Source organism: Hibiscus syriacus, unplaced genomic scaffold (assembly GCF_006381635.1).
Source record: "Hibiscus syriacus cultivar Baekdansim isolate YM2019G1 unplaced genomic scaffold, ASM638163v2 tig00111366_pilon, whole genome shotgun sequence".
NCBI classification, from domain to species: domain Eukaryota; kingdom Viridiplantae; phylum Streptophyta; class Magnoliopsida; order Malvales; family Malvaceae; genus Hibiscus; species Hibiscus syriacus.
In genome coordinates this window covers 778778-907079 of record NW_024063071.1, presented here as the reverse complement: position 1 = coordinate 907079, position 128302 = coordinate 778778, and the positions used below count along the sequence as shown (strand labels likewise).

Here is a 128302-nt window from a genome sequence, read left to right as displayed (position 1 = left end):
ATGTAGTGCATGTATAAATAAATATATAAATACATAGATTAACAGTCTTCATATGCGCGTCTGTAATGGGAAGTAATCCCTGCAAATGAATCTCTGCGTAAAAATCTCTGTATATAGACAGAAACGTTAGACCCGAAAAAATTTAAAAAGATGAAACCATGACGAAATGATACACAATAGTCAACGATAACAAGCAACGAGAAGGAATAAAGTCAAAATGAGTTAAAACCTAAACTAAGGCAACACTACTCCGCTACACTAGTTCTAAGCCTTAATAAATTCCAATGATAGAGACGATAAAAAAAATAGAAGTCATGGAAATTACTACAAAGTCATTAAAAGAATACAGAGATGATACACCCTATGGATGTGACATGCACTACTCGACTACCTGATCCTAAGTCGGTCGAAATCCAGCCACCGCTCGATGGTCAACCACCGTCCGGACAGCCGCCTCTGGCGGCCGGAAAAATCAAACTTACTGAAAATGCTTATCTTGTCACCGTGAAGTAAGATTCAAACCTCAAATCTCCATAACAAAGCCCAAACAACGTAGATATAAGGAAAAGCACTCGGTTTTTACCTTTCCCGATGAGACCCTTCGTCTTTCGGTGGCTCATTCTTTTCCGAGCCCAGATCGGTGCTTCTTGTGTTTGTTTTCTTCGGTATTTCGTATATGTCTGGGCATTTTTGTGTTTGTGTGGTTATATATTTGTGGGTTTTTTTTGTTGTGGTTCGCTGTTGATGTGGCTCCGGTTGTTTTTCGTGATGGGTTCGTGTTTGCTTGATGATATTTGGTCGTTCCCTTGCCTTTTTTTGTGTACTGTTGTTGTAATTTGTTTTCCTCCCTTTCTTCGATGATTTTCGAGGTTTATATAACCCCACCGATGATGGTTGTTGCAAGGTTTTTCGGGATGGTTCAGTCCCGTTCAGCACGATTCTTGTTAGTGTCGTAACGTGTTGCAGCTTTTTCGATTTCTGGTGCCGGAAATCTCGGCCGATGGGTGTTTCGATTGATGCGTGACTTTCACGCGCCGTTGTCTTCTCTTCGAGCTACGCCTATGAAGGTGTAACCCTAAATCTCAAGTTTAGCTTTGAACCGGGTCAGCTGAATATTCGGGCTTAACCCGATTTTGGCCTTCTAGGTCAGGTTGGCCCTGATTTGGACCTTAAACAAAACAAATAAAATAAAATCATAGAAAGAAAAAAGAAAAATAATTAATAAAATAAAAACAAATAATATTAATGTAATATATAATAAAAATAAAAATTAATTTTAAAATTATATATTATATATGCTTCTAAAAATCATTTTTAAAAGCATATAATATATATTTTCAAAATATTTTTAAAAACTATATATTATATATAATTTCAAAAACTATATATATATATATATATATATGTGTGTGTGTGTGTGTGTTTTCAAAATGTTTTCAAAACTATATAATATATATATTTTCAAAAATGATTTCAAAACTATATATTATATATTTTTCAAAAAATGTTTTCAAAAACTATATATTATATATATATTCAAAAACTATATATCATGTATATTTTCAAAATGTTTTCAAAAACTATATTATATATATATATATCAAAATGGTTTCAAAAACTATATATTATATATGTTTTCAAAAACTATATAATATATTTTCAAAACCCGATTTTTTTAAAAGAAAGTACATATTATATGTTTTTTCAAACTGTTTTCTAAATAAGCTTCAGAAGAAAACGGGTGTCCACAAATGGCTAAGTCTTTAAACATTTAAAAATTATTTGTTATCGAATGATTGTTATAATAATTCGAGGATCTTATTAGAAATTATACGATGATTTTATCGGTTGCATAGTGATCTTATAATCTCGTTACGCGTACATGGTATTTCCCCATGTTTGCATGCACGTTAACTAACAACGATATAGTTCAGAGGCAGGTAATTGACAGGCGATGCAGAGACACGTGTGACCATGCCAATCATCTTAGATCATAAAATAATTTTTGGAATAAAAACAATTTTGAAGGAAATGCAAAGAAGAAAAAGTGTTGGTTTTGAATAAACATTACAAGTAACCAAAATAGAAAAGTGATTAGTAGATCCTTTAATAAACATGTTACCTGGTTTTAATAGCACAAGACAATAGTCTTAGTCTTCTAGCCCATCTCACCAATGCCCACCTAAACCAAAACCAAATGGCCCACCGTCCTTACCTGGCCCCACTGATCTCACAACCCACATTTCATCACCCTACTTTAAACCCTGTTGGGCTGAGTACCCAGATGTAGGGATAAGCATTCGGTCAAGTGGAGTCAGATTGTTTGAGCCATTCGAGTTGATAAGTCCTATTTTATAATTGAAATTTTATTTGAAATTTTTTCAAGTGAGTTGTTCGAGTTTATTTTTAGATTTAGTTGTAAATATTTGTAATATTGTGATAATATTCGATTCCAATATAAATTGTTTTCTATAATTATATAGAGTTGTGGGACTTACTCAAATTTGAAAATAAATATACTAATTATTAATTTTTTTTGAGTTATCCGAGTTTTATTTTAAAAATGACTTCACTTTATTTTTTTTAGTCGAGTCAAATTTGCCCATACCCAATTGAAAATTAATAAAATTACGTGCACAAATACAAATGATTAGGAGATTTTACGACGAAATTATAAATTAATGGTTTTGGTGAAAAAAATGACGGCGAGGCGATTTTCCCAAAAAATCACTCTTACTTATTAATTTTTCCTGTCAGGCACCGTTCAAACTATATTTTTTGATCTAACACCTTTTGCAGTAAGGCGCCTAAACGTGTAAAAAATTCGGGTGTTAATTTTGTAAATATTTTTAAAATGGTGCCTAATATGTAATTAATTTATTTTAAGGTGATATTTGTGTAAAAACATCAATTTTATTTATTTATTTTTGTGTGTGAAAAAAAAACTTTCTACATTAAAATCTTTAAATATAATTTTGCAAATTATTATATAACTTGACGAATTTTGATTTTTGCATGAAATTACACAATACGTACAATCTAGTATAGCAAAACTTTGAGGGTAAGTATTTTAAAATATGAATAATTTTATAAAAGTTTTATAACTAGTATTTCTTTTTCAAATGATGATGATGATAATAAATATTTTATAATTTAAAAAATTATAAATTTTATATATTTTTGAAAAAAATTGAATTTATATTCTTTTTGTTTTGAATTTTATTCATTTTTAATTTTTATTGTATTTTTATTATTTAAAAAAGTGAATAATAATTCATTTGATCTATCAATTGTAAGATTTTTGCATTAAATTACACAATACGTATAATCTAGTATAGTAAAACTTGAGGGTATGTATTTTAAAATATGAATAATTTTATAAAAGTTTTATAACTAGTATTTCTTTTTTCAAAATGTTGATGATAATAAATATTTTATAATTTAAAAGAATTATAAATTTATATATTTTTGAAAAAAAATTGACTTTTAAAATTAATTGTTTAAAAATATAAAAATAAACTTTTAAAATTAATAATATTTATTCATTTTTAATAAAATTAGAATTTAATATTTATTTTATATTTCTTAAAATTAATATTAAAAGGAATATTTTAAATAAAGAGGTGATATTTTTTAGCTTTATATTTTTTTATTGAATTTTATTCACTTTTAATTCTTTTCATTATATTTTTATTGATTTTTAAAAAAGTGAATAATAATTCATTTGATCTATCAATTGTAATTAAAAGTATAAAAATGCAATAAAAAAAATTAAAAGTGAATAAAATTCAATACAAAAATAATATAAAGTCAATTTTTTTCAAAAATATATAAAATTTATAATTTTTAAATTATAAAATATTTATTATCATCATCATTTTGAAAAAGAAATAATAGTTATAAAATTATTCATATTTTAAAATACTTACCCTCAAAGATTTTCTCTATTAGATTATACGTATTGTTTAATTTCATGCAAAAATCAAAATTCGTCGAGTTATAAAATAATTTACAAAATAATATTTAAAGATTTAATGTAGAATTTTTTTTCACACACAAAAATAAATAAATAAAGTTGGTGTTTTTATACAAATATCACCTTAAAAGAAATTAATTATATATTATACACCATTTTAAAAATATTTACAAAATTAGCATCCGGATTTTTTTTACACGTTTAAGCGCCTTACTGCAAAGGGTATTAGATCGAAAAATATAATCGAAACGGTGTCTGACAGAAAAAATTAGCGGGTAAGGGTGATATTTTGGGAAAATCGCGAATGGACAATAGATGATTGACTGTTTAATGGTAGTGAAACTGTGAAAGCAGCGGTGACTACTTATGATGTTTGATAGTGAAGTTTGAAATTAAGAATTTTAGATTCTCAATTTTTTATTTTAATAATTTTAAGTTATTTATTTATTTATAAATATGTTACATTTCAAATAGCTGACGTATTTGTTTTAATGATCGTAATGACTATATACTTAAAATAATAACGCTAAAAAAATTAGATATTAATCTTAAAAAAATATTTTAAACATTTAAAATTAAAAAAAAAGTTTATGGTTTGAGCCCTCAATTTCTATCAACTCAAACATATATAATAGGATTATAAATTATCAAAATTTATATAAATGTATAATATACTGCAGCGGCACTGCGTCTTTATTTGGTGCTATACACTGCAACTGCAAAGGAGGAAGAAAAACAACGAAACCGAAGCAGATCGAATAGAGAAAAAATGGGTTGGATCGGAGACACCTTAGATTCCGTCAAATCAATCCAGATCCGCCAGCTCCTCACCCAGGCCGTCAGCCTTGGTACGTTTCTAACTAAATATCCATGATTGTTTAATTTCTCCTTCTTGTTTTTTCGTTCTAACTCATCCATTCTCAACCTGTTTTTGAGTCCAAAATGCGACAGTTTTTAAATCTTTTGAGAAATCCAACTCAAATTGCGTTACACTTTTAAGAATCGAGAACACGGTTTTACCTTCTTATTTTCAGATAGATCCAGAGGGTGTATGGATTTGTTTAGTGGGTTTTGGGGGTTTAATAGTTAGCACTTCACTTGTTTGCTCATACAGAAAGATGTAGTGTTTCAGGTATGATTGTTACATCGGCCCTCATAATATGGAAAGGATTGATGTGTGTCACTGGCAGTGAATCGCCTGTTGTCGTCGTTCTTTCAGGAAGTATGGAACCTGGCTTCAAGAGGGTAAGTTATCATAACAACAGAATGTTTGAATGATTTTGATGGGTTTCACTCGTTAAGTTCTTTCCATGTATTTGGAGGACCATACTCCTACACCTACGTACGCCTATGTTTGAATATAATTGGACTCGGATAATCAAGGGAAATAAGGGGTTTGGATAACTTAGTCATTTCAGGAATAAACATAAGAGTGATTGAAATTGAAGGTTTAATGTCTTTGAAATTCTAGATTTACAGATAAAGGATATGGACATGGCTGAACCTGCCATATAACACCTTATAATGAGTACCATTTCCCCCTCAAATATGTTCTGAGTTGTATATGATATGTTACTTAAAGCTTTAACTGATAACATGAATCATTTCTATTTTAATTAGAAATTTCCCCCTTGAAATTAATATCAATTTATTTCTACCTTGTATGTTTCCATTACTCATTATCATGAATCAGGACAATGTTGTTCCGGTCCCTGCTTTATCTGACATTTAATTAGGGAAAACTTAAGTATTTGGTTGGTGGTGACTGCACCCTGCTAGTTATTGTTAGTAATCTGCCAATAATCATGTGATTTGAATTTTTTTAATGACGTATTTTGTGTAGTAAGATCAGAATGAAAGTAATTTTCATATAACCATTTAAATGGACCTACTTGACATGTTTGATCACTGTTGTTTATTTGGATTCCGATGTCTGTAGCTGTTGTTTAACTAATTAGGATTATGTCATATGTAGGGGGATATTTTATTCTTACACATGAGTAAGGATCCTATCCGAGCAGGGGAGATTGTGGTTTTTAACATTGATGTAAGTGCGTTTGTTTTTTTCCCTTATTTTTTGATTTATTCTGTATTTTTCCATTGTTGTTACGGCTGTTTCGTCCTTCATGTTGTTTGGCTAATTCAATTGTCAAACTGTGAATTTCTCAGGGCCGTGAAATCCCAATTGTGCATCGTGTAATTAAGGTAACTTTTTAAATATGTAATACTTGTTTTTATTGATCTTGAACTGAGCTGTATGTATTATGACTGCAAAAAGCAATTTTCAAATGATTATGAAGCATTGCTATTACCATGTCCATCTGGACATTCGTACATATGAGCAACATATATTTTACTTGTAGAATAGAAGCAACGAATCAATCGACTTGACTTGCAAAGTTGTATAAAAAAATGTTTCCCATGTAAGAGTCAGTGTTTGGGGAACATATATTTGCTTGGGCAATTATACATGATTCATCATTTGATTAGTCATAGATGCTTAGTGACTGATTTTTGTTGCTACTTATATGGTCTGAGCCTCTGAGGATTATTTAAGAAGCCGGTCTTCATAGATAAACTTAAAGGGACATTGGCTGCTGGATAGCATTAGCAACCGGATAGCATTAGCAACCAAGCTTCTCTATGATTTCTCAGAAGGGCCGAGTTAGAAAGATAATAATTATTTAAGCTCACATATTCTTTATGCAAGTGAAAAATTGCAGCAAATTTGATGCCAAAAATCTGAAGTCATTGTGTTTGTTGAATTGTAATTTGTGTGTTATGTGTATTAAGTTTCTTTGTCTATTTCTTTGGGATTCTTATCTTTCTGAACAATTTGTAAAATATATCGGTTGTTTTCTTGTTTCCCTTATGGAATTATACTTACGTCCACCCATCTCAACCCCCTCCCCCGGCGCAACCTTTGTTATGTATTATCAGCAAGACATAATCACTCTCATAAGGCTGAAATTACATTTCTATTAGGAGAATTATGTTTTGTTCGAACTGTGATGGTTTGAGATTTTTCTTGCTGCTATAACTTGCCAATATTACTTTTGAAAATAATACTTGGGTTGATTGCTTTCTTTTTGGACCTGTGTTGAGCTAGCTGGCCTATGCATCAGCTATTCTTGACTTTCATGGTGTAACTTGAGACTCAGTTTCTTGAAACTATTTTAGCCTGGAAACACTTCTACTCAAATCTTTAGTATGAAACTGTAAAGTGGAAAGAAGAAATATTTTTTTTAGCAGATTCATCAATGAACATCTTTTGGCATCTGCTGAAATTTGATTTTTGATATTTCTGTAGGTCCATGAAAGGCAAGATACTGGAGAAGTTGATGTACTCACCAAAGGTGACAACTGATCTGGATGAATATTTAATTTGTTAGAAGTTGCCAGAATTGCATTGTCTTGTATTTAAATGTTCTTCCTTTATATGTGAATTTTCAGGAGACAACAATTATGGGGATGACAGGCTTTTATATGCTCAAGGTCAGCTCTATCTTCAACGGCACCATATCATGGGCAGAGCTGTAGGGTAAAGCCTTTAGCCTTTGACCTTTCTTTTTGTGCGTAACAGATTATTGGTCATTCCCTGTATTCCTCTTCAAAATCATAGCATATCTTAAGAATCCGACACTCATGCACACATATATCTATATATATGCGTTTTATGGAGATAGGGCATATTGGGACATAGCTTTGTTAACTGCTTTAGTTTGAAATTTGGATCTTAATGTTCTGGTGTTAGACCACCCTCAAAGTTGGATAAAACGGGGTTCAAAGTTTGACATCTCTCACGTGTTTTGATTGGAAAGCATTCTAGTGACTAGAGAATGATACTGATGTTTTATATGTTTTGAAAGACTTGAATTGAGTTTCAGTACGAGTCAATTGTCCTGTTCGTCCTTAAAAGGTTTTGGTGTTGCTGTGCCTTTAGATTTTTGAGATATATTGAAAAGATATTGAATTCCTTAGTTTTGGGTTTGAACTGTTAAATTACTCTAAACATGTTTCAAGCAAAATGGTGGTCGTGTACTTTTCAGTGTGAAAAACATGTTCTAATCACATACTTCAAAATTGCAGGTTCTTGCCTTATGTTGGTTGGGTGACTATAATCATGACCGAAAAGCCAATTATCAAGGTTTGTTTTTTATATGACATGGATTACTTAAATTAGAAAGCCATTTCCCTATTGTGCTACAAAATATTTTCTGAACCTAGGCTAGTGGGTACTATTATGTCACAGTTATAACTTTTTGGGGTGGGGCCTTCCCCTTTCGCATTTCTGCATCTTTGCACCACTGGTGCAACAAAAACAAAATATTTTCCATCCGTTCAACTTCAAATTTGCCTTGGTTTCACTCTTATTTACATTTTTGGGGTTGAGGGTTGGTTTCTAGTTAAATGACCATTGTTTGTGATTTTCGAATAGTTACAAAGGTACCAAAATTTCAGGAGGCTAATAAAACCCTGTAGGGACATTAATGATCATGTCCTGGAATATCATAGTCATAATGGCTGTCGTTTTCATTGCAGTATATTCTCATCGGAGCATTGGGGTTGCTTGTCATAACTTCCAAAGACTGACAGTTGAAGCAAATAGGTGTGACCAAATCCGAAGGAGATCTGTCACAACAATTGCCAACTTCTACCCTCTCCTTTGTATCGGTCTTTCCTAACTTTTGTATACTGAGAATGGAATAGCTGTTTAATGTTTCGATAATTTAAGACAGTTAGAAAGATAGTGAAACAGGCTTCAGCAACCCTGGTTTTGCTTTATATAATTAAAATATTGGGATTTCATTTCTAACTTTACAAGTCCCATTTGAAAAGATTTTCGATCTTCTCGTCTTTTCTTCTTTTACAAACTTGATATTATCATCTTTATAACATTTCTATTGTCTTCCTTGCATCCATTAATTTTTCTTCTTACACAGGCTGAAAGTGGCCCTTTGATGTGATTGTATTTAGTGGTATCTTCTTTCTCAAACCCTGCAATATGTCATCATTATGGTTAAATTCAGAGACAAAGTTCCATATTCATCTGTGTGCTATATTTGTTCTCAAATAGGAAATGAAGAATATAGGGAATTTACTGTATGTATTCAATATTGATTTTCCTTCCATGTTTAAGTGCAATGGCTGCAAAAGCATCCCTGGACAGCATGATCGTAGAGGGGCAGGGTGTGAAAGGGCAGAAATCCACCACTTTGACATCAATGGTTCTCTGTTTACACGGTCTCTCGGGTCCGCTCAGGCATCTTAATCTGTAACGCCTCCCGCAGGCAGCACCATTGTCCCATAACCCCTCGCTGACCGCTGCAAACAGATTCCCTGGGGGAAACTGTTCCTCTCTGTTGCCATCACATTTGGTGGCTGCATTGCAAGAGAGAGCGCAGATGAATCGCTTACATATAATTTAAGGCTGATAAAAAGAAAAGATACTGACGTATATTTGGAGGATTATAATAGGATGCAGTGCCGATATCAGCATGAGTATGCTTCTTTGCTTATCACTGCAGCAATCATAATTGGAAAGATCAAGAGTCCCATTGCTTCCTCAAATGCAGAAAAACGTAAACTATATATTTCAATGCTTCTTTGCACATCATATATATATATATATATATATATATGAATGATATGGTAATTGAATGTTGTTAAGGAACAATTCAGGCAACCAAAAAGACGTTTAAGGTGACCAAACTTAGAAGTATTTAGTTTATTGTTATTAGTTTATAAATCTTGTTTCTAAGAGTTGCTTTTAATGAAATGACCATCCAGTTCAGTTGGTAGAGCACAAGACTCTTAACCTTGGGGTTGTGGGATTGAGACTCACGGAGGTTATTTTATAATTTGGAGGTCTCCTATGGAAGCTGTTCTCAATCTGACGTTGAGGGCAGCCTACTATCCTATCTCTCCCTTACCCCCATTACATATGGGAATAAGGGTCCGCTAATTTTTTTCTAAGAGTTGCTTTTAGTTTTGGGTAAACAACACTGGTCCTCATGTGCTTGTCTTCGTCGACTTTGGTCTCTGTTTTTAAAAAATAGTTTGGGTTCCTTTTGTTTTCACGCCAATTTTTATTAAAATTTATATGATTTTAATGAGAGTGATAATTAGGATCTTTATAATATTAATATGATAATTCACATTTATTTTACTATTGATGTGACATTAAATTTTATATTAATAAATAATTTATTATAAATGATGACATATATTATCATGTGAATAAAAATATACATATAGACTACTATTCCATTATCACATCTATGTTGTGAAGTATTTAACGATTTAACCCGTAGTCGTTTGACTAGAAAAATAATTTAATTAAATTATTAAAATTTATAATGATATAATTTAAAATTTACAGAATTGTGACGGGGCATGATATGTTATATAAAACCAACCTTAAACTGTGTCTGATTCATGAAAGTTACAAATTCAACACTATAAACGTCGAGTGAAAGCTACCTTTCATAATTTAACATCACAACAAATTTACACTTAAAAACGAATGACTAAGCCCATTTAACCAAGTTTTCCATTTATAATAAAGATTAAAATTAAAAATATTTTTAATGAGATAAAAATTATAATGAACTATCGAACATGTCTTAAATTTTAGGATTTAAAATAAATGTTTACATGATAAATTGATCCCTAAATAATAATCGAATAGATCTCTAAATGAAATGTTGTTTTAACCGATCATTATTTAAAAACTCGGATCAAATAAATTTTTAAAATTAGAAAAACATATCAGTTGATTCTTCATTTTAAAATTCTATAATCAAATTTTAAGATTTTATTTGATCACCAACTTTTAGATAATGGTTCAGTTCAAATAATATTCATTCAGATTTTTTTGAATTAATCACTGGTATCCGATCTATTGACCGACTAATCTAGATCGGGTATTGCAGAGGCGAGGTCGACGTTCCCAACCCAGTTTGCTTCATTCGCAAACACCAGGATTTGAACCCCTGACCTTGCTTAAGGGACCTAGTGCTTCATCCCAACAAAGACCAATGCATTTTACCAACTTATGTAAAGAAAATAATTTGGTATATAATCAAAAACTCCTAATGTTTGACAAAATAATCACTTTGATATCTATTTTTTAGGACATTTTAACTCTTAACATTTTACTTTTGAACAAAAATGCCCCTCTGTCGATAGAAATTGTTAGTCAACAAACTGTTAACGTTTCAAAATAAAAGCTTTCTTACTCTAAAATAAAACATTGAGGGTCAAATACTCAAAAAAAAAGAATAAAGGTCAAACGTTAGAGGCATTTTGTTTAAAAAAAAACATTGAGTGTCAAAATATTCTTTAAGAAAAAAAATACGAGTCAAAGTAACCATTTCAATAATCATTGAAGCTAATTTTAACATTGTACTGAATACTTTTATTTAAATTAAAAATTAATTATAAGTGACATCTAAAAATTATATTAATTTAATCCCAAAATTTCTCTACTACATTACTTGAGTAGGACATCGTCGAACTTTATTTTATAGAAATATAAAAATAATAAATAATAAAATAGTATATCAGTTTAAATCAAAACTTTTCCTTGATTTAAGTAACATCTAATTTTTCTCGTGCATCTTTGTCACCATGCACTAACGAAAAAGACATTAGCTTTACACAGTAGGAAGTATAGAAAACAATGTGATTACCAATAATAAGTTGATTTAGTAAGATAAGACATCAGATTCTTTAGCAATGTTAGAAGTTTGAACTCAGGTTTTTACGAATAAAGCAAACTGAGTTAGAAGGGTTGCCCCCATAATAGACCTCTGCAAAATTTGATCTGAATTAGTCAGTTAATTGATCGAATAATAGTAATTAATTAGAAAAGTAATGTGATTAGACTAATTGTTGATAATGAACTATACTTTATTATGCTAATTTAATCCAAACCAACCAGAAATTATGAGACCCACTTTTTATAAAGTCTTTTCCAAAAATAACGAAGGCTTGTGTAATAAACCTCTTATCAATTTAGGTAATAATTAAGTTAATTTTTAATAAATATAATTTTAATTGTAACTTTATTTTAAAATATACAATCAAATAAGTTCTTAAAATCTAATTATAATTTTTTTTAATTTAGATTAAAAATTAAAAAAATATTCAAATTACAATTAAAGTTTACAACCACAATCGTATATTGAAACACATAATAAGATCATTTTTTTATAATCATTAACACAATAAACTAATCTCTAAAGATCACACAAGAATCATATAAGGAAAATGTTAAAAACTTAATCAAATAAACTTGAATAAAGGGAGATACGAACAGATCCGATCACATCGGCTATTAAAGCTATTAAAGACCATCGAAAACTGTAAAGTAGAATCAAACAACGTGAGAAAACTGTCAATAAATGCAAATTGCATATCCAAATCCAATCTGGGAGTCCAAAGTAGGGAAGATCGACATGATAACAAATGAACACCATCTTGATCAGTCGTAGCAATGTCAGATCTAGCACCGAGAAAAATGAACGAAGATAACAACCAAACGACCGAAACATGCCAAAAGACAGAAGAATTATGTCATAAAAACAGAGGAAAATATGTCATAAAGACAAAACTATTATAAATTAAAAGAAAAAAGAAAAAAAGACACGACATAATCAAATAAAGAAAAGTAATGAATACCAGTTATCGACGATCAGCACTAAGGTTGATGTCGTCGTCGATTATAAAGATGAAGTAGAAAAAGATTAACAATATCATAAAAAACGAGGAGAAAATTAGAGTTAATTTTTTTTATTTTAAAATTATTTGATCATTTATTTTTAAATAAAGACTCAATGAATACAATATTTTACTAAAAAATATTAATTATAATCCAAGTCATTAAAAACTAATTTATTATATAATTCAATAATTAATGCACGCATTATTAATTATTGTGTGGATATCAAGTAAAAATCGGCGCAATACTTTTATTTTTTTAAAGTATTTCTTTTATCAAGCAGAAACAATTGGAATTTACCTAATTAGCCAATTATAATTGCGTCGTATTTATGTTAATTAGTGACGTTTAATGCTTTTTTTGCTTGTCTCTATTGCTATTGCTTACTTTCAGAACGTAATACATGTATTTAGGCTCTAATATGATCCGTGAAACCAAATAAATGATTAATTTGATCCAAGATCATTTAAAAGCTATATTTGATAGACAAAAGTCTTACGCAGATTTGAAACGAAGAAACATTGAATGAACAAAATTTGTCTATTCAGTTAGAAAGCGAAACTTAGAATGAGATTCATCGGACAATATGAAGTGATCGAAAGAATTGACCTGATAGCTTACCTATTAGCTTTGTTTACTAAAATAAGTTGAAATCATAATGTTTTTCGTGTTTCGATGTTCTAAAAATTCAATTTGATTTAATATACGAGAAAAGACCGATTAAAATTCTAGATTAAGAAGTAAAATAATAAAGAATAAGAGAATTTCGTTAGTGAAAGTCCTCTATAAAGATCATAAAATCGAGAAAAATTATTTCGGAGCCACATTTTTCACTCTAGGTAAAATTCAAGAACGAATATTCTCAAAATATTGAATAAGAATTTGCTGAGTCTGATGACAATAAAATATATTTTAGGATTAAAATATTCTATATATATTTTAGATTTAGGATCAAACTGAAAACCAAAAAGAGGAGATTGAAAGTATAAGGACCAAACTAAAAAGAATGCAAGAATAAGAGTTTTGCAGGGAAAGATACGAGAAATTCTAGTCATATATTTATTATAGCAAGTATAATTGATAAGGATAATGTTGTCACGTCTACGAGCGCAGATAAGTATAATTAATAATAAATATTATTAAATTAATTTATAAAACGATAAATTATAAAGTACTAAAAGAATAATTATAAATTAGTAAAAAAATTAAATGCAATTTAGTTAAAACACAATATTTATAAAACATTAGTTTTTATAATCTTATTTTAATTATAATTAGATCACATATTAATTTAAAAATTTTATAAACTCTAATTTATTTTTATAGCTTTGAAGTTCTTATCGTCGTCACCTCAGTCATTACTACAACCAATATCATTTTCACCTTCAACTGACGATAAAGACTAAATCAATGACGAAAGATGATACCGGTGACGAAAACAATGGTGATGACAACAGTGGTGACGATGAAAGCGGTAACTTTAAAGTTAGAAAAATGAATTAAGGTTTATAAATTTCTCAAATTAATATTTGATCTAATTATAATTAAAATAAAATTATTAAATTAATATTTTATAAATATTGTATTTTAATATAATCACATTTAATCTTTTATTAATTTATAATTATATATTTAATATTTTATAAATTAAAATTTTATTAATTAATTTAATAATACTCATCTTTAACGGTATTTATTTGAGTTTGACGAGCGTCGTAAATTTTTTCAATTGTTAAATAATAAAATGAAAAAATTGGGACAAAGGTTTGAGCAGAAAACGACAGGTCACAAAGTCACACACAAAATCTGACAAGAAATCGTTAAAAAAGATCAACAGCTTGCGTGTCTTACTTAGAATCTTCTCCTGACATTGTTCGGTTCATGATCGTGATCCTAGTCATCAAGTTACGTCTACGTGTCAAAATAATCTCTATCGCGGACACGTGTCTTCTTTATAAAATCCTCCCGTAGCGTATTTCCCTGTATATATAAACCCCTGTTCTGCTCCTTCTAATTTCAGGCTCTCCGTTTCGTTCATTGATTCATTCATTCTCTGCAACTCTTCAAATCTGTTTGGTATTTTTAGCAAACCATTTGTACGATTGGATTTCTAAACAATACTATCTTCTCTCGAAATCTTCATCTTTATTCTCTCGAGGCGGTTTGAATTATTTTTTCTCGGAAAAAGAGAAAATGAAGGAAAGTGTGGGAAATCCTCTTCACCTCAAATCTTTGAACCATATCTCGCTTGTGTGTCGATCGGTTGAGGAATCCATGAATTTCTATCAGAATGTTCTTGGGTTTGTTCCAATCAGGAGGCCTGGATCATTCGACTTTAATGGGGCTTGGTAATCATTAAAAACAATTTGTCCTTTTTTTTCAAGTTTAATTTGTTCGATGAAATTCCTAATAAATCTTGGATTAATTTTTTTTTGGGTATGATGTAGGTTGTTTGGACATGGAATTGGAGTCCATCTTCTGCAATCAGAGAATCCCGAGAATATGCCCATGAAAAAGAAAATCAATCCCAAGGATAACCACATTTCTTTTCAGGTTTTTTTTTCTGTTCAATTATTCTTAATGATTATACGAAACTAGGTTTCAGTGTTCAATTTTATCATGAAAATTCTGTTGCAATTTTCCTTTTACATTCTAGTGATTATAAGATAATATCTTCAGAATTTATCTGTCGCAAATTTGTTCAGATAATATCTTCAGTGTTCAATTACTCATAGCAGATATAGCTTTGCAGCTTGTATAACTCATGGATGTATTAATTTGTTCAGTGTGAGAGCATGGGGGCAGTGGAGAAGAAGCTGAAGGATATGGAAATAGAATACGTGAGGGCAATGGTGGAAGAAGCTGGGATCTACGTGGAACAACTCTTCTTCCACGACCCGGATGGGTTCATGATCGAGATATGCAACTGCGATAACCTGCCGGTGATCCCACTGGGCGGCGAGATGGTTCGATCCTGCTCTCGGATCAACCTGCAAGTGCTTCAACGTCAGCAGATACAGCAAGTGGTTCAGCAGTGAGACCCAGCAATGAGAATCATATGAGAAGAAAGCACACCCGTTCTGCTTTCTTTGTGTAATGATCCTATCTACGTATGTTTTTTCTTTAGTTTTGTAATAAAAAACACTGCAATGTGATCACGAGGGAAAGTGACCATTTTGGTTGATTGAAACTGGGTTTTTTTCTCTCATATACGTACGTACCTGTATACGTTCTTGATGGAATGGTTAGTATAATTTAATGCACAGGTGGAAGCTAGTTTTAATTGATGATGATGAATCAGTTTGTTATTTGGAACGAGACTAGAACTATACTTCCAAATGTATAGTTTTCTTACCATTAATTTATAAAATAAAATTTATTGTTCACCTTCGTTTGTCTCTATTCATGCTTTCGTTATTCATTGTACCAGATACGGATGTAGACGTTTTTCATCGTACCAGATGCGGATGAGTCTAATACATCATCATATCAAACAATGATATTAACTTGTCATCATATAATGGCATCTCATCATTAAAATATTATCAAGGAGATCAGATTTAAAAGTCTGTTTCAGTAAGGGCTCGTGATATAGCAAAGAAAATTACATTTGGCAGCATTCTCCACCATTATATCTTTACCCCACTCGACCAAACACGTCCAGTTGCAGACCAAACCGACAACAACATCCTAATTGAAACAAAACAACATCAATCATTCATTCACACCCAGAACGCTACGTCCACACTTCCTTCACAAACTGAAACAACCCCATTGCACCCCAGATTCAACATACATTTGCTTCATCAAGAACAGTTGAAAAAGGAGCACACAAAACCAACATGCATTTCATAAAATAATACGAAGAATTATATATATATGTGTGTGTTTATTTTACATTATTTCAACCCTCCATATCATCTATATATAACAGGTAAAAAACAAGCAAATGAAACAATGAGGGGGAGAGTAGTACAGTATAGCTTAGCCAGCACCTCTAGCCAACATTTGCTCGTAGTTTTCAATGGATTCAAGCCTCTGTAGCAGAAGCTGGTGCCTGAACTTCTGGATGAAAGCCTCGGCACTTTCGTTTATGTCGACCGATGGCTTTTTCTCCAGCTTATTCGTGGGAGCAGCAGCTGCCTTTCTCTCTGTCATTATCTTATTGTAGACACCCGTTTTTGTCCGGGTCTTTCCTATCTAATTTAATTTTAATTTTTTATTATTATTATTATTATTATTATTTATTTATTATTATTATTATATTAATTACATATTACAATATTTTGGCAGGCCAAAGCCCATTACAACCGGCCCAAACAGGACCCAACATTGGTAGGGTTTCACCCTATCTCACTAACCCATCAGATTAGGGTTTCAAACCCTAAAATAGATTAGGGTTTCAAACCCTAAAACAAATTAGGGTTTTAACCCTAATCCCCTAATGACAACCGCCGACCTAACTCATCAGCAAGCCAGCCAGCCGCCTCTGGCTATTTAGCTTCCCCAGCCTTGCGTGGTCTTCACCGGTCACTCCCGAGCCGAGTGAGCCGCCGCTGGTGAGTTCTCGAGCCACCGCCAATCTCTCCAGTTCATCCGTCATCCACAGTGACCCTCAACAGTGAGATAGCAGAGAAATCAATTAAAAATTGGAAAAATCCAAGCAAATCTATTCAAATCCAAGAGATGACAGCATGAGTATAGGGATATCATTCCCTACGAACTCAACCATCCATCAGTTAGAAGATATCAACACATGCATCAATAAAAAAGAAAAACCGAAGAAAAAAGGGGGGGGATTCGAACCACAACAAAAAAAGAAAAAAAGAAAAAAGAGGAGTAGGAGAGGATAATACCTTCATCGGAGGAGTGCCGGAAAGCCAAGTGGTCGCCGGAGTTCAAAGCTTTCGAGAGGTATAATCTTGGATCTAGGGTTGCTAGGTGGTTTTTAGAGGAAAATGGTTTAGGTTTCTGGTAAAGGAGGGTGAGGGGATGCTTTTGGGATCACCTGGTCCCTCCGGCCGCCGCGCCAGCAGCCGTGCGTCGCTGCTTGCTACCGTAAGCTCAGCCGGGTCCCTCTCTCCGATGAGAGGAGTTTAAGAGATTTTTGAATCTCTCTCTCCTCTCTATTTGGATAAGAGATGAGAAATGGGGATGAATGGGTAAGCAAGCCCGATCTTGGGCTCATATTATTCAATCAAAACGGCGCCGTTTCAGCAAGGGACCTTCAGCGTGTTTTTATCTTGTGGGGTAACTACACGTTTAGTCCCCCGCGCTTTGTAATATAATTATTAAGCCATATAATGAAGTTATATATTATTTGATTTCGAGCCTTTATTTTTCCTTCCTTACATTTTAGTCCTGCTATTACTTGTTATGCTATTCTGGTTATATGTGACTTTGGTCCCAATATTTATAATCATTTCAATTTAGTCACGGGTTTTTGTGTGTTGCTTATTTTTTGTGAACGTTCGAATTTGGATATGATATTTATGTATCTTACATTTTAGTCACTGATCATGTGTTGTTTTTTTATGTTCGAATTTGACAGCAATATTTGTAAATCTATCATTTTAGTCACTGGTAGCTTGTGTTGTGTATTTTTGTTGACATTTGAATCTGGTCATTTCATTTGTAAATATTTTATTTTTAGTCACTGATTTAATGTGTTATCATGTTCTGTTAATATTAGAATCTAGTCATGGTATTTGTAAAGTTATTATTATGGTCACTGTTTTACATTTGGTTTATTTATGATTCGGCCTTCATGTTTGTGTTTATTTCATTTAAGTCCTTTTTTTTGTTATTTTATCTTTGGGAAAGTTCCTGCTAGTATCATAGTATTTTATTTTCTTATATTTCAGTCCTTAATTGAAATGTTGGGTATTTTACTTCGAACTTTAACTTTCATCATTCTTATATTTTAGTCATTTTACACTGTTAATTGTTTTTAGTTAAATGTTTGATTTCACTTATTAATTTGTGATGTGTTTATTTTATTCCTTGCCGTTAGTTTTACTTTTTCATATTTTGATTTGCCAGGTTTGATGTTTGTTCATTTAGGCCTTAATATTAAATTATAATGTGTATGCTTGCTTGGTGTAAATATATTTATATTAGCGCATAGATCATGTTTACATCGATTAAATTATTTATTTATTTATTTATGTTTTCCATATGTATATAAATTGTATGTGCAAGGTGATTTATTTACTTTATTTTTCCTATTAAATTTCTAATTTGCAAATTGAATGATATTCGAGATTTATTTATTTTTTATGTATATAAGTGTTGTTAAGTGTATTTATGTGTATTTCGTGTGGAGCCCACCTTTGTGCCTTATATATACATATATTTGCTTTTCTTCCATGATTTATATTCATATTAATTTATTTTGTGTCAGCACTTTATGTATCTCTCGTATTTGGTTAAACATTTCATAACTAATTCGAATAATTTTGAGAACACAAATTTGTAGAACGTGCATGGAAAGTATCGCTTGATCGAAGTGGTACAATCTGATATGACATTCGAACAAATGTGAACTTGAAATTAATTTGATTTTATTTTGTTAATCCATTTCATTTTAAATCGAACATTGCAATGAATGTCTCTAAATAATAATTTATTTCATTTCATGTAAGTTATTAATTTTCATTCTACGATGTATATTCGATCCTTTTTTATCAATTTATTTCATTGAATGCGAGTGCAAATAGTCGATTTTCATTTTTAGTCGATTCATATATTTATTAACGAGGGAATATTCTTTTATTGATAAGAAATAGTCGAGTTAGCTTTCTCGATGGAGGATTGCTAATTTCGAGATTTCTTTTCGAATTAAAGAATTTTCTCTAATTAATTGATTCGAAGCAAATTAATCAACGTTCGATAAATAGATCATATTTTAACTTTATATTCGATTTGTAATTTCCACTATTTTACGACAACATGTAAGCGACACAGTACCATTTTTGGGCGCTGTGGGGGTGCTTACCCTTCCCCACACGTAACCGACTCCCGAACCTGTTAAATTTGATTTCTGGTAAATGTAGACCATTTTTGTCTTAAAAAATGATTTTTCTTAAATTTCTTTTAAAAAGACGTTTTTAGGTATTCGACCTACCTAACCCAAAGGTCGATGGCGACTCTATTCAATTTAATCCAAATTAATCCAAAATACTCAATTTTTCAAAATAAAAGTCATAATCGTTTTTTAAAATAATATTTAATTGTTTTACAAAAAAAATGGTTATGACAGCTTGGCGACTCCGCTGGGGAAGGAACTAGAGAGTCAGGCTGTCGGTCGCTTATATATGGTCGTTATGGTGGAAATTATAAGTTCGAATCTTTAGTAAAACTATGATCTATTTATTGAATTTTTATTTATTATTTTTATATACTAACATTTTAATTGTTTTCATTTTTTTCAGATATTTCTTAGTTCTCGTTGGGTGTTATTTTTTTATTTTCCCTGTTTTTTGAGTCAAAGGTTTGTTTGTTTCTCCTCACACACATCACTTTCATTAGCATAACACGAGCTCTAGACATGAGCTTCGATCCAAATTAGTTAGGGTGATTGCTTTACTCTCGTAAGAATTTATTCTTCGTATGAGTTTTAGCAAACAACCCATGGGATACATACCTTATACCTTCGTAGGAATTTATTCCTCGTATGGGTATAAGGCAGTGAATCCCCTCGAATTGAACTCGATCCGTTTGAAACCTGTAATGGGTGAGGATTGAGGGTTTGGTAGCCCAAGGGGGCACCGACATCAAGGACAATTCGAGTCCCTTTCCTGTTAGAACCGAAACCATGCATATAGTGAACCGTAAAATGGTCACCCTAGGTATAGCTATATCGAATCTCTGTCCGTCAGCATGTACCTAAAATAGGTGTACACAAAGGAGGAATATTTCTAAACCCTTACCTTTTGTTTTAAGTTTGTAGAATATATTTATTCTTTTAGAATAAAAGCATGCGAACTAGATACCATGCGGTTAGGATTATTTTCTTGAAATTAAATCATTTTTGGGTAGATAGCATGTCCGGGTAGGATTGTTATTTAATTGAAAGCATGTTTGGGTAGATATCATGACGGGGTAGGTGGTATATTCATCTCTGACTAATATTTTTATCCGTATAAATTATTTTACATGTACTAACTCGTTTTTCTCTTTTGTTTTTGCACACTAACTTATTTATTTTGTTTGTGTCGTTTTTCATCCTTCTTTGCATTACATTGCATCGACATAATATAATGCGAAAATATTGATCCGCAAGGGGATATCCATGAGAAAATCTTCGCAAGAAGAGATAAAAGTTTTCAATCAAGCGATCGCATACACAGACATGCATCGAGGGCTAAAAAGAAGTCCAGAGTACAAGAATGAGATTTTCTCGAAGATCGTGCATCATTCAATACTGAGATGATGATCCACTGATTCAAGGAGTAATCTAGCAGTGGAGTCTTATCTACAATCATTTCATCGCTAGTTATCAAAGAGCGACACACCGACCTCACTACCACAGAGGCATTAACGGAGTCAGATTACAGAGCGCTAGAGGGGCATCATTATTGAGGACGAAGATCCGAAAGGAAGCAGTGATCCATTCCAGGCTCACCATCTAAGCGAAGACATGTTTGTAAATTGGATTGTCTTGTAATGCGAAAACTTTTATTTCTGGTGAAGACTATTCTATGATATTCATCGTTGGGGTCAACATTTTTCCATCTGCATTTGCATCTTTTTATTTTGCATATATATTTTATTTTTAAGCATTTTCATATGCATCATTCATAAAAACATGAGATCAATTTGTGGAGAAGTCTGTGGAAGTGATCCTGATCACGTGACCATATTGAGAATATAAACAAGAAGCTGAAATCAACACGATAGAAGCTTGTTCGATTGAGTCTTCCAGGATGGTTCGAGAAAATAGTCCCCGTTCCTGGAGGTCCATGATGTTGATCTCGGGTACGACTACAATATAGGAAGCTTCAGTCATTCCGCTGAGAATTGTAAGACACTGAAGATCAAGGTCCAGAACTTGAGGGCATCTACAATTGAAGAAAATTGGGGCATTACTTCTAACACTTGAACTGAGAGATTATTTTGTTTGAACTCGTTTTGTTATCTCTTTTATATTTGCATAAATATTTTTAATCTTAATACTTGAATTTATACTACCTTTTAAGGTTGAATAATGGAACAAATTTTAATCTTGAGTTCTTTGAATATCAAATGAATTACATATTCTCTTAATTCTTCAAGAATTATAGATCTTTGACATATGCCAAGATTGGACCTATCTTATCCCGTCTAAAACCCAAAATAAAATCTCGATTTTTACCCGAGATAATTCCTGGTCACTACCAAATAACCAATTTTTGACATTCTATCTCTTTGAGACCTTGAGATATTCTTTTCGACCTTGAAACATTCCCTCTCTTTAAGGCCTTGAAACATTCTTTCCACCTTGAAACACTGCATTTATTTTTTGAGACACAAAAATCATACCCGTACCTTTCTTTGAGCCAATAAAGTCACCATCGTCTTCTTAGACGTAAAACCAACATTTTCTACCAATAAAACCTACAGACATTGAGTACGAGATGTTCACTTGAACATAAACCTTCCTACAAAGAAGACACAGTATGGGGCATCTCGCATCAATTTTATGAAGACGAGCATGAGCAATGAAGACATGTTGAGAGCAAGAAGCGAAGAGAAAAAATGGAATTCATTCAAAATAATTCTATCATGCATTAATTACTGTTTTCATTTAAATAAAAATTAATCCTGAAAATTTATCCCCCTGGGGATACCTCTTCTGCAAGGACTTCTGTCTATGAGATGATGAACGGCTTTCTTTCTTTATCCCTTCACAAAAGGAGAAAATATATCCCTTGTGTCCCCTTGAGCCTGAATGATATTTTCTTTTGATTCAACCCTAACCAAGGACCACCCTCCACACTGGGGGGCAATGTGAAGGAAATCTGAGTGAAGAAAATTGATCCAAATGAGATACCGAAAGGTGAACCAGACGCAGAGTGCAAAGATCAAACCAAAGAAAAAAATCAAAGCAAAAATCAAAGAAAAAGCAAAGAACAAAAGAGGACAAAGAACACAGACAAAGAGTCTCCTGACTTAAATGGCGCATTGAGCTTCAAACCGTGAGATTAATCAAAAACAATCACTCTAGAATCACTTGACTCGAAGATCATAAAACATCAAGAGAAGAGCATGCGAGTAGATTCAAATTGAGCAAAACAGGATCGAAGGCATCAGAGTTAATTGATCCTTGGTTCAAATACCCTTAAAACACATGTTTGGGCCTTTTATCCCTTTCTTTCATAACCCTGAACCATGACCTACATTACGTGCCTTACAAGTCCCTTCTAATCATACATGGATTTCTAAGCGGAAGAGACTATCTTCATATTTCATCCCGTCCGTCAGGATTAATCTTTTATTTTCAAAAAAAAAGTTTTCTAAAATCTTTAATGCATGATAGAGAAAAATAACAAAGGGGGGTTAAAGACGTAAAATTCTGAGTAACGTCTTGAAACCAAAGGAGGATTCGAGTTGAAAACCTGAAAGGACGGCTCGAATATGAAGGTTATTACATAGGAGACGATTGCTCAAATCCCTTGATGAGGCATCACACAACATGAATGAGAACATGAGAGTTGGGAGTCAGAGCACACTTCCAATAGCTGAGTACAGAAGCTACTCCATCAGATCAGAGAACATCAAATAAATGAGAACACTATACTGTTGACCAAAAATAACCACTTGAGATTTTTTTATCCTTCCTTACTTAACCATCTCTCAAAGATAGCATTGATCTTGACACTTGTCAAATAGCTATAATTTATTGAAGGATTAAAAGAGTAATTAATTCTTTGATATCCAATGAACTCTTGTTTTATGATTTGTCAATTGTGAAACCTTAAAAGGGGCAATATGTTCATATCTTTTGATTAAACATTTTTCAAAATTATTTTAATTGATATTTTCATACTTTTGAAAATAAAAGAAGAAGAAAAAATTTTCAAACAAGATAATCTCTGGAGGCATATCTTAGAATTCAACAAATATCTCACCGAAGCTCAGAATCGAAGCTGGGGCAAGAGAAAGTTAATTTTTGGACAAAATTTGATGGGACAAACAAATGGTCTCAGGTCAAGGTTTGCAAGAGTACACCATGGTGGAAATACGGACAAGTTGAATCAATGATAGACTGCTCTCGCGATCATTCTCCTTCTAGATCGAGAAAAGTATATACATACATACACACACATACATACATACATACATACATCCATGATACATAAAATTTGCATCAAACATTTATCATCATGTGTATTAAAGACATTTTTCTCCTCACTTGAGGACAAATTCAATAAAAGAAGATCAAATAAATTTCATCTTGACATCTATCATAACTTCCAAGATAGTTAGTCAAAATTGCATCATTCTGATCTTTTCAGGAAATTAGAGCTCGGAAATAACCAGGTGTTTTCAACCTGAAAGAACAATGCAATCCACATATTTGGCTTCCTGAAGTCAACAATCAGATCTTCTGAAGATGTTTCCTCAACATGCAGGAATCAATAGATAAACTTTGAGCTATTGAGATTATTTTCTTTAAAAAAAATAAAGTGTCGTCTCACTTGAGATAGTTTTCTTAAAAACAAATTTTATTTTGTCTCGCTTGAGACAACATTCTCTTTAAAACAAATTACGTCTCGCTTGAGACATTTTCCACAAATTTTGAGAATTTTAAAACAAATTGCGTCTCGCTTGAGACATTTTTCCTTTGAGATACAAATTTTGAATTTGATTCACTTAAAACAAAATTAATCTCACCTTAGATTGTTGTTTCTTTCAAAACAAATTTTGTCTCGCTTGAGACCTTTTCCCTTTGAGATCCAAATTTCGAATTTGTTTCACATTAAACAAAGTTGATCTCACTTGAGATCGTTTTCTCAAAAACAAACTTTGTCTCGCTTGAGACAATTTCTCTAAAAACAAATTTTGTCTCATTTGAGACTATATCTTAAAGCAAATTTCATCTCGCTTGAGACATCATTTTCTCTCATAATACAAATTTCAAGGTTGTTGTACTTAAAGCAAAATTAATATCACTTGAGATTTTCAAAGCTGATTGGTCTCGCACGAGACAGTTTTCCCTTTTAACAAATCCTGAAATTGTTTCATTTGAAACAAATAAACACTTTTGAAAACACCCTTGAGATTATTTCCATATAAACAAAATCGACAATATTTGAATCTTTTAAAACGATTTTTGTCTCTTGAGATAGTTTCTCTTGAAAAAATCTTTGAGTTTGTTCCTTTTGAATAAAAATCTTGGAGTTTGTTCCTTTTGAATAAATATCTTTGAGTTGTTTCTTTTGAAAAAATCTTTGAGTCTATTTATTTTAAAAAAAAGTTTTGTCTCTCTTGAGACAGTTTCTCTTGAAAAAATCTTTGAGTTTGTTCCTTTTGAATAAAAATCTTGGAGTTTGTTCCTTTTGAATAAATATCTTTGAGTTGTTTCTTTTGAAAAATCTTTGAGTCTATTTATTTTGAAACAAAGTTTTGTCTCTCTTGAGACAATTTCGTGAAAAATCTTTGAGTCTGAAACAAAGTTTGGTCTCTCTTGAGACAATTTTGTGAAAAAAATCTTTGAGATTGTTTCTTTTGAAAAAAATCTTTGAGTTTGTTTCTTTGGAAACAAAATTTTTTCTCTCTTAAGATAGTTTCTTTTGAAACAAAAATCTTTGAGTTTGTTTCTTTTGAAACAAAATTTTGTCTCTCTTAAGATAATTTCTTTTGAAACAAAAATCTTTGAATCTGTTTCTCTTAAAATGAATTTTGTATCTCTTGAGACCGTTTCTTTTGAAGTAAATCTTTGAATATGTTCATTTTGAAAATCTTTGAGTTTGTTTCTCTTAACAAAATCATCTTTGAGTCAATTTCTTTAAAAACAAATGTTGTCTCTCTTGAGACGGTTTCTAATGAAAAAACTAACTTTTGAGAGTGTTTCATTTGAAACAAATTTGGTCTCACTTAAGATGAGATCCATCTTTGAGTCTGTTTCATTTGAAACAAAATTTTATCTCTTAAAGACAATTTCTTTTGAAAAAAATCTTTGAGTTTGTTTCCTTTGAAACAAAATTTTGTCTCTCGAGACAACTTCTTTTGAAAATACCCACCTTTGAGATTGTTTCTATTAAAACCAATTTTGTCTCGCATGAGACAGTTTCCTTTCAATGACATCTTTGAGTCGTTTCCCTTCAAACGAATTTTGTCTCTTGAAACATTTTCTCTTAAAATAAGATCATCTTTGAGTTTGTTTCTCTGGAAACAAGGTTTTATCCCTTAAAACAGTTTCTTTTGAAGAAAAATCTGAGTCTGTTTCTTTGGAAACAAAATTTTGTCTCACTAAGATACAATTTTCTGAAAAACAAAGTTTTGTCTCTTATGACAATGTTAAAAAAAAAAAAAATCATTGAATCTCTTTCTTTGGAAACAAAATTTTGTTTCTCTCGAGACAGTTTATTTGAGAAAAATCTTGGAGTTTGTTTCTTTGGAAACAAAATTTACCATCTTTGAATCTGTTTCCCTTGAAACAAAATAAACATCTTTGAGATCGTTTACCTTGAAATGAATTTCGTCTCATTTGAGACAATTTCCCATGAAATACCGATCTTTGAGAACGTTTCCCTTAAAAACAAATTTTGTCTCGCTTGAGACAATTCCCTTTAAATGCCATCTTTGGGTTGTTTCCTTTGAAACGAATCTTGTCTCTTTCGAGACAGTTGCTTTGGAAAAACTTATCTTTGAGTTTATTTCACTTGAAACAAAGCAAATATCTTTGAGATCGTTTCTCTTGAAACGAATTTTGTCTCCCTTGAGACAATTTTTATCAAAATTCAATCTTTGAGTTTGTTTCTATTGAAGCACATCTTTGAGTTGGTTTCTCTTGAAACCATAACTTCTAAAGATGGCCAGCCGTCCTCATCATGTAGGAACCGTGTCATCCCCAGACCAGATCTCCTTATCACGTAGGAGCCGTGTCAACCATAGATAACCAGCCGTACTCATCACGTAGGAACCGTGTTATCACCTTTAGATGGCCAGAACTCTTCATCACGTATGAGCCGTGTCATTCCCCGACCAGATGTCCTCATCATGTAGGAACCTTGTCACTTTTAGACGACCAGAACTCTTCATCATGTATGAGCAGTGTCGTCCCCAACAACCAACATTATCCAATTTCTAAGTTTAAAAGGGAGAGAACCAGACAAAAACGTGATGTCTTGTCGTCTTTGCCCTATTCTGGTTAACACAAGAATGTGCAAAGAGGGGCAGCTGTAGACACCCGTTTTTGTCCGGGTCTTTCCTATCTAATTTAATTTTAATTTTTTTTATTATTATTATTATTATTTATTATTATTATTATATTAATTACATATTACAATATTTTGGCAGGCCAAAGCCCATTACAACCGGCCCAAACAGGACCCAACATTGGTAGGGTTTCACCCTATCTCACTAACCCATCAGATTAGGGTTTCAAACCCTAAAACAGATTAGGGTTTCAAACCCTAAAACAAATTAGGGTTTTAACCCTAATCCCCTAATGACAGCCGCCGACCTAACTCATCAGCAAGCCAGCCAGCCGCCTCTGGCTATTTAGCTTCCCCAGCCTTGCGTGGTCTTCACCGGTCACTCCCGAGCCGAGTGAGCCGCCGCTGGTGAGTTCTCGAGCCACCGCCAATCTCTCCAGTTCATCCGTCATCCACAGTGACCCTCAACAGTGAGATAGCAGAGAAATCAATTAAAAATTGGAAAAATCCAAGCAAATCTATTCAAATCCAAGAGATGACAGCATGAGTATAGGGATATCATTCCCTACGAACTCAACCATCCATCAGTTAGAAGATATCAACACATGCATCAATAAAAAAGAAAAACCGAAGAAAAAAGGGGGGGGATTCGAACCACAACAAAAAAAGAAAAAAGAAAAAGAGGAGTAGGAGAGGATAATACCTTCATCGGAGGAGTGCCGGAAAGCCAAGTGGTCGCCGGAGTTCAAAGCTTTCGAGAGGTATAATCTTGGATCTAGGGTTGCTAGGTGGTTTTTAGAGGAAAATGGTTTAGGTTTCTGGTAAAGGAGGGTGAGGGGATGCTTTTGGGATCACCTGGTCCCTCCGGCCGCCGCGCCAGCAGCCGTGCGTCGCTGCTTGCTACCGCAAGCTCAGCCGGGTCCCTCTCTCCGATGAGAGGATTTAAGAGATTTTTGAATCTCTCTCTCCTCTCTATTGGATAAGAGATGAGAAATGGGGATGAATGGGTAAGCAAGCCCGATCTTGGGCTCATATTATTCAATCAAAACGGCGCCGTTTCAGCAAGGGACCTTCAGCGTGTTTTTATCTTGTGGGGTAACTACACGTTTAGTCCCCCGCGCTTTGTAATATAATTATTAAGCCATATAATGAAGTTATATTATTTGATTTCGAGCCTTTATTTTTCCTTCCTTACATTTTAGTCCTGCTATTACTTGTTATGCTATTCTGGTATATGTGACTTTGGTCCCAATATTTATAATCATTTCAATTTAGTCACGGGTTTTTGTGTGTTGCTTATTTTTTGTGAACGTTCGAATTTGGATATGATATTTATGTATCTTACATTTTAGTCACTGATCATGTGTTGTTTTTTATGTTCGAATTTGACAGCAATATTTGTAAATCTATCATTTTAGTCACTGGTAGCTTGTGTTGTGTATTTTTGTTGACATTTGAATCTGGTCATTTCATTTGTAAATATTTTATTTTAGTCACTGATTTAATGTGTTATCATGTTCTGTTAATATTAGAATCTAGTCATGGTATTTGTAAAGTTATTATTATGGTCACTGTTTTACATTTGGTTTATTTATGATTCGGCCTTCATGTTTGTGTTTATTTCATTTAAGTCCTTTTTTTTGTTATTTTATCTTTGGGAAAGTTCCTGCTAGTATCATAGTATTTTATTTTCTTATATTTCAGTCCTTAATTGAAATGTTGGGTATTTTACTTCGAACTTTAACTTTCATCATTCTTATATTTAGTCATTTTACACTGTTAATTGTTTTTAGTTAAATGTTTGATTTCACTTATTAATTTGTGATGTGTTTATTTTATTCCTTGCCGTTAGTTTTACTTTTTCATACTTTGATTTGCCAGGTTTGATGTTTGTTCATTTAGGCCTTAATATTAAATTATAATGTGTATGCTTGCTTGGTGTAAATATATTTATATTAGCGCATAGATCATGTTTACATCGATTAAATTATTTATTTATTTATTTATGTTTTCCATATGTATATAAATTGTATGTGCAAGGTGATTTATTTACTTTATTTTTCCTATTAAATTTCTAATTTGCAAATTGAATGATATTCGAGATTTATTTATTTTTTATGTATATAAGTGTTGTTAAGTGTATTTATGTGTATTTCGTGTGGAGCCCACCTTTGTGCCTTATATATACATATATTTGCTTTTCTTCCATGATTTATATTCATATTAATTTATTTTGTGTCAGCACTTTATGTATCTCTCGTATTTGGTTAAACATTTCATAACTAATTCGAATAATTTTGAGAACACAAATTTGTAGAACGTGCATGGAAAGTATCGCTTGATCGAAGTGGTACAATCCGATATGACATTCGAACAAATGTGAACTTGAAATTAATTTGATTTTTTTGTTAATCCATTTCATTTAAATCGAACATTGCAATGAATGTCTCTAAATAATAATTTATTTCATTTCATGTAAGTTATTAATTTTCATTCTACGATGTATATCGATCCTTTTTTATCAATTTATTTCATTGAATGCGAGTGCAAATAGTCGATTTCATTTTTAGTCGATTCATATATTTATTAACGAGGGAATATTCTTTTATTGATAAGAAATAGTCGAGTTAGCTTTCTCGATGGAGGATTGCTAATTTCGAGATTTCTTTTCGAATTAAAGAATTTTCTCTAATTAATTGATTCGAAGCAAATTAATCAACGTTCGATAAATAGATCATATTTTAACTTTATATTCGATTTGTAATTTCCACTATTTTACGACAACATGTAAGCGACACAGTACCATTTTTGGGCGCTGTGGGGGTGCTTACCCTTCCCCCACACGTAACCGACTCCCGAACCTGTTAAATTTGATTTCTGGTAAATGTAGACCATTTTTGTCTTAAAAAATGATTTTTCTTAAATTTCTTTTAAAAAGACGTTTTTAGGTATTCGACCTACCTAACCCAAAGGTCGATGGCGACTCTATTCAATTTAATCCAAATTAATCCAAAATACTCAATTTTTCAAAATAAAAGTCATAATCGTTTTTTAAAATAATATTTAATTGTTTTACAAAAAAAAAATGGTTATGACACTTATTATCTTTCAACTTACCACCGTTTGCTTCTGCAAATTTGGAGCTCTGGTATGGATGGGGCACCGAGCTTTTCTTCATTGTATTAATATCCCTCGATGGAGTAGCCTTGTTTCTTGACAAGGAGATGGTCTGCCATGCTTAGATATTTAAAGGCAGCAAAGTCAAATATTTTAATAGGCTAGCTGCGATTCCATTTTACAATGTTTGTTGCATCAGCACGCCATGTTGGAACTTTCAAATACAAGATGAAAGAGCATCTTTTTGAGTGGATACGCTAGGCTTCTATGGATTGCCTAACTTCATCAAAAATGTAATTTTATTTATCCAAAACTGGTTTATTTAAATAGTTTTATACATCTTCAAAATTAATTTTAAATAATTTTATATCCATACAATTATAATATTTAATATACTTTATATAATTCTCTTATATTCGTTAATGATATAATGAATTTTTTATTCGTATTTTTTTCATTTAATATTTTGTACTTAAATTGATATGTTTTGTTTAATAATTTTATTTGTTTATTTGATGTTATCTTTCCATTTTATCGTAACAATATATGTAAAAAAGTGAATAAAATGAGCTTTTGTAATCATCTAGCTGCTTAAGCCTTTGCCTTGTGTATGAAAATACTTAGGGGGTGTTTGGTTCAAGGATTGTGGGATTCCTATAGGATGGGAATCTCACATTCCCATGTTTGGTTGGCCGGGAATCTCATTCCCGGTAATGTTTTATTACCAATAGTAGATTTTTTGTGGTATATTACCGGGAATGCCATTACCTCCATTCCCTTAGGTATTGTAATATTACCGGCGTTTTGAACTAAAATGACCTTAAATTATTATTTTTTTTCAAAAATATCCTTCTTATGTCATTAAATAATAAAAATTCTACGAAGGTTAAATTACAAATTTATCCTTAAATTATTTTAGATTTACAAAAAAATCTATAATTAAAATTTTATATGAAGTTCAGGGGTTAAATTTTTTTTATCTTTTCATTAAACCTTTTTTATATTTTTAATTTTGTAAAAAAATTATATAAATATTATGAATTTAAATTTTTAAAGAAAATATATAAATATTTTACAATTTGTAATATTATACAAATATATAATAAGGAAAATTTGATCAAATATACATTCCAATAATCTTTTATTCCTTTAACTAAACACAGTAATCTTACATTCCTGCTAAACCAACCAAACACAAAATACAACATTCCTAGTAATCCTATTCCCTGATAATCTTATCCAAAAATTGTTGTTTAATTTCCAAGAATCGTGATTATTAAAAGTGTTGAGGCCATCTTGATAATATTGTACGTATGAGTTTAAATTATGAGGTAAGGGACAAGTTGTAACCCATATGGGTGCCCTAAACGCCAGGGTATGGCTGAATAATAGGGTTTGCCCATGTTATGAAATTGATATAAGAGCGTTTTGATATTATTTTATTCCATATAATATGGTCTTCTTGCTCAACCATCACCTGTCATTCCATTTTCCAACACAAACCCTAGTCTAATAAATTCATCGACAAAACCCAGTTTCTGTATTATTGCTTCCGCAAACGACTATTTCAGGCGAAGTTGTACAGAGTGAGTCACCTTAATATAAAGTTAAAATAAAGTATTATTAGTTTTGTTATTATTTAAATAATAAAATTGATAAAAAAATTATCTAAAATATTATTATTTTTATCTAAAACATTAATTTTTTAATATTTCTGATAAAAGTGTCCAATAATAACAAAACTGATAAAAGTAATAATGTTTTCGGTAATTTTTTATCGGTTTTATTATTTAAATAATAACAAAACCAATAACACATTTTTTAGCCGTATATTAAGACTTTCGCACGTGAACATTTTCACTATTACACATGATTAAAAACTGTGTTCATATCTAGTTTAAGAGTAAAAAAGCTTAGTCTACCTGTATTTTTAATTCTTTCATTAATAATATATTTTTATTCCTTTAAAAATTTTATTTGCTTAATAAATTTTAGTCTAATAGTATTTTGGTTCATGTAGACATAAATATTTAAGTTAAAAAAATAATTTATTAAATATTTAATTAAGTAAGATGCGAACTAAAGAAGTATAATCTCATATGCTCTCAAACTTTTTGGTCTAATAACAATTTAGGTTATTGTAAGTTTAAATATCAAACAAATTAGGCATTGTCTTCTGAATTTTGAGTTTAAATACATAATAAACCATTATATTTTTCTTAAAATTATCAATATTTTGACATTTGTCAGTATTTATTTTTGGCTCTTTCTCTGTATATATATATAATAAAGTAAAAAATTTGGTGAACTTAACAAGTAAAGAGTTGAACAATAAATTTTTTCAACTAACACGAACAAATAAAATTTTATCGAATTTATCAAATATCGAATATCGAATCTAGCATGGATTGACCAATTTTCAAATCAAATCTATCACTGTTTAACTCGTGGTCGACGTTCAATAAACACTCCCGTAGTATATCAGATACCACGATTATGTAATCAATTATTAACCTTTCTGGTATAAATACACTTTAGGTCTCATCGATATAATGATGAATTGACTGAAACTTATTAACCAATGTCTTAAAAATAAGCTTGAATAGGATATCGCATATACTACCCGACGAGTAAAATTGAGCCATATTTATGGGATCAGAAACCTCTGGAATAAGAACAATATGAATGTGGTTGATGTCTGGTAAAGGGAATTTTATATTAAGCATCGTGATATAATTAACCACATCTATATGATGTGTTAGAGTCATTAATAAAACACATCTTCATATTTATTTTTCTTATAAATCATCATTCAATAACACGTTAGTATATTGATTCGGAAAGAAACGTAGTGAGATAAAAACATTATCTTGAATGGGTAAATTTTAGTGTAATAATTGTAATTTTATAGATTAGTTACTAAACCAAAAACACGGTTAAAATTTAGTGATTGATAGTGTGGTTTAGCCTTCATTTTTATAGAACTCCTGAATATATATTTCAGACAATGAGATTTTTAACCCAGTTATTTTATATTTTAGCCTTTAAACTTTAATTATATTCATTTTGACCCATAAAATTTCATTTGTATTAAGTTTAACCAAATATGATATACAACAATAATACTATTTTTTTCTTATTCAAATGTTGAGGTAAATTATTTGATTATTTTATTCCATATAATAAAAAATCCAAAATATTTAAAAATGTTTTAAAAAGAGATGACATTAGCATTTCAATAATGATATAGTAGTTATTTTTTTGAATTTTTGATGACTTAACAAAAAATGATAAAATATGGCAGTGTTTCAGTAATGACACAATATCATTATTGTTTAACCACATTTGAGTTAAATTGATAAAAAAATATAAATTTGAAGGTAAAATGGATCACAATAAAAGTTTAAGGACTAAAATGTCTAACCTAATAAAGTTGAGGGGTCTAGTTATTCTACCTATATTTTGTCTTTTCTTTTGCAACCAACGCTTAAGTGAAGCCCAAGCTCAAAGTTAGGCCTAATCGTAGAACCCAACAATAAAGCGCAAAATCTCAAAAAAAAAAAAATTAGTCAACTTGAAGAATCGTATACTATACTATAATTTAAATTTTATTTTAGAAATTTTCAAGTAAAATTAAATTTATGAAATTTGATTTAAATCAAGTTTTTAAATTTTATGTTTAAATTTAATTATAAATATTTTATAATATTGTCGTAACCGTCTTTCGGTTGGGCCCCGGAATTGGGTTTCGACTTGAATTGATTGTGTTAGAGTCGCCACCGACCACTTTGAAACGAATTTAGGTGGGTCGGACACCATCTTACCTGATCTGCGTCTTTCCAGAAACGTGTCGGGTTCGGGAGTCGGTTACGGTCAAGGAAGGATTAGCACCCTTGAACTGCCCTTTCGATACCAATTAATTTGTCGGTTGTCTTTGATTGCGAAAATTAAAAATTAAAATTAAAATTTAAAACATCGATTCAGATAATTACCTTTGATTGGTTGAAATTACTACTGGAAAATAAAAAAATGTTAGATGGTAAATAAAGAAAATATCAACTAAAAAATAAATAAATAATAATAATAAAAAATAAAAAAGGATGTTAAAAAATAAAAAATATGTTGAAAGTTTTTCATTTACAGTGTCAGCTTGGGCTCCAACCAAGAGGGTTTTCTTTCCCCATGAAACCAGAACGTGGCCTTTGCATGAAGGAATTTTAAGTGGAAGATTACTAGGTGACAAGTAAAGCTTTGATGATGCCATGGTCCAAGAAAAAGTATTGAAATTAAGAACCTGAACATCATCTAAAATTTCGTTCATAAATCCACCACCAACCACGATCATCTTGTTCCCAACAACGGTAGATGCATGATTAAAGCGTGGCACAGGTGCTTCCACGGCAACCGACAACACCATCCAATTCTCGGAGTTCCCTGATGAATTAATCTCCGGGGCAGCAACACAGTGGGATTCAAGTTCATCAGAATGACTACAAGCAGGCGTAGCAGATTCAATATTTGTATTGTTGCTTTGTTATTGCTCCCGTCGCTTCCATCGACCTCGACCATAACGGTGACCCCCATTTATAACACTTGGTGGGCAACTTCGAGTGATGAGCCGGAGCAAGGAATATGGGATTTTCGCCATCCTCAAAAATGATATATGCAAACAATTAACGAAACTGAACAAACGATCCGTAATGAAGAATATGAGAACAACACAAACAAACAATTTCGACGCTATTCCACTCTGCAGTTGAAGACCCAAGCTGCCCAGAAAATGATACAGTCATTCCCTTCAAGCACCAACATCTTTTGCTTCAGCATGTGCTCGTGGTCTTGACCTTGGGGACTCTCGGTGAGAAGCTGATCTGCATTGAACTGTGCAACCACGTCCTTCAAGACCTCCCTTCCAACAGCTCTTTGACCACCGTCAACGGTGTACGTGGAAGCGCCAAGGATACTGGCGGTCGCACCGAGACCGGAAGCGACGCGTGCGAGGTTGGTCAAAAGAGAGACAGCGGCTTGGTTGCTTCCCCTTTGTCTCTATCTCTTGCTTGCTTTTCAGCTGGATTTTTACGCCTATCGAGCCATTTTTTTTCTCCCCCTCCAATCTAAAGTTGCCTTAAATAAATAGGCAGGCCCCCTGATAAAGATTCTCACTCTCATGTTTAAGAGAAAATTAAGAAAACTGTTGAAGAGACGTGCGAGAGTGGTGATAATGGGGTTAATGGGATAATGGGGGTTGTTACACACGGGCCTGAAAAAAAATTAAAATATTAATAATAATAATAATAATAATAAATACATATCTTTTTAAAACCCGGACAAAAGCGGGTGTCTACAGCTGCCCCTCTTTGCACATTCTTGTGTTAACAAGGATAAGGCAAAGACTAAAAAGACAACAAGTTTTTGTTCGATCCTCTCAAATGTGATTGGGCTTCCTGGAATTGGGTCTTTGTCTTCTTCTCGGTTTAAAGATTTCGGCTTGAAAATTCTTCCAGAAAGTAGTTCCTCACTGTTATCGAGCTGAATGAAATCAAACTCGTCAGTTTTTGTTGACAGATAGCCCTTCTCGCCTTGAGTTATGCTGTAAATTCGATTTGCCTCTGAGTTGAATGTAATCGAACTCGAAGGTATTTGGTTGGCAGATAGCCCTTCTCGACTTAAGCTATGCTGCAAATGATGGTGCCTTTGAGCTGAGTGTAATCGAACTCGAAGGTCTTTTGGTGAGTGGCCTCTGAATCGTCTTCTGGCTCAAGATACTTCACCGTGAAGGTGAAACTTGACCTGAAGAATTTGGTGTTGTAGTGCTATAGATGACTCATTCTTCGTGAAGTTGGGTCAATCTGTTAGGGTATGATACCATTCGTTGTGAAGTTGTGTATGACATATGGCCCCTTCATCGTGAAGTTTGAAATCCAATGCAAGTTGCGTTGTTTTGAGGCCAATATTCTTTGCCGTGAAGTTGAAATTGACTCTAAAACTGGAAAGTTTATTGGCATACACTCCTTCTTTGAATTGAATATCCTTCGTCGTGAAGTTGAAATCCAATCTAAAAATGGATGTTGCTTTTGTGCACGATTCCCTTCGTCGTGCAGTTGAAATCGCGGGTGGCCCCTTCGTCGTGAAGTTGAGCCTATAATTGGATATCCTTCGTCGTGAAGTTGAAATCCAAGTAAGTTGTATTGTTCCAAGTCCAATATCCTCCACCGTGAAGTTGAAATTGTCTCTGGAACTGGGAAATTGTTTGTTGACAACCAGCCGCCCCTTCGTTGTGAAGTTGAACTTGTGTTGCCTCGAGTCCAATATCCTTCGCTGTGAAGTTGAAATTGGCTCTGAGATTGGGAAATTGTTGTTGACAACCAGCGGTCCCTTCGTCGTGAAGTTGAACTTGCGTTGTATGGAGTCCAATATCCTTCGCTGTGAAGTTGAAATTGACTCTGAAATTGGGAAATTGTTTATTGACAACCAGCGGTCCCTTCGTCGTGAAGTTGAACTTGCGTTGTCTGGAGTCCAATATCTTTCGCTGTGAAGTTGAAATTAGCTCTGAAATTGGGAAGTTGTTGTTGACAACCAGCGGTCCCTTCGTCGTGAAGTTGAACTTGCGTTGTCTGGAGTCCAATATTCTTCGTTGTGAAGTTGAAATTGGCTCTGAAATTGGGAAGTTGTTGTTGACAACCAGCGGTCCCTTCGTCGTGAAGTTGAACTTGCGTTGTCTGGAGTCCAATATCCTTCGCTGTGAAGTTGAAATTGGCTCTGAAATTGGGAAGTTGTTGTTGACAACTAGTGGTCCCTTCGTCGTGAAGTTGAACTTGCGTTGTCTGGAGTCCAATATCCTTCGCTGTGAAGTTGAAATTGGCTCTGAAATTGGGAAGTTGTTGTTGACAACCAGCGGTCCCTTCGTCGTGAAGTTGAACTTGCGTTGTCTGGAGTTCAATATCCTCCGTCGTGAAGTTGAAAGTTATTTATTGACAACCAGCGGTCCCTTCGTCGTGAAGTTGAACTTGCATTGTCTGGAGTCCAATATCTTTCGCTGTGAAGTTGAAATTGGCTCTGAAATTGGGAAGTTGTTTAATGACAACCAGCGGTCCCTTCGTCGTGAAGTTGAACTTGCGTTGTCTGGAGTCCAATATCCTTCGTTGTGAAGTTGAAATCTACTCTCGAGCTAATTGTGTCGTTTCGAGAGAAACTTTCAATCTGTCGAGTTGGTCGAAGTGTAGCTTCTTGCTGCTGAGTTAAGCAACAAACATGAATCTTTAAAGGTGCTTTTGAATCGAGTATCCTTCGTCTTGAAGTCGAAACTTAACTCTAAAAGCTGCAAAAAATTATGTATGTGGAAAATGATAAATATGATGCTCTAAAATGTATGCATAAGATGCATGTAACATGAATTGGTTATATTTTATCTCCTGAAAAAGGTCTGATAATTTTCATTAGGATGTTGAATCCCCAAATGATGCCCCAATATCCAAAAATGCCCCAATATTTGATGTTGAATCTTCACAGATGCCCCAAATGTTCCTCATTTCTTGCTTCAGCATTGATTCTGAGCATTAGTTTTGTGTCTAAAAGTCACATGTCATTTACCAAGATCCATTCTAGAGAGACTGTCTTGTTTGAAAAAAATATTTTTCTTCTTTTTCTTGTTTTAGGAGAGAGACATGATAAAAATGTTGTAAAATATTGTTCGCAATTGAATCAAATTGTAAATGTGAGTTCAAAAAATATCAAAGGAATCAAGAGCTCTTTTAATGCTTTCAGAGTTACAAATCTTTGAAAAATGTTCAAATGGATGAGTTGGCTTTAGGTTAGCCTCCTTTCTAAGGTTTTGGTAACCCAAAATGTCATTTTTTTTAAATATCGAAATATGCTTTGGCATTTCATTTGGGTGCGGACATAATGACGCAACTAGAATGACCAATTACTAGACATTTTATTTCGGTCCTCTGAAATCTTCCATTTGTTCAAGCTTTGTAGGCTCCTCCAACAAAGGCAGTGTGAAAAAATATCGGTCTAAAAATGAAATTCTTGAGTGCTCGTGTGTAGTCGACTATAACAGGTGTTCCTTAACTCCCTTAGTCCAACATTACCGAAAATTTCTTGCTCAGATAAATTTGATTTAATTTTCCATTGTCTGGCTAGCTGAATCCATAAAGTCGGGGCGTTTAACCAATTACTTTAGAGGGACAGCTTAACATTATAATCACTTTTATCAGGTTTAACTGAAGGGTAATCTCATCACAAAGTCTTCGGCCTGACAAAAGCAGTGGAGCAAACACCGAATTGCCAAGTGTCCGAGCAATGTCATGGTTTGAATACAATCTATTCATAAAGCCAGGGCTTTCGAGTTTCCTCTGTAACCAATTGCCTTAGTGGAATAGCTCAGTTTTACGGATTTAATTTCTTAAGATTGTCAAGAAGAACCTGTTATAGTCTAGGTGTTTGTTGAAAGTAAAACATTTCATCTTTAGAGTTCAATTTTCAAGCAACTGACCTAAACTAGATTCACTTACTCGACTATTCCATCTGTGAAGATCATTATCATCACTGAACATCTTAAATAAAAAGTATAATAATGTCATATGCAAAAGGATGCCCCATGTTGTCCGCACCTTATGAAAGGAAAATGTTATATTGGTTAATTACAAGAGCAGGGTACGATGTTTGAGTGTATATTCTGGGTAAAGTCAAATTCCTTGTTTTAAATCATGTTACTTCGTCAAAGATATGTAACTTTGAACCATTTCAGAGTTTCTTAATTCATTTGATATTCAAAGAATTGCAAGTTTGCAAATGTGATTCATTGTTTAACATCTTTAAAGTAACATAAATTTATTTAAAAGTCCTTACAAAAACTTGAGAAAAAAATGAAAAAACAAATTCAAACAAAATGTCTCAAATGATGAAATGGTCTTCCTCACTTGGATGCCCCCAAGTTGTTGAAGTCAACTTGATTCTTGTTACGTATTTTATGTATGATTCTCTTGATTGTGGAGTAATTCTCGATAGTGCGCCCTGGGACTCCACTATGATTTTCGCAATGAGCGTTCTCATCATACTACCTGGGGTACGGGGCTTCATGGAATTCTCTGGATATGGTGACACCACGTGTGCGCGAAACAACTGTTGGTAAAGCTCCTTATATGTCATAGGATCAAAATGTTCTCATTTTTGATGAGACATGTGAATGTAAAAAAAGGAAAAATAATGCGAATGTAAAGAAAAATAACAAAATGCACAATATGTCTGAATGCATGATGCATGAAATGTTCGAGGCATTGATCCAAAAAATGTACATGTTATTATAAATAATCCTTATTGGGGCAAAAGTGTTACGTCTTAAGAGACAAAAATATTTTGAAGGCATAGACCCCGAACAACTTCTGATAGGTTGACTAGTCTTCTGCCTTCGTCTGTCACCGGTTGAATACCCTGTCAAACCGTTCCGGCTCCTTTGGCTAAAATGTGCAAATAACGAGCTGCTTGCCCCCAAAAGGTCTCGAAGGACTGCATCGCCGTCTTTCACTCTATGTCGAGCTTGTTCCAAACGAAAGTGCCATCGGAGCCCTCCACCCAAAGTTTATCGACTTGTTTCTAGAATTTATCAATAATGATCTCCAGCTTAGCTAGGGTTTCGCCATCTTGATCTCGCAGTTTTCGAAAGGACTCTTCGGGTCAGTAACATTTTCCTCGTCTTGCCCCTGCACCCCTTGCCTCCGAGTATTCTTTGACCACGGCTGGGCTTCTGAGCTTTTTATCTCTTTGTATTATAATCACTTTGTCCATTAATGCAGATTATTCATGTTTAACAAACACATTTTTTTTGGATCAACACCTCGTTTTAAATGATGTGAATGATGAAAACAAAATGAAATAGAACAAAAATTAAAAGGGGTTAGTGATGTAAATCAAAATAAAAAAAATAAAAAATCCTACCCCACATGATAATCTACCCGAACATGCTTAATATTCCTACACAGACATGATTTCTATCCCGCATGCTAATTTCAAACAAATCCTAGCCGCATATTTGTCTAGTTCGCATGCTTTGAACATAAAATAAAGCAGGAAACAAAGCATCCTAGGGTTTGGAATGATGTCTTGGGGTGAGCTCTAATTCCCTACACTCTCCCGGTTTAGGTTCTAAAAAGGTACTCGAGTTCTCCTTGCCGGTGCCCCCTTGGGCTTGCCTGACCCTTAGTCCTAAGCATATTACAAGCTTGTGTGGAATAAGTTAAACTCGAGAGGACATATTCTCTTATGCCCGCACGGTGAATAAATTCACACGAAGACATAAGGTATATGAATCCCGAAGGCTACTTGCTAGGCATATGCGGTGAATAAATTCACACGAATGCGTTGCTTTCACCCACACTTAAAACGGGTTCGGAGCTCGGGTTTAGAGCTTAGAGATGACAATTTTGAAAAAAATCTGAAATCATTAAAAAACATCAGTACAACTATTTATTTGAAACAAAATAATCAAAGATAAATAATTGGAATCGAATAAATAAATTAAAATTTAACATTTTCGCATAAAAGACAACCAAAAATTAATTTCAGCCTGACTCACTTACCTGTTCCCAGTGGAGTCGCCAAGCTGTCATAACAGTCTTTCGGTTGGTCCCCAAAATTGGGCTTCGACTTGAATTGATTGGGTTAGAGTAGCCACCGACCACTTTGAAACGAATTTAGGTGGGTCGGACACCATCTTACCTGATCTGCGTCTTGCCAGAAATGTGTCGGGTTCAGGAGTCGGTTACGGTCAAGGAAGGATTAGCACCCTTGAACTGCCCTTTCGGTACCAATTAATTTGTCGGTTGTCTTTGATTGCGAAAATTAAAAATTAAAATTAAAATTTAAAACATCGATTCAGATAATTACCTTTGATTGGTTGAAATTACTACTGGAAAATAAAAAAATGTTAGATGGTAAATAAAGAAAATATCAACTAAAAAATAAATAAATAATAATAATAAAAAATAAAAAAGGATGTTAAAAAATAAAAAATATGTTGAAAGTTTTTCATTTACAGTGTTAGCTTGGGCTCCAACCAAGAGGGTTTTCTTTCCCCATGAAACCAGAACGTGGCCTTTGCATGAAGGAATTTTAAGTGGAAGATTACTAGGTGACAAGTAAAGCTTTGATGATGTCATGGTCCAAGAAAAAGTATTGAAATTAAGAACCTGCACATCATCTAAAATTTCGTTCACAAATCCACCACCAACCACGATCATCTTGTTCCCAACAACGGTAGATGCATGATTAAAGCGTGGCACAGGTGCTTCCACGGCAACCGACAACACCATCCAATTCTCGGAGTTCCCTGATGAATTAATCTCCGGGGCAGCAACACAGTGGGATTCAAGTTAATCAGAATGACTACCAGCAGGCGTAGCAGATTCAATATTTGTATTGTTGCTTTGTTATTGCTCCCGTCGCTTCCATCGACCTCGACCATAACGGTGACCCTCGTTTATAACACTTGGTGGGCAACTTCGAGTGATGAGCCGGAGCAAGGAATATGGGATTTTCACCATCCTCAAAAATGATATATGCAAACAATTAACGAAACTGAACAAACGATCCGTAATGAAGAATATGAGAACAACACAAACAAACAATTTCGACGCTATTCCACTCTGCAGTTGAAGACCCAAGCTGCCCAGAAAATGATACAGTCCTTCCCTTCAAGCACCAATATCTTTTGCTTCAGCATGTGCTCGTGGTCTTGACCTTGGGGACTCTCGGTGAGAAGCTGATCTGCATTGAACTGTGCAACCACGTCCTTCAAGACCTCCCTTCCAACATCTCTTTGACCACCGTCAACGGTGTACGTGGAAGCGCTAAGGATACTGGCGGCCGCACCGAGACCGGAAGCGACGCGTACGAGGTTGGTCAAAAGAGAGACAGCGGCTTGGTTGCTTCCCCTTTGTCTCTATCTCTTGCTTACTTTTCAGCTGGGTTTTTACGCCTATCGAGCCATTTTTTTTTTCTCCCCCTCCAATCTAAAGTTGCCTTAAATAAATAGGCAGGCCCCCTGATAAAGATTCTCACTCTCATGTTTGAGAGAAAATTAAGAAAACTGTTGAAGAGACGTGCGAGAGTGGTGATAATGGGGTTAATGGGATAGTGGGGGTTGTTACACACGGGCCTGAAAAAAATTAAAATAATAATAATAATAATAATAATAATAAATACATATATTTTTAAAACCTGGACAAAAGCGGGTGTCTACAAATATTATGGTATTATTTGATTTTAATTTAAATGACTTTATATAATCATATATAATATACATATATATTTCTTCATATATAAAAGGACTCGTCTTGAACTTAAAAATGTACTTATTATTAAAAAAATTGAGTTATTTAATTCTTATTTTATAACTCAAATTTTATTTAAAATTTTTTCGAATAGAATGAAATTCTTTTACATCTAATAAAAGTAAAAAAGTTTTAATATTTATAAATTAAGTCGAATTTTAGTCCCCCTACAGCCACTGCTCACCATGGAAGTCTTTCACAGACTCTCATTTCGTCTCTTACCACCGGTCACTTGCAGCTTCAACTCCGCCATATATTTCCGCCCGTTTCCAGACCCTCGTTTGCAAACCCCTGCCCACTCTTCACCCCCCGAAGACCTCTCTCTTCCTCAGCTGTCAGCAAAGCGGGTTGGTTTATAGGTATTGGAGATGAGAAGAAAACGAGACAAGTGGGTGACCCGTTTTGCATGAGTCCAGTGGTAGAAGTGCATCCGCTTTAAAATCTAAATATACTTCGATTAATGATTTATTTTATGTTCATTTTATTTTATGTTCATTCTGAAATTGTATTTATACGAATCTCATATAAAAATTTTATGCGATCAATATGTATGTCATTGAATGAATCTCTCGTTAAAGTTGGCCTGATGAAAAAGAGTCGGAACGGATACAAAAGATAATTGATTATATCGATATGGTTCGGGTTATGAGGATGGAATCCCCTCGAGATTTTTTTCTTCTTCAAAACTTCCCTTTTTGTTTGGTTTTTTTTATTAGTATTGTTGTTATTATTTTTAACAAAATATATGTATGACTTTTTTGCTTAGAATGTTTAAGCTCTGCTTTTATTTATAGATATTTTTTGGTTTAAAATTTTATTATATATTTGCATCTAATAGTTTTGGAGGATACATCCGAATATATTTATTATGAGTACAAGGAGAAGACTAAAGTGCAGGATAGACGTTCTTTCAATCTTCTGATATGTTAATTTAAAGTTACTCTTTACTAGCGATATAGATTGGTTCAAGTAATAAGTATCTTGATATCGTTTGAGTAAAGTTTCGAGTTCGAGTATTTGTGTATACAGAAAATCCATGTTGAGAGACTCACCCACCAAAACCAAGTGTGCGATGCAAGTTAATTCAGATTACTCAAGATAATCTTGAAATCAAGAAGGCAACCAAAAAAAATTGCTCTTTAGTGACCTGCATTCCACCTCACTAGAATTCATGATATAAAACCTTCCATAAACATTGATGGTTAGAGACAACAAACCTTAATCTGAATCCCCTTCCTAACAGGTGGAGATTCTGTTGAATTAAAAGGAAATTAAGGGACTGTTTACTTACTTCAGAATGATTAAGCGTTGAATAATTCAAATATTGAATGATTCAGATGCTCTGTATAAATTAACTCTGAATGTGGCATGTTTATTGACAATGACTCTGAATCATTCAAAATGTACTCCTATGCTGAATCAGTCAACATTATTTTGCTGAATCAGTCAATACTGAATCATTTAGAGGTAAGAAACAAACGCGTTGAATACTGAACGGTTCAACATTCAGCGTTGAATGGTTCGATTCAGAGTCAAACAAACAGCCCCTAAACCAACTAAGAAGTAACTTTCATGAATCGACATACTCCCACTGTTTGATGATCCCTACATTTCCTGAAAACTTTCTGCCAATAACATAACAGGAGATATTCCCTTTGCAAACTCAACTTTTATTTTTTTTGCACAAATTCAGACATCCCAGAAATCTGAAACCCTGTTTTTAGTACTACTATGTCTCACCATCGGCATAGAGAATAACAAAAGAAAACTTCTAATTCTGGTGTTTGAACAAAGATTTTGTACATGTGAAATTTGTCTCAATAAACATCCAAATAAAACATTTATACAGATTAATTCAATTTACATATCCACCCAATTAACAAAATAAAAAACATTAATAAAATGAGGGGGGGGGGGGAATCAAAACTTTAAACACCCAACAATCTTCTCTGTTCTGTTCATATAGATGGACTTCAATTTAAGCTTAAATCCCTCTATAACAACCTAAGCATACATAAATCGATATACCCAGAACTACCCATCAAGTTCGCCGGAATCTCCAACTCCGGTTACCGGAAATACAATTAAAAAAAATAATAGAGTAAAACGCCTATCTCGATCTACGCTTACCATGCTTTTTCCTACGATTATTCGTGGCTTGTTTCCCGAAAGCACTGCAAAACCCACAAGTTGAAACCTTTGGAGAAGGCGGGTCAATGGCAGGGGACACCTTACCGGTTCGGTAACCGCGTCTTTCACCACCGTTAGATCGGCTTCTTTCGACGGTAGTGTTGATGGGCGGAATTGTCGGCTTAACTTCCTTAATAACATCAACTTTTTCTGGGTTGTTACTGTTGTCTCGCACCTGTCCTTGTTCTTCTGGCTTGGTCTCTCCTCCTCCTTGTTGTTCTGGTTTTATTTGACTTAACTCCGACAAAAACTTGTCGTCCCAAACAATCCCCGAAGAACCTTGCCTCCTAAAAGACACTGCAGATCTTTGAAGACCAGCCATGGTAGACAGAAGCTCTCACTGGATCTTTAATGAAGCTAAAACCAATGTTTTCCTCTTCTTCAATTTGTTGTAAATAACTCTTTCTATATATAGGGGGGGCATAGGTCGGGTTTCTGCCAAACCGACCCGACCCAACTCGAAAATTTTATATCATTCATCTGATATGACTCGAAAAATATATATCATTCATCTGACTTTCATCTTACTTGATTTTTTGTGATAAAATATAAATCCGACCCGAAATAAAAAAATATTTTTATTTAATTAAAATAGTGATTTAATTGAAAAAAATAATATATAGATATATATTATTGTAATTATTTCGAGATATATAAGATAAAATTATATTTTTTAGGTCAGATTTGATATTTTTAACCCTAAACCCGAAATCGATTCGACTCAAAAATCACCTTTAAAAAACTCGACCGACTTGACCCGAACCTATTTTTTTTTTAAATTCGACTCAATCAGATCGTGTCGGATTCGGGTCTCATACCTATCCCTATATATATGTGTGGATATAGGAAGAGAGAAATTTTGAAGATTTGGTTAAGGTGAAAAAAAGTCATAATAAGGCAACTCGGTCAATATTTCCATTTTTCATAAATACTTATTTCTTTGTTGTCGAATCTTAACGTTAAAGACTGAAGGGGGGCTGTTAATTATGGATTAAAAATATTCTAATACTTATCTCTTTTAATTTTAAGATTACATTTAATGTATAAATAGTATTATTTTCATATATCATTGATGGTTCATCCATTAAAATTTATGCGAGATAACGCAATTGATAGAAATTCGACCATAAATTAATATTTCTATGTGAGAGAAACAAGAGTTTCGATGGGAAAATAAAAATAATAAAGGAGGATTGAAGAACCCCTTCATCAAGTTTGTCTAATGGGGTGTTATATCGACCTTTTAATATATAATTAGGTCTAAGATCATTATTTCTATTAATAGATTCTACATATACGATTGTCAATTATTAGATTAATTCTATCAAAGATTACGTCAAATATTGAGGAATATAGACTCCAAAGAGTAATTCCAACCTAAAATAGTATGAAAATTTTTGAATGATTATGAAAGCTTTGCTTAAAAGGTAGAGTCTTCTGGAAATCTTTATATACTGAGATTTAATAGGTTGTAGAGAACTCTTCGAAAGTATAACATAGATTAAATTATCCATTGTAAACTCATATTTTAAGAACCATAAATTAAAATAATACAAATGAATGTAATGAAAAAAAAAACGAAGAACTAAAAGGTTAGGTAGTAGAATTGAATTCAGATTTTCTAACTTAAACGTTTCAAGTTTAGGTTTTGCAACTTTGAGTTTAACTTTTTATTTCATTATAAAATTTAAAATTAAACGTTACTTATTTAAGATAATTTTTAAAATGGGTACATTTTATAATAAATATTTATCGTGATTAATACAAGATGATTATAATGTAATGTATGCTCAGAACTTAATTTATTGATAATACACATACACCCTACAAATGTAACTGTTTGAATTTAGAATATTTATATAGACTAATATTCTCTTTTAATGTTGAGGTCAAATAATAAGTTATATAATATAAATATTTTAAAAAGTATCTTTTAAAGTGAGTTTGGATATTTATAAAATCAAAAGAGATCAACTACTGGAGTGATGAACCAACAATCAGTTGGTCTAATAGGACGATATACTAAATTTCTTAACCAGCCTCAAGATTCCTAAATAAGGTCAGGGGTTCGAATCTTAATGTTCGTGAATAGAACAAACTAGATTGAAAGGACCGCCCTTGCCTTTGTAATACTCGATCTGGATTAATATATATATATATATATGAAGACACTGAATTTCGTCCATTGTTATTATAATATATATATATATATTATTTTATTTATTTACAAACTATATTATATATATATATATATATATATTTACTTATTTGGGTTCTATTACATGATACAGGCTCAGGGAACTACAAGCCCAACAGAATACAACACGCAAGCTGGCCCAACAAACAAGTGACCCAACCCGAGTCACATAGGGTTTCCAGAAACCCTAGCAGTTTCCCCATCCACAGCGCCACAAGCATCTTGGTCAGCCTCCGGTTTTCACGGCCACACACCAACCACTCCGAACCGTTCGCCGCAAGGATCTCACAAGGACCATAATCAATGCCACGCAACACAACAGAAGCAGCAAAGGAGTATTAGAAGTCTAAATCAAATAGGACTCTCCTAAAAATAGGATTCGTTTCGCATTATAAATAAATGTAAACTCAAACATTTGTAACTCATTCGGATTATACAAAATACAAGTAAACTTTTGCACAATTATTTTCGAGTAGTACATTCATCAACCACAATTTTTTTTACAAAATATGAGCAGTGATATTCGAAGCATTTTGCGATCTTTAGAGAAGAAACAGAAGGTAAAAAGGCTCACATTTCATTCTTTCAGTTTGCATGTTATCTCTCTCGGATTTAAAACACTAAAAGCCGATGACCGGAGTGGGGGTATACAAAAATTTCTTTTTTAGATCTACACCCCTACTAGGCATTTTTTTAAACCAAAGTGATTTTCGAAACGAGAGTAAAACGGGCTTTCAAATGATGGAAAATTTTTAGGTTTTGCCACTGATCAACGGCGGCGGCGAGACGGCGCAGGGAGGTTGGATTCTGGAAATACCAGCCCGTGTTCTTCGTAGCGAAGAACATTTCAGAGAAATGTTTAAAGGGGAGGGGGTATCTGGTTTTGAAATGAGATAAGTGAAGAAGTTTAATTTTTTTTAGCTTTTATATCAAACCCGAACTGATCCAATTGACCCGCGCGTCGACCCGGTGGGTCATTTGACCGTCGTGTTTATGCATGGTAAAGGGTAAAAATACACATTTGGTCCTTCGTACTCTAAAATCCTTAATTTGACCCCTCTTTCGGTCCAAGATCCGAATTTAATCTTAAATTGACCATTGAATTTATATTTTCTTTCGATATAATCCTTTTTATTATTATTTTTGAATACTTATTATTACTATTATTTTTTATATCTTGTTTATAAGTTATTATATATATATGGATATGATTATTATTATTAGTATTTTTATTATTAACGTGTATATATATATATATATATATTTCGTTTATTATTATTATTATTATATGTATATTCTTTTTATTTATTTCATTTACTTTATTTCTTTTTGTGATTACTTTTCTCCCTTTGTTATTTATTTATTTAATTAATATATGTTTTAATTTTATTTCTTTGTTTTTATATAATTTTCATTTCTTTGTTCTTATGTTTGTTTTTTTCTTTATTTAATATTTATGTATATATATATTTTTTATTTATTAATTTATTTAGTATATGTTTTATTTTTTTTATTTTTTTTCCTTTATTTTTTTCCTTTATTTATCCTATTTATCTTTAGTTTATTTTTGTTGTCTCTTCTTATTTGTATAATTGGTTCTGTAGTTGTTTTTTTTTTATTTCTTTTCATCACTCCAAATCTAATGTTTTCTTCTTAAAGGTCTTCATTCAAATTTATCAAAGGTAAGTAATTTTGGATCAATTTTTACCTTTTTAATTAAACTTTCAATTTTCTTAAATCAAGACAACTGGAAATTACATAGCTCCGAAAGGGCAGTTCAAGGGTGCTAACCTTTTCTTGACTGTAACTGACTCCCGAACCTGACACATCTCTGGTAAAATTCAGATCAGGTAAGAAAAAAGGTATCCGCTCAACCCATTTAATTTTAAATAAATGATCGGTAACGACTCCTAATCAATTTTCTTAAAGTCGAAGCTCAATTCCGGGCCTACCTGAAAGGCGGTTTCGACAGCTTGGCGACTCAGCTGGGGACAAGTAAGTGAGTCAGGCTAAGGTAATTTCCAGTTGTCTTTTTAACGAAAAAGCTAAGTTTAAATTTTAATGTAACATTTCGATTCTTATTGCTTACTCTTGATTATATTTTCAAGTAAATAGTTGTACTAATCGTTTTCTAATGATGTCATCATTCAAAGCTTGTTTTTCACTTAAGGCTCTAAACCCGAGCTTTTGAACCTATTTAAGTGGGGTGAAAGCGACACATTCGTGTGAATTTATTCACCGTACAGGCCTAGCAAGTAGTATTCGGGATTCATATACCTTTTGTCTTTGTGTGAATTTATTCACCGCATAGACATAAGGGAATGTGTCATCTCGAGTTTAACTTAGTCCATACAAGCCTGTGATGGGTTTAGGACTAAGGGCTGGTAAGCCCATGGGGCCGCCGACAAGGAGAACTCGGATACCATTTTTAGAACCTAAACCGGGAGACTATGAAGAATTAGAGCCTACCCCGAAACCACATTCCAAAACCTAGGATATTTTTACCCTAACCTTGCTATTTGTTTATCTTTCTACTTTTCGTTTTTTTCTTTCATCATTTATTTATTTTATTTTATCATTTTTTATTTTACTAACTTTTTGCCTTTGTGTTTGTTTTTTTAGCATTTTTCATCATAATAAGAGGCCATTGATCCCTAAAAAGGTGTTTATTACACACAAAATAATCTGAATTAATGGATAAAGGTGTTTTAATACAAGAGATAAAAAACCTCGAGGTACGACTATGGTCCGAGAAGACTCAGAAGGAAAAAGGAGACAGTCTTCAAGGAAGCTATGTGTCAGAGCTGGTTAGCTACGCCTCTATCAGCTTAAAGCAGAACGATGTGCAAGAGCTTCGAGACATATGGGACAGTTGGAAGAATGATAAGAAACAGAAGTTCAACCAGCGGTACGGTGACATTGCACTTTTGCTTCATGTTAAGACTGATGAGCCCTTAATCAGATCCTTGGTTCAATTATGGAACCCGGGATATAGTTGCTTCACTTTTAACAGGGAGGACATGGTGCCCACCATCAAGGAGTACACTAAACTGCTGCACTGTGAAAACACCAAACTAGAGCGAGCTTATATTAAACACATTAAAAGTTAGCCTTTCAAGAATACACTGGCTAAGGTTGCCGGGGTTGACAAAAAATGGGTAACTGATCTAGATCGGTGTAAAGGCAGTGGGGAAGGAATTGCTTGGCTTCATATCAAGCAACTGATAAAGAACCATCCCGATGAGTGGAAGACAATTGATCTGTTTGTACTGGGTATGTATGGTCTGATTATATTCCCCAAGACTTTGAGATTGATGCTGCTGTGGTAGAGCTATTTGAACAACTTTCGAGGTAAGTCAGCCCAGCACCGACTATCTTATCCAAAACCTTTCGATCTCTCAACCATTGCAGAATAACTGGCGGAGGAAGGTTCATTGGGTGTGCTCAGCTTCTTCAAGTCTGGATTCACAACCACTTCTAAAAGACTAACGGGGTCACCTATCGCCGATTCAGTACCACTTATTCACTGTTAGGTGAATTCATCACTTTGAAATGGCATGAAGATGCCTTAAAGGAAAAATGGATGACGGTCTTCATGCATCTTCAGGACCGGGATATTGCCTGGAGAGTCCCCTGGTTGCTCCTCAGTGACATTCTTTTCCGTTGCGGGGATTCTGACACTATGACCCTACTTGGACTATGGGGTGCAGTTGGGTATACTATGTTATTGGCACTTAGACAGTATGGGTACGTCAGTTTATTCCAGCAACATGCGGACTAGCTAGATCAGAGTTATGTATCACGGTGATAGCTATATGAAGATGATCAAGGAAACAGCCGATTCATTGAAAAAAGTATTCCGGATGGATGTTGTAGCTGAAAGAGACATGCTTACTTCGGATTTTGTGGAGCGATGAAGTTTGAAGAAAAATGACAACATCCCGGTGCCAGACTGTGAAGACACCCGGACCATGGAGGAACATCTCAGGCTTGTCCCTTCTGAACTTGAGATAGCCAAGGCAGAGTTTGAAGCTGTGAATAATGAGCTGAAGCAGAGGGTAAATGAACTTGATGCTGAACGCTATCAGTGGAAGCTAAATGTCGACACTCAGAAAGATCGGGCAAACAAACTGGAGAAAGAATAAAAGAAAATTCGTTTCGAGCTCGAGGACTTGAGAAGGGGGTATCAAGATAAAGTCAATGATAACTCCAAGTTGAAAGTGACCTCTGAATACTGGAAAGACGAAGCTCACAGCCTGAAGAGGAAGTTCGAGGGACCTGATGAAAGAGCTTAGAACATCTTAAGACTGCTCAGAGGCGCTTAGCGGATAGTCAACATCAGAACCAACGCTTAAGAATCCGGGTGGCTGATATAGAGAAACAACATGAGAGAGATGGCAAGATAATAGCTGAGTTAGAAGCTATTGTAGATGGGTTCAATAAGCAAGCGAATGAGCTTCAGATAGTGCCCTTTGATGGAGGTTTACAGTGGCGTTTCCATTGGGAGCAAACACAACAAAGGGTGAAAGCCAGAGATGCAATCATCCGAGCTTTTTTGGATCAAGTACAGAAGGCAGTCCGTCATCTTCACGGCCTGGCAAGGGAAGCTAGAGTGGTTCGATAAGGCATTCAACCAGTGACAGATGAAGGCAGAAGACTTGTCAACTTACTAGAAGCTATTCGGGGTCTAGAGGATTTAGTCCGGATGTACTTTTGATTATTTTTATGTCTCTTAAAAGATAAAATATTTTTGTCTAAATAATAATTATTTATAATAAGGAACACTTTTTTGGATCAATGCTCTAAATCACGTACATCATGGATTGCATACTTTGCATTTTATATTTCATGTTTATATTTCATGTTTTCCATGTTTTTACATTCGTATTAACTAACATAATATGTCTTAGAAAAAGAAAGAGCAAACACCAAGTTTACCACTGCAATCATTAGATACGCATCATCCGCATAATACTCGAGCAAAGAATAGATAAATTAAGGCCAGAATCGAGAAAATTGAGGAGAATATTGCAAAGTTGCATAAACAATTGGAGGACAAAATGACCCAGAACAGTAAAAGTACCTTGGATTCTATAACAAAAATCCATGAGTCCTTAGTCGACCAGATCGTGGCTTAGTTGTCTGGTTTACAACAACAGTCAAGTGCACCCAGAGTAGGTGCGTCTGAGGGGGTAACCATACCACTGATCCCACAAATAGTTGTCTCATCCGGGATCTTACCCGGACTGCAAGGTGACTCATCTGCCACCAAAGGGAAAGTTGTATCGGTTGTAAATATACAAACTTCTGTAGCCAACCCTGATAGTCATCCGGATGACTGCCCTATCCCGGATTTTAACGAGGAGGATAAGGCAAAGTAGATGGAATAAAAGATCAGGATGTTAGAAGATCAGATGAAGATGGTCCAAGGGGACCATGATTATTATGGAGTGGATGCAATGGAGCTGAGTCTGGTTCCAGATTTGATGCTTCCACCAAAGTTTAAAGTCACTCAGTTCGAGAAGTTTAATGGGAACAGCTACCCCTCAGCCCACATCACTATGTTCTGTTGGAAGATGACGGGATATGGGGGAAATGACCAACTTCTCATCCATTGCTTCCAGGAGAGCCTGTCTGGTTCAGCTATCCGGTAGTACAACCAGCTCAGCCGAACTCATATCAAGACGTGGAAAGACTTAGCCAAATCTTTCTTAGAACAATACAAGCATATCAATGATATAAGACCAGACCGGGTTATGCTACAAAGCTTGGAGAAGAAGCACAGGGAGAGTTTCCGACAGTACGCACATACATGGAGGGATTTGTCTGTGCAAGTTGATCCACATTTGGATGAAAAGGAAACTATGAAGCTGTTTATACAAACCTTAAATACACCTTACTTTGGGCACCTGGTGGCGATCACATCGGGAAGTTTCTCAGATCTGGTTATGGCTGGTGAGATGGTCGAGTTAGCTATAAAACAAGGAAAGATCGAGGGAGGGGATTCCACTATGAAGCCTCCCATGAAGAACAAATACCGAGAGATCAACAATGTCAACACCTATAACGCCAATAAAGGTGTTACAATCTCAAGTTCAAAAACAACTGCAGTTGTACTATCTGGTACTTCTAACCAAGCTCAGAGAGAACCAAGGAAGGAAATGGAAAGAGAGCAGTTCAATCCCATTCCCATGACGTATAAAGAGTTGTACCAATAACGTTTTGACACGCATGCAGTTTCACCCTACCCTATGGATCTAATAAAGCCCCCTATCTGAGATGGTTTGACGAGAACGCCCATTGTGAATATCATGGCGGTGTGTAGGGGCATTCAATCGAAAATTGTCTCGCATTCAAGAGGCTTGTACAACGAATGCGGAATAAGAATTAGATCCATTTCAACTCCAGAATACTGAACGTCGCCCAGAATCCCTTGCCTAATCATCCAGAGACTGGAATCAATGCAATCACCACCGAGAACGGCAGAAGAATCAAAACCAGTGTTTCAGAAGTTAAAGCTCATTTGGCTTGGGTATGGAACCAAATGGTAAATGCGGGGCTTCTTTCATCTCAGTCACGTGCAACAAGGGTTGAAGATGGTAACCATTACTGTTACCACAACGAAGAAGGGCATAAGATGCAAGATTACCTAGAATTCAAGTCCTTAGTCCAGCTCATGATGGACAAGAATGAGCTGGAATTTTATGAAGAAATTCAGGATTCCCCGGAGGCAGTCGTTTGCGCTACTAGAGAATCATCAGACAAGAAATACGGCAGTGGTAGTCCTTTAATAATTACAGCTAAGGCAAATATAACAATAACAACACAAGTAAAGGTGGTGATTACAGAACCCCGACCTTTACAATATAAGGATAATCGACAAGTGCCATGGAAGTACGAATGCCAGGTGAGTACTTCGAGATAGTGTGATAGGAAAATGGGGCAAAGACCACTTGAGCCCTTCAAAGAAGATGTGCTAGTTGTCAACGAACCTATAAAAGAGGAAGAAGCTTAGGAGTTCCTCAAGTTCTTGAAACACATCGAGTACAACGTCGTAGAACAGCTCCACAACTTGCCAATGCGCACTTTAATGTTGGCACTATTGTTAAACTCAGAGGCACATCGTTAGACACTATTGAAAGTCTTGAATCAAACGTTCGTTCCACAAAACACACCAGTCAGCAAGATGGATCGACTGGTGAACAATATTCAAGCTGATAATATCATCTTATTCTCATATGATGAGATTCCATCCAGAGGAAGAGGCCGAACAAAGGCATTTCACATCACTACGTATTGCAAGGGGCATGCCCTACCAAGTGTGTTGATCGACAACGGCTCAACCCTTAACGTGATGTATTTGATTATATTAAAAATACTGCCAATAAATACCTCATATATGAGAGCCTTCTAGAACGTGGTTCGTGCATTTGATGGGACCAAAAGAGAGGTAATTGACAAGATCGAGGTGCCTCTAACTATCGGACCGACCACCTACGATGTTGAATTTCTAGTGATGGATATCATGCCTTCCTATAACTGCCTTTTAGGAAGACCATGGATTCATCAAGCTGGTTCAATACCATCCACGCTGTATCAAAAGGTCAAATTTGTTATTGACGGGGCCTTAGTCATTATTAATGCTGAGGAAGATATCGTTGCAAGTGTGACCACGGATGCCCCGTACATCAAAGTAGAAGAAGAAGCAGTAGAGTGTTCATTCCGCTCCTTGGAGTTTGTGAATGCCACATTCGTGGCAGAAGGAAGAAGGATTCCTAAACCCTGACTTTCTAAATATACCAGAATGGAAATTATGCAGACTTTGAGAAGATGTGCCAAAATCGAAAGAGGGTTTGGGAAACATTTGCAAGGAAGGATTAATCCAGTCATTCCTGTCTCAAAATTAGATCAGTTTGGGCTTGGTTTTCAGCCTAGTTATCAAGAAATGAGGAAGGAAGTCCAGAAGAACCGGGACAGAAGAATAGTCAAATTGACTAGAAATGAACTTCAATGGAAGCCCATGACATTCCCACCTCTTTACCACACATTCAAGTCAGGTGGTTATGTGTTCGAGACCACCTCATCCGATTTAGAAGCGGCTCTAGAAGATCTGAACATCAATGTCGTGACCACAGAATATGTTGACAACGAAGATAGATATGGGATATGCCCTCAGTCACCTGGGTTCATGCCTAACAACTGGTTGGTGGAAGAATTACATGTGGTTTACAAGAATATTTCAGAGTAATATTCAAACTATCCATATTTTCCTATACCCGGGGCAATAGGTGATCTTTTGTAAGGGTGAATAAACATTTTGTTTAATTTCAATAAAATATACATTTTTTCTCTTTCCATGGCAAATAAATTTTCTTTTATTTCTTTTTGAATCCATCGTCTATTTTCTTCATTTTAGTATTTCATTTCCATTTCCTTTCGAATTTAACTCTTAACTATTCCGTGTGGGATATTTTCCTCTCATGCAGACACGTTTCTCTTTTTCTTCAGGTCCCCGGATAACGATAATGTAGGCACTGATGATTCTGATCTGGAGGTGGATTTTGAATCGGCCATTTGTCTCAGGGAATTTGATGAATGCGATAATGAATAGGATTGCAACTTACCTACCGAATTGTTGAGAATGACAGAAAGAGAAGAAAATCCAATACTTCTACATGAGGAGGCGATCAAAATCTTGAATCTGGGCATTGGAGATGACAGAAAGGAGGTTAAAATCGGCACGACTCTTTCAGCTGAAGCAAGACAAAACTTGATAGCCTTGCTTCAAGACTACAGAGATGTGGTCGCCTGGTCGTACCAAGATATGCCGGGGTTAGACACGGATATGGTGGTCCACAAATTGCCAATCAAACCAGAATACAAACCCGTGCAATAAAAGCTGAGAATGATGCGACCTGAGATTCTACTTAAGATCAAAGAAGAGGTTAGAAAGCAATTTAATGGCGGTTTTCTTCAAGTAGCTAAGAATCCGGAGTGGGTGGCCAACATAGTGTCTGTTCCAAAGAAAGACGAGAAATTTTGCATGTGTGTTGATTACCATGACCTTAACAAAGCAAGTCCCAAAGATAACTTTCCCCTACCCCACATCGACACGTTGGTAGACAATACAACCGTGAATGCTTTCTTTTCTTTCATGGACAGATTATCGGGATACAATCAGATCAAGATGCATCTTGAAGACCACGTTCGTTACAATATGGGGAACTTTATGCTACAAAGTGATGCCCTTCGGATTAAAGAATGCTGATGTAACATATTAGAGAGCTATGGTGACCATGTTCCACGACATGATGTATAAAAAAAATCGAGGTTTATGTCGACGACATGATTGTCAAGGCACAAACCGAGAATGAACATGTTGAGAATCTGAGAAAGCTCTTCTAGAGATTGAGGAAGTTCCAGCTGTGACTGAACCCTAGTAAGTGTACCTTCGGGGTGATATCCGAGAAACTATTAGGCTTTATGGTCAACAGAAAAAACATCAAGATCGATCCCGATAAAGTTAAGGCTATCCAGAGTCTACCTCCCCCGCGAACACAAAAAGAGGTCCGAGGTTTTTTGGGCAGATTGAACTACATAGCACGATTCATATCCCAGTTAATCGACAAATATAACTCAATCTACCGTCTTCTCTAAAAGAACAACCCTGGAGCATGGGACAAGAACTGTCAAATTGCATTTGAAAAAGTAAAGAAGTATTTGTCTCACACTCCTATCTTAATGTCCCCCATCCTGGGCAAACCTCTGTTCTTGTATTTATCCATATTCAAGAACTCAATGGGGTGTGTCCTGGGTCAACATGACGAATCTGGAAGAAATGAAAGAGCCATTTATTATTTGAGCAAAAGTTCACCAATTGTGAGGTCAGATATCATCCTATCGAGAAGGCTTGTTGTGCTCTGGTTTGGGCAACAAAAAGACTTAGACAATACATGTTGTATCACACCGATTGGCTGATTTCCAAGTTAAACCCCTTAAAGTACATGATGGGTATTTTTGCTCTATCTGGAATGTTAGCCTGATGACAGATGCTATTGTCTGAATTTGACATCGAGTATGTGAGTCAGAAAGCTATAAAAGGAAGTGTCATGTCGGATTTCTTGGCAAGCAGAACTGATGAAAATTACGAGCCTTTGGACTTTGATTTCCCAGACGAAGACTTGATGGCTATATCCTTAGAAGAGTCAAGTATTTCTACCGACGGTTCTTGGAGAATGCATTTTGATAGTGCATCAAATGCATTAAGACATGTCATCGGGGAAATCCTGATCTCTCCATAAAGGAATCACTACCCATTTACCAGCAGACTGAACTTCGATTGCACCAATAATATGACAGAGTATGAAGTCTGTGTCTTGGGAATTCGAGATGCACTGGGGGTAAAGCATAAAGACCTTACGGATATATGGAGATTTATCATTAGTAATCTATCAGCTCCGCGGGGAATGGGAAACCAAGGATACAAAGTTGATGGAATACCGGAAGCTAATACTGGATCTGCTCAAAGAATTCGTTGAAGTCACATTCCACTACGTGCCTAGAGAAGAAAATCAAATGACTGACGCTTTAGCTACCTTGGCAGTTGCATTCAGGGCTGGCAGGGAATCTAAGATGATGCCAATTGACATGCAGTCGTATGAGTACCCGACTCATTGCCACCATATTGAAGAAGTGAAAGACACTAAGCATTAGTACTACGACATTCTGCAATATATCAAACATCGAAGTTATCCAGAAGAAGCCACCGAAACCGATAAAAGAACCATTATAAGGATAACAGCTGGATATGTCCTTGACGGGGAGGTCTTATACAAGAAAAGTCATAATCAAGTCATGTTAAGGTGCGACGATGCTGAAGAAGCAAAGATGATAGTGGAAGAAGTACATGATGGGGTTTACGGAACACATATAAATGGACAAATAATGTCGAGGCAAATAATGAGATGCAGTTATTTTTGGTCCACACTGGAAAGTGATTGCATCAAATATGTTAGAAGATGTCATAAATGTCAGATTTACGGAGATAAAATAAATGTTCCACATCATCCACTTCATGTGATGAAATCACCATGACATTTCTTTGTGTGGGTCATGGATGTTATCGGGAAAATACATCCGAAGGCTTCAAATGGTCACCGGTTCATCCTTATAGCCATCGATTACTTCACAAAATAGGTAGAAGTTGCATCGTATGCCAGCGTTACTCAGTCCACTATTTGCAAGTTTTTGAAGAAAAAAATCATATGTCGGTATGGTTTACCTGAAAGGATCATTATCGGTAATGCTACAAACTTAAACAATAAGATGATGGATGCTGCTTGTGAGCAATTCAACATAAAGCATCATAATTCTACTGCTTACAGACCAAATATGAACTGAACAGTAGAAGCTGCAAACAAAAAAATTAAGAAGATAGAGAAGAAAACGACCGAAACTTACAAAGACTGGCATGAGAAGTTGCCTTTTGCTTTGTTCGCTTACCAAACCTCGGTACGAACCTCGACCGGGGTAACTCCATTTTCACTAGCTTATTGGATGGAAGCCGTGCTACCCATTGAAGTAGAGATTTTGTCACTCCGGGTCTTGACAGAAGTCAAACTGGATGATGCGGAATGGGTGTAATCCATATATGATCAGCTTAATCTGATAGATGAAAAGAGACTGAAAGCCATTTACCATGGTCAAATCTATCAGAAACGAATGATTCGAGCACATGACAAGAAGGTACACCCGAGAATATTCCATGAAGAAGATCTGGTTCTAAAAAGAATTTGGTCAGTCCAGAAAGATTTTCGAGGAAAATGGACGCCAAATTGGGAAGGACCTTATGTCGTGAAAAATGCCTTCTACGGAGGAGCCCTTGTTCTGGCTGAAATGGACAGACTTGAACTGCCACATCCCATCTACTCAGATGCAGTCAAGAAATACTTCACTTAGGATGAAAACCCGAGAGGGCATCCTAAGTCAAAAAAAATAAAAAAAAAATGAAAAAGAGAAAAATGTTTAGGGTGAAAACCAGAAATGGCGTCCTAAATTGAAAAAAAAGAAAAAAAGTAAAAAAGAAAAATGAGAAAAGAAAAATAAGGTGGGCTCAAGATAAAAACCCATAAAGGGCGTCTTGTAACCAAGGATGGGTCCAAGTTGAAAACCCGAAAGGGCGATTTGGATATTGACAGTGGAAACATCCCGACATCTGAACCTTCTACAAACTCAACAAGTTGGAGAAGGGTTGCACTCTCCAGAACGTTGTCGCATTTTCAAAGATTCCTTGACAAAGGCTGCATTCAAAGTCACCTAACGGCTTTTCAGCTCAGAAGTGCCCACATTATCGAGATCTATGGCACTCATACACACTTCATCATGTATTCATTTTTCCAAAATGTCTGTCATGTATTATTTGTTCTTTTTCCCCTTATGAATAAAGACAATATTTTCTCTAAATAAATTTCTTTTGAGCATCTTGAATTGAACTTAAACCAAATGATTTATTTACTTCTACAAAAGATAATCGCATATTACTATACAAAGATTCATTGAAAAATACAGGTACCCGAAAGCCGATCAAGGCTCATGCACATACTTGAGATGGTCGAGAAGCATTTCCCAAATCAAGAAAAAATAGAATGTGCACATCATATTTGAACATTTGAAGAATTCAAGATCAGGGATCAGAACTTCAAGATTTCAGAATCAAGATTCCAGACATGCAATTGGAGATTGAGATTTCTCTCCAGAGCCCAAAATACCATATGTTGTATATGCATTTTAGGCATACCTAAGAGCATTGTATTCATCGTATATATGCATCACTTTGCAAGTTTTAGCTAGAGCCATTTTTAAACTAAAGAGGTTAGACTCGAAACGACATAATTTTCTCGAGAGTAGGTTTCAACTTCACGACGAATGATATCTAGCTCGAATCTAAACTTCAAAATAAAGGGGTCATCCACGGCTTCAACTTCACGGCGAAGGGAATCGTGTCTATTCGTAACACACACACTTGGATTTCAACTTCACGACGAAGGATATTCAAGTCAAGGCTCAACTTCACGATGAAGGGGCCATCCACGATTTCAACTCCACGATGGAGGATATCGTACCCACACATCCACGATTTCAACTCCACGACAGAGGATATCGTGCCATTTGAGGATCAACTTCACGACGAAGGGGCTTCCCAGTTTCAGAGCCAATTTCAACTTCACGACGGAGGATATTGGGCTCGAAACAATACAACTTACTTGGATTTAAACTTCACGACGAATGATATCTAATTCCAGGCTCAACTTCACGACGAAAGGGCTACCCGTGGTTTCAACTTCACGACGAAGGTAATCATGCACACAAACAACATCCATCTCTAGAATGGATTTCAACTACACGAAAAAGGATATCCAACTCAAAGAATGAGTGTCTGTCAATAAACTTTCCAGTTTCAGAGTCAATTTCAACTTCACAATGAATGATATTGGTCTCAAAACAACACAACTTACATTGGATTTCAACTTCACGGCGAAGGATATCCAATTCTCAGGCTCAACTGCACAATTACACCTTCACAATGAAGGGTATCGTACCCCAACAGATTGACCTAACTTCACGACGAAGGAGTCATCTGTGACACAACAACACCGAAGTCTTCAGGACAAGTTTTCACCTTCACGAAGAAGTATCTTGAGCCAGAAGACGATACAAGAATCACTTTCTAATATTCTGAGTTCGATTTCAACTTCACGATGAAGGATGTCGTGCTCAGAATTGTTTAGTTTAACTCAATCTCACGACGAGGGAGTCATCTCATGTTTCAATTCAAATTGATATACCAATCGTAACATCGGATTTCAACTCTACGACAGAGTACATTCGATATAGATGAAATTCGTGTCTTTTAATCTTTGCTCTATTTTCGTTACACGATAATGAGCAAAGAGGGACAGCTGAAGACACCGAATTCTATCCATTGCTATATATATATATATATATATATATATATATATATATATATATTATTTACAAACTATATTATATATATATATATATATATATATATATATATTTACTTATTTGGGTTCTATTACATGATACATGCTCAGGGAACTACAAGCCCAACAGAATACAACACGCAGGCTGGCCCAACAAATAAGTGTCCAACCTGAGTCATATAGGGTTTCCAGAAACCCTAGCAGCTTCCCCATCCATAGCGCCGCAAGCATCTTGGTCAGCCTCCGGTTTTCACGGCCACACACCAACCACTCCGAACCGTTCGCCGCAAAGATCTCACAAGGACCCTCATCAATGCCACGTAACACAACAGAAGCAGCAAATTAGTATTAGAAGTCTAAATCAAATAGAACTCTCCTAAAAATAGGATTCGTTTCGCATTATAAATAAGTGTAAACTCAAACATTTGTAACTCATTCGGATTATACGAAATACAAGCAAACTTTTGCATAATTATTTTTGAGTAGTACATTCGGCAACCACCATTTTTTTTTACAAAATACGAGCAGTGATATTCGAAGCATTTAGCGATGTTTAGAGAAGAAACATAAGGTAAAAAGGCTCACCTTTCATTCTTTCGGTTTGCATGTTATCTCTCTCGGATTTAAAACACTAAAAGTCGATGACCAGAGTGGGGGTATACAAAAATTTCTTTTTTAGATCTACACCCATACGAGTCGTTTTTTTAAAACCAATGTGATTTTCGAAATGAGGGTAAAACGGGCTTTCGAGTGATGGAATTTTTTTTGTTTTTTACTGCCGATGACCGGCGGTCGGCGTCGATAAACGGCGGCGGCGAGGCGGCTTAAGGAGTCCGGATTCTGGAAATACCAGCCCGTGTTCTTAGTATCGAAGAACATTTAAGAGAAATGTGATAACTCCGTAAAAAGGTCATATTTGAGATCTTTTCACTTAAGTTATTGACTGTCTTAGAGCTCATATATGATCATATAGATGCATTTAGGAGCATATAGTTGCATGTGATGAAATTCTGTTTGCTGCGGTATTTTATTTTGTAATTAGTGCTGCTTTATGGGGAAGGTGTTTTTCTGGTGATGTGCATGATTTGGGAGCAAGGAAAAGCAAAAGGAAAATGACATGACATAAGGAGATTGTTGAGCAGAATGCAAATGCCGAACCAGTTGGCATATCGAGAATGATCAAAATGAAAGAAGAATATTTTTAGTAAGACCCAGTTGTCATGGCATAAAAAGTGCTTTCTGCAATCAGCCATAATGAAGGGGTCAGTTACCATCTTTGCACCGACTCTCACATAAAAGGAATGAACTTTAGGGTGCTAGTGTATTTTTAACACAAAACCCTAGGTTCATTCTCCCCTATAAATAAAAGATGCAACCTGACTTTTTAAAGAGACTTGGAGATTTTTAGACAGCCGCCAAGAGCCTAAAAATTCGGAGAAAAAGTTATTTCTTTTTCCGTCAATCGTTTTTGCCGTGACATTCCTCCGTTGACAGGCTATAGGGAGTGGTGAACTAGGCATCCGAGAGGAGCTAGATCACTGGGACTGTTCGTGGTGGCCGAGGGAATCTCCGGTAGTGCACGTCGAAGGCTTTTCCTCTTTCCCTTTGCTCTTTGCTTTCATATTTTATCGTTTGGGTTGTAATGAACGGATTAACTTGCTTTGTGCTTGCTTATTTTGAACCCACACCATGAACTAATCCTATTTGGTGGGAGCTTATTTTGGATATTTAAGTTTTGCTTTAATGAATGATTATTTTTTTATGTTATATTTTGTTTTGTTTATGAAGCTTAGTGCCTTAAGGTTGTAGGAGCTACGAGAGTAGTCGTTCCTTAGGAGATTACTTAGTGTTCGAGAGAATGTCTAGGTAGCACATCCTTAGTGTTTGAGATAAACTAGGGAGGAACCACATAAGCAAGGGGTTCTAGATAGTAACTAGACATAATACACCTTAGAGATAAGGCTAGGATTTCATTCGACTAAAAGGAGTTATGCATGAGCGATAGGTTAGATATTAATGCTGCCGCAAAAAGGTATTGCCGAGACATATCCTGTTATCTGGACCAATAGGATCACTGCAGGGGTTTACGCCAACCGGTTTTGCCAAGGCATCTTCACTATGTCGAGTCCCTTACTAGAGATAGCATAGGGCACCCTAGTAGACTCTGTCGGACAGATTAGACATAGAAGTAAGATCATTCTGAGAAGTTGACTTAGATTTTCCTTAGTGACTCCTATTACTCATTCCCATAGTAGCTTATCATGTGAGGAAGTCTAAAGTCCTTATAATCAAATCCAGTATTTACAGTTTATTTTGCCTTTACATTTTTATTTGATTGCACTACACACAATTCATTTTGCCATAACATATCCAATGGCTACCACATTGTCATCGTTCCATTTCCATACCATCCATTCATTTTGCCACAACATTATCATTTGTATATATACCATCTCTAACTTTACTTAGGTGACAGACTAAAGTGCCGTGACAAACTTATTTGATTTCCCCCAATCCCTGTGGAGAACGATACTCACTCATCACTTTATTACTTGTTCGATTGTGTATACTTACATAATTATCCGCATCATTTATAGTACTCACAAACAGCAGACATGTTTTTGGCGCAGTTATCGGGGATTGGCAACTGAAAGTTAATTTGTTTTGGCATAGCATTATTATTTTTACTTGTTTATTTATTTATTATTATTTTTAGATAGTTTTACTTTTTTTATTTTCCTTATCTTTTTCATGTTTTTCGTGGTGTATGACCAGAAGACATTCAGACGAGCCATTAGAACTGGTTGAACCTGAGATTGAGAGGCTTTTTAGGCAAAGAAGACGTGAATAACTTGCAAATATGTATCAAATCGGAAATCAAGGCATTGGTAATGAGGATGATCAGAATTCCGAGGCAAATCTAAATGTTGGGAATGTAGCCCGACCTCGTGCCATTCGTGATCACTTAAACCCGATCTTAGATGACTTAAATCTTGGAATAGTGGCACCAGAAATTCAGGCAGCCCACTTCGAGCTCAAACTTGTCATGTTTAATATGCTGAACTCCATAGGGCAATTTGGGGGCATTCCAAATGAAGATGTCAGGCAGCACATTCGTAACTTCTTGGAGGTTTGTGATTCCTTTCGCCAACAAGGTTTGCAAGAAGATGTTTTAAAATTAAAGATATTTTCATATTACCTACGTAACCGAGCAAGAGCTTGGTTGAGTGGCGCTCTAGCGGGTTCAATGGAGTCGTCGACTGATCTGTGCAAAAATATTTTGATGCGATATAATCCTCCGAACATGAACACCTAATTGAGGAACGACATTGCTTCTTTTCCTCAAGCTGATGACGAGTCGATGTATGAGTGCTAGGATCGATACAAAGCATTGCTTCACAAATGTTTAAATCATGGTTTTGAAGATTGGACGCAAGTGGTGATGTTCTATAATGGAGTTAATGCACCCACGAGGATGATGCTAGATGCCTCGGAAAATGGGACATTACTTGACAAATCACCAGCAGAAGCATTTGACATTCTGGACAGGATTGCCACCAACGATTACCAGTTCTCATCCACAAGGCTTGGACTTGGACCAAATCATATGGAGCTTTCGAGCTAGACTCTAAGGATAACTTATCCACCCAACTTGCTACTATCACCAACATGTTGAAGAATCTGCAAAGGCCAAGTGAGGTGAGAGAAGTGAAGGTAGCCCATTCAGCATGTTTATTATACCACAACAATCACAATGAGAGTGACTGCCCGACCAATCAAGAATCCATCAATTATGTAGGCAACTTCAACCGAGGTAACAACAACCCCTATTCTAACACATATAATCCTGGATGGCGTCAACATCCAAACTTTTCGTGGGGAATCCAAGGAACCAACAATGCTCATCAACCAGCTCGGCAGCAGAATTTCAATGACTCCCAATGATTTCAATCGAATATGCCATGGCATAATTCCAACAAGGAGAGGGTCATCTTCATCTAACACCAGTTATTTGGAGACCACAATGCAAGAGTTCATAGCAATAACGAAGACAATGCTGTAAGACCATGCAACCTCCATAAAAAACCAAAGGGCTCTACTTCAGAGCCACAGTTCGTCGCCGAGGACATTGGAGAATCAGGTTGGTCAAATTGTCGTGGCCTTACAAGAACGACGACCAGGACATCTACCGAGTGTCACTGAAGTCACCAAACCTCATGGCAAGGAGAGCTGCAGTGTCCTAACTCTCCGAAGTGGTACACAAATTAATGTTGAAGACAAGTTTGGGGGAATACCGAATGATGATTCACCCCCTGTAATTGTGCAAGCTGAGTAAGAAGTGCTGGAAGAAGCACCAGAAGAATAGAACAAGGCTGAGGATTCATCAAGTAAAGAAACTGAGGGGGTAAATAAAAATACCAAGGTCCTCCAATCAGGCTTCTACCGGCCATCGCTATTTAAGGATGCCCATGAAATTTGCAAGGCCTGCGACAGATGCCAGCGTACTGGGAATATTTCCAGACGACACGAAATGCCGCTGCAAAATATTTTGGAGATAGAGCTATTCGATGTTTGGGGCATCGATTTTATGGGTCAGTTCCCATCTTCTTGTGGAAACTTATACATTTTACTCGCGGTGGACTATGTATCCAAGTAGGTTGAAGCGATTGCGACACCAAGGAATGACTCGAAGACGATGCTTAAGTTCCTTCACAAGAACATTTTCACTCGATTTTGAGCACCAAGAGCCATTATCAGTGACGAGGGCACCCACTTTGACAACAAGCAAATTGCCAAGGCATTACAGAAATACAAAGTGCGACATAAAATTGCCACGACATATCACCCACAAACAAATAGGCAAGCTGAAGTGTCCAATCGTGAACTCAAGCAGATCCTTGAGAAGATGGTGAACCCCCGAAGGAAAATACTGGTCCCCAAAACTCGATGAAACTGAACTTTGATGCACAACTAGCTGGGGAGAAACGACTGCTCGATCTGAATGAGATGGAAGAGTTTCGAGCACAAGCATATGAAAATGCCAAGCTCTACAAGGAAAAAAACGAAGAAGTGGCATGATAAAATTATTTTGCCACGATATTTTCATGTTGGACAGAAAGTGCTCCTTTTTAACTCTAGGCTCAAACCCTTCCCTGGCAAACTGAAGTCACGATGGTCGGGACCATTCGAAGTCCACCATGTTTACCCGTATGGCGATGTGGATATCAAGAACATGGACGATGGGTCTGTCTTTAAAGTCAATGTCCAGTGCCTGAAGGCATACCAAAGAGTCCCACCATTGCGTGACAAGACTACACTTTTCTTGCATGAAGTTGATATTGGCCCAACATCTTAAGGATGCCGTGACATTTTCGATTTACTCTTGTGTATAAATAAATGTTTATTTTGTTATTGTTTTTATTCAGTTTCCTTTTATTTTACTATTTTATTTTTATTTGCAAGGTCATGGTCCATCCAGATTTCAATCATACCAGCATCATATTCTGAACATTCCAGCCCCACACAATTACAAAAGCGCATATGTCGCACGACCGCCGCATCACCACAAGCATGAAGTTAAGGTACCTTGCATTGCATTGAATTTCATAGCATGTAGTTTAGATTTTTCCTAAGTTTTTATTTAGCATTGAGGACAATGCTTCTCTCAAGCTTGGGGGAGGTAGGGTTCTTAAATCATTGCATGATAGTATTAGTAGAATGAATATGCCATGACATTAGTAAGTGGTTGAACTGGTTTTCTGGCAAAATTAAAGGATGCCCGATGATGATGAATTCTTGATGGTTAGGATTGAAGGTACATGACTGTTGTGGATGATAGAACCAACTCTAGGACTTCCTTCTTTGAAACCTTTGAATACATGATTGTATGTTTTTCATGCTTAAGGAACTTAGAAATTTTTTATAAGAGAACTCTTGCATGTCTTGGCATAAATGATAAAACCCCTCTTTGTAAAAAAAAATAAAAAAATGAAGTTGTGAATAAATGCTTCGGCATATCTGTAGAGGGACACTCCGCTATGCCATAGCATTTCCTGGAAACTACAAATAAATAAATGGCAGCTATGGTATATGAGTGAATGAAAGTAGTAACGGGATGACTCTACTTGACTAGCTCGGGGGTGGAAGGTATGCTCCCTTTCACCTATAGTATGGGATGGTAGGTGTGATGGGAAAACTCCCCTCGTAGCAGTGTTAAAAAAAGAAAAAAAAGTAAAAAGGAAAAGAAAACAATGCGGGAGTAAAAATTGTAAATGTCGTGGCAAAACAAGAAAACTTGCGTAGAAATTTTTTAGGTTTGTTAAGTATGGACTGGTTACAAACATGCACACACGCACACACCCACACAAAGAATCTTGCCATAGGGGGACAATACTTGATTTCTCAAACTAGTCTAGCATGTTAAAGCTAAGTTTGTTGAGCGCTGAAATTTTATCCCATATAACAATTCTGCTTCTGAACTTACCATGATATTTTTATTTTGCTTAATATTATCCATTGCTTGAGGATAAGCAATAGCTTAAGTTTGGGGGTGTGATAACTCCGTAAAAAGGTCATATTTGGGACCTTTTCACTTAAGTTATTGACTGTCTTAGAGCTCATATAGGATCATATAGATGCATTTAGGAGTATATAGTTGCATGTGGTGAAATTCTGTTTGTCGCGACATTTTATTTTGTAATCAGTGCTGCTTTATGGGGAAGGTGTTTGTCTGGTAATGTGCAAGATTTGAGAGCAAAGAAAAGAAAAAGGGAAATGCCATGACATAAGGAGACTGCTAAGCAGAATGCAAATGCCGAACTAGTTGGCATTTCGAGAACGATCAAAACGAAAGAAGAATATTTTTAGTAAGAGCCAGCTGTCATTGCATAAAAAGTGCTTCCATAATGGAGGGGTCAATTACCATCTTTGCATCGACTTTCACATAAAAGGAATGAACTTTAGGGTGCTAGTGTAATTTTAACACAAAACCTTAGGTTCATTCTCCCCTATAAATAGAAGATGAAACCTAACTTTTTAAAGAGACTTGGAGATTTTTAGACAACCGCCAAGAGCCTAAAAATTCGGAGAAAAAGTTCTCTCTTTTTCCGTCAATCATTTTTGCTGTGGCATTCCTCCGTTGACAGGCTATAGGGAGTTGCGAACTAGGCATCCGAGAGGAGCTAGATCACTGGGACTGTTCGTGGTGGCCGAGGGAAGCTCTGGCAGTACACGTCGAAGGTTTTTCCTCTTTCCCTTTGCTCTTTGCTTTCATATTTTATCGTTTGGGTTGTAATGAACGGATTAACTTGCTTTGTGCTTGCTTATTTTGAACCCACACCATGAACTAATCCTATTTGGTGGGAGCTTATTTTGGATATTTAAGTTTTGCTTTAATGAATGATTATTTTTTTATGTTATATTTTGTTTTGTTTATGAAGCTTAGTGCCTTAAGGTTGTAGGAGCTACGAGAGTAGTCGTTCCTTAGGAGATTACTTAGTGTTCGAGAAATGTCTAGGTAGCACATCCTTAGTGTTTGAGATAAACTAGGGAGGAACCACATAAGCAAGGGGTTCTAGATAGTAACTAGACATAATACACCTTAGAGATAAGGCTAGGATTTCATTCGACTAAAAGGAGTTATGCATGAGCGATAGGTTAGATATTAATGCTGCCGCAAAAAGGTATTGCCGAGACATATCCTGTTATCTGGACCAATAGGATCACTGTAGGGGTTTACGTCAACCGGTTTTGCCAATGCATCTTCACTCTGTCGAGTCCCTTACTAGAGATATCATAGGGCACCCTAGTAGACTCTGTCGGGCAGATTAGACATAGAAGTAAGATCATTCTGAGAATTGGACTTAGATTTTCCTTAGTGACTCCTATCACTCATTCTCATAGTAGCTTGTCGTGTGAGGAAGTCTAAAGTCCTTATAATCAAATCCAATATTTACAGCTTATTTTGCCTTTACATTTTTATTTGATTGCACTATACACAATTCATTTTGCCACAACATATCCATTTGCTACCACATTATCATCGCTCCATTTCCATACCATCTATTCATTTTGCCACAACATTATCATTTGTATATATACCATCTCTAACTTTACTTAGGTGATAGAGTAAAGTGACGTGACAAACTTATTTGATTTCCCCCAATCCCTGTGGAGAACGATACTCACTCATCACTTTATTACTTGTTCGATTGTGTATACTTGCACAAATATCCACACCATTTATAGTACTCACAAATGGAAAATGTGAAAGATTTCAACTGATATTTATAGGTTGTTGGGGACTGTTTAAATTCAAAATGATAACAGCTGATTTATGAGTTATCAGAAATTAAACAGTTTTTTCCTAAATTAAATAAAAAAGCGTTAAGATGTATCTGGACTGATTTCCAGCTTTGTACAGAGGAGACAGATTGTTAATATCAGGAGTTACATGAGTTATTTGATTTAATTCCAGGGGTTACATGATATAATTTCGGGAGTTATAACAGCTAAACAATGATGCAATGAACCTGGACTATTTTTGAGTCAGGTTCATCTAGACGTTCCAAGTATTACAAAAAAAGAGATTTAATCCTGAAATTTTATGGACGATTTTAACCATATTTCTAGCCTATAAATAGAGAGCTATATTTAGCTTCTCAACTCACTCTCAACATTCAGAATTCACTCTCCAAGTGTTTTCTAAATATTCTCTCTGTGTGCTTTCCGATCAGAAAAGCAATACTACCAGCAGTCCACTCCGGTTTCGGGTGTACGGAATTCGGAGCGACCGTGTTAACCTCGGGGGACGGTCCGCCTACTGCAGCGATTACACACATCGGGGCGAATTCCTTTCTAAGGCAGTGATTTTTACCACGACACGATTTACAAATCTGTTCCTTTTAATTACTGTTTATATTTCCAGTCAGTGCTAACGGTGTAATTTTGCAGTTCATATATCCAACACTTCCTAGACTGTAACCGACTTCTGAATCTGACACATCTCTGGTAAGATGCAGATCAGGTAAGAAATAAGGTATCCGATCAACCCATTTAATTTTAAATAAATGATCGGTGGCGACTCTTAATCCATTTTCTTAATGTAACACCCCCAACCCGTATACCAACCCGGATACGAGTCAGAGATATTACATTGACTTTTAAAACACCACACATTACAAATAATAGTAAAATACTTGAACTTATATTATGAAAATACAATAATATACATATGGTACTATAAGTTTACTAAAATATTCAGAGCATACACAACTTAACTTTTTAATTACATGCCAACATCCATTTTCTTAACAAAATGACCTACTGATTAAGTTACTTCTGATCTGATGGTTGCAGGAGTAATACTGTCAAGCTGCTTAACCTGTCTCGTCTACTTTCTCGGATCCTACGTGTGAAACACTCACACGCTAAGTCATCGACTTAGTGAGGCAATGTGTTGAACTATGTTTCGATATAAAAATTTAAGGCAAAATGGTTTTTGGACTTGAATTGAATTTACAAAATTTTATTTGGAATGAATTTATTGAGGGGGAGTTTTTTATTTTTCAAATAAATTTTTAAATGTCAAATTTACCACTTACTCTCCAATGTTATTTTAGAACTTTAAAAGATTGAATTATTTTTGATATAACAAAAAGGGGGAGAAGTTTGGTTGTTTTAAAAAATTCAATTTCTTAATGAAAAAGGGGGAGCTTAACATTTTCATATGTTTTCCAACAACTAGTATCTTTTTTATTAAACATTTTATTAAGGGGGAGTTTTTACCAAAAACAATTTTTCAAATGTTTTGTTATATCAAAAAGGGGGAGATTGTTGAACTATGTTTCGATATAAAAATTTAAGGCAAAATGGTTTTTGGACTTGAATTGAATTTACAAAATGTATTTGGACTTAATTGAATTTATTCAAAATTTACAAAAAATAATTCAAGTTCTTTTAATTTAAAATTGAGCACAAAAATGTTTTTATGAATAGTAATTTACTATTTGAACAGTAAATCACTGTTTTTAGCCTATGAAGGGGGTACCGATTCCCCCCATTCTGGGCAGCCTATTTTTGCAAAAAAATCATTCCCAAACGGTTCCAAAACATCCCCAACGGCTAGATATGACTTCAAACACATTCCAAGCTATAAATACAAGCTAAGGACACTTGAAGAAGAATAGAACAACTATCCAAGCAATCAAACACAAGAGAATAATTTTTCATTCTTATTTCATCTTTCTCTTGTATATATTTTGTTCTTATGAGCTCAATCTTGTAAACACCTACCTTAGAGAGGTTTTCTTGTTTGCATTTCTTATTCTTTTGTAAAGGGGAAAGGTTATAGCTTAGCCCGTGTAAAAGCTAGGGAAAGGTTCTAGTTTAGCCCGGAAAAACTATGGAGTTTGTAAGGTTGCTCTTTATCCTCAAAAGAAAGAACAAATTAGTGAATTTGTTGGAAAATCCTTGGTGAGGAGCTAAGGTAGTGGACGTAGACTTTGATTGAGAAAGTCTAACCACTATAAATCGCTGTGTAATTCTCTATTTTTCAATCTCTTTACTCCCTAAACACAAAACCGTTCCGACCCCTCTTTACAAACCGTTCCGGTTGTCGATTCGAGCTTCCGAAAATCCTAACACAATGTAATAATAATAACAAGGCAATGTAATGAAAATGTCATAATGATATGAAATGAGATGAAAGCTTATACTTAATCAAGGTAGTTTACATCACCATTATCCTTACCTGTAAGCATATTACTTTAACATTCATGAATTTGTATTAATGAGTTTATTGGCCCATGATATCATATTGAGAACCTAAGGTATCTGAGTATTGTGAGGTTGTGCACTATGCTGTCACCACAGCTCGTATAAATGCACCGAAGTGCCACGTAGAATTGCACTATAGTGCCATATAATAATGTCCATAAGGACCACATAGAATTCCTTAAGAATCATATACATATGCTAGGGATCAAGTATGTGTCTCACCAGACTTCACACATGTTCCAAAGAATATATATATATCCCGAAGGACCGCGTAGAATTTTATCCTGAAGGACCGCGTAGACCCTCTACCCTTGGCATGCTAACTATACCTATAGATCTCATCTACATAACATGGGCTTTTACATTTCACGTAGTCTATATCGCGTAGACATGTAAATTCTTACCTTTTCACATAGCTCATAACTTTTCCTGCATATTCATGTCATATAATGCATTTTATATGAATTCATGTCATGTCTCATAATACAGAATATGATCATGTACCAAGATATAAAATCTAGACTTATCACAAGTCTAGAATTGAGTATATTTCTATAATTATGCTATGCATATGCACTCACCTATATTTCTTTGCCTTTTCCTCGATCGATCCTACTTGTAGATTGTTCCAGAACTCGTGTAGGCTTAGTATCTACATAAACATAATGTTCAAGATGATTATCAGATGTCTATGTCTTGAAATTAATCTTTAATAGCCTACCAATTTAAGGAATTAATAGTTTAGTCTTTCTTCTTTTTTCTTCTTCTTCTTTTTTTATATGGGGGAATCGGTTCCCCCCTGGGGGTATCGATTCCCCTCTAGCATTCTGGAAATTCATATTCGTTGAGGGGGTATCGATTCCCCTTGAATGGGTACCGATTCCCCTAGCCCAGAAATCCTATTTTGAGCTCGAAAATCATCTCATTTCAGCTCAAACATTCATATTTCACTCCCTTTATACTCTTAACTTTCATACACTTACTTAAACTAATTATTATCCATTCAATACCTCTAAAACTAAAAAAACTAATCATCCATATAGAATTTAGAATCTTACTCAAATTCCAACTTGTTCTAATTTTAATTCTATCACCTCATACTTCTTAATTAGCTTGATGACAAGTCAAATCCAGCTTCTAATTCTTATTATGACCTTTAATCTAAGATTTCATTCAATGGCTCCAACCTTTAATCTCCCTTAACTTACAATTCTTTGAGTTCTAGGATCCTTGTTTCTCTCCATCATATTTCCTAAATCTTCTTAACCAAACCCATGCTTAACTCATAAGAATTAATCCAAAGAAGACAACTCACCTTTGCTTGCAAGCTTCACGGTTAGAGAAGAGAAGAGAAATGTCTGGAACCTTGTTTATCTCAATGCTTCCCACGTGATTTATAAAATCACCCTAAGGAATATTTAATTATTTCACTTACTAATTACTCTTTGCCCTCTAAATTTTCCTTCTTTATAATTCAATCCTACACCAAATAACTCAAATAGGTCATTGAACTCTTCCATCATTTTACTTAAATCACCAAATGTTGAAACTTTGCAAATTAATCACTACCCGGCATGGAGGATGTTACAAATCTCCCTCCCTTAAGAAAATTCGTCCTCGAATTTTCAATAAGAAAGAGATGGGGATACTGATTCCTCATATCCTCCTCACCTCCCATGTTGCTTCCTCTACTTGTGATTCTTCCATAAACTTTAACCAATGGAATAGTCTTGTTCCTCAATTGCTTAACCTCATGAGCTAAAATTTGAATAGGTTCTTCCTCATAAGTCATATCCGGTTATACCTCGATCTCTTCTGGATTTACGATAGGGAGGGATCCGATCGATATCTTCGAAGCATTGAGACATGGAATACATTGTGAATCTTTTCCATTTCTGGTGGTAAAGTCAATTGGTATGCTACGGGTCCCACCCTTTTTACAATCTCATATGGTCCAATAAACCGGGACTTAACTTTCCTTTCCGACCAAACCTCAACACATTCTTCTATGGAGATACCTTTAAAACACTTTATCCCCAACTTCAAATTCAATCTCCTTTCTTTTAAGATCAGAATAGGACTTTTGCCGATCAGAGGCCACTTTGAGGTTATGCTGAATTTCTCGAACTTTCTGTTCTACATCTTGAATTAAATCCGACCAAGAACACTTCGGTCTTTGAGTTCATACCAATTTAATGGAGTACGACATTTCTTCCATATAATGCTTCATATGGGGCCATCTTTATACTAGACTGATAACTATTTGTAAGCGAACTCTGCCAGCGGTAAATACTTTTCCATGATCCTTTAAATTCCATTACGCATGCTCTCAACATATCTTCCAATATCTGAATAGTTCTCTCTGATTGCCCATCAGTCTGAGGATGAAAAGCCGTACTAAAGTTTAAACGAGTCCCCAACACTCTATGCAAAGATTTCCAGAATCTAGAAGTGAATCGAGGGTCTCGATCAGAGACTATGGAAACAGGTACTCCATGCAATCTAATAACTTCTCTAATATACAGCTCTGCATACTTTTCCATAGAGAAATCCGTTCTAACCGGAAGGAAATGCGCTGACTTAGTTAATCGATCAACAATTACCCAGATTGATTCTCTTTTGTTCGGAGTCAAGGGTAACCCCGAAACAAAATCCATCGTAACATTTTCCCATTTCCATTGAGGAATGAAAATCGGTTGCAATAATCCTGATGGAACTTGATGCCGGCTTTGACTTGTTGACATATCAACACTTAGACACAAATTCGGTGATGCTTCGTTTCATCCCTGCCACCAAAATCGATCCTTCAAATCCATATACATCTTGGTTCCACCCGGGTGCATCGTTAACGGACTGCAATGAGCCTCTGATAATATTTCTTTCTTCAAGTCGTCATTGTCGGGTATTACAATTCTTCCTTTACAATATAGATTTCCATCTGACTTAATCTCAAAGTCTTTAATCTCTTTGTTCTTTACTTGTTCAATTCTTTTCAAACACACTTCATCTTTACTTTGCAATTCTCCTATTCGTTCCAATCATGCTGGTTTAAGGGTTAATTCTGCACAAAGACCACCGTCTCCCAATAAAGATAATCTTGCATCCATAGCTCGTAAAGCTGCAAACGTCTTTCTACTCAAAGCATCTGCTACCACATTAGCCTTTCCGGGATGATAGTCAATTATCACATCATAATCCTTTAAGAACTCTACCCATCTATGTTGCCTCTAATTCAATTCTTTTTGAGTCATCAGTACTTCAGGCTCTTATTATCCGTATATAAGTAACAACCTCCCCATAAAGATAATGACGCCAAATCCTGAGAGCGAATACTACAGTAGCCATTTCTAATCATGAGTGGGGTAATTTCTTTCATGTGGTTTCACTGTCTCGATGCATACGCTACCACCTTTCCTTCTTGCATTAATACACACCCCAACCCGTTATGGGATGCGTCACTGTATACTACAAAAGTTCTTGCCAGATTCCGGTTGAACCAATATCGGAGTTTCCGTCAGAATTCTCTTTAAAACTTCAAAACTTTCTTGACATTCAAAGTCCAAACAAATGGTACGTTCTTTCTCATTAACTTTGTTAGAGGCAGCCAATCATCGAAAAATTCTTAACGAATTTCGATAGTAACCGGCAAGTCCAAGAAAACTCCGAACTTCAGACACATTCTTAGGAACTTCCCAATCCTTATAGCTTTACCTTCTGAGGGTCTACTCTAATCCCAACTGCCGAGATCACATGCCCCAAGAAAATTACTTCGTTTAGCCAATTCACATTTGGACAATTTCGAATGAGATTTTTATCCCTGGAATTTGCAAAACTAGCCTCAGATGTGCGTGCTCTTCATGGACTTCGTGTAAACCAGTATGTCATCAATAAACAACACAAACTAGTCCAGATAGGGCTAAAAATCCTGTTCATGAGATCCATGAAAGCAGCAGGTGCATTCGTTACTCCGATGGTATTACGATTACTTCATAATGACCATATCTCGTTTTGAAAGCCGTCTTCGAATACTTTCTCCTGGATCTTCATTGATGATGATAACCCAAACGTAGATCGATCTTCGAAAATACCGTAGCTCCTTTAGTTGATCAAACAAGTCATCAATGCGCGGAAGGGGATACTTGTTCTTGATGGTCACCTTATTAAGATGTCGATAATCAATACAGAGACGCATTGATCCATCATTCTTCTTAACAAATAACACCGGAGCTCCCCAAGGTGACACACTTGGTCGAATAAATCCTTTTTCTAACAACTCTTGCAATTGATTCTTTAACTCTTGCAATTCTTTCGGAGCCATCCGATAAGGTGCCATTGCAATTGGAGCGGTTCCTGGCATTACTTCAATTTGAAATTCTACCTCTCTATCCGGAGGTAATCATGGCCACTCAACCGGGAAAACTTCAGGGAATTCTTGAACAATTGGAATCTCTCCTTTAGCCCTTTCTCTATAGCTCTTAAATCTATTACATTTGCAAGAAATCCTTGACATCCCTGTAGCAATAGCTTCTTAGCTGACATTAGTGACATTACATTTGCTAAGGGATTAAACTTTTCACTACTCACACTTATCTCTGTTCCTCCTGGACTTTTCAGGGTTACATTTTTCAATCTGCAATTAACATCTCCATAATAACGAAACAACCAATCCATTCCCAGAATCACTTCAAACTCGTCAAAGGGTAATTCCATCAGATTAGCAGGGAATTCAATTCCCTGAACCTTTAGGGGACACCCCTTACAGACTTTATTCACCCGGGCACTATGGCCTAACGGAGTTGTTACTATAATCTCATTACTCGTAGCTTCTAAGGGAATCCTCAACTCCTTTACTAACTTACTTGTAATATAAGAATAATTAGAACCCGGATCAATCAGTACCAATACTAATTTATCATACAACTGAAAAGTACCTGCTATAATATCAGGGTCATCACGGTCTTCACTTGTCTTTAGATTGTACACCCGTGCGGTTGATCGAACTTCAGGTTGAGCAGAGAATTCAGATGGGTTCCTTCCTCTGCCTCTTCCTCGTCCTCTTTGTGAGGAAGAACCAACTCTTCCAGATGGTGCAGGCTCACCAACAATCAATGGACAATCCCGCATAAAATGTCCGGCATCTCCGCATCGAAAAACAAGTCCCAGCAGTCATCCGACAAGCCCCATAATGGTTTTTCCCACAGTGCTGACACTGTCTCACTTGACTCGGAGTAGATCTCCCAGCACCAGATTCCACTGACTGCGTCTGTCTAGGTCTTGCCTGACCTACTCCCCTAGCAGACGATGCAACTGATTCTGATCTATCTTGTGATCGAAATCCCGAGTCTCTTCCCCTTTTTGATGGTACTGAGCTAGAAGAAGCACCTGTTCTCTTTGATGTTTGAACTCTAAAATCCCCGAATCTCTCATTCTGAGCTCTTTCAAGAGCCTTGGCGCGATTGATCACCTCTTGGAACGAGGAAAAATTCAACACTATCAATATCTCTTTCAATCTATGGCGTAAGCCCTCCACGAACCAATCGCAAGCCTCTTTTTCGGTAGGCACAAGCTCGGATGCAAACCTACTCAGCTTGTTGAACTCACATTTATACTCATATACAGAGCGGTTCATCTGTTTCAAATTCAAAAACTCCTGCTTCATTTGCCGAATGAACTGTTCTCCTATGTACTTGTTTTTGAATTTATCTAAGAACAAAGACCAAGTCAACTGGTCACTGGGCATCCTTATGGTGACATTCGTCCACCATATCCTCGCCTGACCCCTCAATAAAGATACAGCTCCATCTAACTTCTCCACTTCAGAGAGTGAATGAAAGTAGTAACGGGATGACTCTACTTGACTAGCTCGGGGGTGGAAGGTATGCTCCCTTTCACCTATAGTATGGGATGGTAGGTGGGATGGGCAAACTCCCTCGTAGCATGTTAAAAAAAAAAAAAAAAAGCAAAAAGGAAAAGAAAACAATGCGGGAGTAAAATTGTAAATGTCGTGGCAAGAAAAAAAGCAAAAAGGAAAAGAAAACAATGCGGGAGTAAAATTGTAAATGTCGTGGCAAACAAGAAACTTGCGTAGAATTTTTTTAGGTTTGTTAAGTATGGACTGGTTACAAACATGCACACACACACACCCCACACAAAGAATCTTGACATAGGGGATAATACTTGATTTCTCAACTAGTCTAGCATGTTAAAGCTAAGTTTGCTGAGGGCTGAAATTTATCCCATATAACTATTCTGCTTCTGAACTTACATGATATTTTATTTTGCTTAATACTATTCATTGCTTGAGGACAAGCAATAGCTTAAGTTTGGGGTGTGATAACTCCGTAAAAAGGTTATATTTGGGACCTTTTCACTTAAGTTATTGACTGTCTTAGAGCTCATATAGGATCATATAGATGCATTTTGGAGCATATAGTTGCATGTGGTGAAATTCTGTTTGCCGCGACATTTTATTTTGTAATCAGTGTTGCTTTATGGGGAAGGTGTTGTCTGGTGATGTGCAGGATTTGAGAGCAAAGAAAAGAAAAAGGGAAATGCCATGACAAGGAGACTGCTAAGCAGAATGCAAATGCCGAAACCAGTTGGCATTCGAGAACGATCAAAATGAAAGAAGAATATTTTTAATAAGAGCCAGCTGTCATTGCATAATAGTGCTTTATGCAATCATAATGGAGGGGCCAATTACCATCTTTGCATCGACTTTCACATAAAAGGAATGAACTTTAGGGTGTTAGTGTATTTTAACACAAACCTTAGGTTCATTCTCCCCTATAAATAGAAGATGAAACCTAACTTTTAAAGAGACTTAGAGATTTTAGACAGCCGCCAAGAGCCTAAAAATTCAGAGAAAAAGTTCTCTCTTTTTTCATCAATCATTTTGCTGTGGCATTCCTCCATTTACAGGCTATATGGAGTTTCGAACTAGGTGTCCGAGAGGAGCTAGATCGATGGGACTATTCGTGGTGGCCGAGGGAAGCTCTGGCAGTACACGTCGAAGGTTTTTCCTCATTCCCTTTGCTCTTTGCTTTCATATTTTATCGTTTGGGTGTAAGGAACGGATTAACTGATTTGTGCTTGCTTATTTCGAACCCTCACCATGAACTAATCCTATTTGGTGGGAGCTTATTTTGGATATTTAAGTTTTGCTTTAATGAATGATTATTTTCTAGTTATATTTGTTTGTTTATGAAGCTTAGTGCCTTAAGGTTGTAGGAGCTACGAGAGTAGTCGTTCCTTAGGAGATTACTTAGTGTTCGAGAGAATGTCTAGGTAGCACATCCTAGTGGTTGAGATAAACTAGGGAGGAACCACATAAGCAAGGGGTTCTAGATAGTAACTAGACCTATCCACCTTAGAGATAAGCTAGGATTTCATTCGACTAAAAGGAGTTATGCATGAGCGATAGGTTAGATTAATGCTGCCGCAAAAAGATATTGGCGAGACATATCCTGTTATCTAGACCATAGGATCACTGCAGGGGTTTACATCAACCGATTTTGCCAAGGATCTTCACTCTGTCGAGTCCCTTACTAGAGATAGCATAGGGCACCCTAGTAGACTATGTCGGACAGATTAGACATAGAAGTAAGATCATTCTGAGAAGTGGACTTAGATTTTCCTTAGTGACTCCTATCACTCATTTCATAGTAGCTTGTCGTGTGAGGAAGTCTAAAGTCCTTATAATCAAATCCAATATTTACAGCTTATTTTGCCTTTACATTTTTATTTGATTGCACTATACACAATTCATTTGCCACAACATATCCATTTGCTACCACATTGTCATCGTTCCATTTCCATACCATTTATTCATTTTGCCACAACATTATCATTTGTATATACCATCTCTAACTTTACTTAGGTGATAGAGTAAAGTGACGTGACAAACTTATTTGATTTCCCCCAATCCCTGTGGAGAACGATACTCATCATCACTTTATTACTTGTTCGATTGTGTATACTTGCAAATATCCGCACCATTTATAGTACTCACAAACAGCGAACAAGTTTTGGATCAATTTTTACCTTTTTAATTAACTTTCAATTTTCTTAAATCAAGACAACTGGAAATTACATAGTACCGAAAGGGCAGTTCAAGGGTGCTAACCCTTCCTTGACGTAACCGACTCCCGAATCGACACATCTCTGGTAAGATGTAGATCAGGTAAAATAAGGTATCCGGTCAACCCATTTAATTTTAAATAAATGATCGGTGGCGACTCTTAATCCATTTTCTTAAAGTCGAAGCCCAATTCTTAACCACCCGAAAGGCAGTTCTAACAATATATGTATATACGAAAAGTCTAATCTTCATGAATATCTCTATGTTATCCTCAATGTCCATATCATCATTGGTCATGACGTTATCAACAACATTATAATTGAACACCCATTTATTTTTCATTGATTTGAAAAGCATATTTTCCACTATAATTAATGATATGTGGTGCCATGATTAATCAAATTATCGAAAATAAAGCAAAATGGCTCGTAGTCGTAGATAATGACAACAAATTAGCTTGACCTTGTTGTTATTTTGTCCTCCACATTTAGAAAGTTACATGCTGCATGATCACGAAACCAAACAAGTAGCTGGAGTGACTCTTTGGGAAATACTTTTCATTTAGATTCTATGGGTATAAAAGATGATTAATAAGTGTTGTTAGCTCATCATTCTCATATTGAATATTCTCTCTTGGCTAGATGGCGTGTTTCTTCGCTCATCATTTTCATGTTGAATACTTCTTTCTTAGCTAAATGAAGGATATAAAAATTTAATAATTTAATTAAAAAAAGTGTTTAAATTATTTTTGTTTTTTAGGTCTGTAAAGTTTTTATTAATCGAAATAGATGCATAATGGTTTTAAAGTTAGCATATAAAGTGTTTGGTCGTTAGTAATGATTAAAAAATTATTATCCAATCAGTATTTGACACGTAGTATTTTTTTTATTTAAGACAATTAAATCATTATTTAAGAAAGCCTAAATCCTAAATTACCTAAAATCTCTTAAATTCATAATGATTATTCATTATGTCACCAGACTCCCATCGACCAGTTGCTCTTTTATCGTTGCACGTTGTCTCTTGTCTTCCTTCAATATCGTCATAGAAAATCATTTTTACCACGTTATTCCATCTTTATTTTTATCGGTGAGGTTACATCGTCGCTTGAATCTTTGACTGTGCGTCCTTAATCTATGCCTTTAGGTTGATTTTGAGATTTAGAATTTAGAGTATGAGAAATTATAAAAATTAGGGTTTTTTTTAAATTTAATGTTTTTTGTTTCTGAAAAGGTAATATTAATAAAAAAAATTAATGTCATATTTCAAGTAAATCATTTATTGACAATTTTTAATGGTAGTTAATGAGATGGCCTTAAAATAGTAACAAAAGGAAACTTTAGGTACCTTAAATGATGAAAAACACATTAGACATATACTTTAAAAAATAGACACATACAATAAGCAAGAAGTATAATATAGACACTTATCTTTTAATTAAATCAAAATAATTTATTAATAAGTTTGACAATAGTAAACAAAATAAATAATTTAGACATTTCCAATATAAAAAAAAATTTGAACATCAATGATTAAAAGAAGGAACATAATCATCGAATATAAAACAATTCTTAAAATATAAACACTAAAATAGACATAAAAATAAATACTTTAGGCTAAACTACACGTTTAATATTCAAATTATCATTTTTGTTCAATTTTGATCACTTAACTATTTTTTTTTCAAAATCATATATAATATTATGTTTTGGTTTCATTTTGGTCACACACCATTAAAAAATTAATGGTGATGCCGACGTGTCGCCATAAAATAATATCACGTCATCATTGAAAATTTTTAAATGCCACATCATCAGTTCTACTAATTGTGGGTGACTAAATTGAAAATAAAAAGTAAGGTTAGTCGTTAGGTATGATTTTGAAAAAAATAGTTAAGTGACCAAAACGGAACAAAGTAATAATTGAGGTATTAACATGGATATTACCCAATATTATATTAACGATAAGCCCAACACAGTGAAGCCTACTATAAATGGTGATCAATGTATTAACAATAGACCCAAAACATATTAAAGCCGGAAAGTGGAAAACGCCGCCACTGGCGCTAAATTTTGAAATTAAAAAAATCACCCGCCAAAACCTCCACCATGCTTTTAGATCTAGAGAGAACTTTTGTATTTATCTTCACTTTCTTTCGCTCTCTCATCTCCCAAACATCCCTAAACTTCATTCTCAACAGAAACCCATTTAAACTGTTTTCCAGACTTTTCAATAACTATTTTATATACAGTTTGAAGAGAAAAACAATTGTGCAAGGTGTTCGGTGAAATGTCTCAAAGAAAGTTGGGTTTTGAAGGTAAGGTATATAATTGAAAGGGTGGAGTTTTACATCTTCACAAGATGCACGGAAGAAAGGCATACGAGCTGGTGAAAGAGTTTGGCAGTGGTGAAAAAGGGCATCTCAACAATTTCAACGTAAGGCTACTGGCTTGCGCACTTTTATGCGGAAATCTTTTTTTATTTTACATTTAAATGATTCAAAGATGAACAAATCTAGTTATTATGATATAATTGGAAAATCGCTTGTTGGGTTCATTGCTTCTCTTTGAATTTAGGTGTCTATCACTGTACTCTTTGCTTAAGTTCTAATATATCTGAAAACTGGCTGTTTATTTCCCAAAGTACCATTAATTCTGTAAGATCGTTGAGGGTTAAGTTTTTTATATAGAAATTTCTTAACAATTTAGTGTTATATATATGTTCTTTACGCGTTCAGTATAAATTCCAGTTTTTTCTGCATACTGACGCACCCTACCAGCACGAAAGCTAAAAACTTGAGAACATTTTCTGTTAGCTACTTGAAATACTGAGAGAATACTTGTGTTGTGTATATAAACTTTCATGTGGATTTTCCTTGAAAATGTTCCATTTTTAGAATGCATCCACCTTTTTTCCTTCTCGATTTGCCCGTCCGTCTTTTCCCAGTCCCCAGTTTTATTGGCAAAGCTTTTCGATTCCTACTTCATTATACTTGCTATTCCTTAACCTCTTAGTTATATATATATATATATATATGGGATACGATATTGTTACACAATGTAAAAATCTTTTAGTATTACACATATTTAAGACGGTTGGATGAGTGAAAATAGACAGTTGAGATAAACAATAGGAAATAAAAATATATTCATTTGAACAAAAAAAACAAGGAGTTAATTTCAACAATCTATTTTCACTCATCCAACGGTTCTAAATATGTGTAAAATTAAAAGAGTTTTACACTATGTAAGTGGATCCTAACTCTCTTTCTCTCTATATATATATGGACAAATGCTGATAAGCTGTGAAAGCTGTGTTTAAGTTGATGTGTGCTAGTTGTTTTTTTATTTTATTGTGTATGGGATGTGATATTGCAGAATGAGCTGTTTGAGCGAGTAATTGAAGAATGCAATGAGCACCATAATGCACTTCAGTCATTAATAAGGTAATTCCTTGTTGCTATTTTGCTTCTTTAACCTTTTGTTTTTGTTTTTCCTTCCTCTTTCCCATCTTCTTGTAACTATATCGCCTGAAAGTAGGTGCTGCTGCTTTGGCAATTCTTTAGTCAATGGACCAGCATCTGATTTAATCTCTATGCTCCAAGTGTTTCATAGCATCTCCTAGAGGTTTAATTCTATATATTTTCTAACTATCTTAAAAAAAATGGATATCAAATGGTAACAATTGATGGTAGCTAGAACTTTAATGAAGCATTTGTATTAACCTGTAGATTTATAAGTTTAGGTATATTTGCTATTCTGTGCATATGAATTCGTATTAGAGCTTGAGGTTGAAAAGTGAAGGCAATGAAATATTCTCTCCAAAGTTTTTGATTATACTCAGACTATACAATGCACCCTAGAGATGCCTTATTTATTTATTTTATTTTGGGGAGTTTGGTTTGGTTTAGAGTTTAGTACCAAATTTTAGTTGCACAAATATTTTAGCCCCTTAACGTGATATATGCTATAATAGGAAAATGCAAGAGGAGGGACTGGAAGTTCAAACAGCCAAAAATGCAGACCACTATGGAGCACTCATCCACCACATTTCTCTAATTCGCAACAAGCGTTGCCTAATGGCATATGTGTGAGTTGCACTTTTTGTTGTCATTTCCTAAAGAAACTGATTCTTGCTAGTTTACATGTTAAGATGCGTTTTCTTACCATTGCCTGCTAATTTTTATACAGGTACAATCGTGCTGAAATTATAAGAGATTTGGCGTGGAAGGTAGGGTTGCTTCATGAACTTCCACGTGAAATTCAGGAGAAGTTCAGTGACGCAGAGGAACAGTATTTCAAAGATCATTCTAAGTCTTTGAAATTATACATGTCACAACTGAGCCTTGATGTGAATGTGGTAAGGGCTCTTCGAGTCTTTTCTTATGAATTAAGCACTTTTAAGAACTTATTCTAGGGTTATCTTAATGCAAACCTTTGATTAAAATTTAAAAGCAGAGCCCTTTAGAATATGATTCTGTCGTTGGTGACTTGGTGTTATATAGAACAGATAAGTCTTAAACTATATTTAAGCAACTGCAATGTAGTTAAACAGGAATTGATTGGTCTTCCACCATGCAGATTTTATTCTCACTCTGATAGCATTATAAAGCATCTGGCACTGTTAACTAGATTGCTATGACCAATGTTCTTGGTTTGTCAGGATATGGTGCCTCCAAAAGATCCCTACATCAAGGTAAGGGTGCTTGAAGATTTAGGTAGTGGAATAATTCTCAGCGATAAATCTGCCAATTTTGCTCGCCACTCGATGCACTTTCTCAAACGAACTGATGCTGAGCAATACATTGCACGAGTTAGTGGTGTTTTCCAGTTAGCTTTACTTGTATCATGAGAAGGGACTACTAAATCTTTACTGACTTCTTATTATTTGCCTTTTAACAACAGGGTTTAATGGAGGAGTTAACAGGCTGAACCTTGAAGAGGTACATCTATGATGTCTTCTCCCCCTTCTCTAGGATAAAAATGTTTCATGCTTGTATCTATTCAGCTGCCATTAAGTATTAGCCCATTACCAGGCTTGTTATTCATTCTTTGTATGTGCATTATAGCTCTTGGCAAGACTGATACAACTTGAACAAGAAAAAAAGGAAACAACTTGTCTTTTTCCCTTTATTCCCTTATAGATGATGTCAATGAAGTTATCTAGATTCTCTCATTACTAGAGAGTATCAATAAGAGGTTTGAAAGACTGCCACTCGCGATAAAAGGAAATAAGTTTTATCATTTTTACCCCGCTGCTTTGCAAACTGCAATCTGGCACTGCAACTGCTCCATCTTTACCAGCTGAGGAATCTCATATCATAGAAACTGTTTTAATTCAGGGTTCTCCACCAGAGTAAGCTTGAGCTTTGTGCAATCATTTTCCAGAAATTTGGTTCTTATGAGGAGCTTTGTGCAATCATTTTCCAGAAATTTGGTTCTTATAAGGAGCTTTGTGCAATCATTTTCCAGAAATTTGGTTCTTATAAGATCCTGCTTAGCATCCAATACCAGTTGGTTGTCATTGTCTTGCTTCTTTCAACGAGCTTGAGCTCGAGTAATGTGAGTTACGGGTGAATCTACTTAAAGTATCTTAACGCTTGACTTGAATAGCTTGTGAGCATAAACAATCTTTTACCAAAAGGCAACCAGAATTGTTAAAGGAGTGGCTTAATGTTGAAACTTTTTTAAGCAATGTGAAAGCCATCATCTCTTTAGCCAAAACTCTACAACTTGTATCCATAAATGATGATTTTGAGGGCCAACGCCAACATGGATAGCCACTGACGTTAAAATTTTGGGTAAAGTATAGTAATGGTTATTGAACTTTACTAAAGCTTTTATTTAAGTCTCCCAACTTTTAAAACTTTCAATCTCCTAATATTTAGTCTGTTTGTAATATGATCTTCAACTGCTACATTGGAGTTAGTATGTTTGTAATATGATCACTGAATTTTTCAGGCACATTCATTTAGGTCTCTCAACATTTAAAACTTGCAACATAGTTTTTAATTTCATTTTAAACCTTAAATTCCTTTTTGATCTCGAATTTCTTTTTTTGCTTCTCTCTTCCCATTTCCAGCGTAACTTTTCAGTCGGAGATAAATGAGAAATTCTAATATAAATTTGAATTATATGGAACTGTTGACTTGAATAAGGGTCCATTGAGAGAATACTCGACCAAGAGACTATCGAGACCATCAATGATTCAAGGTGTAATGTTAGATATAGGCCATCTCAGGTGAAGCATAGATGTTCGATGAAATGCTTGTGAGAAAAAAAATGGGGTTAGAAATGCAGAGTTGACAAATACTATTAAGATAAACTAAGTATCATTGTTGAAAATCACTAACAAAGCTGTAATTATTTTATATAAATGACATATAATAATTTCTTCGTTTAATCCTTGTGGTTAAATATTTTCCAACAGATGATCAAATATAATGAAATATCAAACAGCGCATTCACCTCTCAGTCTCTTTCGCAACTCGAAAGGCATCATGACAAGGTCAAATAGTGCTCTAAATATACTACACTGTCATGATGCATTTCGAGTTGCGTGCATGCAGAATTGTCTTATAAAGTTATAATTCAATACAATTCAACTGTAAAAATTCTAAAACATGTAAAAAAATCCAATTCGTTCACGATATATCAGTCCTATAATCAAAATGAACTTATTAAAAGAATATGAGCTCAGAGGATGTCGAAAACCATAGGTCGAATCAATACAATTCCCAGTAAACTAGTACCAACAGTCTCTCGGATTGAGCCTGGCGATTTCACTATGTCGATACTCACAACTAATTCTCTGGTTTAAAGAAAAACCAAAAAAATAGCCTAGGATACTATTTCACTTCTATTATGATGGACTGGATATCTTTCATAAGGAGTACTAAAATTTTTGATTAAGAAGAAAGAAAGAAAATTAGATGGTTTTGGTTCAAAACTAACACTGAATATCCAGATCATTGACATGCAGTTCCAGAAACATAAAAATTTCAACAAAACACACACAATGCGCTGAAAATGGGAAAGTGCGAAAGAGGAAAAGCTTACTTCCAGATAGCCCAAAGAGAAAATAAATACATTCTTGTAAGTGAGGGGAGATGCTAAGAAATAAACTCAATCAATGTTGCATTCCAGCAATTCTTCCTCCATTTTTTTTTTGTAAATTTTACAATTTTACATGGTGGAAAATTGAAGAACAAAAACCAAAAGAGAGTGCATGTGAGCGAAAGAAACTGAGAGGTGAATGCGTTGTTTGAGATTTCATTATATTTGATCATTTGTTGGAAAATCTTTAACCATAAAGATTAAACGAAGAAATTATTATATGTCATTTATACAAAATAATTCCAGCTTTGTTGGTGACTTTCAACAATAATACTTAGTTCATCTTAGTAGTATTTTTCAACTCTTTATTTCTAACCCCATTTTTTTCTCACAAGCATTTAATCGAACATCTATGATTCACCTAAGATGACTTGTATCTAACATTACACCTTGAATCGTTGATGGTCCCGATAGTCCATTGGTCGGGTATTCTCTCAATGGACCCTTATTCAAGTCAACACCTCCACATAATTCAAAGTTATATTAGAATTTCTCATGCATCCCCGACTGAAAAGTTACACTAGAAATGAGAAGAGAAAGACGAAAAAGGAAATTCGAGATTGAAAAGGAATTTGGGGTTTATAATGAAATTGAAAACTGTGTTGCAAGTTTAAAAGTTGGGGGACATAAATGCAAGTGTCTGAAAAGTTCAGTGACCATATTGCAAACATACTAACGACAGTGTAACGGTCAGGGACCATATTGTAAACGGATTAAATGTTTGAGGATTGTATTGTAAGTTTTAAAAGTTGGGGGACTTAAATGAAAACTTTAGAAAAATTCAATGACCATACTATATTTTACCCTAAAATTTATGATGCAGCTTACATCTATTATTGTAATTGTGAGATTAGATGTTATAAATATATCTAAATTACACATTATTGTCTTGGCGGAAGAGGATAAATTCTTTGTTTTTTTTATTAGTTTGAGATTATTGTAATGTAACCTATGTTCATAATTTTCTTAGACATATTTTAGCATTGAGTTCGCTTAATGAAATATTTTTATATAAAAAAAAATCTGATATACATTTTTGTATTAATATCCTATTATAATTTCTCTATCATGTAACCATGTCTAAAATTATCATTTCTGGTGTAAATGCACACCCACACCCATTGGTGTTGTTGACTTTCTGGATTTAATGACATTGAAATGGAGACCAAATGTACAGCAAAATCGAAATGTAAGAACGTGTGAACAAAATAACCACATGATTTCCACCCCCTCAAAAAATAGAAGTTTTACCACAATAATTTTCTTTTGCTTCCTACCATCTCAACATCTCCCCTATTTCCTTGTTCTTTTCTTTTCTTTTTCCTTCCCATTTCTTGGGAGACCTTTTCTGAATGTTTCCATCTCCAATGGCTTCTTCAAAGAAATGGGCAACTTCCATTTCCTCCATTGCTTCTGTTATGTATCTCCTCCTCATAATCTTCCAAATCCCTCTTTTCAGGTAATTTTTTCTCATTTCACCCCCACTCCCTTTTCCCCCACATTTTACAATGACGCAATGGTCGTTTGTATACTTCCCAGAATGTAAAAACATAAAAAAGGTTCCTTTTTTAAAATGTATTTCATAGAATCTGAACGTTCCATGCCATCTGGAAAGTTTACTGCAGCAATGGTTTCTTTTGCTTAAACATTATTGCTAGGAACTCTGATATTTTAACTTTGTTTGATGTTTGGGAGTCTGTCTAAATATGCCCCAAACCAAAGTATTTGTTGACATTTATGGTCTAACTCTACAGGGTACAATGTAGATTTGGAATCTGCAAAACTCCCATTGAGATAACATCCTCCCAGTTGATTGCCACTGAACTCTTCCCTACACATGTTGTTAAGGTCCTTCTATATCCAGGGGCAATTGTCAATGGCATTATCACAAACAAAACTCTTCCAAGTTACAGCAAATTGCTCAATTATATAAAACCGCCAGTTCGAGGAAATCTACTGCAGTATCCGATCTCCAGCGCCTCGAGGTCGATTCAAGGATTCATATGCATTGCTTCGATTAATCTGTATTTTGATAAGCACTAATATTTCAACTTTTGGACTACATCAGATTGTTGCAGGAAGCTACTTGTCTGTGGTGGGAGCTTTTCTAGGTCTGTCAAGGCGTGGAAGGATGAGTCTCTTTGGGACAATGCTTATCATATGGGGTTTTCTCAGAGAAAACATTCTGGGACAATTTCAATGCATGTTCCGCACAGAATCTATCCAAATGTATCCAACGTTGATGGTTGCTGTAGTTTGTGCTTTTTTGTCCATTAAAAAGGATGTAAGAAAACTGATCCATGGTTCCAAGGCAAGGAGAGTCAAGTTGTTGTGAAGGCAAAATGCAAGCCCTCTGCATATGAGTTGGTACTGCAAAATTTGGCGGTTTTAACAGTTTTGAGACCACTGGTGTAGAGAAAAAAAGAAACAAAAGCTAACAATTAGGCCCACCATTAGAAAAGGGAATGAAAAACATAATTTTTTTTATTGGATGCTGTTGACAGTCTTTTTTCTTTTTTGGTAATTTGGGAAGATGCATTTAGTGTTTCATTCAGTGACGTAGGGTTTCAATATCTTGCAACTTGTGATTACACTCTTTCGTTTCTGTATTTTATAACTTCACTTTATTATTACTATTCTTTCCAAGGAAATTTCTGTTTTTTCCACCTTAAATTTAACCAGAATTAACAATACATTGAATGCAAGATGGAGGGATTCATATACTTAACAGCACAAGGATTCTTTCCCACTGCTGCTCCATCTCTAAACCACTGTTGCATATAGAGAAAATCTTCAGAATTTGGGAAAACTCTCGTGCCTTAATTTTCACCTTTGTTAATTTTTTGTTCTCTTTGTTTGGTTTTTGTTTGGTTTTTGTTTAAGCCTAGATAGGGAAGCCTAAACTGAGTTTGGAATTGGGTTTTACTTCCATGTCTGGAATATAGAAAAAGAATAGTAATTGATTTGCTTTAGTTTTATTTTATTTGGAACTGGTTTGCTTTGCTGGGTTATAGTTTAGGATAATTCTTTGGCTTTTCATGGCTAAAGACCCTATCAATAGGTTTGGTTAGGATTCGGATATGGATTTCAGTTTCCAGAAGCTGATGTTGCCTTTGGAATTTAGAATCTTTCATATCAGGCTTCGTTTCGTACTTTTTATGTAGAGATGTTTGATAGAAGCTTGCAAGTACCACTGAATTGTATTCATTTTGTTCTTTGCTCTGATTCAGTGTTGAATACGGAGCTTTTGTCGAAAATCTACCAAGTAAAAGCTTTTTTCCTTGAGAAATCAGTAGCTCCCTGCATTGTAGTGCCCCTCATATTTCACACTCATGGCCTAAAGACTGACAATCTGCTGACTTAGAACAATGAACGATTGTTCTTGCTGAGGGATCGCCTGTTCAGACAACCATATCAACCATGTCAGAGGATACAAAAAGGTTACTTTCTGAAAGCAAACGTGCAGAGTGAATCGAAGAACATCGACAAAGGTGAAGGCAACATTACTTCTGCAATGAAACAAGGAAGAAAAGCATTTCGAGTAGATTCATCCTTCCAATGCAGCTCTTTCCACCCCATTTCCTTTTCGTGAATTCGTTTCTCTTTGCACTGTTGGAGTTGAGTGGAAGTCTCCTCAGTTTTAGGCATGCATGGACATGAATTTCCTTCATGTATGGGAATGGAAGTGCATCCCCGTAAATGCTCTCCAGTTCTGCTGCAAAGGGACTAGAGTTTTGCCAACAGCTTCAGTTTTACCCCATTGATTATTTCTTCCATTTTCTGGCAACCCATTACAATAAAACGCCTCAGATTTGGAGCTAAAATCAGCCATGTTAACTCCATCAATCTTGAACATCCTGATATGTATACCTTGACGGTTTTGAAAACACAGTTGAGGTTCAACAATAGAGATATGAAACTGGGTTTGTGCTTCTGCTCGTGTTTTACTAAGTTGTATGTGAAGGCCAATCTGTTGCTTTGAGTCTTTGAATGAGTGAAGGCCAATCTGTTGAATGCAGGTATGCAACATTTCAGCACTCATAAATCTCTCAATAGCAGAATCATTTGTTACATGTTTAACTCATTCCAGTGGTTCAAGCTCTGCATTTCCTCTACTAAGCATTCATTGTTATCACGAATCACGACAGAGTCGACGTTCTTTCAAGTTTCAACGACCGGAGCTGCGGGAACCTTCGTATCTACCAACTGAAAACCTCCTGTTTCTTCAAAATCTAAACTTCGTGGACTCTTTTGACCACTATGCTAAATTTGATTGTAGCATTATGCATGGAAAGTATTGTTGTCTCCAAATTTATAAAACGCTTATATTATAAATTAGTAATTAAAGTTTACTCTCTTTTTTTCTGCTTAAAGTATTTTTTATAAGTAATTAAATTTATCTTTTTGGTCAAAATAGGTACATAAAGTTTTTTTGTCAAAATAGATACCTAAAGTATTCAATTTTTTTAGAATTTAGATTAAAAAAATTGAATACTTTAGGTAACTATTTTGACCAAAAAGATAAATTTAAGTACTTATTTTGACAAAAAAAATTACTTTAGATACTTGAAAAAATGATATATTTTAAAAACTTATTCGTGATATAAGCCTTTTAAAAATGGCATAATATCTAATGACCCTTAAAGTTTATCAAAACCTCGATTTGGTCCTTACACTTTAAAAATAACTAGTTATGATATTAGTACCATGCATGAATATCTTTTTACCATCCGGAAAATTATATACCCACGTCTTTGGATATCTGATTATGAACACTCTACAATAACACATACTACAATAACACATATTTGAAGGTTTATATTGCAGTGGTAGCGTTTTTATATTGGTCACTGATATTTCGTAAACTCAAACAATTCGACTTAACTGAAGAAACTCGAAAATTTTTAAAAAAAAAATTGAATTATAAAATAATACTCATCAACTGACTAACTCGAAATTTTTTACTTAACTCGGTCGAATATTCACCCATACTTTTTGGCCCCGACAATTGCAGTTGGTTTTCTTTTTAGCTAGACCAGATATGTTGCCTTTAGCAAATATTTTTTTTAAAAGAAATAAAATTAAAAATAATTTTCGTCTTAGTAAAAAATATTTCTTAATTCATTTTTTTTAAAATAATAAAAAAGAAACTATAATGCTGTAAACCAAACAGTTGGGAGATATTATGAATAAAAAGGCCAGAACTTTAACGGCAGATTCCCAATGATGTTCAGAAGTTCAATATTTCAATTACTAACAGGAAAAAAAAACCAATATCAAGACTACAAATATTTTTATCAGCAAGACAATCCTCAGGTACTGAAATGCTAAGAGGCAGGAGCATTCATTCATTCATTCATTTAAAGAGAATAAAAAGCATACAGCTTACATCTGCATCAAGCCAGTGGATAACCAACAAATTACTACTGCAGCTTCTTTATCCCGGGGAAAGAAGGGAGAAGTGCGATAAGGGCATCACCATATCCGACGGGATCTGTTGTATTAAGCAAAGAACGTTAGAATAACTGATCATGCAGCACTGCGGCAGCACCGATAAATGCCACAGGTTGAAATATATTGAAAGATGTCAAAGACATACCACCGTCCTCCCTTAGGATTTTTATGACCTCTCCAGATGCATCAGACTGTAAGAGAATGATCGGAGTTAGAAATAAAATCCGAGTTGATTGACCATATAAACTTAAACATACAAGAAACGTAAAGACAAGTTGTTCGATCGGAATTGAGATTTATACCTCGATCGGAATTTCACCGCCTAGTTGTTCGATGTAGCAAAGCACCTGGCCTTCCTTTACTATTTGCTTCTGTTGCATGAAGAAAAGCAACAATTCAGGCTTTGAGAGGACAAAGGAACCAATCGGACACACTAGACTATGATGGCTTCCAAAACAATGGCTTCATGAATGTTGTCTGTTGAAGATAACACTTCGAAAAACAAGGAATAGACCAATACTATTTACCTCCTTACACGACGGTGGAGTACGCTTCCCCTTTATGGTTCGTGATCTCCTGAAGAAACCAACCTGCACAATTATCTTCTTAGTTCTATGAGTTCAAAGAAAGGGAAGAATCTAAATTTTTGGATTCTCACCATTGGGGATTGAAGAATCACCAAGCCTTCATCTGCAGCTTTATCAAGGAACGATTCGATTCTCCCTGAAGAAGAAAGTGGTTTGGTGATAGCTAAAGAAGTTGAAACAGCTCCATTTGATACAGGTGCTTCAACATTTTTATTGGTGCTGACACTGATAGGAGGAGGACTTGCAAACGCAGGCGGAGGTTCACTTTTTCCAGCTAAGTCCCTTGCAATGTATAGCCGAAATCCACCAAGCTAAAGAGGAGACAGAAGAACGATTAAGAATTTGATAATACATAAATTCCAACATCTGCAATTGCTTCTATTCAAAGCAAAACAATTCAATTAGAAAAGCCATTCACATTAGTCAAACAATTTATGGCACAAGAATAAAATCCGCTTACTTTCAGTTCAAACTCTGCAATGGAAGTCGTATCGCATACATCTCTGACCAGAGATTCCACCTGCAATTAGAGATTGTAAACTACGAACTTCTAAAATATAAGCTCGATGTATAATTTTTCATTCATTTATAGAAGGCATTCCAAATCATAAAATATTAACATATTTATTCCAAATTTCAAAAGTCTGAATACATAAAAAAACAAGAAAAAACAGTTACTTTTTTTCCCTATAATTTCCATATACAGTTTTTTCACAGGTGCTTGAAACAGCTAATGTGCAGTACAATTCAAAATCTACCAGTCAAAACATTTTTTATTTAAAGGTGAAAAAAGGATACCAATAATGATTTTGCATAACATACAATGCTTTAATTAATGATTTTAAAAAAACAATTATGAACTCACCCCAGATGAATTTGGAATAAGCTGGCTAGTCAAACCAGACGTTTTAGTCTCTTCAGAGTCATCTGCTAAATTTGTAGTAGCTGCAAGACGTAAACCAAAAGGGCGTAGATATAAGCTAAGTAACGGCATAAATGAATAAGATACTCACCCTAATATCCGATTTTTAAGCATTATATATAGAATGGAAAATGAAGAAAGAAATGTCATAAAATATGACACTTTCAACAAATCATTATATATAGAATGGAAATGAATAAGCTAAGTAAAAGGGTGTAGATATAAGCTAAGTAATGGCAGAAATGAATAAGATTCTCACCCTAATATCCGATTTTTAAGCATTATATATAGAATGGAAAATGAAGAAAGAAATGTCATAAAATATGACACTTCTAACATATCATTGTCGTTTATAGAACTCAAAAGCAATAACAGAGATGATGAGGAAACTTCAAAATATGAAAAAAATTAAACATTTGAATCAGTAAGTACTTCTCTGAGTGGACAATCGAATGGCAAAGAGAGATGAAATCAATGTTATCAACTTGCACCATAGAAACTATCATATTGTCCTCTAGAGTAAACAAACTAAAAACTACTTTTCGATTTATAGAAAGCTGCATAAGTAGTGTGTGTATTTGTTTTATCGTATATACGTATATTTACTGAATAATTACCAAAGGCTTTTATGGAAATATTAGTCTCTATTGCTACCCAAGGGGTAAAATTCTGCTAAATCAAGAAACATGTAAGGGAGCATAGTATATATGTCCTCATGAGACTGAAACAATGTGAAACGTATTTCTTTAAGAACCAGAAGAACTATAAGTGAAAGCATGATAGATTACTGTCTCAGCTCTCTATATCACCATACCTTGCTGCACGGTGAATAAAGTAGATCAAACCAGGATTTACCACTTGATATAAATATGTAATAAGAGATCTTGGCTACTATAGTTCACTGGGAATAATAATAAAATAAAAACGGTGGCCTATACTAGCAGAAATTACTTACCCTGGGTTTCCAAAGTTAGACCGCATCCTATGCTGAATGCCTTCTCTGAGCGTCTAACCAGGGAAGCAGATTGAATTGGTCTTTGCCTTAGACAAATCTTCAGATATGAATTATCAACTTTTGCTTTCTCAAAACACAACTTTGGAATTCTAATATTTGGAGCTCCTATCCTACCTGAAATAAGAGCAAGTTGCAATGACTAAAGTGCAGACATACATATATGAAAGTTTCTCAAGTAATGATAAAATGATTAAAGGCTAAAAAATCTTTATTGGTTTTGTGGAAAGAATAATAGAGAAGTCATGTCAGATTAATAACGGGTCCAAAGACAATTTCTGGATTTTAAAGTTATGAATGTACAAGCATTTCTAAGGTCTAATTAATGTCTTTCAACTCAATGCAAAGAATGCAAGGCCTGTATTGTGTAATGCATACATAGATACATTTCAGTACTACAAGCAATTTCATAGCTCTATCAAACATGTTGGGTTCTCCCTGCCTGGAGTGTGCATGTCCGAATCAAAGCATGAATAAACTGCTATTGTCTGCAAATATGGCAGGTGCTAACTCAAGTATTACACCGGTGCATGCATCACAAGATGCATGTCATCCAACGGCAGCCCAGGAGACATGAAATATTAGACAAATTTGAATCTTTACATTTACAGCAAACGTGCAGACTCAAGACAACAGAAAGTGGTAATCGAACTAGCTTTTTATAAATGTCAAACATACTGCATTCGAACATAATAATCAGATTGAACTTCTTCACTACAACAGAAAGTCACTTAACATGTAGAAACAGACACTTCAGTCTATTCAAATAATACATTTTATGGCATTGATATTTTATGAATCTTAAAGTATGTATCTGTGTGTATTACAAGAATGAAGTAGAACCACTATAGGTTACATACCAAACAAAAGCACAGGCAAAATCATATGTTTCAAAACTTTTAGAAAAAATCGCAAGAAGGCAACTGTGTTTCCAGAAAACCATGAATTAACAATATTTTATAAACTAACAAGAGCAAAGTGAATAATTTCCAAAACATAAGTATATAAAAAAGCATTAAGAATAATCCAAATGGCAATCAATATTCAATTTTGAAAATCTTAGGAACCAACAAGTAAACAACTTTACCACAATGTTTATAATTCAAGTAAAAAATTTCCAATTCCAAACAATCCCCAGTCTTTCAAGAAAAAAAAACCGATTTCCATTTCCCCTATGCAAAAGCAAATTCAAAAACCAAGACACAAAAGAGGAGTAAAAAGAAAAAACACAAACTTTACTCCAAAACTTCAAAAGCAACCAAAACCCAAATAAAATCCCCTAAAAATCATACAAAAAGAGAGAGTGAGATACATACATGTGGCCATGGAAAAAGCAGCGGGTTTCTTCTTTTCTCTTTATTTTCCAAGGGACCAAATGTAAAAACTTTGAAGAACAAAAAACCCCAGGAAAAAAAGATGAAAACGAGAGCAATGAGAAAAGGTGTAGGTGAACTAAAATGTGCAGTCAAGCGTTAATCCCCATGAAGGAAATTTCAGCAATGTGTAGCCAAAATAGAACAGCACAGACCGCTGGTAAGTTCTATTTTTTTAACAAAATAAATAAATAATAATAATAAAATCGATAACGTTTTTTTTAATCATATATTAAATTTACCACACTTAAGACTTTCCCATACGGCTCAGCCAAGCGGGATTGTCTCAGGAAAGACGAGTTAATATACGGCGTTACTAGATATATTAAAATATATTTAATAAATTCGGTTTAGTGCTACCGGAAATGTTGACTAATAATAATATAGTAGGTCTAAGTCATGAAGAAATATTAAAAAATTGTGCAACCGGTAAACTTAACTTGTCGGTTCGTGTCGATCCAAATTAAAAATGTGTCGATCCAAAACGATATAACATGTAAAACTATGAAAAACCGGTATTGAAATGATAAAACCGGTAAAGCGCTACCGGATACATTTAAAGTGTCAGTACTTTAATATAAGGATCGACACTTCGTGAATTTAAAAGAGTAGCAGTTTTAAATCCTATAAAGTGTTGATACTTTTAAAAAATGTATTGATCCAAAACGATATACCAGGTAAAAATATGATAAAACCGGTAACAAAATGATAAAACCGGTAAAACGTTACCGGATATATTGAAAGTGTCGATACTTTATATAAGGATCGACACTTTGTGAATTTAAAAGAGAAGCAGTTTTAGCGCCTATAATGTATCGATACTTTAAAAAATATATCGATCCACAACGATATAACAGGTAAAAATATGATAAAACCGGTATCAAAATGATAAAACTGGTAAAATGATACCAGATATATTGAAAGTGTCGATACTTTCATAAGTATGTGTAATAAATTATCGACACTTTCAAAGAAATAGGTAATTATCCTTTCGAAAGTATCGACACCTGACATAAAAGTATCGACACTTTTGTATTTGTATCGATTAAATATAAATAACATATCCGATGAAAATATAAAGGTCATAGCTAAATATCCTCTGAAAATAGATAGAACGGACGAGTTTTTGAAATCGAAGCGTAATTGTTGATGCATTTCAGAAGGCGTTTCTAAAGCGAAGTTTGTTTGTTTGTTGCTGCAGTCGAATCGAAAAGTATGTTGTCAAAATCCTAATTTTTTATTATTACAGTAATCGCGATAGGATTTTTATGTGTTGTTTGGGGTTTTGGAGTAAAGATGCATTTGTGACCGATTGCAGGTAGAAAGTGATATTCAAGGAAAAATATAAATGTCGATACTTTTATTAAATATTATAGGTAGAAAATGATATTATAGGTTTATAAATGTGCCGACACATTTTGGTGTGGCCATTCAAATTCTTTTGAAGAAAACCGTTTTACCACAAGAGTAGTTATCTATATTTGTATATTGAATAAAGTGTATGTAACAAAATAATTTGATTTGCGTAAACTGATATATGAAGGAAAAATGGAGTCAATGGGTTGGAAAATTATTGGTGGAACAGATGACTTTGAAATTGAGGCCGAGACTCGAAAGCAACCAAAGGGTGGATATATGTACTTCTAGTAAGTATCAATGTCTTTTTGTTATTATTGTTGAAATGGTAATTGGATTAAAGTATCGATAAACTTTAAATTGATTACAAATTTTAAATGTTGACAGTATGGCCGAATGCAAAAGGATGAAGGAAGATGGCACACAGAGCGGTTCGGTATGTAAAATGAAATTGACATTGAGTAGTATTTAGTGTTAATGTATTGATTAAGAAACGTTTATGTTTAATATTAGGTGACAAAAGATGTGAGGTCCAAATGAATTCAATGAGTGATGCTGAAAAGGAACCTTACATCACACAGTCAAGGAATGATAGTAAAGAATACAAAGAACGGAGGAAAGCACATGAAAATAAGGTATTCATTAAACTTGTAAATACGTTGATACAAAATATATAAGAACTATAACATTATATATTGTTAAAAAATGTAGGAAGTGTCGACAAGATGCTACATTAAAAGGGTGAATTCATTAATTAAACACCTTAAGGAGAAGGGTTAGTTGAATGTGCTGGGAGAAATAGGTTTTGGATCGTTGGTAGGAGTAAGGGATCGACCTATTCGGAGGGAATTGTGTCGATCCTTGATGGCGCAATTTGATGTCAGACAATGTATTGCTAAGTATGGTGATTTTTCATTTCCTCTCGGGATCTCATGTGCTGCAGTCGTATTGAGGGTAGAAAATGAAGGCAAAAGTGTTGTAGAAGTCTGTAAGAGTAAGGACTGAAAAGCGCTTGCCTCCAAATATGGTTTGAAGCAGAAGGTGACATATGCTGAAATTGAAGAGGAAATAAAAAGTGGATCTTACGTTGGGGATGAGCTGAAGGCCAGAGTTCTATTATACCTTGTCGGTATCTTTCTTTGTCCAACGGGTAATACGTCAACGAACAAGGAATATATGAAGCTCATTTGCGATGAAGGCTTGAAGGGTGAATTCAATTAGGCTGAATATATCCATTCGAGATTGATTGAATCAATAATCACCTTTAAAAAGGGCAGCCAGAGATACCTCAAAGGGTGCATAGCAATCTTAGAGGTAAATGAGTTGAAGAACTTTTTTTGTTTTTATATAAAAATATAAATTTTATTATAAATGCAGGTTACACTGTTCGATTTTTGGTCGGGCTGTGAGGCAGTGCCGGCTTATGAAAGAACCGGAGTGGCACGCATCCGTGCATGGGGGAAAAAAGAGGTGGTTAGAGTGATGGTGAAGTTGAAGTTGGATAGAGCGAAGAAGCAAGAAAGGGTAATAAATGTAATTAAATAATATTAAGAATATAATCAATGTCTTAATATTGTAATTTAATTTTGAAGGTTATTGGCAAGGATGTAGAGGAGGCAGAGGAGAAGAAAGGAGAGATGGTTGTATTGGGGGATGACGGTGAGTGGGACGACGGTGAGGGAAAACATAGTAACTTCGACATTTTGATGTCTGAATTGGCTGATATAAAAAAAATCCAATTTGATATCATGCAAAGACAATCAAGAGTCGAAGAGAAACTTGATAGAGTCGAAGAGAAACTTGAGAGAGTCGAAGATACACTTGAGAGGCATAAGGGGGTAGTGGAAGGAAAAATAGATGGAGTGGTGAAAGAAGTAGAGGTGTTGAGGGGTGAAGTGGTGAAAGAAGTTGGGGTGTTAAGGGGTGATATTAAGATGGTGACGGGTGAAAAATTTGAGGGAGTGGTGAAGGAGGTTGTAAAATTGAGGAGTGAACTTACGGGGGTGAAGGGGGTGGTTGATAAATACTTGGATGAAGGAGATCAATTGAAGGGTGAAATAAAAGAGATGAAGAGCTATGTAGAAAAAAAATATGATGAACTGAAAAAATATGAAGAAGAAAAGAGGGAGGAGGAAGGAAGAAGAAGAGATGGAAGAAATGAGGAGGAAGGAAGTCGATGTCATTTATACACCGGAGAGTGTTATTAGCCGTTTTTTAGGCGCCACACCGCAGAACTACCCCAGCCAAACGCAACTGAGTACAACTGGCCAAGTACAGTATTATCACAACTGTAATTTTTTTCCCCTTTTTCTGTTGATCTTGTAGATTTGTCCGTTCAATTCAATTGGTAGAGCGTAAGACTCTTAATCTTGTGGTCGTGAGATCGAGTCTCATGGTAGATAATTTAAAATTGGAGATTTTCCACGGAAACTGCTCTCAACCTGACATTGAGATAACTTACTATCCTACCTCCTCTTACCCCATTACATATGAGAATAAGGACAATTAATTTTTTTTTTAACTTGCAAGTTTAGATTTCCCTTAAATATAATGCTATATATAACAAAAATAAGATAACATCAACTTAGTTTAAAAAAATATTAAAATAATTTTATTTTAAATGATAATTAATATTAATATTAATACATTTTTTTAATGTGTGAGATTAACACAGTTTATACTCATCAAAGCTGGGTTTTTATTCAAAATGTGGACCACAATCTTACCAGAATTCATACATATTTGCCAGTAGCTAACCCAAACTTGTTTTCGGTACGCATATTCATTTTATTTTTTTATTTTTTTTAGTAAAATAAAATTTAGGTCAGGTGTTTCTTCCGGTCCAGGACCACAATATTACAAGTGTGTTTATTTATTTATTTAATGTATTTTGAATTCTTAATATAAAATATTTTTGGAATACATAATGATCGAAAGAGGTGAGATTGAACATGTTAAACGTTCAACATCTTTTATTTTATTGATGAGAAGCAAACCATTTGAACTTTGCCAAATCCTCTCTCTCAAGCAGTTTCTTCAAGAAATGGGTAATCAGTGTAGCCAACGACAGGATCCGGTAGGCAATAGGTACTCCGGTTGTGCTTAGTAAGAGGCGCATTGAGCTCGAATCTTTTCGGCAAATCCGGATTCGATAAGAACAAGCGACCGAACGAGACAAGATCGGTTCGATTATCAGCCACTGCCTTGTTTCCATCTTGTTTATCATATCCTCCAGCTACAATGAAAGTACCCTTAAAAGCCTTCCTCATAGGAAGCAAGCTTTCAGTTGTTTCGAAACTTTCTTCGGAAAGTTTCATCCTAGGTTCAACCATATGGCAGTAAAGGATTTGGTATTTGTTCAATGACTCGGCCATGTAAACGCCTAATGCTGTCGGATCGGAGTCGCCGGAATCCAAATAGTCTGCATATGGAGATAGCCTAAGCCCCACTTTGTCCGCTCCTATCTCATTTGCAACAGCTTCGACTACTTCTAATGCGAACCTGCAGCGGTTCTCTAGAGATCCACCATATCGATCCGTTCGATCGTTTATATGATCTTTCATGAACTGGTCAAGTAGATATCCATGTGCCCCATGTATCTCAACTCCATCGAAACCTGTGAGTCCAAAAGGCATCATTTCAGATAGGTCTCTTTTATAAACCATAAAATACTTAATGGTAAGCACATGAAATACTTACCGGCTTCCATAGCATTCCTTGCAGCAAGTCTATACTCATTGACAATCTGAGGGATCTCATCCGTCGTTAATCTCCTCGGAGGCGAGAATTTTGCCGGTTCGTCGGCATTCGCTTGAAGTTGGGGCTTCAATTCATTGCTAGTAGAGGAGATAGGAGCTTGTCCATTTGGCTGATACTCTGTTCATTGAGGTATGCATGTGATTAGATTATCAACAAAAATCATGATGGAAAGAGATTATAAATAGACATACAAACTCACCATAAGTTGAAGCCCTTCCAACATGCCATATCTGACAGAAGATGATCCCACCTTTTGCATGAACAGCCTCCACAATGGGTTTCCAGGCCTCTACTTGCTCTTTTGACCATACCGGGCGTATCTTTGTACCTTCATTTGCAAGGCACAAAGTGATTAAAAATATTTATTCACATCGAATCGAATCCGGATAACGAAGTTAAATTACCCTCGAGCCGCTTCGGAAATTACGGTGGCTTCGGTTATAATAAGACTACCGTTGGTGGCTCTCTGGGAATAGTATAGGGCGGCATGTGGCTGAGGAATATTGTTCCATGACCTCTGTCTAGTCATTGGTGGCATTACCAGTCTGAAATGCAGAAAAACAAAAAGGAAGAAACTACATCAACCTCCATTAATTCAACAATTTCAAACACATCATTCAAAGAGAAGGAAAGAGCATATGACCTATGAGAAAGATTGAATTTCCCCATTTTGTAGGGAGTGAGAAGAGGCATAGTTTGTTGGTGTTGAGTATCTACACACTCTCCCATTTGTTTTAGTTTCTGCAACAACTAAAAAGTGAAAAACCCTTGGTCTGCTTTAGTTTGCCTAATGGAGCTCGGTTGCTGCAATGGCGTAATGGGGTTTCGATGATTTTATAGTGACATGAACAGAGCAACCAGTCCGCGCATCATACTTCATTTTCTAGTCGAACTCGACGGCTATTGAATTCTATTATCCAAACAACATTTTGCTGAATATTTTTTCTTTGTCTGTGTTCGCTTTTTTCTTACTCTCTGAATATAAAATCAACCACGACACCTCTGTATACGACTTTTCCAAGCATTTTTTAGGCCTGATTAAGTAAGTGGAGATTAGCTACGGATCTACAAATATTTTTTATAATATATATTTATATATATATTAATAATATAATTTTTTAATATATGATAAATAAACTTTTAGAGTAAATACAATTACTAAAATAATTAATTAACTGCAACAAATATTCTGGCATTCTCTATTTTTTATTTATTTTTTGAAATATTCATATTAATAATTAGTGTCCTTGGTATAATATATTATACATATCTGTGTTTTGTTTTCAATTTTTATAGTATCATAGATAGATGTCAATTGTCATGGTAGTTGGAAGTCGGCCATGATATTCAAATTATAAATATATTTTAAAAATAAGAAAATACGTATTTCTTATTTTTATTATCATTGCTTGTAATTAATTATGATTTGTTTAATAATTGTTCAAAGATTATTACTATTTTATGATTGTATCTTTTGGAATTGACCAATTCGGTCATGAATGGCGGTTTGAAGTTTGAGCAAGTTTATTTACTACATATAGTAACATTCAGTTCTATTAAAAATAGAGTTAATTGCAATATATTTCCTTCAACTATAACTCTTATTTTAAATTGGTCCTTAAATTTTTAAATATTCCAATTTTATCCCTAGACAATGAATCTCATCTTATTTAGTCCTCAAACTTTTTCACATTCTAATTTCATACATAATCTATGACCCTCTTTCTAAATTAGTCCCCAAACTTTTAAACATTCCAATTTCATCATTAAATTCATCCAAATATGTAATTAGTTTCAACAATAGTTTAACCTGATTTTTTTTCAAACATATAATAATATAACTTAACCTAATGATTTTATTAACATGGATGTGATTAATATATATGTATAATTTGGGATGAAATTAGAATATTCAAAAATTTTGGGGACCAATTTATAATAAAGATTATAGTTTAGAGATAAAATTATAATATTGAAAAGTTTAGAGATCAGTTAAAAATGAGGGTCATACTTTGAGGACATGTGATGTAATTAACTAAAAAGTACTATTCACCTAGAGAAATAAGGTTTAGTTGGATTCTCTAACTTTTGGAAAAAAATGATGTAATATCCCGAAATTCGGGTCAGTGACTAAAATGAGAATTTTTGAAATTTGGGGATCAATTTAGGAAAATTAAAAGGTTTAAGGATTTAATAAGAATATTTTAGTGTTGGATTAAAGGGTAATTATGAAAGGATTACAAGGGTAATATGGTAAATTAGCTTGAATATTTAAGGAGATAACACGTGGGTTGGAGAGTTGTCTGGAACTCTTCTTTTTCTTCTTTCTTTCTTCTTCTCGTGTGTTCATGCTCAAGCCTCGAAGGTGAGTTTTAATTTTGATGGTTAATTCTTGAATATTTGAGTTGAGTTTTATTCCTTGAGTGTTATATAAGCTTAAGGAAAGCTTATATAAGCTTAAAACACTAAGAGAGGAGAATTAGAAAGGAAATTCTATTAAGAGTTTAGAAATGAACTTTTGTTATAGAAAGGTTTTTGAAGTTCTAAGGATGAATTTGACTTGTCAAAGGGTTAATTAAGAAATTAGAGGTGATAAAATTGAATTTAGAACACATGGAAAATTTGATGAAATTCTTTGATTCAAGAATTATGGTGAATTATGAGAGATAGTGAAGTGTTATAGTGTTATAAGAAGGTTTACACATGTATAGATGAGTTTTAAGGCATAAAGAGGGGTTAATAAGTAGAATTTGAGGTCAAAGTAAGAATTTTCGGGCTCAAAATATAATTTATGGGTTGTGTGCATCGATGCATATTCAATGTGTATCGATGCACTCTCAAATAAATGAACATCGAATGCAATTAGTGCATCGATGCATGAGGAGTGCATCGATGCACCCCCTTAAGATTAAAACATCGAATGTATTTTGTGCATCGATGCATGGATAGTGCATCGATGCACATGTTAAGGGATGCATCGATACACTGTAGAGTGTACCGATGCACTTCAATGAGAAATGGAATAAATCTTTCTTTCATTCTAAGAAATGATAGATTAAAGTGTATCAATTGGATACTGATAAGTATCAGTACATGATTATGTAGATATCGAGCACGAACAAGTTCCAGGACGACTATCAAGTTAAGATTCGATCGAAAGAAAGGAAATCATAAAAGGGGATTGTAACTTAATGAGGCTAAGGTGAGTGCATCTTATTTCATATGATTATATGGAAATTGACTTGCGATAAGTCTATTCCGATAATATAGTACATGAAGTATGTGATTAATATGAAATGTATGTATGCTTCATTGTATGAGTGTATATGTGCTATGTGATCTATGTGAATATGGTTATGGAATAAAGTATGTAATAATACAATGTTACTTCAGTTACTTAACAATAAGTCATAAGATTACAGGTATATGTAACATAAGTTATAAGATAAGAAAATATGTAAGCACATATTTTCTTATTTTATAACTTATGTTACATATATCATATCTTATTTATATATATATATTCGCAAATACATGTAAGCACATATTTTCTTATATGATTATATGAAGATGAGAAACGATATGATAAAAGCTATGAGCATATGAGATATGACTATGTGAAACGATATAAAGATAATGCCCATGTTATGTGTTATGAGATCTAGAGATATAGTTGGCATGCCAAGAGTCGAGGGTCTATGCGGTCCTTCGGGACACAGTGGTCCTTCGGGACATATACAGTGGTCATTCGGGACATAGTAGTCCTACGGCACAAATTCTACGCGCCTCTAGTAGGAATTTTACGAGCTGTGGTGACAGCATAGTGCACAACCTCTATGTACTCACGTATCTTTAGCTATCAGAAATGTGCATGGGCAAAAAAAATATATAATAATAAATATATTACATGTGATGTATAAGCTTTTGTGGGATGAATTGTATCATATGACTTTAATGATGATATGTGTATTGCGTGGTTAAATTAGTCATATTGGTTAAAACGTTAAGTAAGAAAGGATATGATTACAAGATATAAATAATAAACATATTGATAGTGAAGTAAGGTTAATGATGGAAATGATGAATGATGTATATATGTGTACATTTGATTGCATGAAATGCTATATTGTTTTGTGTGATAGCATGATATGATATGATATGTTTATGCATGATTAAGTAGTTAGAGTTACTTTTATGAGTTTAATGCCTCACTAAGTCATAAACTTAGCGTGTGAGTGTTTCACACGTAGGTTCCGGAAAGCAAGAAGAGATGTTTAGAGGAGCAAGACAGGTCAATTCTCCTTTTCACAATTCAGATCAGAATTATGTTTAAATTATATGTATTTTGTCATATGAAATATAGTTGGCATGTAAGATAAAAGATTTGTACTAGATACGCTCTAATCAATTTGTAAAACCATACGTTTTATACAATAGAAATTATTTGGGTTTTATTGGAAATGTCTAACTGAATATCAGTAGATTTTGTCAAAGTAAACGTTTTGAACGGTCAATGTGACACCTCAGACTCGTATTCGGGTCGGGTACGGGTTGGGGTGTTACATTTAATGGTATCAGAGCTAGGTTCAACTGATTCTAGGCTTAAACCGAAGTCAAATGAGGTTTAAAAATGTGTACATGCCAACTCAAAGTGAAAATTTCTGATCTGATAGTGTAAGGAGTATGTTGTCTTGCTAATAGAATAAGATTTGTATGATATAGTAGAAATTGATTATAGAAATTGTCGAAGTGAATCGATAGCTGACAAATCTGATGGTGATAGCAATTCACCTGCCCTGACCAGGTAGGATGAAGAGCGGAAACCTCAGAAAATGTCTTATAAGATTAAAGGTTGATTTCATAAAGTTAAAATCATATCTGAATAATGATAGAAAGTTTTCATTGTTTTGAATTGGAAAAGTGATATGGAGTAATTTTGTTATGTTGTGGATTAGATAGAATATGGTGAACAAGTGTCACCATAATAGCATTAAAAGATCAAATGATGCAGTGAGAATTAGTAGAAGAGTTCAAGAATAAGTGTATCAATGACAAGCATATAAGTTATATATATAAAATTAGAGCTTATGAGTTTGAAAAGAAGAGATAGTATTGTGTGTAAGCAAGAGTGTAGATATGATAATGATTTGTAGTTAAGATGGAAAGAGTTAGCGTTAGCTAACAAGATTATGTGATGAAAAATGTATGGGAGATATAAGATTTTAAGATATGGTTAGGACAAGTTAACCAGATATGAAATGGATATGAATATAGTTATGTATCTTGATTATGTAAATGTGATATAGTGAAAGAGGTAAGGATTCGTATGTTTAAGGGAAGTTATAGAGTAATACAAAAGTTTAAGAATGAGTATATCGACGATCATTTTATAAAGGAAGTTATAACGCTTAAGTTTAGAACAAGGGAGTAGTATTGTGTATAAGTAAGAGTATGAGTTTGAAAAGTTGAGCAAGATATCGCTGAGGAATATGTGATAAAGATCGGTAATCAGATATGAGTATAAGTTGTAGGAAAAAGAATATGTGAACATTAAAGGAAAGATACAATTTGGGTATAAGGAGATTTCGATTTTGAATGAATAAAGAAATAATGGATAAAGAATGAAAATGATTGAGTTAAAGGATCAGATATGATAAATGTTATATGGAAGTGTAGATGATAAGTTTGATAGAGAAATAAGAAAAGTGTGTAAGGTGATGTGAAAAGATTGTTTGATTATGTAAAATGTATGTTTAATCAAATTTGAAGAAAAGTTAAGGTTGTGTTTTGGTCAAATGATGATGGAATAAGAATTTGGGTTATTGTTATAAGGTAGTTAGAGATTAATGAAGAAATAGATTGATCTATGATATGGAGTGATGAGAATTGAGGTTACTGTTTACATGATAAATGACATGATATGGATTTTCAACGGTCAAAAGTAAGTGTATAATCAAAGAAGAGAAAAGACCGAAATGGAATGCGTAAGAAAGATATATATATATTGAGTATCGAATGAGAACTGTATATAAGTATAAGGTTAATAGTAAGGGTAAGATAAGAATTTTTTAGTATTATAAAGGATTGCTTCATTTGAGGTAAAGTGAAAATTCGAGGACGATTTTCTTTAAAAGAGGGGGAGATTTGTAATATTCAGAAATCCGAGTCAGTGACTAAAATGAGAATTTTTGAAATTTGGGGATCAATTTAGGAAAATTGAAAAGTTTAAAGATTTAATAAGAATATTTCAGTGTTGGATTAAAGGGTAATTATGAAAGGATTACAAGGGTAATATGGTAAATTAGCTTGGAGGATATTTTATATCCCTTATTTAGGGAGATAACACGTGGGTTGGAGAGTTGTCTGGAACTCTTATTTTTCTTCTTTCTTTCTTCTTCTCGTGTGTTCATGCTCAAGCCTCAAAGGTGATTTTAATTTTGATGGTTAATTCTTGAATATTTGAGTTGAATTTTATTCCTTGAGTGTTATATAAGCTTAAGGGAAGCTTATATAAGCTTAAGGAAAACTTATATAAGCTTAAAACAGTAAGAGGAGAGAATTAGATAGGAATTTCTATTAAGAGTTTAGAAATGAACTTTTGTTATAGAAAGGTTTTTGAAGTTCTAAGGATGAATTTGACTTGTTAAAGGGTTAATTAAGAAGTTAGAGGTGATAGAATTGAATTTAGAACACATGGAAAATTTGATGAAATTCTTTGATTCAAGAATTATGGTGAATTATGAGAGATAATGAAGTGTTATAGTGTTATAAGAAGTTTTACATATGTATACATGAGTTTTAAGGCATAATAAGGGGTTAAAAAGTAGAATTTGAAGTCAAAGTAAGAATTTTTGGGCTCAAAATATATTTTCTAGGTTGTGTGCATCGATGCATATTAACGTGTATCGATGCACTCTCAAATAAATGAACATCGAATGCAATTAGTGCATCGATGCATGAGGAGTACATCGATGCACCCCCTTAAGATTAAAACATCGAATGTATTTTGTGTATCGATGCATGGATAGTGCATCGATGCATATTAAGGGATACATCGATACACTGTAGAGTGTACCGATGCACTTCAATGGGAAATAGAATAAATCTTTCATTCTAAGAAATGATAGATTAAAGTATATCAATTGGATACTGATAAGTATCAGTACATGATTTGTAGATATCGAGCACGAACAAGTTCAGGACGACTATCAAGTTAAGATTCGATCGAAAGAAAGGAAATCATAAAAGGGGATTGGAACTTAGTGAGGCCAAGGTGAGTGCATCCTATTGCATAGGATTATATGGAAATTGACTTGCGATAAGTCTATTCCTATAGTATAGTACATGAAGTATGTGATTAATATGAAATGTATGTATGCTTGACTGTATGAGTGTAAACGTGCTATGTGATCTATGTGAATATATGGTTATGGAATAAAGTATGTAATCATACAATGTTACTTGAGTTACTTAACAATAAGTCATAAGATTACATGCATATGTAACATAAGTTATAAGATAAGAAAATATGTGTTTACATGTATTTGCGGATATATATATATATATATATATATGAATAAGATATGATATATGTTTATGTAAAACCATGCAAAGTTATATGAGAAGTGAACTACATGATCATGTGATATATGACATGAGATATATGAAATAGAAAGTATATGTGATACGTGAAAGTGAATCATATGATTATATGAAGATGAGAAACGATATGATAAAAGCTATGAGCATATGAGATATGACTATGTGAAACGATATAAAGATAATGCCCATGTTATGTGTTATGAGATCTATAGATATAGTTGGCATGCCAAGAGTCGAGGGTCTACGCGGTCCTTCGGGACACAGTGGTCCTTTGGGACATAGTGGTCCTTTTGGACATAGTGGTCATTCGGGACATATACAGTGGTCCTTCGGGATATAGTGGTCCTACGGGACAAATTCTACGCGCCTCTAGTGGGAATTTTACGAGCTGTGGTGACAGCATAGTGCACAACCTCTATGTACTCACGTATCTTTAGCTATCAGAAATGTGCATGGGCTAAAAAAAGATATAACAATAAATATATTACATGTGATGTATATGCTTTTGTAAGATGAATTGTATCATATGACTTTAATGATGATATGTGTATTGCGTGGTTAAATTAGTCATGTTGGTTAAAACGTTAAGTAAGAAAGGATATGATTACAAGATATAAATAGTAATCATATTGATAGTGAAGTAAGGTTAATGATGGAAATGATGAATATGTATATATGTGTACATTTGATTACATGAAATGCTATATTGTTTTGTGTGATAGCATGATATGATATGATATGATATGTTCATGCATGATTAAGTAGTTAGAGTTACTTTTATGTGTTTAATGACTCACAAAGTCATAGACTTAGCGTGTGAGTGTTTCACACGTAGGTTCCGGAAAGCAAGAAGAGATGTGTATAGGAGCAAGACAAGTCAGATTCTCCTTTCCACAATTCAGATCAAAATATGTTTAAATTATATGTATTTTGTCATATGAAATGTAGTTGGCATATAAGATAAAAGATTTTTACTGGATACGCTCTGATCAATTTGTAAAACCATACGTTTTATACAATAGAAATTATTTGGGTTTTATTGGAAATGTCTAACTGAATATCAGTAGATTTTGTCAAAGTAAACATTTTGAATGTCAATATGATACCTCAGACTCGTATTCGGATCGGGTACAAGTTGAGGGTATTATATTTAATGGTATCAGAGCTAAGGTTTAGCCGATTCTAGGCTTAAACCGAAGTCAAATGAGGTTTAAAAATATGTACATGCCAACTCAAAGTGAAAATTTCTGATATGATAGTGAAAGGAGTATGTTGTCTTGCTAATATAATAAGACTTGTATGATATAGTAGAAATTGATTATAGAAATTGTCGAAGTGAATCGATAGCTGACAAATCTGATGGTGATAGCAATTCACCTACCCTTGCCAGGCAGGATGAAGAGCGGAAACCTCAGAAAGTGTCTTATAAGATTAAAAGTTGATTTCAGAAAGTTGAAATTATATCTGAATAATTATAGAAAGTTTTCATTGTTTTGAATTGGAAAAGTGATTGGAGTAATTTTGTTATGTTGTGGATAAGATAGAATATGGTGAATAAGTGTCACCATAATAGCGTTAAAAGATCAAATGGTGCAGTGAGAATTAGTAGAAGAGTTCAAGAATAAGTGTATCAGTGACAAGCGTATAAGTTATATATATAAAGTCAGAGCTTATGAGTTTGAAACGAAGGGATAATATTGTGTGTAAGCAAGAGTGTAGATATGATAGTGATTTGCAGTTAAAATGGAAAGAGTTAGCATTAGCTAACAAGATTATGAAATGAAATATGTATGGGAGTTATAAGATTTTAAGATATGGTTAGGACAAGTTAACCAGATATGAAATGGATATGAATATAGTTGTGTATCTCGATTATGTAAATGTGATATAGTGAAAGAGGTAAAGATTCGTATGTTTAAGAGAAGTTACAGAGTAATAGAAAAGTTTAAGAATGAGTATATCGGCGATCAGTTTATAAAGGAAGTTATAATGTTTAAGTTTAGAACAAGGGAGTAGTATTGTGTATAAGTAAGAGTATGAGTTTGAAAAGTTGAGTAAGATAACACTGAGGAATATGTGATAAAGATCGGTAATCAGAGATGAGTATAAGTTATAGGAAAAAGAATATGTGAACATAAAGGAAAAATACAATTTGGGTATAAGGAGATTTCGAATTTGAATGAATAAAGAAATAATGGATAAAGAATGAAAATGATTGAGTTAAAGGATCAGATATGATAAATGTTATATGGAAGTGTAGATGATAAGTTTGATAGAGAAATAAGAAAAATGTGTAAGGTTATGTGAAAAGATTGTTTGATTCTGTAAAATGTATGTTTAATCAAATTTGAAGAAAAGTTAAGGTTGTGTTTTGGTCAAATGATGATGGAATAAGAGTTTGGGTTATTTTTATAAGGTAGTTAGAGATTAATGAAGAAATAGATTGATCTATGATATGGAGTGATGAGAATTGAGGTTACTGTCTACATGATAAATGACATGATATGGATTTTCAAAGGTCAAAAGTAAGTGTATAATCAAAGAAGAGAAAAGACCGAAATGGAATGCGTAAGAAATATATATATATATATTGAGTATCGAATGAGAACTGTATATGAGTATAAGGTTAATAGTAAGGGTAAGATAAGAATTTTTTAGTATTATAAAGGATTGCTTCATTTGAGGTAAAGTGAAAATTCGAGGACGAATTTTCTTTAAAAGAGGGGAGATTTTGTAACATTCAGAAATCCGGGTCAGTGACTAAAATGAGAATTTTTAAAATTGGGGATCAATTTAGGAAAATTAAAAAGTTTAAAGATTTAATAAGAATATTTCAGTGTTGGATTAAAGGGTAATTATGAAAGGATTACAAGGGTAATATGGTAAATTAGCTTGGAGGATATTTTATATCCCTTATTTAGGGAGATAACACGTGGTTGGAGAGTTGTTTGGAACTCTTCTTTTTCTTCTTTCTTTCTTCTTCTCGTGTGTTCATGCTCAAGCCTCAAATGTGAGTTTTAATTTTGATGGTTAATTCTTGAATATTTAAGTTGAGTTTTATTCCTTGAGTGTTATATAAGCTTAAGGAAAGCTTATATAAGCTTAAAACACTAAGAGGAGAGAATTAGAAAGGAATTTCTATTAAGACTTTATAAATGAACTTTTCTTATAGAAAGGTTTTTGAAGTTCTTAGGATGAATTTGACTTGTCAAATGGTTAATTAAGAAGTTAGAGGTGATAGAATTGAATTTAGAACACATGGAAAATTTGATGAAATTCTTTTATTCAAGAATTATGGTGAATTATGAGAGATAGTGAAGTGTTATAGTGTTATAAGAAGGTTTACATATGTATAGATGAGTTTTAAGGCATAAGGAGGGGTTAATAAGTAGAATTTGAGGTCAAAGTAAGAATTTTCGGGCTCAAAATGTAATTTATGGGTTGTGTGCATCGATGCATATTCAATGTGTATCGAAGCACTCTCAAATAAATGAACATCGAATGCAATTAGTGCATCAATGCACCCCCATAAGATTAAAACATCAAATGTATTTAGTGCATCGATGCATGGATAGTGCATCGATGCACATGTTAAGGGATGCATCGATACACTATAGAGTGTACCGATGCACTTCAATGGGAAATGGAATAAATCTTTCTTTCATTCTAAGAAATAATAGATTAAAGTATATCAATTGGATATTGATAAGTATCAGTACATGATTATGTGGATATCGAGTACGAACAAGTTACAGGACGACTATCAAGTTAAGATTCGATCGAAAGAAAGGAAATCATAAAAGGGGATTGAAACTTAGTGAGGCCAAGGTGAGTGCATCTTATTGCATAGAATTATATGGAAATTGATTTGCGATAAGTCTATTCCGATAGTATAGTACATGAAGTATGTGATTAATATGAAATGTATGTATGCTTGATTGTATGAGTGTATATGTGCTATGTGATCTATGTGAATATATGGTTATGAAATAAAGTATGTAATAATACAATGTTACTTAACAATAAGTCATAAGATTACATGCATATGTAACATAAGTTATAAGATAAGAAAATATGTGCTTACATGTATTTGCGAATATATATATATATGAATAAGATATGATATGATATATGTTTATGTAAAACCATGCAAAGTTATATGAGAAGTGAACTACATGATCATGTGATATATGACATGAGATATATGAAAGAGAAAGTATATGTGATACGTGAAAGTGAATCATTTGATTATATGAATGATATGATAAAAGCTATGAGCAAATGAGATATGGCTATGTGAAACGATATAAAGATAATGCCCATGTTATGTGTTATGAGATCTAGAGATATATTTGGCATGCCAAGAGTCGAGGGTCTACGCGGTCCTTCGGGACACAGTGGTCCTTCGGGACGTTGTGGTCCTTCGGGACATATACAGTGGTTCTTCGGGATATAGTGGTCCTACGAGACAAATTCTACCCGCCCCTAGTGGAAATTTTACGAGCTGTGATGACAGCATAGTGTACAACCTCTATGTACTCATGTATATTTAGCTATCAGAAATATGCATGGGCTAAACAAAGATATAACAATAAATATATTACATGTGATGTATATGCTTTTGAGAGATGAATTGTATCGTATGACTTTAATGATGATATGTGTATTGCGTGGTTAAATGAGTCATGTTGGTTAAAACGTTAAGTAAGAAAAGATATGATTACAAGATATAAATAATAATCATATTGATAGTGAAGTAAGGTTAATGATGGAAAGGATGAATGATGTGTATATATGTACATTTGATTACATGAAATACTATATTGTTTTGTGTGATATCATGATATGATATGATATGATATGATATGTTCATGCATGGTTAAGTAGCTAGAGTTATTTTTTTGTGTTTAATGCCTCACTAAGTCATAGACTTAGCGTGTGAGTGTTTCACACATAGGTTCCGGAAAGCAAGAAGAGATGTTTAGAGGAGCAAGACAGGTCAGATTCTCCTTTCCACAATTCAGATCAGAAACATGTTTAAATTATATGCATTTTGTCATATGAACTGTAGTTGGCATGTAAGATAAAAGATTTGTACTGAATACGCTCTGATCAATTTGTAAAACCATACGTTTTATACAATAGAAATTATTTGGGTTTTATTGGAAATGTCTAACTGAATATCAGTAGATTTTGTCAAAGTAAACGTTTTGAACGGTCAATGTGACACATCGGATTCATATTCGGGTCGGGTACGGGTTGGGGGTGTTACAAATGATCTTGAAGTTATTTTGCAATTAATATAACTCTTAAACTAGGATAATTAATTTGGTCCTTTGTAAAAAATGACATTGATGAAATTAACATATTTTTTTGTTTATTTTATATTCTTTTTTCTAAACACCATAATTTTAACAAATCAAATAAGATAGTGCAACATTCCCGTAATATGTAAAGTAATAAAATATTTTTATAATTTTATTCCTTAAAATAATCTTATATTATGTAAACCAAACAATCCTAAAATTATTTTTAAATTTGCCACTACATCTACATATACTGTCATAATTTGAAGTGCAACATGAAAGGACTAAATTGATGATTATTTTTATTACGTAAAAAGATATTATTTTTAAGACAAATGTTAGGATACTATCCCACATAAAATAAGATAATACGAGTGTCAATAATTGATACTCATTAAATTAATGGATTTTTAAATTGCTTATTTTAAATGTTTAAAATATGTTTTCTTTGCTTTTTACTTTTTAACTATTTTGAAGTTGTAAACTATTTAAATAATTTTATGTTTTTTTAATATTTTTTATTATATATATATATATATTAAAAATAAAATTATGATTAAATTGATAAATTTTGCATATGATTAAATTTATTGATTTATTTAACTTTAAAATCAAATTTATAGGTTGTGTATCTGGATGATTATATGTATTAGTATTATATCATTTATAATTAAAGCATGTTACCAACTTTTTAAAAATAATTTGAAGTGATTATAAGGTAGTATCTATTTATAATTTTTTAACTATTAACAACATACACTCAACTTACAAACGCATTTGCTCGAACCCAATACTTTTAGGAAGAATAACACTCTCTTTAACCACTAGGATCATTTGATAAGTTAATTCACGATTTCAGTTATATTAATTATTTAATTAAAGGTTCATATTTTTCAATTAATTATTGATATTCGATCTATTGATCAATCAATTCAGATCGAATTTTGTAGAAGTTCATTATAGGAACGATTCTCTCGACCAGTTAAAAATTTCATATTAATATTAGTTTAAAACGTTAATAATTAAATCAAAAGTTGTTTGAATAATTTATCCTTGGATCTTGATAGCACATCCTGGATTCCCGGTTTCTCTTTTAATTGTTTTAAAATTCTTTAAAAATGATTAAGAAACGTGGAATCATCTACCTATAATAAAATAACATAACCTAAAGTTTGGGCAGAATTTCATCGTAACTTTAAAGTAATAATAGAAAAATGACTCCGTGAGCAGCCCTTCGATGCCCTCTCACAATATTCCTTTAATTAAAAATAATAATGTAATCGCATGGCCACCTTACTAAAATCAAACATGGATGATTTCCAGCGACGAATTTTCTAGGTTTGTTTACTCCCACTGTAATCCAATGCCATTAACGTCTAGGGATGGTTTCATGGATGGATCGAGGGAGCGATCGAGATATATTGAGGGAGTGATTGAGACAATTGTTCGAAAATATTTTAAGTTTTATTTTATATATTATATTAATAATATAATTTCACCTTTAGAATTTTGAAAGTTTATCACTTTCTAAAATTTTAAAAGTTAATCCCTTAATATAATATTTTACGTTTGTCCCTCGATAGATTAGGGATGTTTGTGGGGAGGTCATTATTTTTAAATTATTATATAATTTATGTATTTTATTTATATTTTTTATTGATAATCTATTATTGTCTCTTTTTTAAAAAATTAATTTAATCTCCTTAAAGTTTTATAAATTCACACTTTAACCTAAACTCATGTATCCGTTGCTATTGACGTCCATTACTGAAAGCCAATTCCAAGATTCGGTGGTAGCTAGAGGTGAGCAAAACTTTATTCGACTAAAAAATCAAAATTTTCGACCTGATTTGAAAAAAATTAAATTCGAATGGAGTCATAAAATAGAACTTGAATAACTCGAAATTTTTAATAATTAATAGATTGATTTCAAGTACGAGTTGAGTCTATAAACTTTACATGATACATTATATCGATACATCTGGAAAAATATGAAGAAATATAGTATATATATCTATCTATGTATCTATTTATCGTATATAGTTATAGAAAACTATTTAAATTAGAATAAAATAATATCATAATATTATAAATATTTTTAGTTAAATTTAAACATAAACTCAAACAACTAGAGATTCACTCAAAAATATTCAAAAAAAAATTTAAGTTATAAAATAAGATTCGTCCATTCACTTAACTCAAAAATTTTAACTTGATTAGATTTGACTCGACTCAATGAAATAACCACCTCTATGATAACTAAGAATCAATTGGCCCCCCGTATATGGACATATTATATTCTTAATAAAGTATGCATGCACCCAGAAATGGAAATATTTAATCCAAAATTTTGAATCTCATCAAGATAGAACCAGCTGTGGTTACTCTTTCGATAAATATAAAGTAACAATTTTATTGCAACTTGCATTTCAAAATACAAAGTACATCAGACGAGGCCATTGGCAAGCACAATGCACAGATTTTATTGCAAGCAATTTGCTTTCTTTTTCATACAATCTCAAAACACCGGCAATGATAACGACGATGAAACCGTGGGTTTATGGGGACCCTTTAAGCAGCAGATGTGAAGTTGAAGTTGGCACAGTTTGTTTGCCGGAACAGGAGGGAAGAACTGAACCCGAGCCTTGACGCGGCTAGATCAAATTGCAGCAGATTGTCCTCTAGTTGGTGCCCTCCTATCACTATCGACGTCGTTGGTTCCAATCCTCCATCCACGAACGCTAAACACAATATGTCGTCTTTAACTTCCACCATCGAGTTAAATCCAAATATCCTCCACACCACTTTGTTTGGTAGATTAAGATCTATGACCGGCACTCCTGGTCCAACGCGGCTGAAGCCTATGCTTTTAGAATTGAAACATGCACCGAAAGGAGCCACGGCCGGAACCCTTGGAATCCCAGGAATTTCCTTGATAAAAGCTCTAACCACTGCTTTGTAGATTGACGTTTGCAGTACGGTGTAGGGAGCAGCAGTGCTGATCTTTGTTCCTCCATGGCCTTCTTTATTAATAGAAAGCAGAGTTTTGTTCAATGCCACTGGTTTTTCACTAATGGAGATCCCCCTCACTCCAATGAAGTAGTCTGAAGAAGGGTCGCCTTCAAAGTAGGCCGGTGCGGTGCTGACCGGATTGAGAATGAGCGGAGTGTACATGAGAGATTTTGAGATGTCGATGTTCCTACCGAGGAAAGTATAAGGCCCGTCACCGAAGAAGATGACACCATTGGGTGCACCTAAACAAATGGCAAACTTTCTAGGAAAACTGAAAGCAACTGAGAATTGGGAAGGCATTGAAATCTTTGTTCTACCAAGACCGGCCACACCTGTAACTCCACTAGCGAGACCGTCTAGGAGCAAAGTGGCACCGCAAGTGAAGAGAAACTTGGACGTCGAAACTACTTTCCCGGAACTCTTTCCGTCCGTCGACTGGACTGCTACAACATCTTGTGCAACCTCGCCGATGGTGCCGATGCTTTTAAAGCTGTTGGATGGGAGGAGACTGCAAGTATTGTTGTTGCATCCTGGCTTAGGGCCATCGAAGCAACTTCCACAAGACTTGGACTTTGCCAAGTTGCATTGAGCCGAGTTACAACGGGCAGGCTTGTAGGTAGACGAGACATAGTTTTGGTCACAATCCACCCAGAGCGATTCAGCACCGAGATCGAGGGACAACTTGACGAGCACTAATGGGGTTCTTTGCTTGATCTGAGTGACATATTGGTTAGTCGAAGCATCTTTTGTGAGAGGAAGGACTAATGCTTTAGGCCTAAAGGAAGCTTGGATAGAAGGAGAGACGATGAAGAACAAGAGAGAAGCTGAAAATAGAAGGAAATTACTTGGGACAGCCATTGGAGAGAACAAGAGAGGTGTGAAGAGATAGTGAAAGAAGAGGTCTACTTATAGTTGCAGGCCAGGCAAATCTAGCACGTTGATTCTTTCTCACATTGAAACTCAAACCAATTGTCAGTATTTTTATATGCAGAAATACAAGTTGCAAATTAAATATATTTAAGAAAAGAAAAAAATAAGGAATTATTGAGCGTCAATTGTTATAAAATCCACAGAATTCTCATTATACTAATAGTTTACCTCAAGTAAAATTTTATGTCAGAGATGTAATTTAAAAATTTATATTAAAATATTAAACATACGAGATTATAGAATTTTAGAATAAAAAATTAGATTATTCATAAAAAAATATTAAATCATTAGTTTGAAGTCATCTTTCAAATATTTTTTAATGTACTTTTGCATGTGTGGTGCTCGAACTTAATATCTTAACGGATAACAACAAATCCACTACCGAAGTCGTTTAATTCATACATTAACATCATCACTAATTGTCCTTAATTGCTCACTTTAAAATTAACAAAGACTAAATTGTTCCACTTTTAAGAGGGACCAATTTTCTCAATTTCAAAATTGAGAGCGCTCACTTTTAAAATTAACAATATTAAATTGCTCCTCATTTTAAAGGGAAATCAAACTTTTTAATTTCAAAATTAAGAGAGATTTTAAATATACCTTTATCTTTAATATTTGTATTTGATTTATTGGAAAACCATTTTTCAGTGTAAAATGGTACACATTAACTTTTGAATCAATTTAAATTTCTATTTGATTTTAAATTATTCATAAATTTAAATCATATAAACGAAAAATTAATATGTAATTTTCGTTTAATATAATATAAATAAATTACTGCAAATAAGAAATAATTAAAACACTATTTTTTTTTGAATAATTTGGATTTTGGATTGAAGGTAAAATAATATCTATTCAATATCTTTTTTAATTATTGTAAGGTAATATAAACCCTAAACCTCCTAAGAAAATAACATTTCCTTAATCACGAGTCTACTAATGAGTTCTAATAATTTAATACTGATATATGTGACAGGTTTTAATAGAAGGGGCATAGTAATAGACTACTTTAGGGATGATAATTTAATTTGAAACTAACGGATTCTAATCCGATCCAACTCAATAAAATCGGTTTTTAAAAAAAAAATTTTATATAGGGGTGAGACTGGGTCGGGTCGGGTTCGAGTGGAGGGTGAAAAATTTACGATCCGACCTGACCCAGGAATAATAATATAATTTTTTTCATATAAATTTATGGATAATTACCATAATACCCATCTCTCTATATCTTTTTTTTAATTAGGTCCTTATTTTATATCGGGTTGGGTCATGTCGGATTTATATTCTAAAAAATCGGATTGGATCAGATTCGGGTGGAGGAAATATGCTCTTCGAGTTGAGTCAAATCAGATGAAAGATATATATATTTTTGATCAAGTATAATTCAAATAAAAATTATATATATTTCGAATCAGGTCGAGTTGATCAAAAACCTAACCCATTACCATCCCTATCTACTTTTTTTTTACAATACCATCTCTAACTACTCTTATTCACAATAGAAGGTATATTTATATATATATATATATTGCCTTTCCCCCATAGAATATGTGAAAGTATACTAAGTAACAGCTATCCTCAAGTAGGGACAATTCATTGAGTTGGCCAATGGCATCTTTTTATGAAAAAAAATCAGTTTCAAAATTTTTTATTTGTGTGAAGAAAGAAAGAAAAATAAAGAAATTATTTTTTAAAGTTGTACACCCTCTCATCCGTTGGCATAAATTTGTCTTCTATAATTAACAATAGCGAATTTAGAAATAATTGTTAAGATGAATACGCATAAATTAATAAATTTATTTGTATAAAGCGGACACAAATAAATTTTAAGATGAATATCGTCAATAAAATGAATAATTAACATAAAAGATTCAAATTTTAAAATAAACATGTATCTACTCTTAGTAACCCTTGCATCCACACCCCTCTCACCTTCGATAATCCCCTCCAAAGTATTAGAATTATTCGATTTTAGCTTAATGTCTTAAAATTTTGAATTTCATAAATACCGACTCTTAAAATTTACGGTTTTAGTAAACATTGATTATGAAAATTCATGATTGTATATTGATAAATTTAATCTTCAAGGTTTACACATAGTAGGGTTTAAGTCATTATTGTGTTATTTACATCGATTTGTAAACAAGAAACTGCTTAAATTTGCAGGTAATCGTAGCCTTAGTACCACAATAAGAGATGTGAGGCAATCGTTATGGCCTTTTACAGTAGCGTTAGTAAAGTGTGTTTAATATTTATAAGCAATCGTTTGATGAGATAATGAATGTAATTCTCTTTGTAGAAATATTTAGAGGCTTCAAATAGATTTTCAGGACTGGATCCATCAATGTCATGTCGATGCTCATCTTATGTTCTGTCTTGCAACTCATTTCCTATTGTCACATTGATCCTTAAAACATGAAGCAGCCTTCACTGTAATAAATGGCAACAGCAGAACCGAGAATTATAATTACTAGACAGAGCTTCCATGAATGCTGGATGCTGATAGGCTAGAATGGAAACCAAATGCCACTGGTTTCAAATATCAGTATATCACTTTAACTAATACCAAAATGCTCTGAAAGTACAACAGGCTACGCTATTACGATCTACGTCCTACATCCGCAACGAAAAACGCTTATGAAACTTTATTTTAAGGACAGGTAAAAAGGACTAAAAGGGATTTAAGAGGGCTACCGTATACCCTAACAAACCATTTTCTTTACTACCTACTTGTACGTATGCATGCTTCTGTGTTCTTCCTTAGCTAGTTCAACGTAAAAACCGAGTATTTGCTATATTTAGCGCGGTCCCTCGAGCCCCAGCCTTGCTCTAAGCCAATTGCAGACCACATTCATCTCTTTAGGGACTGTGTAATGACCAATCCTGCAAAACTAGATGAAAAGTTTATATGTTTTCTGGTTTTGTGAATTAACAATGAGCTTATTACTGTTGTTATACCCTTCATAATTTTTAAAACTGAGGTTCCGGAATCCGGCTACACTTAAGGAATGGGCAGATATTTCTCCATATTTGTAGGGGACAACATCATCACCTGTAATAAGAGTATAGGAGGATCAGTTTGGTTGACAAATCAATAAATTGGAAATTTCATAGTATTTTCCTGGAAACCTTTGATTATTGACCTTCCGAGTATCGATAATGAAACATCTTTTGAAGCAGATTTTGAATATGAACATGCTGTGTGATTTTAACACGGAAAAGATTCATAGACCATGGTATTTACCAGTTCAAAAAAATGTCTAAATTGTACTATGAAGCTAAACCATGGATCCATGCAAAAGTTAAGTTGCGGCATTTGCTTGAAAGAGACAAAGATACGTACAAGTTCCATGGAAAAGCATAATCGGCAATGACGCGGCACGCCTTGAAGCTTCATGTGATACTTCTATTTTGTTCCTCACGCACCTGAAAGGTAACACCTTTGATGAGCAAGTACAAACTTAAGGCTACATTAAAGGTACTCAACTACTTTTTTTTTACCTTCAAAATTTAGCTCCGAAAAATGTAGACGCAATACCTCGAAGCTGGAAGCCATCCACTTAGTCCAACAATTGCTCTTAGGTTGATGCTGTATGGTTGCCATTTCCATACCTTCCCAGAGCAAAAGCAGTTGCAGAGTAAAGGGCATTGCAGCACCCATGCTAAAGCCTCAGATTCCGACCTTAACTGTCGAAAGGCAACTGAAGGTTTTTATTTAAATTCATGAAGACAAGATTATTAATTCAGGGTTATTCATTTCTAGATGATAAAGCTCCTCAAAAATACCATCAGATGGCTCTGTTGACAACAAGTTTGCAATATGAGCTTCCGAGGCATCTAAACCCTAATCATCCGGACCATCTGCTGACAGCTCACCAACATCAAACCCTGATGCAAGAAATTTGGTACATCAGTACCAATATATATATAGATATATAGATGGATAGATATAATACAGTTTATGCAATAAGCCAGATGATAGGACCAAACTATTTTCTTACATGCAGAGTAAGGAAATCCCCCAAGTAGAGCCACAGGACGAGTAGGAGCAGTTGGGCAAATCCATTTTTTCTGACACATAGAATCAAGATATACATATATATATATATACATGCACACAGACACACACATATGAGAATCATTTGAAGTATTGGAGGACAAAGCAGTTTGTATATAGAAGCAACATAAGCAACCTTACATTTGGAAGAGGAAGACTTTCCAAGAGTTGAGACCAGCTGCAACAAAACAGGAATAATATGAGGATTAGAAATGATTCTTTTCAATTAACTGGAAAATTGCAACTTCCTGTAATTTCATTTGAGGCTGTACTAATTTTTATTCTTAAAGTTAAGGAAAAAAACAAACTTTGTCTATAATATGAAGTGATTAGAGGAATCAAATGAGTTCAGCCAAGAATCTCATAGCCAAAAACTGCAAGTTTGCCACACTTGTCCATTCAAGGTGATCAGGTGAAAAGGTAAACAGTAAAACCAGTTTTTCTTTGAATCAAAGCTTATGCTTTACTGGTTCGGGATTAAAATAAAGAATTCTAGGACCACAGCTATAATAATAACTTAAGAATGGATATCCTTTATCAAAAGGTAATTACTGTTTTGTTAATTTGGCATGAGAAGAAAGTTTAGTTTTCGGTCCTTTGCCTATGGACACGGAATATACTCTTTTTAACATTTGAGGCTTCCCAAATTAAGCTTAACATCTAATGAGACAGAAAAAAGGAAGAATAATACAATGAGAGAAAAAAACAGAGCAAAATATGGACCTCTTACTATTAAACTTGCAAAGTTGTTTCATTCTCAAAAACCTTTTTCTTCTTTAGTGATTCACCAAGTCTATTCTACTGATACAGGATTTGTACTTTAAATTACAGAAACATGCAGTTTAAGGCATGCTAGTGATATGATTAAATAAGAGAACAGTTAAAGTTCCTGAATTATCATTGGTAATTTTTCATTCAATGAATGAAATTCATTGAAACAGTGATCAACAGCATATGAGAAACTTGAAGATGAGCATATATCACCAGGAATATAACAAATGCTTAGCTTGAAATTATCATGTTACTTAAACAGCTTGTTTTGTTAGTGATAAAGTGATCGGTGCAAGAGTTACGAATTCGAAAAAAAGGGGAAAATAGACCAGCAATACGTCAAGCCATTGTCGCCGAGGCCATGAAGCCATATTATGGTAGCCTGATGTTTCCCTTTCGGTCGTACCACATGTGTCCTTCCGAATTCGAATGTCCTCCTAGCAGTTCTACTACCTAAAAATGAGCATCAATGAAGCTCAACAATCATCAGCAATCTCTACGTCTTACAGCAATTAGTAAAGTGCAACAAGTTGAAATGTGAAAAAGGGTAAAATAATAAAGAAAGGAACCAACCTGAGCCCATGGTATTATTATGTGAATATCTCATTTTGTGTTCACTTGAGAAACTGAACCAAAACAGTATAGCTTGAGGCAAAGTCTGAGAAGAGGTGATATAATGAAGAAAACCCAGAAGGGGAATGTCTATTTATAACCAAATGGGCAGTGTGATGGAATAAAACAGACATAGAGCCTAAAAACTTTCCTTGAAAACTCAAAGAAAAGGAGGGAAAGAGGGGCATCCTTGAAAAGGAAGGGGCAAAGACAATGACAAGAGCAATAAATCTTTTTAATAGCACAGAGAGAATCCAAGCAGGGCAGAGCACCATCATCCATCCCTTAACAGAGATTGCAACATAGAGGAAATCTATGCTTGTGGGCAGTGGCCAAAAAATAAAGCAAGCCCTCCAGCAACAACTCAACAGAATATTACTGAAAACAAGAAAAGAATAACCTGAATTTAAAAAGATATTATATTTTCTCAATCATTTGTTTATCAATTCTTTTGGTGATTTGATTGATACCCATTAAGCAGAAAGCTTACAAGTTTTGAACTTTCATGCATCCTTAAAATAATTTCCGGTGTAATGGAAATATACTGAACGACACATTTTATATTTTCCCTTTCTTCTGTAAACTTCAAGTCTTCAACTTCTCAAGGTCATATTTTTTCCAGAAGTATGATACACATATATGCATGCAAGTAAAATTTCAACTTTTCTTTTTTTGGTGGGGTTCTTTATATATTTATAAAAAGAAAAAAAAATACTGCTACCATTGATTTGCAGACCACCACTTATCAATTTGAACATATAAAAATACTGCAGCTTTAATGCAACAAACTGATGAAAAATTCTATTATGTGATGAATTTTTTATCTGTAGTCCTTTTTTGTCATATATATATATATATATATATACTTAGTTAATAGATTCTTGGCTTATTATAACTGGAAAATAACAAATGCTGTTGGCACTACCCTCAGTGTAGCTTAATTTTACATAAGATTACGACTCTTTGAATTTAAAACGTAATAATTAATTACTTCAAGAAGAGAGAATAGTTGAAGTAAGCTAATTCAAGTAACCATTAGTGTCTCCTTGTTCATCTCATCTGCAAAGCTGGCACCCAAAATATCAGTGCAAATGAAATCTGAAAAGATTCTAATGGAAGAAAATGCAAGAGAGCATAGCTATAGGTTTCCCTGTATCTTTAATTTTCAGTGGAAAAAAATAAACTAATGAATGAATGTGGGTTAAAGATGATGTACATTTTATAATTAATTGGTATATAAGAAAAAATAAACAAATCTAAGTGGTTATGCTTGTCTTGCTACCTTGATGGAAAAGACTTGGCCATTTGAATGAATCTCACATAGGGTGGGGAGTATAGCATCGGTTCAATACCTTTGTGGAATGAAAAAACCTAAGTGAAAATTTTATATTCTACATTATGCATGCTGCTTACAATTCGTATGTGAGCGAGATATCTTCAATTTTCTAAAAAAATTTCATATATTCGAAGAGTTATATCTTGATGCAACTCATCAAAAATAATTATATATATACATACACGAAGAAGATAATGATTATATGATGAATTTCCATACAGTAAACGATAATGTAATACTTATCATGTTAAAAAATGTAATTACAAATTATAAAACTATAAACTTAATAGCGTTTGAAGATTGTAGAGGCTGCTGTTCCATGTAGCTTTTGTTGTGGATTCCAATTTCCAAGGCTCCTAGAAACTTATAAAATACATGTTATTTGTTTTGTTTGTCTAGCTTGAAAGTTGAAACCATGCATGCAGCCAAATTGCCATGTGGAACAACCCTTCAAAAAAGATAAGAATATCAAGAGATAAAGGTATATGGAGGGTTTTCTTTGTTAAAGGTATAAAGGTATATGAAAGTTGAAACCATGCAAGCAGCCAAATTGCCATTAACATTGTTTTCCCTTTTCTCACTAACCAACGGTGAGCCTATTATTAATGAGTTCGGACCCAAACACTCAGCGATAGATTGAGAGAAGAGCTGTTGGGATAATTGTCCCGTCAAATTTCAAATTATCATATATTTTAGATTATTTTTATCCTCTAAAATTGTATAAATTCACCTTCTTATAAATTATAGTGACATCAAAAAACATGTCACAAAATTATAGTGACAAAATATGTCTATCAGTAAACATTAGATTTTCATGGTTTTTCTTTTTTGTGACGATAAACTATTTTACACGACAAAGAAACATATTAACTATGACGTCAAAAACATGTAAAAAATGATAGAAAACATTTGTCACTGAAAATTAGAATTTTTTTATCCTCTTTGGTGACGATAAATTATTTTTGTCACAAAATATTAGATTTGAATTTTTGTGGCAATTTTATTGGAGGGTCAATACGTTTTAAAATTTTATAACGGTGCACAAACCGATCTCCGTAATTAAAGGAATAATTGTTATCTTTAAAAGTACCGAGTTTGAGCACGACGTTTGTAGGGTGTTTGAGTGTTCATTGTCAAATGATTGAGAGTCTTTTGTGCAAATACTACGTACCTTGTAATCACTCCAGACTAAATAATATATGAAATTATACACTATCAGTACATTAAATATCGATTCTTAGTTTTTTTTTTATCGTATTTCATGGAAGTAGAAGCCATGCATGCAGCCAAATTGACATATGGAAGAACCCTAAAAAATATAGAATATGGAAAGAGAAAGATACGGAGATTTTCTGATATCTATTTTTGGCACGTTCATTGAGCTTGTTGCATATTCCTGGTTAATGGAAGTTGAAAATGACTTAAAATATGTTCCCATCTCTTTTCTCACTGTTTTTGCTGGATTTCAAATCTGATCCCCAAATATTACCTAAAATGCTTCATCTAAATTTGGTGTAAAAATAAAGCCAAAAACAGAAAGCATTGTAAGTGCATATATATATATATATATATATATATATATATATATATCTGCATGCATTTATGTCACTGTGTCGATAATGGAATACAGAACTAGAAGCTCATAGTTATTGGTAAGATGCGAGCCACTCCATTCATTTCATATTCTTTACACACTAAACTAATGGATATGTAAATATGCCATATTTATATCAATGAATATAAGTCTTTTCAACGTCCTTAAAAATTGCCTTACAGGATGGACTTAATCTCACCTATTGCTATAAGGGTTCTTAATCTCACCTATAGTGATATTAGTTGCGACAAAAATTGGAGTGTTTTTCCAGCTTGAAAAAAAGCTTCTTTTGTGTATTTTCTTTCGTATCATAACAAACTATTAATATTTCATTACTTAATAATTTATATAAATTTTACTTCTCGCAGTTTTATTCAAAGTACAGGCATAAACTGACACAAAATCGATTGAATGATTTAATCTTTATAACATATAATCGTGCTGAGTCGTCTATATCCAAAAAAAAAAAGTCATCAATTATATTCTCTTAAAGGATATCAATGGAAATATTAATTAGATACTCGAAGAATGGAAGATGACTCTTCTGATGATAGAGATTAACTTGTACTTGATGACATAACATGAGGTCAGATTAATACAGCTATCAGAACTTTTGATCCCAACTGTTGAACTAAAGCATCAAGAATCATGAAGGAAAATTCTTATCTTTCCTTCATATTTGATACAAGAAGAGACGTAACCACTAGCTCTTTTTCTAAAGTCTGAGTACATGACAATGATGATGAGATAGAAGAATATATTAATAAAGATGAAGATTATGAAGAAAAAAAATATGATAAAACTAAAGAATACGAGAATCATATTGATAGGAAGTATTAGACTATTAATATTTAATAGGTATCAAACTATTAGCAAATATGCATAACGTTATCGTTCGGGCAAAAAAATCATGGGGAGCATATAAAGTTTATTAAAAATAAAATGAGTAAAAGTATTTTAAGAAAAAAAGAACACAAACCGAAGCAAGTCTGAACGAATTTATTTAAAATCTTCAAAACTTGACACCAGGAAGTTCCTGAAAAAATGGAGTCAGAGATTTATTTATTTGGTGATGCATTCCAAGTTAAGCTATTCATACCTGTGTAACAGTCTAAAATGTGCCATAAAAAACAGAGAATACCATCTCAAAACCAAACGAGAGATAAAAGAAAGCTTTCTCAACACTTGAAGGGTGCATTGTATATTGGAACATAATTCCATAATCTTCTGCAATTTTATTCCAACAGGAAAAATTCAATGCTGGAATTAATGATGATGATCATCGTCACCATGTCCGTCTGGAGGTCCTCCAGGTCCCACAACCTCCAGCTGCAAAACAAAAACTGAAATTATTAGAGAAATCCTACTGTGCTGGAAACAAACGAGTACTGCTCAACTGGTTAAAAAAGGATGGGATTATCTAATTGCATTACAGGGCAGTGGATAGGTTAACAGACACAGGGAATCAGATGTCAACCTTAAAGCCAAGAGGTCTCACTATAGTCATAGCATTACGGCCTCAACCTTAAACCTATTGAGAAATAAGCTAATTATTGCACAAACTGATTGGTCAACCATGCTCTAAACTAGGGCAAATGAAGGTGGCCTTAGAAAAGACTAATACTATTTTACTGTTCCACCATGCTCTAAACTAGGGCAAATGAAGGTGGCCTTAGAAAAGACTAATACTATTTTACTGTTCCACAATGCTCCAGATTATTGATAATTAATTCAAATCTTCA

At 34.2% G+C, this 128302-nt stretch overlaps 9 protein-coding genes and 4 pseudogenes across 9 annotated transcripts; 4 read left to right on the top strand and 9 right to left on the bottom strand.

Moving 5' to 3' along the window:
* Positions 1-4639: 4639 nt before the first annotated feature.
* LOC120159571 (signal peptidase complex catalytic subunit SEC11A-like) lies at positions 4640-8577 on the top strand. The gene is made up of 8 exons (XM_039170137.1): positions 4640-4824; positions 5109-5221; positions 5952-6023; positions 6146-6181; positions 7287-7332; positions 7430-7517; positions 8066-8123; positions 8519-8577. Exons 1-8 carry the CDS (start codon positions 4746-4748, stop codon positions 8567-8569), a joined length of 543 nt encoding a protein of 180 aa, XP_039026068.1. The 5' UTR covers positions 4640-4745; the 3' UTR covers positions 8570-8577.
* Positions 8578-9074: 497 nt separating this feature from the next.
* On the bottom strand, positions 9075-9535 carry LOC120159573 (annotated as a pseudogene).
* Positions 9536-14801: 5266 nt separating this feature from the next.
* Positions 14802-15862, top strand: LOC120159572 (metallothiol transferase FosB-like). The gene is made up of 3 exons (XM_039170138.1): positions 14802-15049; positions 15149-15254; positions 15488-15862. Exons 1-3 carry the CDS (start codon positions 14895-14897, stop codon positions 15737-15739), a joined length of 513 nt encoding a protein of 170 aa, XP_039026069.1. The 5' UTR covers positions 14802-14894; the 3' UTR covers positions 15740-15862.
* An 823-nt stretch (positions 15863-16685) lies between these two features.
* LOC120159520 lies at positions 16686-16862 on the bottom strand. The gene has a single exon (XM_039170104.1). The coding sequence runs from the start codon at positions 16857-16859 to the stop codon at positions 16686-16688; it is 174 nt and encodes a 57-aa protein (XP_039026035.1). The 5' UTR covers positions 16860-16862.
* A 10510-nt stretch (positions 16863-27372) lies between these two features.
* Positions 27373-41493, bottom strand: LOC120159519 (acyl-CoA-binding domain-containing protein 6-like). The gene is made up of 6 exons (XM_039170103.1): positions 41218-41493; positions 34946-35227; positions 34775-34830; positions 34323-34671; positions 27768-27882; positions 27373-27527 (listed from the first exon to the last, which is right to left on the bottom strand). The coding sequence occupies exons 1-6, from the start codon at positions 41491-41493 to the stop codon at positions 27373-27375; spliced, it is 1233 nt and encodes a 410-aa protein (XP_039026034.1).
* Positions 41494-44324: 2831 nt separating this feature from the next.
* Positions 44325-45072, bottom strand: LOC120159389 (MAPK kinase substrate protein At1g80180-like). Its single transcript, XM_039169982.1, has one exon. It carries the CDS (start codon positions 45023-45025, stop codon positions 44624-44626), a length of 402 nt encoding a protein of 133 aa, XP_039025913.1. The 5' UTR covers positions 45026-45072; the 3' UTR covers positions 44325-44623.
* A 36831-nt stretch (positions 45073-81903) lies between these two features.
* Positions 81904-84837, top strand: LOC120159409 (DNA replication complex GINS protein PSF1-like). The gene is made up of 6 exons (XM_039169995.1): positions 81904-82195; positions 83137-83204; positions 83735-83848; positions 83950-84118; positions 84422-84571; positions 84664-84837. Exons 1-6 carry the CDS (start codon positions 82121-82123, stop codon positions 84688-84690), a joined length of 603 nt encoding a protein of 200 aa, XP_039025926.1. The 5' UTR covers positions 81904-82120; the 3' UTR covers positions 84691-84837.
* A 3325-nt stretch (positions 84838-88162) lies between these two features.
* On the top strand, positions 88163-89079 carry LOC120159469. The gene is made up of 3 exons (XM_039170064.1): positions 88163-88333; positions 88629-88859; positions 88943-89079. Exons 1-3 carry the CDS (start codon positions 88227-88229, stop codon positions 88983-88985), a joined length of 381 nt encoding a protein of 126 aa, XP_039025995.1. The 5' UTR covers positions 88163-88226; the 3' UTR covers positions 88986-89079.
* A 3085-nt stretch (positions 89080-92164) lies between these two features.
* Positions 92165-96372, bottom strand: LOC120159396 (biotin carboxyl carrier protein of acetyl-CoA carboxylase-like). Its single transcript, XM_039169988.1, has 9 exons — positions 96166-96372; positions 94793-94966; positions 93781-93860; positions 93376-93435; positions 92987-93226; positions 92856-92918; positions 92631-92699; positions 92474-92519; positions 92165-92368 (listed from the first exon to the last, which is right to left on the bottom strand). The coding sequence occupies exons 1-9, from the start codon at positions 96173-96175 to the stop codon at positions 92298-92300; spliced, it is 813 nt and encodes a 270-aa protein (XP_039025919.1). The 5' UTR covers positions 96176-96372; the 3' UTR covers positions 92165-92297.
* A 4057-nt stretch (positions 96373-100429) lies between these two features.
* Positions 100430-102132, bottom strand: LOC120159395 (annotated as a pseudogene).
* Positions 102133-116678: 14546 nt separating this feature from the next.
* On the bottom strand, positions 116679-118139 carry LOC120159447 (probable aspartic proteinase GIP2). Its single transcript, XM_039170042.1, has one exon. The coding sequence runs from the start codon at positions 118113-118115 to the stop codon at positions 116817-116819; it is 1299 nt and encodes a 432-aa protein (XP_039025973.1). The 5' UTR covers positions 118116-118139; the 3' UTR covers positions 116679-116816.
* A 2801-nt stretch (positions 118140-120940) lies between these two features.
* On the bottom strand, positions 120941-123625 carry LOC120159444 (annotated as a pseudogene).
* A 4009-nt stretch (positions 123626-127634) lies between these two features.
* The window catches only part of LOC120159470, a 3007-nt pseudogene continuing 2339 nt past the window's right edge, over positions 127635-128302 (bottom strand).

Bases quoted from the DNA above. Each gene is read 5' to 3' on its own strand.
- LOC120159469 (XM_039170064.1), top strand. From the start codon at position 88,227: ATGTTTCCATCTCCAATGGCTTCTTCAAAGAAATGGGCAACTTCCATT. The intron at 88,334-88,628 runs GTAATTTTTTCT...CTAACTCTACAG, and splicing joins TTCCAAATCCCTCTTTTCAG to GGTACAATGTAGATTTGGAA. The intron at 88,860-88,942 runs GTCGATTCAAGG...GGACTACATCAG, and splicing joins CCGATCTCCAGCGCCTCGAG to ATTGTTGCAGGAAGCTACTT.
- LOC120159396 (XM_039169988.1), bottom strand. The intron at 93,227-93,375 runs GTAAGCGGATTT...TCTCCTCTTTAG, and splicing joins TTGCAGAGTTTGAACTGAAA to CTTGGTGGATTTCGGCTATA. The intron at 92,919-92,986 runs GTGAGAATCCAA...ATAATTGTGCAG, and splicing joins TGATTCTTCAATCCCCAATG to GTTGGTTTCTTCAGGAGATC.
- LOC120159520 (XM_039170104.1), bottom strand. From the start codon at position 16,859: ATGACAGAGAGAAAGGCAGCTGCTGCTCCCACGAATAAGCTGGAGAAA.
- LOC120159572 (XM_039170138.1), top strand. From the start codon at position 14,895: ATGAAGGAAAGTGTGGGAAATCCTCTTCACCTCAAATCTTTGAACCAT. The intron at 15,050-15,148 runs GTAATCATTAAA...GGTATGATGTAG, and splicing joins TTCGACTTTAATGGGGCTTG to GTTGTTTGGACATGGAATTG. The intron at 15,255-15,487 runs GTTTTTTTTTCT...TAATTTGTTCAG, and splicing joins ATAACCACATTTCTTTTCAG to TGTGAGAGCATGGGGGCAGT.
- LOC120159519 (XM_039170103.1), bottom strand. From the start codon at position 41,493: ATGGTGTTGTCGGTTGCCGTGGAAGCACCTGTGCCACGCTTTAATCAT. The intron at 35,228-41,217 runs GTAAATGAAAAA...AGCAAGAGATAG, and splicing joins TTGGAGCCCAAGCTAACACT to AGACAAAGGGGAAGCAACCA. The intron at 27,528-27,767 runs GTATTATCCTCT...CTCACTGTTGAG, and splicing joins CCGGCACTCCTCCGATGAAG to GGTCACTGTGGATGACGGAT.
- LOC120159447 (XM_039170042.1), bottom strand. From the start codon at position 118,115: ATGGCTGTCCCAAGTAATTTCCTTCTATTTTCAGCTTCTCTCTTGTTC.
- LOC120159389 (XM_039169982.1), bottom strand. From the start codon at position 45,025: ATGGCTGGTCTTCAAAGATCTGCAGTGTCTTTTAGGAGGCAAGGTTCT.
- LOC120159409 (XM_039169995.1), top strand. From the start codon at position 82,121: ATGCACGGAAGAAAGGCATACGAGCTGGTGAAAGAGTTTGGCAGTGGT. The intron at 83,205-83,734 runs GTAATTCCTTGT...ATGCTATAATAG, and splicing joins GCACTTCAGTCATTAATAAG to GAAAATGCAAGAGGAGGGAC. The intron at 84,572-84,663 runs GTTAGTGGTGTT...TTTTAACAACAG, and splicing joins CTGAGCAATACATTGCACGA to GGTTTAATGGAGGAGTTAAC.
- LOC120159571 (XM_039170137.1), top strand. From the start codon at position 4,746: ATGGGTTGGATCGGAGACACCTTAGATTCCGTCAAATCAATCCAGATC. The intron at 4,825-5,108 runs GTACGTTTCTAA...GTAGTGTTTCAG, and splicing joins CACCCAGGCCGTCAGCCTTG to GTATGATTGTTACATCGGCC. The intron at 7,333-7,429 runs GTGACAACTGAT...GTGAATTTTCAG, and splicing joins AGTTGATGTACTCACCAAAG to GAGACAACAATTATGGGGAT.